Source organism: Ochotona princeps, chromosome 2, assembly GCF_030435755.1.
Source record: "Ochotona princeps isolate mOchPri1 chromosome 2, mOchPri1.hap1, whole genome shotgun sequence".
NCBI lineage: Eukaryota > Metazoa > Chordata > Mammalia > Lagomorpha > Ochotonidae > Ochotona > Ochotona princeps.
The window spans coordinates 23,562,481-23,681,144 of record NC_080833.1 but is presented as its reverse complement, the minus strand read 5'-3'; the positions used below and the strand labels follow the sequence as shown (position 1 = coordinate 23,681,144).

The following is a 118,664-nucleotide window of genomic DNA, read 5'->3' as shown; positions in this document are numbered from 1 at the left end:
TATCAGTAAGAAATGAAAAGATTTTTCTCAATGGGAAATCAGGTACAATGGGATGGAATTGTGGCTCTAGAAATCAGAGTCAAACAGGACAATCCAAGAGGTACTCTCTCAGCTATCTTCAGTATAACCCTGCTTACCCACTGACTCATCAAGACGGAAGGCGGACAGCAACTGGCACTGCACCAACGGTTGCAGTGCGATAAGACAGGTATGCAATTGTTTCTGCTGATGTGAAAGAAAAAGCAAAGTGCTGGTTGTGCTACTGACGTAATTTCAGAGTAATTGTTTTCCAAGAGTCCCTCTGCTTCTCTTGCTCTGTACACTTATTACCTAGTAACATTAGGCTCATAGTTGATTGTTGCTGGCATTAATGCAGTCTTCCGGGGAGATGGCTGACATATTTGAAAGTAAAGTTTATAGATTCTCTGTGGATTTTAGTTTTTTTGGTATATTAATGTCTCCTTTAGAGTAGATAGCTTTTTTTTTAAAAAGCTTTATTTATTTTTATTGGAATGGCAGATTTACAGAGAGAAGGAGAGAAAGAGCTTCTGTCCACAGGTTCACTCCCTAAATGGCCGCAACAGCCGGAGCTGTGCTGATCTGAAGGCAGGTGATAGCAGTTTCTCCTGGGTCTCTCACATGGATGCAGGGTCCCAAGGCTTTGGGCCATCCTCTCCTGCCATAAGCAGTGAGCTTGGTGGGAAGCGGAGCAGCAAGGACACGCACCGGCACCTATATGGATCCCGATGCTTGCAAGGTGAGGATTTAGCCACTGAGCCATTGTGCCAGGCCCTAGCATGGATAGTTAAGAAATTCCTGTGTCAAAAAAAAAATTCACTCTGCACCACAGTGTATAATACAGCTTTCATTTCTGTGATTACCTGAGTTTTATCATTAAAACTCTTGTAACTAAAATCACAACATTTATGTAACATTTATTTTGTATAGCATTTAGCCATAAAGAATGCTTGAGACAATTGACTGTTACTTGTATAAAATCATTTTATAAAACAAAATCATACACAATAATCCTCAATGAATTCAGCTTACATTATAAAATTCAGAATATCTCATATTTTACTTCCTACTTCACTGCTGTTTCCCTGGGCTTTCTTAGGTAGAATGATTTACATTTTTGTGCCTCAATTTCTTTAACTCTCACTTGGGATAACTATTCCACAGAGATGTAATGAACAACAGAAAATGATTAAATACTTTGCAAATATAAAGTGCTATATGAATGATAAGTAGTAATATCAAACTTATTCTAGTGTAACACACAACCTTCCATTAACAATGTCCAGCTTGGTGGTCCTGCTCCTATTATTATTGTGAGCTATCCCAGTTAGGTATATCTTATGAAACTCTACTGCTTTAGTGATTGTCCATACTATTAGCTGTAGGACTGGAAACTTTATCTTCTAAAATCAACCTAAGTGGAAATTTCAGCATTTCTTAGCACAACTTGGCAAATGACTTTCAGGAACTGATTTCTAAGCACATAAATAATGAAGCCACCGAAGTGTTTTCACCCACTGAGCAGCAGTTTGGCCACGTAAAAAGCAGCAACATGATTATGGCAATTGCACTTCTTAATCAAAATGTGAAAAAATTATTTCTCCAAAGGTCTGGACAGCTTGATAACTACAGAAGGAACATCTTATGCTAAGGGCATGATTCCCTCACCTTTGGTTATCCACTTGCCAGTGCAGGCCCAGGCGGGAGACTCCTGAAACTCTCAGAAGGAACTTAGGGTGGCTAGTTCCCTGGTTTTCAAAGTCCTGTGGAAGTATCTGGGGACAGCCTGATCCAGGGCAGCTCTGATTTTACAGTTTATCTCTTGGATGTTGAACAATCATTTGAAGACTTTTGGGGCTAACAAAGAATCCCTTCAGCTGCTGACTGTCCATGTTGCCTCCTCCCGAGACCAGGCGAGGCTGCACAGTGCTTTCTTTTTGTAAAACTTCATCACACTGCCCCATTCTCTTGAGGACCACAGAGTCAGAAGGGTATTCCGAAGCTGATAAAAAAAGCATTCTGTAGGAACAAAATTTGGTCTAACCAACAACTATTATATCCTTGATGTAAATGAAGAAACAAACAAAAAATGCTTTTGCATAAATGAAGCTTATTTAAACAGATTATACCCAATAGGCTGCACTTTTCCCACAATCACAAGTCAAAGAATTCTATCTTTTCAGGAATCATCAGTAGACAATAACTGGTTTCTCAAGTCTTAGACATGACATGATGACCGGAGTCATTATTTACAACGTACAAGTACATCTTCAAGTACTCTTTGATGATGGTAGCATGGTAAAACACATGGCTGTCTGGCTGTCTTGTAGGGACTGCTGGATACTTTGTTGTGTCAACAATTACAAGGAAGTTCTGAAAAGGTAATTACAAGAGCCAGTTTGGCATCGAGTTCAGCAGACTTTGCTGATACTCATGTTGATGTATGCGTAGTTTGCATGCAGAGGACGCATAAAAACATCCAGATAACCCAGAGCATCAGAAACCACACGTGCAAGCACCACTTGATTTCCATGAATAAAGCTCGAATCAGGTGGTCCTGACAATTAAAAATCAAATTATAATTTTGAAAGGTGTATCACTCTAGTAGGACTGCAGAATGGCAAATATTTCCTCCATTATTTGGACACAGCTTAATTCAGAATCCTGATTTAGGGAATGGTCGTGTTGGGAGAACAATGAACTCAAATCATACCAGGCAGGCTTGAGACAACTTGGAAACGTGGCACTGAGGGCAACCTGAGAAAAAGTCCTTGCAGTATTGTAAGTCAGTGGTTATTCATCTATTTACAATAAAATTTAAAACAATATTAACCATTTTAGACCAATTCAGACTAATAAGAGAAAATACTAACAACAAAGGTGTCCTTTTGAGGTATGCTGTGACATTGCAAGGTACAGATTAATACAGGGTAGGGAGTCTCTATCACAAATTATGTCAAATTCATTGCAATAACTTGCAGAGACGTTCATGAAGTTCATTCTTGGTACTTTGCCATCTTTAGAAATATATAATACCTTTCCAATTTAGCTGTAATTTTGGAATGTTTCATAATTCACACAGGGGAGGAGTTTAAACTTAACTTTATATCCCAAGGAAAAAGTTGATTTGGAAAAGAAAAATAAGCAAAAATGCTTAATGTATTTTAAAGAATAATTTATTCAAACAGTTTTATATTTAAAGTTAACATATAAATAATGTCATGTAATATGTATCAGTAGGTAGAGGAACATTACTTAACAATATCTGAATAACTCTAGATCAGAAATTATATGTTGTTTATGAATAAATTCTTTCTGACTTTATAATTCAGGTTGGCTTATTTTTGTAATTATTGCAGATTTGTGACTTTAATTCTTTGCCATTTTAGGAGATATTCATGGATAGACATTTGAAAAAGGATTATTTAAAATCAGAAACTGCTTCGGGCTTGCACGTGGCACAATAGATTAAGCCAGAGCCCATCCTGCTAATATTCTTTAAGGGTGGTGGTTCAAGTCCTGGCTGTTGCAGTTCTGATCCTGCTTCCTGCTAAATCACCTGTGTCCTTGGGCCCCTGACACCCATGTGGGAAGGTGTTCCTGACTCCTGGTTTTAGCCTGGTGCAGCCTTGGCTACTGTGGCCATTGCGAATTGAACCAGTGGATGGAAGATCTCTGAATCTCCCTCTCCTGGTAATCCTGCCTTCCAAATAAACACACAAATCTCAAAAAACCCAGAATCTGTCTAGCCATCAATTTTGCTGCTTAAACCTTCTGACTTCAACTTTTTGTTTGTAAATCAGAGGATATCTACCTCACTGATAACTGAAAATACACGAGAGTACTAGTACTTCATAAATAACAGAGTACTGCACAAATGTCAAAAACTATGCTTAGAAACTAGTATGAATCTTTCCCCCCTCTGGAGAGGAAGGGAAATATCAGACAGATCCTCACAAGCTACCTGGAGTTTTGAAAGGCAAAACTCCAGGTATTGGTTTCTGGATTTAGCAAAGTGACATGTGTATACAATGTGTGGTCAACTTCCGCTTTTTTTTGTTCCCAATGATACTGTCCATATCACAATAATTTTTAACTTCATGACAATAATTCAAATATGTGTGATACAGGACATTTTAGATCTTCTGCCATAATCCTAAAAGATTTAGGATACTGGAATAATGCTTTATTGTTTCGAATCTGATACTAACAGGAAAACATACTAGTTGAGGCAGGTGGGCTGCCAGATGCTCTTACCTGGCTCCCTGTAGAATTCAGCCTTGATGTGATATATGTTTCTGAAATACCCTGAAGTTATGTTACATGAAACCCAGGTATGATACACTTATTGAAAATATTTTCTTTAAAAAAGTTTGCTTAATGGATCTTCCAATAACAAATGAAAAAAAGCTATCTTTGTGATAAAAGTAAAAGGAGTATAAAAGTAAGAGGCTAACCCATCATCCACCATGCCAACTCAAACTAGGTCTTTCTTCTCAGTGCAGCAACATATTGCAGGGCAACAAAGTTCAGAATGGATACAACGGCCTGTTCAGAAAGCATGCAAGTTACATCATCAGATCATTCCTTTTGAAGTCAGTGAGATATACTTGTTCACTCCACTCTGACCCTGGGAAGAGAGAGATACACAGAGTCGGTGTGGTGGCACACATGCCCAGCTCTGTTGGAGCCCACGATGGCTACCTAATATTGGGCTTGACTTCCTTTTCTTCCTCTTCTTCTTCACTATCATCAACCTGCTGGATGACCAGATCTGCCGACCCATCCTCCACGATCTCCACATAGGACTTGTTCTCCTCTTCGCCCAGGTGCCACCTGGCTTCCTTCTCTCCCTCTGCCGTGGACATGAGATGCTGCTCCGCCTCCAGATCCAGGGGGAGGCTGTCTATGCCCACGTCAGCCAGGCACTCATTACACAGTCTGTAACGCCGGGTTCCTTCCTGCACCACCTGTCCTGTCACTTCAGTCACATGGCGCTTGCATTTTCTGCAGATGAGTTTGCAGGCCTGGTGGATCTGTGCGGAAATCGAAATAGGAGTTAAAAAAACAAAAAGGACTTTTCAAAAGCAGGAGTTTGATACATCAGGTATCAGTACAAATTTAAGCTGTTCAAAGCTGTGCATTAAACTCAACATCTAATTATTACAGAAAGATCATAGGGTTTTTTTTTAGATTTTTTTTTTTTAATGATCTTACTTAGTTAATTAGGGAACAAAGTGTCAAGGGCTACAGGGTGAAAGTGGGTAATACCATTGTTTCCACAGCAATATCATTTTACCCTGTATCTGGGGTCAGGGGAAAAAAAAAAAGGGAAAAGCCCCACCCAACCTCCCACCCATCCCAGATCCCCAACGGGAGGCACGCTCTGAGGGTCCTGCTCATACAGTTCATCAGTTCTGGATTGCTGCCAATATCTCAGTTCCAATCGCAATGAACCCTATTCAGAATCCACTGGCTAACAGTCTCTTCATGGTTGGGGTTCTAAGATCAGCAGCTCAGTTGGAGGGATCTCCAAAGAAACTTCGTCTGAGATGATCCTGGGCCTGATTCTTGCACAAGTTTGCTAGTACAGAGTCCGACACCATCCGTCACACCAATCAGCTTATGCTCATGCTGGTCGTTGGGATTACTGGGTTCGTTCTGTTTCCAGCCCTGTCTTCCTTGTGAACCAACAAGTGTTGTAGTCCAGTTCGATCCTGCCCACTTCATACTTGGTCCTCACGCAAACCGGTTGGAGCTGCAGCCTAGTTGGGGCAACTCCCCATAACCCCCACCAGTTCTGCCCCCTACCCCGGTTCCCATGGTTGCCAGTACACACCGCAGGCTTGTCAAGTCTGTCCCACATCCTGTTTAGCTCTCGCATGTGCCGATGGGCATTGAAGCCCAGCTCAACCCAACCAACCTACTATCCAGCCCACACACCTACTGGCAGGTACTCTTCTGTCCAGCCACCCCTACCCCTGTCCTGGTGTTCGTGCTGTCCAATGAGAGTGGTAGCCCCAAAGGAGGTGTCCAGTATTTCCCTTCTAGGCCACACTCACTCCCAGATTATGCACTCTCCAGGTAGTTCTGGCATTAGACTTGACAGCATTAGCTCCAAGTGCCAGCCTCTGCCAGCTAGTACTGCGGCTAGCCCAACCAACCCTCACCCACTCTAGTTTTTGCTTGCACCAGTTGGAACAGTCAGCCCACCGTGGCCCTTCCCTTATCTAGCCCACATGAGGCCCACAGGTGTAACAGCCCTACCTATTCTGATCTGCCCCCATCCCGACTCACGCTTTCCAATGGAAGTAGTTGTCCAGCAGGGGAGCCCACATTCCCCTGTCAGCTTTGCCTCCTCCCCCGATTATCACATGTGCTGTTTGGGCGCTGCAACCACATCTGGTACGGCTCATCTCACCTTGGCATTCCTTATTGTGTACTAGTATGTGTCGCAACCGAACCTGGCTCGACTCACACTCTGTTCTGGCGCTCGGACTCACCAGCAGGTGATGTAAACAGGTTTAGCCTGGTCTGCCCCCAATCCATGCCATGTGTATACCAGTAGGATAATTTCCGTAGCCTGTTCTGGGCTGTTTCCTATTGTGCTTCTTGCGCTTACCTGCAGGAACCGTGTCCTGCCAGAGGAGTTGCCCAGGCTCCTCCATCAGAAACTCTCCCAGTGCCAGGTTTTGCGCATACCAGTGGGTCCATGAGCCAGCCCTGGTCAGTTCACCTCCTGTCCTAGCAGGAACAGTGATGTTTCCTGACTGTTCTTCAACCCAATCTGGTTCTTATTGTTGGATGTTTCAACCCAGCCATGGCTCTTCCATACCCCCATACAGCTTACACATGGTTCAGGAAGAGCTGAGACCTAGCCTAGTCTGTCATACGTTTCCCCTGGTCCTGCAGAGCACCAGATGGTGTTGGAGTCTGGCCCGGCTTGGTGCTTCCATTCCCAGTCCACACTTGTGCCAAGTGGGATTACACTCGTATCCTGATCGGAACGCAGCCCCATTTACAGCCCATGCGCTCATTGGTGGGAAACTCAACCCAGCTAGAGTATCCCATTAGCTGCCCAGCCGGGCCTGTTACCAGCCTTAGGTCTCGTGAAGGCCAGTGGTTGCTCTGATTCAACTTGGTAGAGCCCCTCTCTTGTCCTGTTCCCTTAGACGCTGTGGCTTAGCATCCCTGTCTTATGCAGATCAGTAGGTGCAAGGACCTACTTGGCATGACCTGTGCTCCAACCTGATTTCTGTTGTTTCTTGTGAGTTAAGGTTTGTTTAGTCCTGCCCATTCTGTTTCCTTCCAGTGGCAGCATGGCCCACCCCACATCCTGTTAATGGATGCACTTTCAGGTGCTGCTGCCTTGACCTGCACTGACTGTTTTGGGTTCCTGCACCCGTGTGTGATGGCAGGTGGCATGGTCACATCTAGCTTAGTCCATCCCAACCCCAGCTTGCGAGCTAACCAGGGGAACTTGTATTTCCACAGGGTTGGGCCCGCACAACCCCATAGAGTCTACCCCCAGACCAAGTTCTCTCGCATGCTGGATAGAGTCTTGACCCTGCCAAATGTGACCACTCCACCAAACAGTTGGGTAATGGTACCCATTACTGCCAAAGAGGCCCCCATCCATAGCATTGGTGTGGGCTGGTGTGTGACGATCAGTGATGTTCTAGGCAAACAGGCCATTTCTGTATTCCGAATTGGGTTGGTGTATCTGACTAACCGTAATTGTCTGCTGGGTACTTCCCTCCAAACCACCAGGTCTCAGTCCCCACGCATGCCTAAAACTTCCATGACCCTGTCTCAGGGAATCACCCAAGATTCACTACTCACATACACTAAAATTGGACTTAGTCATGGGTATCCCCAGGCAGCAAACATATCTTAAAAAACCCCAGGGCCTGGCAGCGTGGCCTAGCAGCTAAAGTCCTCGCCTTGAAAGCCCCAGGATCCCATATGGGCGCCGGTTCTGATCCCGGCAGCTCCACTTCCCATCCAGCTCCCTGCTTGTGGCCTGGGAAAGCAGTCGAAGGCGGCCCAATGCATTGGGACCCTGCACCTACGTGGGAGACCTGGAAGGGGTTCCAGGTTCCCAGCTTCGGATCGGCGCAGCACCGGTCGTTGCGCTCACTTGGGGAGTGAATCATCAGACGGAGGATCTTCCTCTCTGTCTCTCCTCCTCTGTGTATATCTGGCTGTAATAAAATGAATAAAATCTAAAAAAAACAAAAACAATCAAACAAAAAAAACCCAGAGTTTGCCGCCAGGCGGCCAGCAGGCAAAGCCTGGCACCACATGGTGCACTGGCCGCCCTGGAGGAGGCCGAGGACTCTTTCACTGCCTTGCGGCAGTGTCTTTGGCGTGAGCCCCCAGCATTTGGTCCGACCCGGCAGGGGCACCCCCCCACAGCCGCCACACTGTGAGGAGCGGCACTTGCCCCCACACCCAAGGCCCGAACCCCTCCCAAACTCACCCAGCCACAAGATATTAGCAGCTGGGCAGAGCTAGGAACCCAAGTTCCCTCATGGTGGACTTACCCTGAGGAAAGAGCTCTCTTGGGTCCTGGAGGAGGCCGAGGACTCTTTCACTGCCTTGCAGCAGTGGAAAGATAACAGGTTTTATAAACATGTCACAGAAATATTAAACATCACCCTCACTTACATAATGGTTATAGTGGTTTTATTATTTATTTTCAAAAGATTTATTAATTTATCTATTTGAACGGCTTAGAGATAAAGAGAAATCTCCCATCTGCTTGTTCACTTCCCAGAGGGCTGTAACAGTCATGCCTAGGTAAGGCCAGAGCCAGAAGCCAGGAACAATATCCTCATCTCCCACAGGGGTGGAAGGGATTCTCAGCTGCGTTAGCAGGGAACTGGATAGAATGAGAGCAGCAGGGACTTGAGCTGGCACCAAGCTTTGGAACGCCAGTGTCACAATACTGGTCTGTGATTTTATCATTAATATTATAGACTATGTAATTTCATATAACCTTTAGTCCAACAGTTTTTAAAAAGAGATTTATTTTTATGTTAAAGGTCAGAGTTACAGAGAGAGAAGAGAAGGAAAAGTATTGTCCATTTACTGGTTCATTCCTCAAACTGCCACAACAGCCAGAGCTAAGCTGATGCAAAGCCAGAAGCCAGAAGCATCTTCTGGGGCTTCCACATGGGTGCAGGGGCCCAAGGACTTGAGCCATCTTCCACTGCATTTACAGGTCATAACCTAGCAGATGGACTGGAAGTGGAGCAACTGGGACTCAAACCAGCACCCATATGGGATGCTGGTGCCACAGGCAGAAGCTCAGCCTTCTAGGTCACAGTGCCAGTCCCAACCCAATAGTATTTGGATATATGAAGTACCCAATGGTTACATTCCCAAGACAATAATAATTACAAATACTTTCTCTGTATACCATGTACTACTGTGCTAAGGACTTCATCTGAGGGGAAAAAAAAATCTCTTGCTTGCAAGGGAGGGAGAATTTTCTTATTTCATCAGAGAAAGAAAATATATTATCTGAAATCATCATTTGCAACAAATATTTATGAAAAAGTCGCAAACAGAGAGCAAAACCTATCACCAGTTCACTTCCCAAATGGCTGCATCAAGTGAGGCTGGGCCAATTCTAAGCCAAGAGCCTGGAATTCTATCTGGGTTTCCTAACACATGAGCCATCTTTTGCTACTTTCCTAGCTGCATTAGCAGAGAACTGGACTTGAAGTGGAACAGCTGAGACTTGAACTGGCACTCACATGGGATGCTGGTATCTCAGCTAGGGACTTAAACTTCTGAGTCACAACACTGGCTGGCCCTTGTCAGTATTTATGGATTAAAGGATCACTCGTCATCTTTATTAACATATGGTCTGATAGAAAGAGGACCATAGGGCACATGCTTCGTGGAGGGGCCATAATGCTTCTTGGACGGCCCTATCCCATGTCAAAGGGCCTACACTTGAGTCCTGGCTGTGCTTCCAATCCCAGCTTCCTGCCGATTTACACTGTGGGAGACAACAGTGATGGGTCGAGTACCTGAGTTCCTTCCATCCCCGTGGAAGACAAGGATGGAATCGCCTGGGTTCTTAGCTTTGGCCTGGCCCAGACCCAACTACTATGAACATTTGGTGAGGGCAATCAGTAGATGAACGGTCACTCTCTTTCTCTTTTACTCTGTCTCTCCCCTCTCTCTGTTACATATTGTGCTCTTACTTTTACCCCTATTTTTTAAAAGATTTATTTATTTATTATTATTATTTTTTAAAGATTTATTTTTATTACAAAGTCAGATACACAGAGAGGAGGAGAGACAGACAGGAAGATCTTCCATCCAATGATTCACTCCCCAAGTGAGCCGCAACGGCCGGTGCTGTGCCGATCTGAAACCGGGAACCAGGAACCTCTTCTTCCAGGTCTCCCACACGCAGGTGCAGGGTCCCAAGGCAATGGGCTGTCCTCGACTGCTTTCCCAGGCCACAAGCAGGGAGCTGGATGGGAAGTGAAGCTGCCGGGATTAGAACCGGTGCCCATATGGGATCCCGGGGCGTTCCAGGTGAGGACTTTAGCTGTTAGGCCATGGCGCTGGGCCCATCCCTATTTTTTTTTAATTAATTTATTTTTATTCAAAAGTCAGATTAATAGAGACAAAGATCTTCCATCTGCTGCTTTACCCCCCAAGTGGCTAAAATGGCTGGAGATGAGCTGATCCAAAGCTAGGAACCAGGAGAATTGGTCTCCCACGTGGGTACAGGGTCCCAAGGCCTTGGGTCGTCCTCGGTTGCTTTCCCAGGCCACAAGCAGGGAGCTGGATGGCAAGCGGGGCTGCTGGGACATGAACCAGCACCCACATGGGATCCCGGTGCTTGCGAAGTGAGGACTTTAGCCATTAGGCTACTGTGCCAGGTCCATTACTATTTTCTTATTTTTTGAAGTATTATTTTTTATATGCTTGAAAGGTAGAGAAAGAATGAGTGAGAGTACTTCCAATTTTCCACTTGCTGGTTCACTCCCCAAATGCCTACAACAGTTGGGGCTTGGCCAGGCCAAAGTCAGGACCCAGGAACTTCATCCAGGACTCTCAAAAGAGTAGGAGGGATCTAAGTACCTGAGCCTTTACCTGCTTCCCCCAGGATGCATTAGCAGGAAGCTGAATCAGAAGCAGAGGCAGGAATCAATCCCAACCTCAGGAACCTCAGGAACCTCAGGAACCTCAGGTTCCTGCCTCAGTTGCTCCATTTCTAATCTAATTCCTTACTAATACTAGTCTGGGAAATGCAGCAGAAGATGTCCCAAATGTTTGGGCTCCTGCCACCCATATGAAAGACCTGGAAGAAGCTCTTGGCTTCTGGCTTTGGTCTGGTCCAATCCTGACCATTGCAGCCACCTGGGGGATGAACCAGCATATGGAAGATCTTTCTATCTCCCTCTCTCTGTAATTCTTACTGCCAAATTATTGTTAAAAAGTCTATCTTTGGTGCTGGCACAATAGCTTAGTAGGACAATCCTCTACCCTGAGGCACTGGAATCCCATGTGGCCACTGGTTCATGTCCTGACTGCTCCACTTCTGATACAGCTCCTTGCTTGTGGCCTGGGAAAACAGTGGAGGATGCATCATGTCCTTGGGCCCCTGTACCCACAGGGGAGACTTGGAGGAAGCTCCTGGCTCCTAGCTTTGCATTGGCTAAGTTCCAGTCATTGAGGCTATTTGGGGAATGTACCAGTGGATGGAAGATCTTTCTCTCTGTCCTTCTATCTTTAAATCTTCCTTTCCAATAAAAACATAAATAGATTTCAAAAAAACCCACCAGTTTTATGACATCAGCAAAGGCAGAGAGTTTGTCTTCTAGGCTCACTACCATAGACCTATCACATAGAAAAGGATCTGGCCCATGGTAGCTGCTCAATATGTGTTTATTCTATTAGTAACTGTAAATCAGTGCATGAAACACCACTAAAATAATTCTTATCAATAGGACAGATTTTGGAAAACATTTTGCAGCAAGGTGCACAGCAAAACAAAACCACCAGGGCACTGAGTAGCAAACACCCTGAAGCTTGTCTGACGGCTGACAGTCGGGAGAGGAGTAGCTCAATGGCTCATCAAAAGTCCCTTCCCCAAGGGGACTGGAGAAAAACATGAGAGAAACCAGGACGGATGCAGTGGAGAAAAGCCAGAGAGCAGCAACCGGAATGAGATGCAATCAGAATGAGAAAGATGGTAGGGGTTGGTGGCCCTGTGGCAGAGCCAATAAAGCCACTGCCTGGGATGCCAGCTTCCCATATGGGTGCTACTTTGTGTCCTTGCTGCTCCACTTCTGATCCAGCTCTATGCTAATGGTCTGGGAAAAGCAGAGGATAACAGTCCATGTATTTGGGCCCTGCTACCTCTGTGGGAGACCTGGATGATTCTCCTGGCTCACACTTTGGCCTGGCCCACCTCTGGATACTGCGGCCATCTGGAGAATGAACCAGTGGATAGGAGATCTTTCTGTGTCTCGCACTCTCTTTCTGTAACTGACTTTGAAAATAAATAAATCTTTTTTTTTAAAAGATTTTATTGTTATTGGAAAGCTGGATATACAGAGAAGAGCAATATACAGAGAAGAGCAGAGACACAGAGGAAGATCTTCCCTCCAATGATTCACTCCCCAAGTGAGCTGCAACGGGCCGGTGCACGCCGATCCGATGCCAGGAACCAGGAACCTCTTCCGGGTTTCCCACGCAGGTGCAGGGTCCCAAAGCCTTGGGCCGTCCTCGACTGCTTTCCCAGGCCACAAGCAGGGAGCTGGATGGGAAGTGGAGCTGCCGGGATTAGAACCAGCGCCCATATGGGATCCCGGTGCGTTCAAGGCGAGGACTTTAGCCGCTAGGCCACGCCGCCGGGCCCCATAAATAAATCTTAAAAAAAAAAATTCCTAATAGATGCTGACCTAGACTAAAACCTGTGTAGCTATGGCTCTGAACAGATCAATACCTAAGAATCCAGTAGGTTTTGTGTGAATTAAAATGGAAACAAAATGATTTATCATTGAGAAACTATTCCTGACTTCAGGGTCTCAAAGGAGAACTTAGAATACCTATGTCATATTCATATACACACATGAGATATGCTATGTGCAAGGCAAGTATCCAGGGTCGTATGAAAAGCGATCACTAAGAAAGCTAGATTATCCTAAGGCAGATGAATGGATGTGTTTCTAAAAAAATGCAATGAAGACAAACTGCATACGCACTGTTCGAAAATGGCTACTCAGATGGTCCAGCCGGCTGAATCTTTTCCCACAAGCTTGGCATGGATAGGGCCTCTCCCCTGTGTGGCAGCGAAGGTGGCGCTTGAGGTCCGCTTTCCGCTTGACCACGTGAGTGCAGTAGGAGCACTTGAACCGCATCCGGGGCAGGTCATCTGTCAGGAGACAGTTCAGTTAAGTCACTGGAACCCTCAAAGGAACTCCTCTAACCACAGGAAGAATCCAAAAGGAGTCGGATTCTTGGCCAATTTTGGTAAGGAAGGAGAAAAAGGAGGAGACAGGTACTTAAGATAAGGTTGTCCGGGAATCCAGGGTTTTACTTTAGTTTTTCATGTTAAGTCTGGTGAATTCTGATCTCCATACTTACCTGTTTACCTAATGCAGTAGGGACAGCTGATTTTAAATGCAAAAAAGGTACTACTAGGAGCACAATCCAATGGCTCAATTGGTGCATCCTCCCTTAAAAGAACCAGGATCCCATGTGGGTGCCGGTTCATGTCTCGGCTGCTAAGCTTCCCATCCAGCTCCCTGTTTATGGTGTGGGAATGCAGCGGAGGATGGCCCAAAGCCTTGAGACCCTGCACCCATGTGGGAGAACTGGAAGAAGCTCAGATAAACACAACTCCAGCCGTTGCGGCCACTTGGGGAGTGAACCAGCAGATGAATGATTTTTCTCTCTGCTTTTCCAATAAAAAAAAGTATTTTTGCAAACTAATACTAAATCTTAGGACTGGAGATATTATCTAACATAAAAGCATTAATAGTCAGAAAAAAAATAATTTATTTGAAAGACAGAATGAAAACCAGAGAGGAAGAGACATCTGGTTTACCCTTCAGGTGGCTGTAATAGCCAGGGCTATGATGTCTGCAGCCAGCAACTTCACTGGGTGTCCCACGGGAGTGGCCAGAGCCCAAGCACTTCGGCCATCATCTGCTGTTTCCAAGGAGCTTAAGCAGGATGCTGGGTCAGAATAGCTAGGTCTCGGGCCTGGCGTGATAGCCTAGTCACTAAATCCTCATCTTGCATGCACCAGGATCCCATATAAGCGCTGGTTTGTGTCTTGGCTCTGCTTTCCATCCAGCTCCCTGCTTATGGTCTGGGAAAGTAGTGGAGGATGGACCCTGCACCCATGTGCAAGCCAGGAGAACTCCTGGCTCCTGGCTTCAGGTCAGCTCAGCTCTGGCCATTGTGGCACTTGGGGAATGAACCAGCAGATGGAAGATCTTTCACTGTTTAGATCTGTCTTTCCATTAATTTTTTTTTTTTAAAGAAGAATGACCCAGTTTCATTCCAGGCACTGTGACATGAGATGTGAATGTCACAAACGGCATCTTATCCTACAGTGCAACACCTCCCCCCTAGTTTTAATTAAGATATTTTCTTCATGTTTCTATTTCCTTGCCTTTATTTTTTATACATTGGCAATACTGTTTCTGAAGATGAAAAAAATTTCAAGGATCTTCCATATTAGCCTTTAAAACTCACATATGATTGTATTGTGATTGGAAGCAAATATCATGAATTTAAGAGCCATTAAATTAAGCAGTTTGTTCCAGAAGTTACATTTAAATAATCTAGAATTATAAAAGGAGCCCAAATTAAAAAAGTAAATAAATAACCATTTTGTGGTTTTAAAATGTAACGAGGGGCCTTGTGCTGTAAAGCAGCAGGGCACCTGCACCCAGGTGGGAGATCCAGAAGAAGCTCCTGGCTTCTCAGGCCAAGCTCTGGCTGTTGCAGCCATTCGGGGAGTGAACCAGCTGATGGAAGATCTCCGTGTCTTCCTTGGCAACTCTACTTTTCAAATAAAAATACATAAATCTTTAAAAAAAATACCAAGGATTTCTCATTTTTGCTGTGATTTCTGTCTATCTTGGTCAGGCGCAGAGCTCACCAGGACTCAAGCAGGATCTAGACCACGACATGACTTCATACGGCTTCAGTTTTTTCAGGTCTCCCACATGGATAACAGGGGCCCAAACAAATGGGTCACCTCTGATCCTTTTTCCAGGACTTTAGCACGGAGCTGTATTAGAAATGGAGTGAATGGGACTTGACTGGCACTCATACAGGATGCCAGTGTCAAAGTGGCATCTTAACCTGCCATGCCAGTGGTCCTGACAGCAATTATTCTTTATTTATTTTAAAATGTTCATTCATTTTTGTTGGAAAGGCAGATTTACAGAAAGATGGAGAGACACAGGGCCAGGCACGATAGCCTAATGGCTATAGTCCTTGCCTTGAATGCACCGGGATCCCATATGGGATCCAGTTCTAATTCCGGCGCCCCACTTCCCATCCATCTCCCTGCTTGTGGCCTGGGAAAGCAGTCGAGGGTGGCCCAAAGCCTTAGGACCCTGCACCTGCGTGGGAGACCCAGAAGAGCTCCTGGCTCCTGGCTTCGGATTGGCTCAGCTCCAGCTGTTGCGGCTGCTTGGGGAGTGAAACATCAGAGAGAGGATTTTCCTCTGTCTCTCCTCCTCTCTGTATATCTGCCTTTCCAATAAAAATAAATAAATCTTAAAAAAAGAGAGATGGAGAGACACAGAAAGATCTTTCAACTACTATTCACTCCCCAAATGGCTACAATACTCCCACGTGCATGCAGGATCCCAAGGACTTATACTTGGAGCATCTTCTACTCTTTTCCCAGGCTACAAGTAGGGAGCTTGATGGGGACTGGAATAGCTGGGACATGAACCAGAGCCCATATGGGATGCTGGCACTTGCAAGGGCAGGATTAGCCAACTGAGCCATCGTACCAGGTCCACAAGCAATATTATTTTAAAATGATCAATCTATATCATCGTTATTTCACTACCATCATAAGTAAGACATCTTATCTCATACTGTTGCACACTGGTTCACTGTAGAATCACAGAATCAGTGTTAGAGATTGTTTATTACATTTTTCAGGTTCTATATTTCTCAATAAACATTCTCCTTTAAGGAATACTTACAAAACTAAGATGCAAATACATGTGTTTTACATTGGACCATTTAGGAAAGAGCTCTAAACTCTTATGAGTATCCAATTACCCACATGTAGAAGTTTGGAAAATCATGGATCTTGAGCTTCAGTACTCTATTATTATTATTATTATTATTATTATTATTATTATTATTATAGATTTATTTATTTTTATTGCAAAATCAAATTTACAGAGAGAAGGAGAGACAGAAAGAAAGATCTTCCATTCACTGGTTTATTCTCCAAGTGGCCGCAGGCTTTGGGCTGTCCTCACCTGCTTTCCCAGGTTACAAGCAGGGAGCTGGAAGGGAAGTGGAGCAGGCAGGATATGAACCAGCGCCTATATGGGATCCTGGTGCATGCAAGGTGAGGACTTTAGCCACTAGAATACTGCGCCAGACCCAGACCCAGTACTCTGCTATTTTGACTGTTGTTACATTTACCTATTGTTGTTTTTAATTTAGATTCCCCAGAAACAGGAGGAGGCAATAGAAAATTTGGAAAGAATGATCATACCCACTTTTCCCTAACTCTCAATCTTTCCTACCCTGATCAACTAAGTAAACATCATCAAAAATAAAACAAAAAAATCACAAAAGTTTAAGTTCAAGTTTTATGAAATAAAACTTACTACGAAAGAAGAAATTAAAAAAAAAGTCGCCACTGTGTTGGTGCACTGTGTTGGTACACTGTGTTGGTGCACTGTGTTGGTGCACTGTGTTGGCGCACTGTGTTGGCGCACTGTGTTGGCGCACTGTGTTGGCGCACTGTGTTGGCGCACTGTGTTGGCGCACTGTGTTGGTGCACTGTGTTGGTACACTGTGTTGGTGCACTGTGTTGGTACACTGTGTTGGTGCACTGTGTTGGTGCACTGTGTTGGTACACGGTGTTGGTACACGGTGTTGGTACACGGTGTTGGTACACGGTGTTGGTACACTGTGTTGGTGCACTGTGTTGGTGCACTGTGTTGGTACACTGTGTTGGTACACTGTGTTGGTGCACTGTGTTGGTACACTGTGTTGGTACACGGTGTTGGTACACGGTGTTGGTACACGGTGTTGGTGCACTGTGTTGGTACACTGTGTTGGTACACTGTGTTGGTACACTGTGTTGGTACACGGTGTTGGTGCACTGTGTTGGTACACTGTGTTGGTGCACTGTGTTGGTGCACTGTGTTGGTACACTGTGTTGGTGCACTGTGTTGGTGCACTGTGTTGGTACACTGTGTTGGTGCACAGGTTGTTTAAGTTGCCGCCTGCAATGCTGACATTCCATATCAGTGCTGGCTCAAGTCCCAGTTGATCCACTTGCTCTTTTTTTAAAAGATCTGTTTATTTTTTATTTAAAAGACACATTTTGCAGGGAAAGATGGAGACAGAGAGAGAGAGAGATCTTCTATTCAGTAGTTCACTCCCCAAATGACAGCAGCGGTCAGAGCTGCAGTGATTCAGAGGTGGGAGCCAGGAATTTCTTCCGGGTCTTCCACATGGCTACAGGGTCCCAAGGACTTAATCCATTCTCTGTTGCTTTCTGAGGCTACAAGCAGGAAGCTGGATGGGAAACAGAGCAGCTGGGACACAAATCAGGAAAAAAGATGGGATGCCAGTGCCACAGGACACAGGAGTAGCTTGATGTGCCACCATGCCCAGCTGATCCACTTTTGATCCAGCTACCTGCTAATGTGCCTGGAAATCAGCAGAGGATGGCCCAAGTTCATGGGTCCCTGTACCCATGTGGGAAACCCAGAAGAAAATTCTGGCTCCTGGCTTTGACCTGGCCATTGTGGCCATTTGTGGAGTGGATGGAAAATCATGCTCTGCCTCTTCTTTGCAATTCTGCCTTTCAAATAAATAAAATAAAATAAAATAAAATAAAATAAAATAAAATAAAATAAAATAAAATAAAATAAAATAAAATAAATCTTTTTAAAAAATTACGTGGTTCAATTGCTGATAATATCTAAATTTGAGAGTATTTTGAGCCAGAATTGATTTTATGGCTACTTAAAAAGTTCATGGAAAGTATATACCTGAAACAGCTATGCATGGATTTTCAATTACTTTTCAATTAGCTATCTTCTAATTCCATTTTGCCACAACCTTTTCAAAAACCACTGTGGAGAAGTATGGAACCTGGTTGAGAGGTATTAGGCTCTTTTTGGGTACCTGAAAAACTCCTGGATATGACATCAGATCCTTGACCGTACTGATAGCCAACAGGAGTAGTATCCAGTTCAGCATCAATTGGTGCTTGTTCTTCTGACTGGGAAACATGACTGGCAGAATCGGAGGTCTGGGTTTCTCGTTTGCTTGACTTAAAATGAGCAACGTCAGAGGGCTGTGACAGTCGCAAATGCTTGCTCTTTTTAACGGCATCTTTCCTTTGTTCGTGCTTGGTCAATGGTGGCTGAGTATTCCTTTGGGATACTGGGTGGTAATTATACTGACTCCAAGGTTTTCCACCTACCACACCTGCTGCTTGCTCTGGGCTTAGATGAGTGTGTGGAGAACTGCTTCCTTCTTGCCAGCCACTGCTATAGAAAGAGGACCGCTCTGTACCATTGGAATGCGCATCTTTATCTGAGAGGCTGAAATAGCGATCTTTTTCCTTCTCACTGATGTCCAGGGAAGATTTAATAAAAGTCTTGCACACACTAATGACGTCAGTCATCTGAAGGAAGCTGGCGGCTGACATCACCTCTATGACGTTCTGCCCCGTAAGAGACAATCTGCCCGAATAGACGAAGTCCAGGATGACCGTGAAAGTGTCTGGGGAGAAGGCCTGGAAGGTGGCGGTGGTTGGCTGGCTCGTCTCCTTGGAGTTCTGAGAAAGCAGCATCTTGAAATAGCCGCTACTGGCAAACAGCACGTTGCGATGGGCTTTGAAGACCTTCCCTTCCACGAGGATATTGCAGTCGCAAAACACATCCTGTCTGCGCTGCTCATTCAGCTGCTGCAGGAGGTGAGACTGGTGTGATGAGATCTCCATCCTGAAAAGGGAAAGACACAGGTTTTACCAGAGGCAGAATCAACGCTTGCCTAAGGAGCGAACGAGGTTCCACGACAATTATGATTCTCACCCTTGTCCAGGGGCCATCGCCTTAGAGCTCTGTGTATTATTCTTGCAGGAAAACACAGTCCCCAGGACACATTAGGCAGCAGGTTTCATGATGCTATTTAATGCCATGTTGTAGGAAACAGTCAGCAAGCCTCACTGAGCATCTTCAACCAATCAGGCCTGCCATTTGTTTGAACTGAAAACTTTTGACTCTTACTTTCACGTAGTTTAAGCTAGAGGGGCTATTAGGCCTTACACCAGCATTCATATCAAGTTATGACGACAGCAGCTAAGTGAGAAAAAGGGTAGGAAAGAGTAAATTAGTTCAGACTGGGATGGAGATAGTTAGAGGATAGCTCTCTGAAACGTAACATTTAAGCTGAAACCTCGAAGGTGAGCAGGAATTAGCAGGTGAACAGTGAGGCTCTGGGGGCGTCGCAGTGGATTCCTGGTTCTAGCAAAATGAGGGTATAGATGATACAGAAACTCTCCTGGCACAGCATCCCTAGAGATGCTGGGAAACTAGAGCCAAAATTTAAAATGTATGGTTGGACTCGCAAGGAAAACCAGGAAACCCCAAGATGTCAGTGGAAAGGGAGCTGAGCTGGAACAGCCAGCACAGGCACGTGGCCGGGGATGGTGCTGAGCAGATTTTCATCCACAGCAAACCCCAGGCTACGAGGACGGGAGCTGGAAGCCATTAGGGAATGAAACTTTAGGGAAAAGGGATTTTTACCTTGCTTGTTCACACCCAAAAAAGGAAGAAAGTTTGTCTTTGCAGGCCCTTGCGTGGGAAGACAGTCCACGGAAGACGTTCAAATCCAAGACTGTGTCTTATGAGATGGCAGAGTTCAAATTTATTTTATCTACCTGCCCACACTGTAAATCTAACACAGAAATTCATTCTGGACTGCTGGTACTCCTAGGATACCTTGCAGAGTAGATGTAAAACTGCCCACTGGGGATGGTATGTTCTTGGAATCCAAAACAGGCAGGAAAGAAGCTATGGCTATCCTGCATTCAAAAGCATTCTCCTCTTTATACAAAGTGGATTGCTTCCAATGTCACACAAACATGACGCCTAATATATACTGTCTTAAAACAAAACAAAACTTCCCCCTTTTTTTTAAAATGTGTCTGTGGCTACTGCTCTCTCTGCTCCTTTATATAGAATTTATAGACAGTTTTGCTTTGTGCTTTCTATATACTGTCTTGATCATCAAAATCATTCCTTCAAAAGTTATTAGTAGGGGCCCGGCGCCATGGCCTAGCGGCTAAAGTCCTCGCCTTGAACGCGCTGGGATCCCATATGGGCGCCGGTTCTAATCCCGGCAGCTCCACTTCCCATCCAGCTCCCTGCTTGTGGCCTGGGAAAGCAGTTCGAGGACGACCCAATGCTTTGGGGCCCTGTACCCATGTGGGAGACCCAGAAGAGGTTCCTGGTTCCCAGCTTCGGATCGGCGCAGCACCGGCCGTTGCGGCTCACATGGGGAGTAAATCATCGAACGGAGGATCTTCCTCTCTGTCTCTCCTCCTCTCTGTATATCTAACTTTGTAATAAAATAAATAAATCTTTTTTTAAAAAAGTTATTAGTAACACCCATGTTGTCAAAGCCAGTGGTCTTTTTTTTTTTTAAGATTTATTTATTTATTTTTTTATTGGCAAGGCAGCTTTACAAAGAAAAGGAGAGATGAAAAGATCTTCCAACCACTAGTTCGCTCCCCAAATGGCCACAATAGCCAGAGCTGAGCTGACCGGAAGCCAGGAACCAGGAGTTTCCTTCAGGTCTCCTATGCAAGTGCAGGGTATCAAGGACTTGAGCAATCCTATGCCACTTTTCCAGGCCATATGCAGCGAGCTGGATTGGAGGTGGACAGATGGGACATGAACTGGTGCCCACATGGGATGCAGGTGGTTGGAGGTGGAGGATTAGCCAGCTGGGCCATTGTGCCAGCCCTGCTGCCAATGGCCATTTCTGTGTCCTCATTTTATTGACACAGTTAACTGCTTTCTTCACTGGACTTCCAGGCCACCAACCCTTTGTGGTTTTCCTCCTATCTCACTGGCCACTCCCTCTCTGTTTCTTAGACTGGCTTTTTTCCATTGTGCTAATCCCTCAGTGTTGGAATGCCCCAAGCCTCTGATTCCCAATGGGAGTGATAAAAAAGACTGTTGTGCATCCTACCCAGTCTCATTATTTTGTTTTGAAACATTTATTTACCTGAGAGTCAGAGTGAGAGAGAGAAAGGGTCTTCCATCCACTGATTCACTACCCAGATGGTTCTAATAGTGAGGGCCAGTCCAGGTCAAAGCAAGAAGCAGGAACTCCAGTCCTGATCTCCTACACGGCTGGCAGGGGTCTAAGCACTTGGGCCGTCTTTTGCTGCCTTTCCTGTGCATTAGCAGGGATCTGGAGTGGAAGGAGAACAGCCAGGACAAAAACCAGCATCTATAAGGGATATTACTGTTGCAAGTGGTGGTTTTACAAGTCTTGACGTGTCGTGACCATGATTCAGTGCACTGCTTGCTCACTATGATATTGTTAGCTAATACTGCAGAACTAACGACAAAAACAGTGCCGTGCAATAATCAGCATTTATTTAGCTCACATGCCCGGGGATGGCCTGAATTAGGATGGACTTGTCAGGGCAGCTCTGGTTAAATCTTGCCGGAGCCCACTCGGCATACCTAAGCGTCAGCTAATTTAGACTGGACATAGGGCGGTTTGTCTGAGGTCATTGTGTTATATATGTCTCCCAACTTTCTCCAGCATCAGCTGTCTAGCTGGACAATTTCTTCCAGTGACAATGATAAAAGTGCAAAAGACCAAGTGGAAATTTGCATATATGAGATTTTATTCAGCTTAGGCTTAGAATTGGCGCATGGTCGTGTCTACCATGGTCTACAAATAAAAAAAAAAACAGTCAAATCTAAAACCAAAGGAAGGGGAAACATGTTCTTTCCATTTAACAGTGGTGACTTTTCTTATTGACACATAGGAATCCTTCAATATCTTAGTTATTAATCCTTTGTAACTTAACTGCCTTGCAAATAATTTCTCCCAATCTGTACTTTGCTTTTTTTTTAAAAAAAGATTTACTTTATTTTATTTTATTGGAAAGTCAGATATACAGAGGAGGAAAGGCAGAGAGGAAGATCCTCCATCTGCTGATTCACTCCCCAAGCCAAGTTAAGGGCCTGGTATGATGACTTAGTGGCTAAATCCTAAATCCTCACCTTGTATGCAGTGGGATCCATTATGGGTGCTAGTTTGTGTCCTGGCTGGTCCACGTCCCATCCAGCACCCTGCTGAAGGCTTGGAAAAGCAGCAGAGGATGGCCCAAAGCCTTGGGACCCTGCACCTGCGTGTAGGAGACCTGGAAGAAGCTCCTGGCTCCTGGTTTTGAATTAGCTCAGCACCAGTTGTTGCGGCTGCTGGGGAGGGAACCAGTGTATCTCTCTGTATTTCCTTTTCTGTAAATATGTCTTTCCAATAAAAATAAATAAATATTGAGAGAGAAAGGAAGGGATGGAGGTAGGGAGAGAGGTAGGGAGGGAGGGAGGGAGGAAGTAAGGAAAGAAAGAAATGTAAAAAGGCACACTGCAGGAGCAGGTGCAATGGCGTAACAGGCTAAATATCCCCTACAGTGCTGGTATCCCATATGGATGCCAGTTTGAATCCCAACTGCTTCATTTCTGATCCGGCGCCCTGTTATTGTGCCTGGGAACGCCGTGGAAGATGAACCAAGTCATTGGGCCTTAAACTCACATGGAAGGCCTGGAGAAGCTCCTGGCTCCTGGATTAGGAGCAGCCCAGTTTCGGCTGTTACAGTCATTTGGAGAATGAACCAGTGGATGGAAGATCTCTGTGTCTTTCTTTCTCTCTCTGTAACTTTGCCTGTCACAGCGCTGGCCCCTATTTCACCTATTTCTTTCTTTTTTTCTTTTTTTTAAGATTTATTCATTTTTATTACAAAGTCAGATATACAGAGAGGAGAGACAGAGAGGAAGATCCTCCGTCCGGTGATTCACTCCCCAAGTAAGCCACAACGGCCGGTGCTGTGCCGATCCAAAGCCAGGAACCTGGAAACTCCTCCAGGTCTCCCACACGGGTGCAGGGCCCCAAAGCATTGGGTCGTCCTCGAACTGCTTTCCCAGGTCACAAGCAGGGAGCTGGATGGGAAGTGGAGCTGCCGGGATTAGAACCAGTGCCCAAATGGGATCCCGGCGTTCTCAAAGTGAGGACCTTAGCCGCTAGGCCATGGCGCCGGGCCCTATTTCACCTATTTCTACATAGCATTTCTTGTGTTTGTCCTAACACATAGGCTTAGGACCACCTACAAAATGTAGAACAAACATGATAGTAAGTATTAGTGGCTAAATAGAAACCCTGATAAAATTTCAGGAAAGCAGTGGAGGATAGCCTAAATTCTTGGGCCCTAAACCACATGAGAGACCTGGAAGAAGCTCTGGGCTCCTGGCTCAGCCAGACACAGCTCTGGTTATTGCAGTCATTTGAGAAATTAACCAGTAGATGGAAGATTTCTCTCATTCTTTCTGCCTTTCCCTCTCTACAACTCACCTTAAAATAAATTTTAAAATCTTTGAAAAACATTTCACAATGAAGAATGATATTTAGGGGTTGGCCTAGTGGTGCCTGTTATAGTGGCATTCAATCTGAGCATTGGTTTGAGTCCCAGCTGTTCCACTTCTGATCCAGCTCCCTGCCAATGTGCCTGAGAAAGTAGGCTTTGCACCTGATTCCAGCCTCCGACTGAGACACAACATGGGTGGCAGCAGGTGGTGGCTCCCATAGAGTTGAGACCCTGTCACCTACACGGACTGAGTTCCTGGTTCCGGCTTTTGAATAGAACAATTCCTGCCACTGCAAGGATTTGGGGAGCTCTGTCTGACACTTTGCCTTTCAAAGAAATATAATTTTCAAAAAAAATTAAAGAATGGACACTAGCATGGTGGTATAGCAAGCTAATACTCTGCCTGCTGAGCTGGCAGCCCATGTGGGTACCAGTTCGAGTCCTGGCTGCTCCATGTTCCACCCAGCTCTTTTCTTATGGCCTGGACAAGCAATAGAAGATAGATTAAGTCCTTGGGCCTCTGTACCCACGTGGTAGACCCAGAAGAAGCTCCTGCCTCCCGGCACTGGATCAGCTCAGCTCTGGCTGTTGCAACCATTTGGAGTAAACCAGTACGTGCATGATCTCTCTCTCTGTCTCCCTCTGCTCCATAATTATTTCAAGTAAAATAAATAAAACTTACAAAAAATTAAAGAATATTTAGTGTGAATTTGATTGGTAGCTTTGTGTTTCCAATTTGGTAAATAACTGTCAATCAAAAATAAGTGCTAAATTTTCTACATGTTTATTCTGTGTTTCCATAGTTTGAATATGGTTTACTCCCTCACTCCCAGACTTGTGCAGGAGATTAGTCCCCAGAGTGACATGGTAATGGCATTAAGAGGGTAGAAACCTAAGCTGACTACATTGTGTGGAGTGGTCTCTCCTATATCTTCACATTATCCTCTTACAAGAACAACTGTCAAATGGATAAAGGAGCACCCCATCCCAGTATGATCTCATTTTAAGTAATTACACATAAACTACTATAGATCAGGACTTCAATATATCTTGGTGGCAGGGGAAATTCAATCCATAATAATAGGTCAAAATGGCGTATTCTTGGAGCATATGTTTGCCATAGCACTTACAGTCACTACTTGGGACACTCATATCTTATGCCTTGTTAAAGTTCCACTCCTGTGAGGCAGCAAATAGCAGTGCAAGTGTTGAGCCCCTGTAATTCACATGGTGGAGTTTCTGGCTCCTGGCTTCAGCTGTTCTAGGTTCAGCTGCTATGGGCATTTGGGGAATAAAACAGGAGATGGAAGATCTCCTTCCTGATGCTTTTCCAGGTCCCGTAGTAGGACGCTGGACCAGAGGTAAAGGAGTTAGACTTAAACTGGCAGTCCAAAATAGGATGTGTTCAATATAGGATATCTCAGGTTGTGGCCTAAAACTGCTGTACCACAATACCCCCCCCTTTTTTTTTTAAGGCAGAGAGATAGGGAGAGAAAGATCTGCCATTTGCTGGTTCACTTCCCAAATGCCCATCACAGCTGGGGTTGGCCCAAGCTGAAGCCAAGAACCCAGAAATCAGTCTGGGTTTTCCACATGGGTAAAGGGACCCAGTACTTACATTATCACTGACTGCCTCCCAGCTGTATTAGCAGAAAGCCAGATCACAAGAAGAGAAGCCAGGACTGGAACCAGGCACTTCGATATCAGATGTAGGCATCCCAACAAGCATCTTAACCACTGTGCCTTTCTCTCTCTCTCTCTCTCTCTCTCTCTCTCTCTCTCTCTCTCACACACACACACACACACACACACACACAATCTATGTACTTTTTATAAAAGCTTTATTTATTTGAAAGGCATAGGAAGAGGGAGAGGCAGAGGTTGAGACAGAAAGCAAAGTCAAAATTGATTTCAATCCCTCCTTCATTCCTCAAATAGCAGCAACAGCTGGGATGGGGCCACAGATGTGAAGACGGAAGCTTGGGGCTGTTGTTGATGTCCCTTCCCCAGGAGGAGGGCGTCTACAAGATAAGACCAATGCAAAGGAAAGCAATGCCAAGAGATAACCCAGATCCTACTGATGGCATTTTGCTCCCTAGAGCAAAATTACTTTAAAAATTACTTTTTCTTCCTATGAAGTGCCAGATGGGAATTATTTTAGGCTCACTGGGCCATAAGACTCTTTCATCATTATACAACTCAATCTTCGTGTCACTCCACTTTGCCACTGTGGGGCAACAGCAGGCATAGACTACATACAAAGGAATGCACTTGACTGTCTTCTTGAAAAACTTTCTTTTCTTTCTATTAATATAAGACCTAAGTTTGTAATTGGAGTAGATTAATCATTGACATGATTTTTTTTGTTACGATTTATTTTTATTGGAAGGGCAGATTTACAAAGTGAAGGAGAGAGAGAGAGAAAGATCTTTCATCCACTGATTCATTCCCCAAGTAGCCGCAATGGCTGGAGCTGAACCGATCCAAAGCCAGGAGCTTTTTCTGGGTCTCCCACATGGGTGCAGGGTCCCAAATCTTTGGGCATCCTCTATTGCTTTCCCAGGTCACAAGTAGGGAGCTGGAAGGGCAGTGAGGCAGTCGGGATACGAACTGGTGCCCATATGGGATCCCGGGCACGCAAGGTGAGGACTTTAGCCACTAGGCTACTGCACCTGGCCCAAAGCTTTGTTTTCAAAACAAGTACACGTTACTCTTTACCATCCCAAGTCCTAGACCCAACCACACCATAATCTGTATCTGTCCTTGTATCTTTCAGTTACTTGAGCCAATAAATGCTCTATTGCTTAAGCCAGTTACAGTTGATTTTGTTTTTGCTTATAACCAGCGAATCCTGATGGAGAGATACAGTCATTTCTGAAGAGTCTAGATTTGGGGGACTTATTTTTATCTATCACTGCAATTTTTCTTGAAAATCTAACTCTGAAAGCACATCCAAGTCATTGTCAGTTCTTTTCCTGCCATCAAATGCTGCATAATCATTTTAATTCCACTCTTAAAAGCTTAGTAAAATGTTAATTCTGTAAGGGAAAGCACGGCCCTTTTTCTAGTTTCAGTTGCAAAGACAATTTGTTTCCCTATGCAATTTGCACAAGTTGAAAGTGAGCATAGGTACTGTTGACATCTCAAACACTAGTCCCTGTGTGTGAATTCTTTCAACAGGCCCCTAATTGGAGCTGACGGTGAGTGGGAAGGTCACATTAGATGTAGAGTGGAACATTATCTTCTCCTGACTGGCAGATGAGCGGTGGGAGCAGCTCCTGGGCAGGTGCCTGAAGGAAGGCCTGAGAGCTGTGCACAGTAACTCCATGAGCAGACCATGTCAAAGGGCAGCCGCAAGTCCTCTTCCCTGATGTGAAGTACCTCCACGCTGGCAGATGAATTCTTAGGGTTATACTCTTTGGTTTTGAAAGGGCAGATACGATTTCAAGATAGGACGAAGAGTTCAAGGAGCTTAAGGGAAATTGGCAAGTAGCACACACAGAGAACCACAACTGGATAACACATGGACAGCAGGGAGGAGAGCAAGATCCACCAAGGATGACTTCAATGCTCATGGGTGCTGGCATAACAGCGTCATTTATGGCCTGAAAGCAGCCTGGGAGAGGAACTGACATCTGGAATTTAGTTTTGGACAGGTGGCATGTATGCTTCCTGCTGTTCATTCAAGAGGAGAGAAACCATATACAGCTGGATTCATGAGTGCAGTGGGAAAGCAGTCCAGGCTGGGAGTTGTCAGCATCAGGACTAAGCCTGAGGTTACATGCGATCACCAGCGAACGTAGGAGATCCCAGAGAAGCCTCTGGCACTGTCACACTGGAAGGTCATGGAGCTGAGGAAGAGCAAGCCAAGGTACTCGAGAGGAGAGCCAGAAAGAGAAAGAAGAAACAGTGTTTCAGGGAAGAGGGGCTCATCAATTGCACATGTTTCCATAAAAGGAGGACTAGCGGCTGGCTACTGTTTTATCACTCTGTGTGAGTGTGTGTGTCCAACATGTTATGTGTAAAGGCAGGTTTGGGGACCACTGGTAGAATGGGTGAACAGAAATCACAGCAAGTACATATAACTCTTTTCCAAGAGTTTTTCTTTGAAGGTAAAGGGAACATTGATAAGGCGGTTATAACAGACAGTGGGGGTCGAGAGTGAAAAACTTAAATAAGAGGTTCTTTTTCCCTGTTTATTTTTTCCATGCTTTTTTGCTTGTTTGGAAAAAATAAACAAACAAATTGCCAGATAAAGTAGGAAGGGATGACCCAGACAACACAATTAAGATGGTAAGTCAGGGGCAGGCATTTGGTGCCATGGACAACATGCTGCTTGGGACCCCAGCATCCCCTATCAGTGTGTCTGCGAGAATGTCCCAGCTCCACCAGGGACTGCAGCTTCCTGCAGCTGCACCCCGCCCCCGCCCCCCCGCCCGAGGCGGCAGGTGATAGCTCAAGGAGTGGGGTTGCTGTCACCCACGTGGAAACTCAGACCGGATTCTCAGCTCCTGGCTTCAGCCTGACCCATCCCAGGTGTTTTGGGAAATGAACTAAGGGATGGATGTGTTTCAAGTAAATAAATAACTAACGTTTTATAAATGGTAAGTTATCATTAGAGAGAATTGGTGAAGGTGAGGGAAGAGGTACCTTCTTTGTAACAGAAGAAGCATGTACAGATGGCTTTCATAGGTTCATAAAATACCAGTATTGGGAGAAATGTGTAATTACAGCAGTAAACATGAAAATGTGCATCTCCCTTTCAATCTACTGATCTATTCCTTTCACTTAAACCACAAGATTAAAGCATTTCAGCACAAGCTAAATTTGAACCATAGTAGGCACTCCATGAATTGGCAGTGGGTTTCTATTGGTAACTATTTCATTGGCAGAGGAGGGTGAGTGGCAGTTGGGAGAAATTGTCCTCTGGCTTTCATCTACCCAGCTGTGGCAGAACAAGTTTACTGCTTGTCCCCGTAGCAAAGCATAGGCCTGATTAGTAAGGCATGTGCTTTTGATGTCTGTACTGATTATTGGTCTTTGGTTGCTAGGCCCCACAATTGCCTTCTTTCTTTTTTTTTTTTTAAAGATTTATTTTATTTTTATTACAAAGTCAGATATACTGAGAGGAGGAGAGATAGAGAGGAAGTGGAGCTGCCGGGATTAGAACCAGCGGCCATATGGGATCAAGGCGAGGACCTTGGCCACTAGGCCACGCTGCCGAGCCCGCCTTCTTTCTTTTTAAAGATTTATTTCTTTTTATTGGAAAGGCAGAGAGAGGTCTTCCATCTATTGGCTCACTTCACAATGGCCAAAGCTCAGCTGATCCAAAGTTGGGAACCAGGAGCTTCTTCTGGGTTTCCCATGTGGGCGCAGGGTCCCAAGACTTTGGGCCATCCTCTACTGCTTGCCCAGGCTATTGGATGGGAAGTGGAGCAGCCAGAACATGAAGCAGCACTTATAGGGAATGCCAGCACCATAGGGTAGAGGATTAACTTGCTACACCACCACACTGGCCCCACAACTGCCTTCTTACAGTCTAGTCTGCTCTGTTCAGATGGGGCAGGGAGCCTGCACATTATGGCTCTCAGGCTCTGTCGTCAACTGGCTTCCATAGGATATGCCCGTAGGTCTTTGGTGGGCCATGTGAAGAACAGAGGAAAAGGGAAATTTCCTGTTTCTAGCTCTGCCAGTGGCTGCAGCAGCAGCAGACCACTGTGGGCTACAGCAGTTCTGCAGGTGTGGGATCCTCGGTGGCTCCAGTTCTGATCCAGCTGGCACCTTTCTGGCAGACTCAAGCCTGATGGTGTCTCCAGTAGGGCAGCAGTAGGTAGAGGCTCATGCAGCTTCATGGGGCAGCAGCAGCTTGTGATCTCTGAATTAGCATTTCCTCCTTTCATTTCATCCCACCAGCCCCTGCCCACCTTTTTGCTCTTTTAGGACTTGCTACACTTTGCTACTCCTGTAGTAAATTATTTATGCCTGCAATGGCGCCTGTTTTCTGGATAGGATTTTTACTGTGTAATTTGGGCAAGAAGAAAAGATCCTAGGACACAGGATTTGGGGGCTTGGTTCTTTGACTTGTCTGGACTGGAAATCTCACTGCCAGTGGAAAACAGAATGGTAATCTGCAACACCACGCGGTGGCATTGTGACGTCTCTTTAGGAGGAGGTTTTACTGAAAGCAGGGCTATGGGAGACCAACTGGCTGCTGCATTTCACCACAGCAGCAGTAACAGTGACTACAAAGCCTCTGGGGAGGTTAGTTGTTTCTGGCTGTACTGAGCATTCTTACGAAGGAAGACAGCCAAGCTGTAGGATCTAAACTTTCAGCTCAAGTCACCAACAGGGAAGAGAACTTTCAACAGTGGCCCGGAAGGAGACTCTGTGTGAACCCACAGGGTAGATACAGCTAAAAGGTACTCAGACGTAATAGTGAGTTTTGCAAAATGACAACAGTGTTGATTCTGTATCCTGACCAAGTTGCTTATGTGATGAGCAATGACCATGAAGGACAGGCAACCAGAGGTCTGGAATGGGAACATTTGAAAAGAGACGATCCAAGAAACTTGAACTATTAAATTCCTTTTCTTGTCCAAGGATTTGACCCTTCCCTTCCTTTCTATTAATGATTTACTTATTTATTTGAAAGGTAGAGTTAGAGAGAGAGAAGGAGAGAAACACAAAGAGAGATCCTCCATCCACTGGCTCAGGTCCTCAAATGGCTGCAAGGACAGGAGCCAGGAGCTTTCTAAGGGGCTTTCATGTGCATAATGAAGCCCGAGTACCTGGGCTTTTCCAGTCACATGTTCAGGGAACTGGACACCCATATGAGATGGTAGGGTTGCAGGTGGCCTCTTAACCAGTGATGCCACAACACTGGCCCCTTGTCTTCCCTTGTTTGACACCTCTATAATAACTCAGCTGAAACAACTACCCTGTAGATGGCTGCCTATTTTCCTCCAAGCATACCTCACCACCCTACATTGCCACCTGACTACAACTAGAACACAGCACAGCACAGCCTGGCATGGTCCACACCCTGTCCTAGCTCTCGTGTGTGCCAATGGGTGCTGCAGCCCGGCCCCACCCAGTCTTCTCCTAGCCCCAGTGTCAGATGGGTTCCTGTCAGTTGAGTTCTGTGGTCCAGGCTGGCTCGGCCTGTCACCACCTCAGCCCTCCATGGCAGTTGCACAGAGGTAAGCCCATAATTCCCCTACAGAATCTGTCCCCAGATCTAGTTTTCTCACATTCTGGTGGGTACTATAGCCCAGCCAAATATAGTCCACCCCCTGCTCCAACACTCACGGTGGCTACTATGCCTAGCCCAGCCAGACATGCCCCCTACCACTCCAGATCCAGCTTTTATAAGTGCCAGTGGGCAACAGGGGATGCTATTTGGCCCGACCCAGGTCTTCCATTTGGGAGGATGCCTTGTCCTGACCCAGACATGCCCTCCAGCTTCCCCCCTCTAAATCACTCCATCTTAGCTCCCTTGCCTACCTGTAAGCACAGTTGGCCTGATCTGTAGAAGACCCCAGAAGTAATTCCTTCCCTGTCAAACAAACCCTCACTTCAATATGTGCCCAGACCCATTTCCCAGGCAATTCCTAACCCCCTCACCTGAGGGCTGGGGTGGCATGCTCCAGCCTAGAGTTCCCCCACTTTTCCAATTATCTTTAAAAAAGTAAAAGAACAAGGAACTATCCTGGCATATTGCATAGTTAACACAAATTTGGCCCAGAATTCCAGCCAGCTACTGGCTGCTTTTCCCAGCAGTGTAACACATGCCTAGGTACAAGGCAACCTAGGCAGTTGCCTATGGCTGGGGTATAAGTTGTCTTTAAATTCTATTTTCCTTAAACTTATGTGAAGTACCCTCAGATGATGCTTCTTTATTTCATAGCTAGAACATTCAATTATAGAAATCCACAGATGAAAAAGATGGTGCCTATCACTTTTGCATGGAATTAAAAGACAAATTTATATCGATGCAAAAATGTGGCAATCCATGCACAGTTTTACATAATGCCCACTCCCAAGAATTTTCTGAAAATCGCTCATTACTCAGCTTTCACACTGAACAGTTTGGGCTAGTTTTATCTTCTGCCTACACTATTTTTAAAAAGGGCTTATGTATGTATTTGAAAGAGTGAACGGAAAGGTGGCAAGGGGACAAAGAGAAAGCAAGAGAAAAAGAGAAAGAATGGGGAAAGAGAGATTTATCCACTGGCTTATTCTCCAAATGGCTGCTCACACTCCTTCCCTTTCCTTGCCTCAGCACAAGATTCCTCTTGTTCTGGAAACTTCCACAGTTTATTTAAGAGCCAGAATGAAGGTTCGTCCCTCGGCCTCCACATCACCCGTACTTGGGAAGGGCACATGACTCAGGCTGGTCAACTGGAGTCCTTTCTGGAGTTATCAGAGATGCTAGAGAATAAGGGTCTTCCGTGAGAGTGTGGGCCTTACGAGTCACATCCACCACAATTGCAAAGTTATCTTCAACAAGAGAGAAAGCCCACATGGGAATGAGGCGAACACAGAAGAAAACCTCATGAAACTATGTAGAAAGAGGTTTCATGACATTTTAGCTCCGGGCTCCAAAATGGCTTAAAGCCAGTTTACTTTGGAATTTTAGTTCAATGAGCTAATACAGTTTCCTTTTCTGCTTAAATTTAAGTCGGATTTTCTTTACTTGTGAGCAAGAGTTACTTATTCCTAATTTGTGACACTATTGAGGGTGCAACTAAAGCTTATTCAAGAATACTGTATTTAGTAAGAATACATTTTTATAAGAGGGAAAATTAATGAATCAGTGCAATTAAGGTTACAATGCCACTGAACAAATCTGAATGCTGTTACCCTGTGAGTCTGCCCCTCCTCCCAAGGCCTGGCATCAAGTTTCTTTCAACTATGCTCATTCAACGTTGTGAGTCATTTCTTCCCAGGATACAATGACATTTATGATACTTTTCATGATGTCAGAAGTTTTCCACTCATCTCTAATTTTCTGAAGGCGTTTCTGCAGCTCACTCCACTGCAAAAAAAAAAAATCCACCTTCATATCAAGGTAATATCATCGAGTGCAGTAATTTTAGGCTTAACCCTCGCACACCTGTGTTAATTCATGCAGGTCAGAATCATTCAGTAGACCATGAACCAACAGCAGAAAGCGATACTGTAGTCTCAAAATAGGAAGAAACCCATGAGGCCTCTTCAAATTAGGAACACAGAATTGGCCAAGCCTGATTGTGCAGCGGCTCACTGCCCTGAAGTGGCTGAACAGTTTTTCTCATAAGACACTAACTGCAGTTCAGTACTACATCAAGTTTCTAAATCTGAGCATCTGTTGATATGAGGAGCACTACAATACATGAGTGCCCAAGGACATCTGTTCATAATGAAGTTTCTTCATGGTTTAATGTGGTTCAGGTTCCAGCTAATCAAGGGCTTCAATATTCCAAACCTCTTGGAAATTATGGTATTAAAAAGACTGAGTACCCTGGAATTCACATGACAGATGAGGACTCCCACATGTTCACAGTGCACCCAGAAATGCAACTTTTGCTGAGTCCTTGGACCAGCTCTGGATGCAGACAAACCAGGGCTACTGTGTTAACAGAGGCGGAACACAGTCAGGTGTATGTCAGACCAGTGCAGAAACAAGACATCTGGGAATATGGCTAGAGAAGCAGCAAATCAATAGCCAATTTTGTTCCATCATAGCTTGTCAGTTAAAACCTAATCATCCTTCAGTTCTCGTTCAAAACAAGGCAGTTGGGTCAGGGTTTTACCTTTTTTTGGAGATCGATTTACAGGGCCAATGTTGAGGCTGTTCCCTGTAACACCAGCATCCCCGGACTTGAACTGTCACCACCCACGTTTGATGTTAGTATTGTAGGAGGCAGCTGAATCCACTGTGCCACAGCGCCCCCGCCCCTCTCCTCCATTTTTAAGGTTTACATTGGCTTGAGAGGCAGAGTTACTGGTTCATACCTCAAATGCCAGTAATAGCCAGTGCAGGAGTAGGCTGCTTCCCAATCGCTTCCTGGGAGCTGAGGACTCAGTCCCAGGTTCCTCTGGGAGCCATCATTTGGTGTCTCCTAGGGTGCACAGTAGCAAGAAGCTGGATGTAGTAGACAAGAGACAAACCCAGGGGCTCAGATAGGACACGTTGCTGTCTTGGTCATTGTTTATGCTATTAGGCCACACAGCTGCCCCTACACTTCCTTGATTTTAAAATAATTCAGGTAGGGGGCAAGAAGGGACTGACATTGTGGTATAGCAAGTGAAGCAACCGATGACATCTCACATGGGTGGTAGGTTCAAGACCCAGCTGTTCCACTTCCCATTAAGCTCCCCATTCACATGTCTGGGAAAGCAGCTGAAGATGTTCCAAGTGTTTGGGACCCCGCAACCCATGTGAGACCTGGAAGAAACTTCTGGCTCCTGGCTTCTGCCTGGCCCAGCCCTGGCAACTGTAGCCATCTGGGTAGTGAAACAGCAGATGGAAGACCTTTCTCTCTCTTTCTCCCTCCGCTTCCCATAATCCTGCTTTTCAAATAAATATAAAAATCTTTAAAAGATACAAAAATTGTGCAAAAACCCTTTTGCACACAAATCTTTGAGGATTTGCGAGGTAACTAGGTCCCTAGAAGTGGCCTTGCTATGAGGGTACTGACAGATTACCATCCCAGAACATTCTAGCAATTTATATCTACCACTACCATTTGATACTACCTTTTCCCCCAACACTTTCCCCCAACATTTCCATTAATACTGCATAACTTCTCTTTTCCTTATCTTCATAAAAAGACACCAAATTGACAAAAAAAAAATGAAAGATACCAGGGAATACCAATACTATTGTTGAACATTATGCTGATAACTAAATAGGAAGCATGAATATTGCAAAGTATGAATGTTATTATTATTGCAAGTGATACAGTATACATTTAAAATGCAAAAGTAAAATTACGAAACTATTCATCTGAAATCCTGGGGATTTTGCCATGGTAGATGAGCTTGTAGCAGAGTCGGCCTGCTTCCTCACACAGTGACAAAACACAGGAAGGACTCCCATGAAGGAAGGCCTACTGTCACTTTGGGTTTTTGCATTGGGTGAAGGGAAGGGAAATCAAATTGGATTGAGGAAAAATTAATGTTCAGGAAGCACAAGGGGCCTGGATGTTGTGGGCCAAGCTCCACAGAGGAGGCAACTATGAGGGTACGGTGATATTGACATCTGCGCAGCAGCCTGCCAGAGCCTGTACCAAACACCAGCGTGAGTGTGTGTTTTTACAGGATAGAACTCCTGATGCTCCACTTCGGATCCAGCACCCTGCTAATGTGCCTGAGAAAGCAATAGGGGATGGCTCAAATGCTTGGGGTCCTGCCAGCCACATGTGAGGCCTAGATGGAGTTTCAGGTTCCTGGCTTCAGCCTGGCCCAGCCCTTGCTGTGTGGCCATCTGGGTAGAGAGTTAACAGATAGAAGATCTCTAAACCTTTCTGTCCCTCTCAGCTTCAGGCTCCTGGCTTCGGATCAGCTCAGCTCTAGCAGTTATGGCCATTTGGAGAATGATCTGTCTGTCTGTCCGTCTGTCTCCTTTCTGTAACCCTGCCTTTCAAGATTTTTTTTAAAAAATCTGTTCTTTGCAGAACAAGAGGATAAGAGGAAGTCTATATCCTAGTTCCAGACACATCCAGAAAACTCCCAAGTGCTTTTGCCACAGAAGCAGTGGATATGCCAGCAAGGATCGTCAGTATGGGCACCAAGGACCATATCCTACTGCCAAGGAGATCACAGGGAATTCGAATGCCCTCGCAGGCCCGTGTGGGACTGAAGCAACCCAGAACCTTCCACACAGGGTCTGATGACATTAGAACAACAGACAGGAGCCCAGGGAGGTTCTCAAAGATAGAAAAATTGTAAATTTCCTTCTGGACTCAGGAGAGGAACTTTCTCTGGTCCTTACTTAGTTCCAACTTTGGCAATGACCAGAGAGGATTAGCTCAGATAGACAGAGAGAGACTAATATAGAAAGATTTGAACAGACAGGAAAAAGTCAGCTGGCCTATAATTACTCAGCCTGTACCTTACTGGTCAGGCTCCCGACCTAGCCTTTCCTAGAACTCACTAGGTAGGATAGAGAGTTCATTTATTCCTCAGTAGCTAAGATGCTGGAGATTTCTCTGTGCACTTGCCTAAGACTGTTCCACTCCTCAATTGTTAATATATAGCTTGTTAGAATTATAAATCTGTTTTGATTATCCTAAAATGCAGAGTTCTGTAAAATCTCACTTGAATACTATAAATTGCTAAATATAATCATTAAAAAAAGAAAGTAATAGCACTCATCAAAGCAAAAGGCAAATGTGAAGATCATCCCAGTAAAATAACAACAGAAATCTAAATCAAACAATGAAAAACCCTAAAATGACAGGGCCAAAATGCCACCTATTCATATTAACCCTGAATGTAAATGGCTTAAACTCATCAATCCAATGGCATAAATTAGTAACTGGATTAAAAATACAAAACCCATCTATCTGTTGCCTATAGCAGACATATCGCACCAACAAAGATCAACAGAAACTATATCTCATGATACATATCTCACTATATCTTTGATGTTTTTGTTTTTATTTTCATTTCTTTTTTTTTTTTTTAAAGACTTTTTTTTTATTATTATTGGAAAGCCGGATACACAGAGAGGAGGAGAGACAGAGAGGAAGATCTTCCATCCGTTGTTTCACTCCCCAAGTGAGCCGCAACGGGCCGGTGCTGTGCCGATCCGATGCCGGGAACCAGGAACCTCTTCCGGGTCTCCCAGGCGGGTGCAGGGTCCCAATACATTGGGCCGTCCTCGAACTGCTTTCCCAGGCCACAAGCAGGGAGCTGGATGGGAAGTGGAGCTGCCGGGATTAGAACTGGCGCCCATATGGGATCCCGGGGCTTTCAAGGCGAGGACTTCAGCCGCTAGGCCATGCCGCCGGGCCCTATTTTCATTTCTTCAAAGCAGTTTTTTCTCATTAATTTCTTCACTGACTCATAGGTCATACCATGTCTTCAAGAAGGTTCTTGATATTCTTCTTCATTGTTTCAGTTACATATTAGTCACTCAGTTGCATGTTATCTAACTTCATTGTAAATTTCTGTTTTTCTTCCTATTGTTGATTTTGTATTGTGGCTTTTCATTTACGGATTTAAGGGGATGTATAGTAACTGTGTAATGGAGACTATCGTATCCAGATGTGAGGATACAATGAAGTATGCATCTCTACTTCCAGATTGAAGATGGACTCCCAATGAAGCTGTTAACTATATCTTAACAATAGGATTCTGGACTCTGCCATTATCCATGCCTGCAATGAGGGATATGATTGTTTATAAGAACTATACTACTGTATTAATATAGGGGAAATCAGTGGGGTGGGGGAAGGATTCTTGGGGACGGGGAAAGGGAAATCCCAAAACCTATGGAACTGTATCATAAAATAATAATAATAAAAACATCTGCTCTTTGAAAGAGAGAGGGAAAAAATCATTAAGGAAACAAAACGGTAAGTCACTAACTAGAATAAAATATTTGTAATTCACACATCTGACTAAAGACTTACAGAATGCAAGAGCCTAAAACAACTTAATACTAGGACAAACAACCCATAGGCCAGTGATTTGAATAGACAAGACCCAAAAGAAGGTAACATGCAAAGCACATCAAGAAATGTTTCAAATCATTAGTCATCAGGGCAATGCAAATTCAAACTGTAATGAGATGCCACATATACCCATCACGATGGGTCAGACTATAAAGACTGACATTATCCGGCATGGCCAAGGATCTGGAACTCTTATTCATTGCCGGTGGGGATGTCAGATATAACAATCACCTTGAAAACTTTATAGCAGTTCAAACAAAGTTAAACCAACTCTATACTACCTTGTAAATCTCCTGGGTAAACAACAGAAATGAAAATATACATCTACAGAAAGACTTGTACAAGAATTTTCATTTGCAGCCTCCAAATGGAAAGGAAATGTCCACGAACTGTCGAACAGATATGTTGTAGTACATCCATGCCATCTTACAATAATGAGTAATAACAAGAAACGAGCCTATGATACACACAATGGCGCAAATGAGTCACAAAAGCATTAGGTTCAATGAACAAGCCAGACCCAACAGACAACCAACGGAGGTTCCAGTGAGGGCATTCCAGCACAGCCAAACAAATCTGTCATGACAAAACTAGCCTAGTAATTGCCTCAGGCTGGGGGTACGATAGCAGTGGTTTTCTACACAAACATTTCTGTAGGAAAGGCATGAAGGAAATTCAGGGTGATAGAAATATTGTAGATTTTACTTATGGTGATTGATACACATGAGTATTATGTCAGAGCAATCATCCATTTAAAATGGATATTTTGTATAAAAATTATACATTAATAAAGTCAACTAAATAACATTTGAATAAACTACTGTATTAGCCTCTTAAAACTGCTTTTTAGAGGTATCTGTAAAAGTGAATAGCTTATTTTATATGTGTGTGTATATGCACACGTGCACACACACATACATATATATATATGTATATATATATATATATATATTTTTTTTTTTTTTTTGAGAGAGAGAGAGACAGAAGAGATCTTGCCTGCTGGTTCTCTCATGAAACACCCACAAGTTGGAAGCTGGGAACTCAATTCCAGGTCTCCCACGTAGAGGACAGGAACCTAACTACTCACTGTATAATCTGCTGCCTTCCATTGTCTTCCTCAGCAGGAAATTAGAGACAAGCCAACTTCCTGTATTTAGCTCAAGTACTCTAATATAACATGCAGCGGTTCCAACCAGAAACCCAATTGCTAGGCCAAATACCTCCTCTAGTCTAACCAGACAGTTCTCCACAGAACCTCGTATGGCTTCCATCTAAGATATCCCAAGTCTATACCCCAGGTCCAAACAGGCTGCACAATCTCCCCAAGATCTCTACCACTTTCAAGGACTTTGATGCTTCCCAAGATGCAAATTCACTTCTGTGTTTGGAACATTACCCATGAGTCAAAGATTTTCACATAATCTCTACTGTCACTTTACTTGGGGTTTACTTGGTAAAATTCTGTTTATTTATTTGAAAAGCAGAGTGATACAGATCTTTTTCATCTACTGGTTCACTTCCCAAATAGCTGCCAATAGCCAGCTTTGGGCCAGGCCAAAAGCAGGAGTCAGGAACTTCACTGGGTCTCCTAAGTGGTGGCAGGGGACCAAGTACATGGGTCATCTTCTGCCTCCTCTCCAGCTGCACTAGCAGCAAACTGGATGGAAAACAAACAGCCAGGCTTTGCATTCATATTCTGCTTAAAGTGCTGTGCCACAACCCCAGCCTAACATAAGCTTTTTTTCTTTCTGTTAAAGATTTATTTATGTATTTATTTGGAAGAATTACAGAGAAAAGAGAGAGACACAGAGAGATTTTTCCATCCACTGATTCATTCCCCAGGTAGTCTTAATGGCCAGGGCTGGACCAAACTGAAACCAAGAGCCAGGAGCTTCATCTGGTCTTCCCTCATGTGGGTGGCAGGGGCCGAAACACATGGGCCAATCTCTGTTGCTTTTCCTAGGCCATTAGCAGGGAGCAGTGGCCAGTTCAGGAAGCAGCACCTATACGGGATGCTGGCATTGCAGGCAGTGCCTTTACCTGCTGTTTCGCAACACCAGCTCCTGATAACTTCATCTTTACTATGCGGAGTTTTAGTTGATCACTATAGCTCAAAACTGATTGTCAAGGAAACCCCCTCACGTAAGACACACCTGAGGAAACGGAGGTGAGGGGAAGAAACACAATAGTTGTCTTCCAACACTGGAGTGTGGGAGATCACCCCTGGATCTCTGCCTGCCTAGCCCATATGGGAGGCCATAGGCACATGGCACACTGTGCCCTTGGCTAACAGACCCCAACATGGCCTGTTCACTGGCATGCAATAAGAGCAAGGGGCAGCACCCTAGTCTCTCTTCCCTACTCTGCTAGGATTTCCTTTGTAAACAACTCTAGGAAGTCCAATGTTACATTCATCCTGCTTTTCAGCACATAACCAGCCTGCCCTGACATACAATTTCCTGTGCTTCCTGCCTTAGCCAGTCACAATGTTGTTGTACTGTCAGGACAGCCCTTTTGCCTGCCCCCTTTTCCTATATAAGCTTGTGACTTTTCTTGAATGAATGGACATTCTTTTTCTCTTTTTTTTTTTTTAAAAGATTTATTTATTTTATTACAAAGTCAGATATACAGAGAGGAGGAGAGACAGAGAGGAAGATCTTCCGTCCGATGATTCACTCCCCAAGTGAGCCGCAACGGGCCGAAGCGCGCCAATCCGATGCCGGGAACCAGGAACCTCTTCCAGGTCTCCCACGCGGGTGCAGGGTCCCAATGCATTGGGCCGTCCTCAACTGCTTTCCCAGGCCACAAGCAGGGAGCTGGATGGGAAGTGGAGCTGCCGGGATTAGAACCGGCGCCCATATGGGATCCCGGGGCTTTCAAGGCGAGGACTTTAGCCGCTAGGCCACGCCGCCGGGCCCTGAATGGACATTCTTTACCACCAGTTTGGCTCCAGCATCTCTGATGCAGAAGAGCATTGCTGCCTCACCCCTTGGTGGTCTCAGGGCCTGCTGGGCAGAAGACTCCCGAGACTGGAGGGCAGTCATGCAGAAGAAGAGCTGCATTTATTGTGTTAGGAGCTGGAGTGGACTCCTACCCTACACTGATCCCTAGAATATAATTCCAAAAAGGTTGAATGACTGTTTCTTACTCACCCTGGTGTCCCCAGCACAGGGCATTTTTGTGTACCATATGGGTGTACAATCCAAATTTGTTGAATGAATAAATATTCAATCTAGTTCAGATAAGTAAAATGGGACAACAAAATGAGACTAAAGAAAGATTTTAGTTCAGTAAAGAACTGGCTTTCTTTTGGTGGTGGTTGTTGTTGTTTTGTTTTTGTAAGATTTATTTATTTAATTGAAAGGCAGAGTTACAGGGGCATTGTGGCACAGCCGGTTAAGCCATGGCCCGTGTCCACATTCCTTATCAGAGCCTAGGCTCCAGACCCAACTGCCCCGCATTCCATCCAAACTTCTGCTAATGCTCCTGAAGACAGTAGCTGATGGTCCAAATACTTAGGGTTCCTGCCACCCACCCAGAAGACCCTTATGGAGTCCCTACCACCTGGGTTCAGCCTCACCTACTGTTGTAGAAATTTGAAAAGTAAACCAGGGAATGAAAGGGGTGTGTGTGTGTGTGTGTGTGTTTCTCCCTCTCTGTCTCTTTACCTTTCAAAGAAAATAAATCATTTTCTTAATTCCCTTTCCCAAAGAGGTATAGGTTAAAGGTCTAGTTAGAGAGAGAGATGATTTGTCAGTTGTCTCTAAAAGAGAGGGAATTTCATTCTGCTTCTGTCCAAAACCAGGCCATTTGCCTCAATTACCCAGACCTGTGTTACAGCCCCACTTAGCTATCAGAGCTGCAGACTTAGAAACAGCCCAAGAGCTATCATGGCTGTTATCACGGCTGATAAAACAAATTCGAGCCTACCCACCACAATTTAGAAAAGCAGTGAGAGCTCAGCACTGGGATGCAGTAAGAATGGTAAGACATCACTTATTCCCATGTTTAGGAATGAGTAAGTTGGCTGGCACTGGCTTCTAGGGAAAGGGAGCAACTCAAAGCAGTCAAGTCCTTTGCAGCTACAGAGGGACAAAGCTGAAGCAACCTAGCCTATGGTTGTCAGAGCCCTGTCAACTCTTCACCCTTCTACGGGGACAGGGTGTGCTTCTTCAGGGCCAACAGCTTCCTGTGCCCTCCGACCCCCTCCTTTGTCTTAGGCTCACAGTTTGCACATCGGTCTTGCCACACACGTTCATCAGCATCCATCAGTGTCCACTCAGGCTATGATATAGGAAGAGCTCCCACTGGCAGCACACATGCTAGGACTGGACACATGACGGTCACAAACAAAGCTCAAGAGGGTGGAGTATTTGTTTGCCACTGATCAGAAGTGACCTGGAAAGTCAATTGCCAGGAGTTGGTTTTGTGACTCAGTGGGTTAAACTGCTGTTTGAAAATCCTGGCTGCTCCACTGCCAAACCAGCCTCCCGCTAATCTGCTTGGAAAGCTGGTGGAAGTGCCCGGGCCCTTGCTGCATATCTGGAAGATCCAGATGGAGTTCCCAGATCCTAGCTTTGGCCTGACCCCCTGACCCAACTGCTATGGCCATTTAGGGAGTGAACCAAGGATGCAAGATCTCCCAGTCTCTGTCTCTCCCTGTCACTCTGCCTTTCAAATCAATACATTAAAAAAAAAAAAAAAAAAAAAAAAACAACTTAGGAAGGAAGAACGCAAATCATCCAGCACTGTAGCTTACTAAGTTAAGTCTCTGCCTGCAGTGCTAACCTTCAATTTAAATCCCAACTGCTCCACTTTTGATCCAGCTCCCTGCCAATGTGCGCCTACAAAAGCAACAGAAGGCCCAAGGGCTTGGGCCCCTGTAACCCACGTGGGAGACTCAGAAAAAGCTCCTGGCTCCAGATCAGCTCGGCTCTGGCTGTGATGGCCATGTGGGGAGTGAACCAGAGGATGCATTTTTCTCTGTCTCTCCTTCTCTCTGTAAATCTGACTTTCCAATTAAAAAAAAAAATCTTTAAAAAAAGTTTGGACTTATACTCTGTAAATCTGACTGGGGTTAAAGATTTAGGAGTCATAAACACAGGGTGGTAACTAAAAGGTTTTTAACACTGGGATTGGATTCAAGAGGTTTTAATTTTTCTTTGTTTTTAAAACACTTTCCTGAATAATTCTTTTAAAAATCATCTGAAGTTGCTGCTATTAAGAAGTATGTTCAAAATAATATTTTAGAATATAAATCAGAGGGCAAACATTGTGGCCCGGTGTGTTAAGCCACCACCTACGATGCCACCAACCCAAATCAGAACACCGAGTTCCAACTGCTCTACTTCTTGATCCGACTTCCAGGGAAAACAGCAGAAGATGGATCCTTGCCACCCACTTGGGTGACCCAGGTAAGTTCCTGGCTCTGGCTTCAATATGGCCCAACCAAGGGTGTTGTGGGCATTTGGGAAGTGAACTGACAGACAGAATATCTCCATCTTTCTCCCTCTATTTCTGGCACTCTGCTGCTCTGCCTTTCAAATTTATAAATAAGCTTTCTATTAAAAAAAAAAGAAATTAAAAAAGAACTCTTCTGAAAAGCAGAGTTACAGAGAGAAAGAGAGAGGGAGAGAGAGAGACCTTCTATCCACTGGCTTATTCCTCAAATGAATGCAACAGGTAGGGCTGCACCAGACTGAAGCCAAGAGCCAGGAACTTCATCCAGGTCTGCCAGGGACCCAAGCACTTGGGCCATCATCTGCTGCTTTGTCAGGGCCCTTGGCAGAGGGGTGGACTGGAAGCAGAGCAGCTGGGACTTACATGAGATGACAGTATTGCAAGCAGAGACTGAACCCATTCTGTTACAACTCTAGTCCTACAAATATCATTTCAAGTCTGGCATGGAAGCCTAGTGACACGGCAGGATCTCATGTGGCTGCTGGTTCTAATCCCAGCAGCTCCACTTTCCATCCAGCTTGTGGCCTAGGAAAGCCTTGGGACCCTGCACCCACATGGGAGACCAGAAGTAGCTCCAAGCTCCTAGCTTCGGATCAGCACAGCTCTGACCATTGTGGCCACATGGGGAATGAATCATCAGACAGAAGATCTTCCTTTCTGTCTCTCCTCCTCTCTGTATATCTCACTTTCCAATAAAAATAAAGAAATCTTAAAAATAAAAAAGAAATTGTATAGTTTCTATAAGGAGGGGGAATTTTGCCCTGTGAATTCTTAATAGGAGTACATTAAATATCATCATAGAGAATATTTGAACTGATAGAACTTCCTAATTGGTCTCCCTAACTTTCATCTTTCTTTCTTCAACCTACACTGGAGAAATTCTCTGTTTAGACGTGCTTTTTGAAATTTTGCATCTCCTTCCTGCCCACTGAGTAAACGTCATATTAAATGTCTTCTGGGACCAGCTGTATCCACCCCTGCACTATTCCGACCACCTACCTTGCCTCACATTCCCAAGGTATATGGCAGTTCCTGGGTACACGATGCCCAATGCTGCCGAGATTCTGTGCCTACTGCTCCCTGTGCCCACAGTAGGAATGCTCATCTGCTTATTCCTGTAGTTATTTGAACTCCCATGTGCTGGTTTACTCCCCCAAGATGCCTGCAAAGGCAGGGACTGGGGACAAAGCCAGAAGACAGAACAATCCAGACGCCTCATGCGGATGGCAGGGATTCAAGCACTTGGGCCATTACCACTGCCTCTCACAGTCCGCCTTGGCAGGAAGCTGGAGTCAGCAGCCATAGGCAGGGATGGAACTAAAGCTTCTAACAAGTGATGCAGGAATCCTGACCCAACACTGACCACCTTTCTCAATCTAATGAACTCTACTCCTCCTTCACAGTTCAGATGGAGACTTGCTTGGGAAGCTTTCTTCCTGTGACTTCAGGTAGATGGTATTATCTCCTCAAAGCTGCACTATTCCTTCTTCCTGTGCTTCTTGGCAACTGTTGCACTGGATTTATCTGCCAATTTTAACATATGTTCCTTATTACACTGCAATACCCTAATGAATGGAGAGTGCATCCATTCAGTATATAATGTTGGCTACATAGGAAGCATTCAATATCTTCACCAGAGTCCTCACCACTTAACAGTTCTTTTTTTTTTTTACCTTTTTTTAAATTTTTTTTTTTTTATTAATTACATTATATTATGTGACATAGTTTCATAGGTACTGGGATTCTCCCCTTCCCTCCCCACCACTTAATAGTTCTTTATGATTCTTCTTACGTATTTTCTCTATAGCAAGAGCATCTTATAATTAAATAAAAATAAATTTAAATAAAAATATTTCCACAGCAAACCAAGGTAAGGTTTGAATACCTTGATTTGGGATTTTATTTGGATATAGGGCTCTAGCCTTTTTGCTATCACCATTTCCCCCATACATAACTTGACTGTAATACCCATGACACTAATTTCTGTGTCTGTCTATTCCAACAGGCATTTTAAAGTCAAGCAGATTCAAAGTCATTTTATTTTTTTTAAGATTTATTTATTTTTTTTTATTGGAAAGTGAGATAGATATACAGAGAGGAGGAGAGACAGAGAGGAAGATCTTCCCTCCAATGATTCACTCCTCAAGTGACCACAACAGCCGGTGCTGTGCCAATGCAAAGCCAGGAGCCAGGAACCTCTGCCAGGTCTCCCACACGGATACAGGGTTGCAAGGCTTTGGGCCATCCTCAACTGCTTTCCCAGGCCACAAGCAGGGAGCTGGATGGGAAGTGGAGGTTCCAGGTTCCTGGCTTCGGATCGGCGCAGCACTAGCCGTTGCGCTCACTTGGAGAGTGAATCATCGGAGGGAAGATCTTCCTCTCTGTCTTTCTTCTCTGTATATCTGACTTTGTAATAAAACAAACAAAATCTTAAAAAAAAAATAAACCAGCAGATTGCAGCACAATATATAATCAGAAACTGGGAAGATGAATAAAAACCTAGATCAATGGTGCCAATTAGATATGAAATGAGATCCAGGAGACAGCACAGTGACAGGAAGCAGACTTTACATGACACACTTAGTATTTCTTGAGTTTTCAATCATACTAACATACTCAGAAATAAATTTTTTAAAGTTTGTCAAACAAGTGAGAAATTTTAACAATCAGTGTCACATTTAGCCAGCCCCAGGCTGCCATTCAAGATTAAAATATCTCGGGAGCTGGAATTTGATCCTGGAATGATCAAAGTCCATTTCTTAAGTCGAGATTTGCACACTGCATGAGGAGATAACACTGACTTTCTGTTAGTCAAGAGCTTGTGGGTTTTTTTTTTTTTTTTTTTTAATTAGGAGAGAGACAAAGAAAGGGAGAGAAACCAGCCACTTCCAAGTGGAGGATCTTCTACTTCCACTGTAAGTCTGGTTAAGGGCTTGAACCTGGTGATGACGGCAGGGATGGAAAGCAAGGAACACATTCAAATATGTGAATGGGAACCAAGCCCATGCTTTGCTGTCTGATTGGCTGAGGGAGGCTAGAGGGAAACAAAGAAATGACAAGGCTCGTTAAAGTGGAGGTGTCTGGTGGTGTTACCAAGATACACGGGAAACAGGAAGGAGGAATTGGTTCAGAGGAAAACCAATGACTTCAGTTCCAGGTACATTGCATCTGAGGGGAATGGGAACTTGAGACGTTCCAAAGGCTGCTGGAAATGCTGATGCAGAGTTCAGATGGACACTGGACAAGAAGACAAGAGATGTAGGAGACTACAGTGAGGGACAATTAGCCCATGAGCAGGGAACAAGGTCAGGCATGACAGTCTGGGGAAGCACTCAAGACTGTGCAGCAGGATGAGGAGGAAAAGCCCCACAGTGAGGAAATTTCAGTACTGCAGTATAGCCGGTTAAGTTGCTGTTTATGACGCTGGCACCCTATATCAGAGTGACAGGTCAAGTCCTGGCTGTTCTGCTTCTGACCTAGCTGCTTGTCAATACGTCTGGGAAAGCTGCGGAAGATGGCCTAAGCACTTGGGTCCCTGCCACCCCCATGGGAGTCTTGAGATGGAGTTCCTGGCTCCTGCCTTCAGCCTGGCCCAGACTTGGCTATTAAGGATATTTGGAAAATGAACCAACAGATGGAGGATCTATACCAATCTCTCCCTCTTTGTCTGACACCTTGCCTTTCAAATATATAAATAAATCTTCAGATTAAATTAAATTGCAGGGGAATCAGGAGAGCCTAGTGAAAGGTGACCAAGGCCAGGAGTTTGAGAGGCACTGATAGCAGCAGCCACACGCATCACCTCCATTGATCCTCACAGGCCACCAGCTCTCAGGGAGGTGGTCTCAGATGACAGAAAAGGGTGTTGACCCCGACAGCAACTCCAAAGCTGACCCTGGGAGGTCAGAATTCTGACACTGGTTCTACCACTGGATCAGTAATGCAGCATCCACGGGCAAGCAGGCCACCTTCTCCTCTGAGACCTCATCCCCTTCCTGCAAAGTGAAGCGGGTAGTGCCAAAGCTCTCCAGACACTTGGTAATACATGACTTTATTTTACATTTGTATAAAGATGTGTTTGTTTGCTTGAAAGTCAGAGTTAGAGAGAAGGAAAGACAGAGATCTTCCATTTTTTGGTTTACTACTCAGAGGCCCACCTGGCCAACACTGGATCAGGTCAAAGCCAGCAGCCTCTTCCGGGTCTCCTGTGTCGGTGGCACGGGCCCAAGCACTGGGCTGTCTCCCACTGCTTTCCCTAGGCCATTAGCAGAAAGCTGAATCAGAAGTGGCGCAGCTGGGACATGAACCAGACCCGATATTAGATGCTGACATCTCAGATGGTAGCTCTACCCACTATACTATAACACTATGTCTAATATGAATCATTCAGTGAAGAAAAACTGAGCCCACACTCAGAAAGATATACTTTTCTTCAAAAGATTAATCAAAATAAAGGGGCTGTTAAAAAAAAATTCGCAGTAAAGACCCGGTGTGATGGCCTAGTGACTAAATTCTTGCTTTGCAACAGCTGGGATACCATATGAGAGCTGCTTCATATCCCAGCTGTTTCACTTCTTATCCAGCTCCCTGCTTGTGGCCTGGGAAAGCAGTCGAGGATGGCCCAAAGCCTTGGAACCCTGCACCTGTGTGGGAGACCTGGAGAAGGCTCCTGGCTCCTGGCTTCAGACCAACTCAGCTCCGGCCACTGTAGCTGCGTGGGGGGTGAACCAGCAGATGGAAGAGCTTTCTCTCTGTCTCTCCTTTTCTCTGTATATCTGCCTTTCCAATAAAGATAAATAAATCTTTAAATATGTACATAGCTGGGCCCAGTGCCGTGGCCCAGTGGCTAAAGTCCTCACCTTGAACACGCTGGGATTCCATATGGGAGCCGGTTTAATCCCGGCAGCTCCATTTCCCATCCAGCTCCCTGCTTGTGGCCTGGGAAAGCAGTAGAGGACAGCCCAAAGCCCTGGGACCCTGTACCTGTGTGGGAGACCTAGAGGAAGTTCCTGGCTCCTGGCTTCGGGTCGGCACAGCATTGACCGTTGCGGTCACTTGGGGAGTGAATCATTGGAGGGAAGATCTTCCTCTCTGTCTCTCCTCCTCCTCTCTGCATATCTGACTTTGTAATGAAAATAAAACAAATCTTTAAAAAAAAAAAATATATATATATATACATAGCAATAAGTGCACAGGGAGACCTGGCCCAGATAGGATTACTGTATGTTTTATAAGGGCACTGCTAAGCAATCAATCCATCTTCTGCGATATAAAATAAACAGTAACAAAATTCCACGCTTTATTTAAAGGTACACAAGGTAAAATGTCAAGAATTAAAATTCTTCATACCTTGAAACTGATGATTGCTGTTCTTGAAAACCTCTTAACTTGACTGAGGGGAGTAAAAGAGGGAAGGTTCCAAGTCAGACAGGCTGTGTTTGGAAGATCGTCCTGCAGAGAAGGAAAATAGCTACTTTGAATGTGTTTTTGTAGTAAGAGACAGAAACATCTGGTAAGTACACAATAAATATTTCTTAAATAAATTACTTTTGGGGGGGACAACATGGCATAATGGTAACCCATTCAGATATGCCAGTTCAAGTCCCACCTAGTCTACTTCCAATCCAGCTTACAGCTAATGCATGTGAGAAAGCGGACAAAGACCCAAGGCTTGGGTCCCTGCCACCCATGGGGGACTCGGATGGAATTCGAGTCTTAAGCCTTCAGACAGGCTCAACAGTGCTGGCTAGTGTGGCCATCACAGGAGTGAATCAGCAGGTGGGAGAGCTTGCTCTCTTCTCTTTGCTTCAAATAAACAAACAACTCAAGCAACACATCTTCTAAAGAATGCTTAAGGGCCTGGCGCACTAGTCTAGTGGCCAAAGTCCTCATCTTGCATGCTCTTGGATCCTACATGGGTGCCAGTTCATACCCTGGTTGCTCCACTTCCCTTCCAGCTCCCTGCCTGTGGCCTGGTAGAGCAGTAGAGCATTGTTCAAACCTTGGGACACTGTGCATGCATGGGAGACCTGGAAGAGGCTCCTGGCTCTTGGCTTTGGATCAGCTCAGCTCTGGCTGTTGCAGCCACTAAGGAAGTGAACCAGTGGAGGGAGGATCTTTCTCTCTGTCTCTCTCTCTCTCTCTTTCTCTTTGTAAATCTTTCCAATAATAAATAAATAAGTAAATAAATTAAAAAAAATAAATTATCCTCTCTAATAGGCTGCAACTCCCACTGGTAAGCATGAGAACCAGGACTGAGGGTTGGCTGGCTGAACAGGCAGTGGCACCCACTGGCATGAGTGTGGGTTGGAGGGTGCAGTCAGTTGGGCTGAGTCAGGCTTCAATGGCCAGTGATGTATATGAGATCTCAATGGGATGTGGGGCAAACAGGACCAGTCCACTTCACATGCTGGCAGGCACAGGAACTAGAGCAGGGGGGTGGGGCATCCAATGGGGTAATTGGGGGTCTGCTCTGGGGCTGAAGCTCCTAATGGTGTATATGAGGGCCGACTGTGTGTTGGACAGAGTTGGGCTGGGCCACAGCACCCACTGGATTGCTGAAGATGGAGGGCAGAACAAACTGATCAACTACCCCAGTGAAGCTTGACAGCAAATTCCTGGGCCAATGAAGACTTGGAGGTAGACTATGACAGCCACATAAACCTCAGAAGGACTTCTGCATCCTCAGAGTGGCAATATCAGCAGCATCTCAGAACTACTAGAGCCACATGAGCAGAACCCTTGGAAAATGCTCTCCAGTGGGGACCCTGGGTAATACTGTGGTTGGGAGGCTGGGCGTGGCTTCCCCTCTTGTATCCCTCTCCCCAATATACAGGAAGAAGCAAAAGAAAATGTGTAACAATAGTCTCACCCCACTATCCCCTGATCCTTGACCCTACCCACCCTGATCAACTATGTAAACATCATCAGAAATAAAATTTAAAAAACAACAAAAACCAAAAAAAATCGGACAAAATCTTTAAAAAGAAAAAAAATTATATGAAGGCATTTATCAGGTATCATTTTTACACATTAAAGGTATTATTATAATAAAAAATCATTGTTTTACAAGTCACATATAGGAACCAGCATTGTGAGGCACTAGGTGAAGCTGCCACCTGCAATACTGGCATATGGGCACCAGGTCAAGCACCAACTGCCCCACTTCCAATCTCACGCCCTGCTACTGGGTATGGGAAAGCAGAAGTTGGTTCAAGTCCCTGGGCCTCTGACACCAGCAAGCAAGAGGAAGGTGGAGTTTCAGTTTCCTAGCTTTGGCAATTCTGGTAATTGCAACTATTTAGAGAGTGAACCGGCAGATGGAGAATCTCTGTCTCTCTTTGTAACTCTTTCAAATAAATATTTTTATGTCAACTGTGTGGACAACATCAAAAACAAAAGTAAAAATGAATAATTTTTAAATGCTACACAAATTATAACAGATAAATGACATATACATAACATTTTTCACCTCAATTAGTATTCATGTCCAAAAGAAAAGATTTCCAATACAAACACACATGACAGCAAATTAAAAGTAAGCCAACTTTTTATCTTTGATAATACAATAAACTTCCTCTGATAGCACACTAATCAAAGGCAGGCCAACAGGTATCTAAAATAGCTACAGAAGTCCTATCTGTGGGACTAGCAAGAAGCCCAAACAATGGGAGTGAGCACTTCGCCTAGCAGCTAAGATGTCTGCATTTCACATCGGTGTGCCTGGGTTCAAGTCCAGCTCCAACTCAGATTCTGGCTTCCCATCAATGCAAAGGCAGCAGTGCTGGTCCCAGGAATTAAGACTCCTTCCTTCCACAGGGAAGACACCTGGCTGCTTCTGGCATTTGAAGAGTGAACCAACAGATGGGAACTCTTTCTGTCTGTCCCCCACTATCTCTCAAAAACAAAGCAAAGCAAAACAAAACAGGGACGGATGATGTGGCATCAAAGCAAGTTAACTCACCCCAACCAATGCCCACATTCCATATCATAATTCAGAGCTCCGTAAATTTGCCTCTCCAATAAAAATAAAAATTTTTAAAAATTGTAACAGCAATTAATATACATTTATATTGTAAAAAATGATCAATATGCATCATGAATACAGTGTAGAATAATTAAATCAATTAATTAACATATTAATCGTGTCAAATATTCATCATTTTATGCAGTGAGAACACTTCACATTTATTTTGAAATGTGCAATGCTACATGAATATATATACTATATATATATATATATATATATATATACTGTATGAATGATTTCAAAAGGAAAGAACCAACGAAACACCCAATTCCTCCTGTTTAATGGAGTCTTTCTACCCTTGACCATCCCATCCCCTAGCCTACATTCTACCCCTTACCTCTATGACTTCGCTGGTCTTGGCTTCCATATAACAGGAGAACAGGCTGGGTCTGTCTCCCTGTGCCTGACTTATCTCATTTAGTATACTGTTTCTCAGTTTCATCCATGCTGCAAATGACACAATTCCCTTCTTTTGAAAAGTTGATGGGGCTGGCAGAGGTGCAGGCTAATCCTCCATCCTGTGGTGGTGACACCCCATAAGAGTGCCACTTCAAGTCCCAATCTAGCTTTCTGCTTATGGCCTGGGAAAGCAGTGGAGGATGGCCCAAGTCCCTGGAACCCTGTACCCACCCAGAAGAAGCTGAGCTCCTTTCTTTTTCTTGAATTCTAATCTCTGTAGGGACAAGAACCAGGAATAAAGATTAAGATACACAGGCTTAGGACTGGCACAATGGTCCAACTTTTAACCCTACACCTCCAGATGTTGGCATCCCATACGGCTGCTGATTTATATCCTGGCTGCTCCATGTTCCACCCAGTTTCCTACTTATGGCCTGGGAAAGCAGTACAAGATGGTCCAAAACCTTGGGACCCCAAACCTACATGGGAAACCTGGAAGAAACTCCTGGCTTCGGATTGGCTCAAGCTCTGGCCATTGCAGCCATTGCGGCCATTTGAGAAGTGAACCAGCCGATGGAAGTATTTTCTCTCTGTGTCTCCTGGTCTCTGTACATTCCCTCTTTTTTTTTTTTTTTTAATCTTTTTAAAATCTTTAAAAAATAAAATAAAAAACTTCTGGGTAGTAAACAATGGAAAAAATAGCCATAATGATATGAGAATTTTTAAAAAATGCAATGTGATTCCTTTTTACAATTGGTAAAGGTTATCTTAAAAAAAAGGCATAGAGTTTCTATAGCTGAAAAGAATGGGAGAGATAAAAAACAACTTTTTAAATAAAGGAACGAAAGCCAACTGAGAGCCAAAGGGTACAAAGGCGGGAGGCAGCAAACCTGTCAGTGATCAGACAGTTTTCAGTGCTACATTTAAAGCAAAGAATAGAACTGGCTATGAAAAGGAGTTTTAAGAAATACCAGTAATTAAAACAGCAGGGTAGAATTTAGGAATAAACGAGGATTTTTGCCACTGAGGGAATAAAATGAACAGTCTTCAGGAGCCACTCGTGGCCACATGAAGAGCTCATCTACCACCCACTGGCTGAGATGGCTTCACAGCTTGGCCAGAGCCACTCGGGAGCGCGCTATCTGGCCACTGCGATCACCCGCACAGGGCCGAGCGGAAGGAGGTTCTGCGGCTTTTTACCAGAACTCATTTCCAGACTCGGTGTGCGTCCTAAACTGTTTCTACTGACTGATGAAATGTCGTTTTTCAGAGACAACCACCAAGTTCCACCCTGGGCAGATGCTAGAGCAGATGTGTGGATTCATTCTGTGTCCTTCCTAACTTCCTTCTAGAAAACTACAAAGCTCAGTCTGGCCTATTCCGGTTCCATTTCCCTATCAATGATTCCCAGAAGGCAAAAATGAGACGGGAACTGTCCTCCCATAGTTCTGGCTGTTGTGCCGGCAGGCACAGTCATAGCAACCCAGTGTGTCCTCACAGTGGCCTTCAGGAGTCAAGAGACAGTTGTGGGGTCTGGTGGGTGGGATCACAGTCATTGTAGGAGCAGCTGAGAGGCAGTAGTGGGACCAGTACTGTAGCACAGCTGGTAAAGCTGCCCATGTGGGCAGCAGTGCATGACGGACGGCTCAAGTGCTTGCACCCACCATGCAGTAGACCTGGAAGAAACTTTGGGCTCCTGACTTCGCATGGGCCCAGTAACACCATCTGGGGAGTGAACCAGAGATTGGAAGGTTTTCTTTCTCTCTCCTCTTCTCCATAACTCTTCCAAATAAATAAATGAATCTCTTTAAAAAGAGAGAGAGATGAAGTAGTAGCTTGCTTTTTTCCTTCTTTTGTCCCTCACTCCGTTTCTTATTTATTGAAGAGGAAAAGAGACAGATAAAAAGAGCTCCCACATACTGTTTTGCTTCCCTAATACAAGGAACAGCTGGAGCCAGGAACTCTACCCAAGTCTCCCCTGGGGGTAGCAGGAACCATCACCTGGGTAACAGTTGCTCCATCCTCACCCTGTGGCCAGCACTGCCACTGGCAGCTGACAGCCTCCTGGTTGCCTCCCTGGTGGGCCTGCTGGGTGGTCCAGTTCTGGGAATAATTTCTCAAGGTCTGACCTGGAACACATGCCTCCCTTTATTTCCTCCAAGTACCCAGGTCCCTTGATTAAATCTTCTCCTGCTGAAAATACAAAAGTTCTCTTTCCTAGCTAGATCCTTACGAGATATTAGGACATCATTTGCCCGAATATTGAAGCAGAAAGATGAGCTGTCTGTCCATGACTGGCAGTATCAAGCAGTGTGCCCAGGGGAACACTCTCTCAAATCAGACTACTGATATGCACTGTCTGACTTCCCTGTGCCTAAATTTTCTCATTTTGTCTTTTTACATCTACTGATTAATTTCAAAGGCAGAGTGGCTTAGCGGGTACAGCTACCACGTTTGAGGCAGGCATCTCATGTAGGTGCCAGTCTGAGACTCAGCTGCTCTGCTTCCAGTCCAGCTCCTGGGAAAGCAGCAGCAGATGACCCAACTGCTTGGGCTCCTGCAGCCACAGGGAATCCATGCGTGAAGCTCTAGGCTCCTGGCTTCAGCCTCACCCAGCTCCAGCCACTGCAGCCATTTGGGGAATGAACCAATAGATTTAAGATTCTCTCTCTCTCCACTCTCTAATGTTGTCTTTCAAACAAATAAATATTTTTAAAAAGCACTTTTCCAAGAGAATGCCACGTGGTACCTAATGCAGTGCAGCAGGTGGGCCTTGGAACAGGAAGCGAAGGAAACCTCCACAGAGGCTTTGATGGTAAGGTACTATCACGACCAGGGTCAGAGTCGGGGCTGGGTTTGGGGCTGCAGAGACCGCAGATGTGAGGCCAAGCATGATGGTTCCCATCTCCAAGCACTGATGCCTCATAGAGGACATGAGCATCAAGGCCCTGGAGAGAGCCACCTCTTCTCACTGCTCATCAGGGAGTCTGAGATCGACTATTTTCTGGGCAAATCCCTCAAGTATATGGTTTGGGCCCCCTATTGGCCAATGGACCAGATTCAAGGCATCTGTTGCCATGGGGAACCACATGTTGCTTGGATGGTAAGTGCTCAAGCAGGCAGCCATCCCCATCCACAGGCCATTATCCTAGCCATCGTCCATTGTGCCCACGCAGAGGCTACTGAGGGAATAAGATAGGCAAGCTGTTAGGGTACCTGTAAGATGACAGATGGTGGCGGCCCTGGGCTGGTACATATCATCCCCATTCCCAAAGATACTGGGATCCTACTGCTGGCCATGATGACCGCTACACCTCAGCTAGGGGCTGCACGATCACCCTGGGCAATTTTGCCAAGGCTGTCTGTAATATCATTTCCAAGTGCTACAACAATCTGACCCCTAACCTCTGGAAGGAGACTGTGCTCACCAAGTCTCCCTATCAGGATTTCCTGGACCATCTTGTGCCGATGCACACCACAGAAGACCAGCTTCTAGCTTTGGCTACAGCAGAGTTTTATACAAGAAAAGTAACGGGGGCTGGCACCATGGTGAAGAACTGTACTGGCATCCCATACATGTGTTCATTTAAAACACAGATGCTCCACTTCTCATCCAGCTCCTGGCTAATGCACCCAGTAAAACAGAGGCAGATAGACTAAGTCCTTGGAGCCTTGCCACTCACATGAATAACTGAGGGGAAGCTCCTGGCTCCTGGCTTTGGCCTGGCCCAGCTTAAGATGCTGCATCCATTTGGGGAGTGAACTAGCAGATGGAAGATCTCTGTCTTTATCTATTACTCTGCCTTTCAAATAAATAAATAAAAATGAAGTAAATTCAGCCTGGGGTTTTTTTTTTAAGTTAATAAATGGTGAAAAATAAACTAAATGATGACATGGAAAGAAAAAGAAACAGCCAGAAACCTTTTCTAGAAAATAGAAACTGTCCTATAAATCAGGACCAGTTGCAACTTGGTAACATTTACATCTATGTGACTGTATTTTAACAGTCCTTCTAAAATTTGTTTTTCTTAAAAAAAAAAAAAGTGGGGGGTGATTGGCATAGGTGTGGACAGCTAGGTGGCTTGACTCCCTGGGTGAGGGAAGGTCCTGAGCAAAGTCCTTGGGCTACTAGCTGTGTGCTTTGGAAATTCGGTGGTACTTACATTTGGCATGGGGATGACACAGGTGGGGGCAAGCAAGGACCTGAGGGTTCATGCCCAGGTGAGGAATGACTTCTAAGGGTCTTCCATGGACCTTCCATTGTACTTGCACTGCTAGACCACGGAACCCAACAGTGAGAGTCAGAACAGGGTAATGTGAGGCTGGTCCTTGACACTAACCATCACATGAGTGAATCAGGTCTCGGGGCAGAATCTGTGAGGGAGTATGTGAGCTCACCCATGTGGAACAACAATCTCCATTGACATGCTCAAGAACTGTGGCTGGGAACGGGCCTGGTTGCGGAGCTAAGGGGATGCCTGGCTGGGTTGGGATTCCCACTGGTGAAAGCGAGAGCTGGAATGGGGGTAATGGGCTGGGCTGGATATGGCTGCAGACTCCCTTCAGCATGGTTGGGGACTGGATCTGGGGAGTACCAGACTGGGCTAGACTCCAGCACCCATTGGTACTGGTGAGAGACAAAATAGGTTTAGACAGGCAGGGCTAGGTCTCATCCCCAACTGAACTACATGAGGGCGGTATCTGGGTGTGGACCAGGTGTAGTTAGGCTACAACACCCAACAGTAAGAGCCAGATTGGGTATGGGCCAATTGGGCAAGGGCATTGTTCCTGCCAGAACAAGAGGTACACAAAGTCAACCTGGGCCAAGGACCCACCGGTATGCACAAGATCTGCCACAGGGAGGTGACCTGATAGAGGAGCTTGGGGAATTCCTTTCTCAGGACACAGTCCCTGCAGGTGAGCACAAGAACTAAGGCAAAGAGCAATCCAAACTAGACCAGGCTATAGTACCAGCCAGCATACATGTGGGTCAGGTCTGGGGTGCAGGCCAGGCTGGGCCAGTTCATAACACCCACTGGCAGGATCTGAGGTCTAGGATAGGTTGCAGGAAGGGCCAGGCAGCAACCAGCCAGTTCACACTGGGTCTGGGAAAGGGGGCTGGCTAGACTGGGATAGGCTGCAGCATCCACAAGCAGGAGCTGGAACTGGGGGTAGGCTGGACTGAGCCAGGTTGAAGCACTCGCTGGTGGATGCCAAGATGGGGCAAACTACACTAGTCTGGGGGCGGTGGGTGGCAGGGACTGAGTCCAGCAGGGTTGAGTGGTCCAGCGGAATCTGGGTGGCCTAGCTTGGGTCCTTGGGCCTGCCTATGTGGCGGGTGTCAAGTTTGTGAGCCCCGGGGGTGGGATCTAGGTTGCCAAGCTCAGGTCCTTGGGTTCACCTACAAGAACTGGTCCTCCTCAGGGGAAAAGACAGAGTGGTGGGTGGCTGGCCCAGATCCACACAGGGCATAAGGCAGCCCATTGGGACCTCCAGAAGACATCTGCTACCATAGCAGAGGAAGGAAAACAGAACAAATTGGACAATTACCCCTGCCCAAATATGACAGCAAATATCTGGGTGAATGGAGAGTCTAAGGTGGACCACGTCAGCCAATGGACATTGAAAGTATTCCTTTATCCTTGGATTGGCAAGATCGACAACATTCCAGAACTATTGAAACTACCTGGGCAGAACCCTTGAAGCATATGCCACTTTAGGACCGTGGGTCGGTACTGGGTAGCCGTTCCTCATCCCTAGGTGCTGGGGCGGTTAGGAGGCTGGTGTAGCTTACCTCCTGGTCTCCCCGCTGCCCCCAGATACAGGAAAAAGAAATGGAAAACTTGCGATCCTTCCTACCCTGATCAACTATGTAAGCATCATTTCAAATAAAAATTAAAAAGAAAAAAAAGAGGAATTGCTTATTTATTTATTTATTTGAAAGGTAAAGTCAAAGAGTGGGGGGTAAACACACACACACTCAGATCTTCCTTCTTCCATCCACTGTTTCATTCCCTAAATGCCCATACAATAGCTGAAACCAGGGCAGGCCAAAGCCAGGAGCCAGGAACTCCAGCAGCTCTGCTATGCAGACAGAAAAGATTCAACTACTTGTGTTATCACTTGCTGCCTCACAAGGTATGCACTAGCAGGCAATGGTTTGGAAGAAGAGTAGTCAAGACTTGAACCAGTGAGCATTTAAGCAGCAATTTCACTTGTGACAATACTCTCTCCCTTAGTAGTAGTCTTTAAAAAAAAAACTATTATTTTTATTTGAAAGGCAGATTTACAAGAGAAGCAGATGAGAGAAGGATATTGCAACCACTGGTTGACTCCCTAAATGGTTGCATTTGCCAGAACTGGGCCGGTTCAAAGCCAGAAACCTGGAGTTTTTTCCAGGTCTTCCACATGGGTGCAGGGGCCCAAGCAGTTGGTCACTCTCCACTGCTTTCCAAGGCCATAGATAGGGAGCCGGATGAGAAGTGGAGCAGCCAGGACTTGATGCCATATAAGATGCCGGCACTGCAAGTGGAGGCTTAAACTATGAAGCCACGCTTCTGACCCCCATAACAGGACTCCTGAGTCACCAAAACAGGTTTAAAATATTTGCAGAATATGTGACTTTTAAACAAGATTTACTTATTTGGAAGGCAGAGTGAAAGAGAGAGAGAGATCTTCTGTCTGTTGCTTCACTCCCCATATGACTGTCGCTAGGAACCAGGAGCCTAGACTCCCATCCTGGAGTCTTTCTTATGAACAGTGGAGGCCCAATTACCTGGGCCATCTTCAGCTGCGTTTCCAGGTGCTTCAGTGAGAAGCTGGATCAGAAGCAAAAGCGTTGGGACTTGAACCGGTATTCTGATACAGGATTCAGGTGCTGTAAGGAAAGGGCTACCGTGCTGCACCACAAAGTCAGTCCCCAGCGTACCTGGTTAAATTTTTGGCAGGGGGAGATGGATGCTGCTATGTTTCAGATTTTCTTTTCTCTCAGTAGACTGACTTTTTAAACTGAAACAGCAAGTTAGACTAATACATGTGAGACATGCAGAAATGAATTAGAAACATTTTAAGTTTCTGCAAGAATTAAAAATCTATAAAAGTCTTAAGAATATTACAAAATTCAAGATTTCCATCAAGTTCAATGCTCTTTTAAAAGGTGGATAGAAAAGACAATTACTTGTTTTAGAAACCATTAAGTTTGAAGGTCTTTGGAATAAATGGAAAAGACATGCATTTTTACAAGCAGACTGAAGATTAAGGTAACAAGTGTAACTTGAATTAAGGTTGTGAGCTAAAATATTATCTCTTATCAAAAATATCACTGCAACACCCATAGGTGTATATGAGAGCCCAACTGGGATGCAGTACAGACTAGAATAGTCTGCTGTACATACTGACATCACAGGAACCAAAGCTGGGAGCAGATCTGGTGAGAGCTATTGTGGGTTGCCCCAACTAGGCTGCAATTTCCACTGGTGTGCATAAAGACCAGGTCTGTGGCAGGCTGGGTTGTGCTGGGCCACAGCACCCATGGGTTTGCAAAGGACATAGGGCCAGGGACAGAAATGACCTGACAATGACAATCACTAGTATGCATAGCCTGATGTAAGTGATGGACTAAACTAGACCCTGTGCTGGCTGGCACATGCAAGAATCAGGTCCCAGGTACAGTCTCGACCACTGGACTCAAAACTCTGGCCACAGGGAGGTTCACAGGAATTTGTAGTCTGATCTTGGGAAGCATGGGTTGGGACTGGGCCTCCTCAATTGCTGATGCCTGTGCAGTGTACAGCATGCCAGGGTACATATCGGGGACAAGTCGGACAGCTCTTTCGGGCCTGCAGAAGATGGTCAGTGCCATGTCACAAGATGGAGAACAGAACAAGTTGACAAGTGTCTGGGTGAGTGCGCTGGGGTAGACTCTCAGCCAATGGACCTGGGAAGGGTTTTCTCAACCTTGGAGCAACGAAACCAACAGAGTCTCAGAACTATCAATACTATTCAAGCAATACCTTTGGAACATTTTCCCCTACATCAGGGTTTCTAAGATGACATCAAATGGACATCTCCCATCCCCAGGTATTAATGTAGTTTGGCAGACAGGAGCACCCCCTCATCCTCCTAGGTACAGGAGAAAAGGGAAGGAAAGAAAAATTGGAAGCATCGGTTCTACAATTATGCCCCATGCCTCAACCCTCTCCACCCTAATCAGTGGTCCTCATGAGTGTGCATCCTTGGAGGAAAAAAAATAAGATCAGCCCTCTCTGTTCTACCTTTCAAACAAATAAATACATCTTTGAAACACTGCTTGACATGTCTGCATCTCTTATCCAAGTTCTAAGATTCAAGCCCTGGCTCCATTCCCAATCCCAGCTTCCTACTAATGTGCACTCCAGGGAAGAGCAGGTGCTAGCTAGCACAAGGACTCTGTCTCTCTGCCTTAAAAAAAAAAAAATTAAAAAGACAAATGCTAGGGCCCAACTGATAGCCTAGCAGCTAAAATCCTTCCTTGCAAGTGCCGGGATCCCATATGGGTGCCAGTTCTAATCCTGGTTGTCCCATTTCCCATCCAGCGCTCTGCTTGTGCCCTAGGAAAGCATTTGAGGACAGCCCAAAGCCTTGGAACTCTACCCGCATGGGAGACCCAGGGGAGGCTTCTGGCTTCTGGTTTTGGATCCGCTCAACTCTGACCGTTGTTGCACTAGCAGAGTGAATCACTGAATGTAGGAGCTTTCTCTCTGTCCTTCCTTCTCTCTATAAACCTGCCTTTGCCAAAAAAAAAAAAAAAAAAAAAAAAAAGACTAATGTTGGGCCGAGCACAGCAGCCTAGTGGCTAAAGTTCTGGCCTTGCACATGCCAGAATCCCATATGGCATCGGTTCTAATTCTGGCAGCCCCGCTTCCCATCCAGCTCCCTGCCAGTGGCCTAGGAAAGCATCAAGGACGGCCCAAAGTCTTGGGACCCTGCACCGGCTGGGAGACCCAGAGGAAGTTCCTGGCTCCTGATTTCAGATCGGCTCAGCTCCAGCCATTGCAGCTACTTGGATAGTGAGCCAGCAGACGTAAGATCTCTCTCTCTTCCTCTTTGTATATCTGACTTTCCATTAAAAAGAAATAAACCATGAATAAAAAAGATAAATGCTTCTTTTTAAAAAAGATTTATTTTTTATTTTTATTGGAAAGGCATATTTACAACAACTCTTCTGGCTAAGCTTTGACAGCAGATACAAAGAGGAAGATCTTCCATCCGCTGGTTCACTCCCCAAGTGGCCACAACAGCCGGAGTTGAGCCAACCTGAAGCCAGGAGCCAGGAGCGTCTTCCAGATCTCCCCCGTAGGTATAGGGTCCTAAGGCTTTGGGTCATTCTTTGCTGCTTTCCCAGGCCACATGGGCTCCTGGTGCACTTAAGTTAAGGATTTAGCCACTGAGTCATCACACTGGACCTAAGAAAAATATTTCTAACCATATTTAGTTGGGGTAGGCACTTGGCCTAGCAGTCAGTGTTAGGATGCCCACATCCCACACTAGAATGCTTGGGTTCAGATCACAACTCCACTCTGATTCTAGTTCCTGACAATGCACACAGTAAGAGGTTCCAAGTACTAAGGACTGAGTTCTGCACTGGGGTACAGTCAGTTAAGCTGTTGGTTCTAGTGCCAGCTGCTCCACTTCTGATTCAATTCCCCTGCTAATACTCCTGGGAAAGCAGCAGAGAATGGCCAATGTGCTTGGGCCACTGTCACTCATGTGGGAGACCCACACGGAATTCTAGGTTTCGGGCCTCTACACACTCAGCCCCAGTCATTGCAGCCATTTGGGGAGTGAACCAGAAGAGAGAAGACCTCTCTCTCTCTCTGTCTCAGTAACTTTACCTTTCAAATAATAAATAAGTAAACAAACAAATAAAATATGCCTGGGTCCTTGCCACCTGTGCAAGAAGCCTGACCCAGCCCCAGCCACTTTGTAGGTGTTCACAGAGTAAGCCAGCAGAGAGGAGCTTTCTTGTCTCTGTCTCTCTTTCCCATCCCTCCTTCCCACTCCCATTATATTTCAAATAAATACTTTATACGCAGTAATTAATTTAGAATTGAATGTGTCCCATCAGGGTCACCATATGAATCTCATTAATCTCCATAAAAATCCCTGCATCATGCGAGGCAGGTGTTGTGGCAAAGCAAATTGAGCCACACGGTGATACTGGCATCCTATAGGGGAGCCAGCTCAGGTCCTAGCTGCTCTGCTTCTAACCCAGCTCCCGCTAATGCAGCTGGGAAAGTAGCAGAACATAGCCAGAACCATGGGTCCCTGTACCCACATGGGAGACTTAAATGGAATTCCAGGCTCCTGGCATCAGCCTGGCCCAAGTCCAGTCATTGTGGTCAACTGCAGAGTGAACCAGTGGATGCTAAGATCAATTTCTCTCTAACTGTGCCTTTCATATAAAGCAAGCTCCTCCACCCCCCCCTTTTTAAATATCTGGGTCATAAGAAACTTTAGCTAACTGAAACGGTTATCATACTCTTTCATAGATGGCATTTAAAAAAATAAGAGATTCATTTATCTTTATTTAAAAGGCAGTTTTTTTTTTAAAAGATTTTATTATTATTGGAAAGCCGGATATACAGAGAGGAGGAGAGACAGAGAGGAAGATCTTCCATCCGATGATTCACTCCCCAAGTGAGCTGCAACGGGCCGGTGCACGCCGATCCGATGCCGGGACCAGGAACCTCTTCCAGGTCTCCCACGCGGGTGCAGGGTCCCAAAGCTTTGGGCCGTCCTCGACTGCTTTCCCAGGCCACAAGCAGGGAGCTGGATGGGAAGTGGAGCTGCCGGGATTAGAACTGGCGCCCATATGGGATCCCGGGGCTTTCAAGGCGAGGACTTTAGCCGCTAGGCCACGCCGCCGGGCCCGAAAGGCAGGTTTTAAACAGGCAGAGAGAGATGTGATGCTTCCCTTCCCAAATGGCCATAACAGCCACAGCTCAGCTGATCGAACCTGAGCTCCAGAAGTTTCTTCCTGGTCTCCCATGTTGGTGCCGAGGCCATCCTTTCCCGGTTTCCCAGGCCATAAGCACAGAGCTGGATCAGAAGTGGAGAAGCCAGAACATGAACTGGCTTTCACATAGGACACTGGTGCCACAGGCAGATCAGCCAGCCATGCTACCATGCCGATCCTCGAGAATATCCTTTAACTCAGGGAAATTTTAGAACTAAACATAAAAAGATCAGGGCTGGCACTGTGGTATGTCAGCTTGAGCTTCTGTTTATGATGCCTGCATGCCATGTGAGCACCAGCTGGAGTCTTGCTGCTCCACTTCCAATCCAGCTCCTTGTGATGTGTCTGGAAAAGCAGCAAAAGATGGCCCAAGTCCCTGCACCCACATGGGAGACCTAGAAGCTCGTTGCTCCTCCCTTCATACTGGCCCAGCCCTGGCAGCAGCAGCCATTTAGGGAGTGAGCCAACATATGTACAACCTCTCTCCTCTCTACAATTCTGCCTTTCAATTTAAAAAAAAAAAAATCTCTTGGGCCCAGCACGATAGCCTAGTGGCTACAGTCTTTGCCTTGCATGCATTGGGATCTAATATGGGCACCAGTTCATATCCCAGCTGCTCCACTTCCCTTCCAGCTCTCTGCTTGTGGCTCAGAAAAACAGTAGAAGACAGCCCAAAGCCTTGGGATCCTGTACCGGCTGGAAGACCTGGAGGAGGCTCCTGACTCCTGGCTTCAGATTGGCTCAGCTCTTGCTGTTGCAGTCACTTGGAGAGTGAACCAGTAGATAGAAGATCTTTCTGTCTCTCTCTCCTTTCTGTAAATCTGATTTTCCAATACAAATATATTTTTTAAATCTCTTAAAAATATTTAAGAGAATAAAAGTGATGGTTGGACAAATCTCACTAAGAGGACTTTTTTTTTAAAGTGAAGGACAAGAACAAGGAGAGAGAAACAGGGAGACCCAGGAAAGCCCGTGGGAAGGAAAGGTAGTTCAGGGACTGGGAACAGCGAGTGTCAAGGCCTGTGGTGGAGAAGGAAGGCCAGATGGGGCCAGCCTTGGGAGAGGAAGGCAGGGAAAGCAGACTAGGCAAGGGGTAGAGCCTGGAGGAATTCTTTCCTATAAGGCTCCGTAGCCTCTTTGGGGGCCCTTGGTTCTCCATCTGTGAAATATGGGGAGCCTCTGCCCAATTTTGAACAGCAAAGCAACTTCCCTCTTGTGGCACGAACAAATTTTACATCAAACCATTCAACAGTGATAGACATTACCGAAACGGTCAAGCCTATCAGAAATTCTGCTTTACCTGAAAATGATGCAGGAAGCATTCAGAACTATTCTAACAGAGTTCGTTTGTTTTCCTGGATCCCAAATCATTTTCAAGAACAAGGCAGATGGTTTGGAGGCTATAAAGTATGACCCCTGTCCTTTCTGGGGAGGAGGGATGGAAAATTTATATGCCTGGCTCCCTGGGCGCACAGTATCCCCTGCTGGCGTCTGAGAGAACATTCTATACCGTGGGCAGGGGTCCCAGGCTTGACTTCTCTTTCACTCACCACTAGTGTAGCCAGGGCGCGTTCCCGACATATCAGTGAAGGACTCTTGCTACAGGTCCCACACCTTCCAGAGGGCTTTCCTGATAAAGATCAGGTTTCTAAAGCAGGAAAGCCAGAAAGACTCCTCTGGCCTTGCCCTTGGGAGGCAAGGCAAAGCTGGGGAGTAATGCAACCTAGTTGGCCGCTATCACCAGTCACCTCCAGGCCTGCAGGTGAGGCGCATTCCGGCCACGGGAGCGTTTCCTCTGCAAAGTGGAATTAACTCTCATTCTGACGGGGTGGTTATTTTAGGGGAAATTAGGTGAAAGCGTTCTTACAGGGGGAATCATTCCATCCACTAAAGTTCCGCAAATATGCAGGCTTATTATGGATTCAGGCGACGCTGGCAAGTGCGATTGGGGAACCCACTAGATGTGAATTAAGAGCTTCCACAACCAGTTCGGGAAGGCTGTGGCTACTGCCGCCGCCGCCGCCAGCCACGTAAACGAGCACATCCGAAGGAGAAGCGGCCAAACCGCTGCCTAACTTGGGGGAAGAGGCGGCTGCACGGGCAGGGGATGCGCACGGATGGCTCTGGCAGCTCACTAAGCGTTAAGTGCAGGGAGTCCGCCTGGGGTTTTACGCCCAGTTCTGTCGCAGCAGGACTGAAAGCCAAGGGAAGGAGGAGGAGGCCCCGAGAAATTCGGGCTCCGGCCGTGGGGAGCCATGATCCCGAGGCAGCTCCTCCGACCGGCGCCCGTTCGGCGCCCCTCAGGCGGCCGCCAGCGCCTCAGCCGCCGGCCCTGCGCAGTCCGCGGCGCCCGACGGCTCCAGACACGCCCGGCACCGTCCCCTCCGGCTTCCCGCCGCCACCGCCAGGAGGCTCCGCGCGCCTTCCCGCCTTTGCCCGGGCCGGAGCGGGCCGCGCCGGGCGGCAAGGCGGGCGCGGGCGGCGACGGCGCGGCCATTGTCCCGCAGCCCCTCCCGGGCGCCCGGGCGACGCTGCCAGATGGGCGAGAAGGTGCTGCCGGGCGCGGGACGGAGAGGCGCGGGCAGGGAGCCGGCCCCCCCCACACACACACACAGTCGCCCGCCGTCTCCCCGCGGGGTCGCCCCGGCCGCCGCCCGAGGCCGCAGCCGCCCGCGCCTCCTTTGTGGCCGTCTTCAGCCCCCCACGGAACCGGCGCCGCGCTGCGCCCCGGGCTGCAAATGGCGCCCGCTCACCTCGCGCCGCTCTCCCGGCCGCGGACGTCTGGGGGCGGCGCGCCCGGGGCCCACATCCCGGCGCCGCCGCCCGCCGCCCGCAGCCGGGCTCAGGCCGCTCCCGGCAGCCCCGACGCCCCGCCCGCCCTCCGCCCGCGCCGCGCTGCGCGCAACACTCACCGCGGGCCGCGGCGCGCCGGCCGGGCTGGGGGCTGATTCCCGGGTCTCGGCAGGGGCTAGGACCTTCTTTCGAAGCCGTTCCTTTACGCCCTAAAACAAGTAGCCCCAACGTGAGAGAAACAAAAGGTATTTGCTGACGTGGGCGTTGGGCAGAAACGCCCGAGGGCTGGGGACACAATTAAAGGGGCAACGCACAGATTTCAGGCACCAACCAGCAGCCTCACCCACTCCCCCTGCCCTTGCCCACTCCCTCTGCACCAGCCGGAGGCCCCGGGTGGGTGCCCGGGCACCCCGGCGCTTGGCTGCGGATCATTATTTTTAGTCAGGAGCTTAAATTTTAAAATTGTACTTTACGTTGGGAAAGGCGCCTCCGGAGGGCAGCCGGGCTGGATTTCGAGGATCCGGAGATTTGGGTTTAGGAAAGAGGGAGGGACTTAGGCGTGTCCGCAATTACTGTGTAAGTACATGTGACATTATTGTCCTGAAGTTGAACGACATCAAATCTAAGAGATTTCCACAGAATCTGTCCCTTTATTGAGGCAGTTTTATTTTAGTCCGAGATAACCTTTTCCAGATCTCTCCATGTCACCAGCATTTTGTTCTATGAAGAAAACCCAGAGAGGCTGAGATCAAAGAACAATTTGTAGTTCAGAAAAATACAAAATTGATTGAAAGCAAAAATAAAAACCAAAAAAAAGTGATTTCGGTGTTTTCTGAGGCAACAATTAATCATGCATTGCATGGAGCCTGTCTTCTGACATATCTAAGTCTTTACTATTTAGAGTACAAAGCTCAGTGAATCCCCGAATTTTCACTATGACTGCAGAAACATTAATTGCATAAATTGGTTTCCTAGTTGCTCCTAGGAGGTTGGGTAAAGACAGATACTGTATGACAGTGCAATGCATTGAAAGGATGCAGGTTTTTAAAACATATATGTCTCTCCATATGGGACAAAGTTTCTTTGGTTTCATCAATGATTAAACTCCCTGCAGGACGGGTGTTGTGGCTCAGTAGGTTAACCAGCCAGTGGAATGCTCACCGGGATCTCTTGCCTGCATCCCATCCTGAGTGCCTGCCTCTGATACAGCTTCCTGCCAATGCACCTGGGAGGTGACAGATGATCTCCCAAGCGCTCTTGTCTCTACCACCCATGTGAAAGACCCAGATGAAGCTTCTGGCTCCTGGCTTCAGCCTGGCCCAGCCTATTGCAGGCATTTGGAGAGGAAAACAAGCAGATAGAAAATATTCTGTCTCGGAATGACGAGATTGGCAGCAGTTCAGAACAGTTGAACTATTGAAACCACTTGAGCAGTGCGCTCGGAGCATGCCCCACATCAGGGACCCTGGGATGGGTGGGAGGGTGTGTGTGGCTTCTCCCTTTGTCTCTCCCCTTCCCCCCAGTTACAGGAAGGAAGAAAGAGAATGTGGAGACAATGGTCTTAGCCACTTTCCTGTAGCCCTTGACCCTTTGTGCCCTAATCAACTACGTAAAGATCATCAAAACATTTTATATGTGAAAAAGAAAATATTCTGTCTCTCCCTCTTACTCTGTGTCCTTGTCACAAGACCTTGAAATCAGTAGATCTTCAATACAATTTCATTAGCGATGCATCCTGAGGGTCAAACTTGCCACGAAGTGTATGCAAAATCTTCCCACCTGCTTCTTCACATCGGTTCACTCTCACTGTGAAGTGATCTGCTGCATTTCCTCACGGCTGGAACAGGTAAGGGGAAAAGCTATTTGAAAATCTCTCTGGCACTCTACACCAGAGCCCACTGAGTAATCCCCAGGAAATACGTGTTCATGGTTAGAGCAAAAGGTTTTATTTTAACCTTAATGAATTGAGATGCCAGGAAGAGTTCTACAGATATGTTCCTTACCAAGTGAGTGATGTTGCAGTTCAGAAGTAATGAGAGTTTTCCCCTCACCCTCGCACTCCAAGTGCCAGGAGTCCATGCCTTTTTCTGCGCGTGTATTCATAGATGAGACGGAGAGAGAAGTGGTGTTTGGGGAAGGACTGTCCTGATGGCAAACAGGAAACAAGTGTGAGTAGCCAGGAACATCTTGGATAAGAGAAAAGGTGTGAAGATGCTTGATTGGAGGGCGCTGACAAGACAGGAGAACAGAGGGTGCAGCATGGAGAGACAAGGTAAGAGAAGTCAGTAGACATCCCCCCATCAGGCCCTGTGGACCACTTAGGATCACTGGAAGCTGTTGGTGAGTCTTAAGCTGGGGAGACATGTGCAATGCTGTGAGGTAAGCATTTCAAACAGACAGCTGTTACAGAGAATAAGTTAAAGGCAGGACAGACAAAATTACTGTGGTCCCACTAAGGAGTGATGGGATCAGATGGATAGATGTGGAGGGTCAAGAGATGTGGAGGGATAAATATCAGAGGTATTAGCTTGGCTATGGCGAATGAAGCCCCTTGGCTCATGAAACTAGATGGACATTAGCTCTGTTCACTGAGAGAGAAGAGATTGGAGAGTATCAGATCATTACTATCTACTAATTTATTTGAAAGTCAGAGTCACAGGAAAAGGGAGAAACTGAGAGAGGTTGTCCTTCTGATGGTTCACTTCCCAAATGGCCACAATAGCTGGAACTGAGTTCATTTGAAGCTGGGAGCTATTCCCAGTTTCCCACATGGGTGTAGAGGGCCTAACACTTGGGGCATCTTCTCTTGCTTGCCCAGGTGCTTTAGCTGGGAGCTGGATTGGAAGTAGAGTGACTCATATATGTGGGATACTGATGCCGCAGGTGAAAGCCTTACCCTTTATGCTACAACACCAGCCCCAAAAACTGTTTTATGTATATATCTGTTATGGAGAGTCAGAAAGCAATAAAATTATACATCCAGTTTGGGGGAGTCTGGCATTTTGATGCAGCAAGTATAACTACTGCCTGTGATCCTACTGTCTCATTTGGGAACATGTTCCTGTCGTAGCTGCTCCATATCTGTTCCATTTCCTTGCTAATGACTTGGGGAAAGCAAAAGGAAATGCCTTGGCCCCTGCCACTCAGATTGGAGACCCAGATGAAGCTTCTGGCTTCAGCCTGGCTCAGCCCAGCCATTGGCCATTGCAGCTATTTGAGGAGTGAACCAGTGGATGCCAGATTTGTGTGTTTGTGTGTGTGTGTCTGTCTGCGTATGTGTCTGTCTCTCTGTAACCCTGATTCTCAAATAAATAAATGCTGCTTGGGCCTGTTGAGCAAGAGGTCCTTAGGATACAGTTTGGAAGTTTTTATTATTTTTGGATATACATTATGTGAAATTTATAAATACATTTGCAGAAATTCTTATCCTGATGGTTAATTTGTGGGAGATGGAATCTGCCTTCTGCAACAGAATCTAGAAATACCAGCAACTTATTTCCCAGAATCCCTTGCAGCTAGGGCAATGAATTTACATTTTGTATACTTGTGACCATCACAGGCTAGGGATTTTGAAGACAAAGTTGTGACACCATGAAGCAGGAACATTAGCAACTCTTTTCTGGCGATAGTGACAGTAAAATCTCCAGATGCCGCGGGAGCAGTGCTTTTGGTGGCAGCACACACTATCTGGCTCCAGGGCTCAGTGGGACAAACAGCCATGTTGGTGTTCTTGCCAAGCCAGTTTGGCAGCATGACTTTGACTGTTATTTCTGGCTGCTTAGCACCGATTTCATCTCTTATATTCATTCTTCTAGTGACTTTTTTTTAAAAAAAAAAGATTTATTTATTTATTTTGAAATAGAGAGTTACAGAGATTTAGAGAGACAGAGAGATCTTCCATCTGCTGATTCACCACCCCAAATAGCCACAATCGCTGGGCTGGGCCAAGCTGAAGCCAAGACGTTGGTGTTTCTTCAGGGTTTCTCATGAGTGGCAGGGGCCTAAGCAGGTGGACCATGGTCTGCTGCTTTCTCATGTACATCAACAGGAAGCTTGATTACAAGTGGAGCAGCTGGGGGCTTACATAAATGCCAACACCACAGGATGTTTCGGTTATTTTGTTGTTGTTTCTCATAATTTTTTTTAAAAAATTATTTCTATTGGAAAGTCATATATACAGAGGGAATGAGAAGCAGAGAGGAAAATGTTCCGTTCATTGATTCACTCCTCAAGTGACCACAACAGCCAGAGGTGGCCAATCCCGAAGCCAGGAGACAGGAGCGTCTTCCAGGTCTCCCATGTGACTACAGGGTCCCAAGCTTTGGGCCGTCCTCTACTGCTTTCCCAGGCTACAAGCAGCAAGCTGAATGGGAAGCAGGCTGCCGGTATACGAACCTGCGCACATATGGATTCCGGCGCATGCAAGACGAGGACTTTAGCCACTAGGCTATCGCTTTGGGTCCTGTTTTTCATAATTTCTAACTGCATAGCAGTTAAGATACTGCTTGGGACACTCATATCTCATATGGAGATGCCTGGGATTGAGTCTAGCTCTGCGCTCACTTACAGCTTCCTGCTAGAGCACACCCTGGGAGACAGCAGAAGATGGTTCAAGTTGGTGGATTCCTGCCACCCATCTGGAAGAAATAGATTGAGTTATGGAATCCTAGATTTGTCCTGGTCCAGTCCAGGCTGTTATAATTGCTCACAGGTAGAACCAGCAATTGGAGAGCGCTCTCTGTCTCCCTACCTTTCAAATGAAATTAAACAAGTAAGTGAATATCAATTTTTAGGAAAAGGTGAAGTGCTAATGTGATACAGTGGGTTAGCCCCCTTGTCTGAGACACAGCATCCCATATCGGAGTACCAGTTTGAATTCCACCTGCTTCCCATCTAGCTCCCTGCTAATGTGAAAGGAGAGGAGGATGGTTCAAGTGCTTGGGCCCTTGCTATTCACATGGGGGATCCAGATCAACTTACAGGCTTCTGGCTTCAGCCTGGCTCAGCCCTGGCCATGGTTGCCATTTAGTGAGTGAACCAGTAAGTGAAAGCTCTCTCCTTCTCTCTTCATTCTACCTTTCAAATAAATCAAATATTACTTTTTTTTTTGGAAAGAAGAAAAACATTTTCTAAAATATGTATTTGAGAGGCTGCCATTGGGGTGATGCCAGTGTTCCATATGAGCACGGTTCAAGTCCCACTTCCAATTCAGCTTCCTCATAATTACACCTGGAAAAGCAGCAGGAAATGGTCCAGCAAAGAATGGACTCCTGCCGCCCAAGTGGGAGACTGTTAGTTATTTAAAAAGGGTAGAGTTGTTTAAAACAGTTTGAGTTCTAGTTCATACAATATTTCGACATTATTACACACAGCTAATTCCCTCAACCTGGTTCTTTCCTGTGAGCTGAAAACACCAGTCGTAATGAGGTGTCTTAGGAGGTTTATTCCAGTGGGGCAGGAAGGGGAGGGGAGGGAGCCGGGAGAGAGGGGGTGGAGAATAGCAGGGAAGAGGGGAAGGGGAAGGGGAAGCTGGAAGAAGAGAAGAGAGCCTCACCTGGGGGCCTTTTTGTCTGCAAGGTGTGGGGGGGGTGGGGATTGGGAGGGTTTGAGGGCAGGCCCCAGGGAATTGGCGACTGCAGGTGAATGCCTAGGGATGATTGGTGAGTGAGCGTGGTTGGGGAAGCGGCTGAAGATTGGGGGTGGAATTCTCAGGTGGAATGCCAGGTTACATCTGATTGGTGGATGGCTAGACCAGTGCGAATCGTGAGCTGTGAGGAAGAGGAAATGGTGCCAGGGTCCAGGGTGGGATATTTGAATAACTCCTTACAGAGACCCCCTACAGAGTGTTGAATTCTTGTCTTTGATCTGGCCCAGCCCTGGCCGTTGTGGGCAGTTGAAAAGTGAACCGAAAGATGGAACATTTCTCTAACTGCCTTTCAAATAAATGCATCATTTAAAAAGTTTTGCTTGAAAGGCAGAGAGAGACACAGAGACAGATACACAAGGCAAGATCTCCCATCCTCTACTTCATTTTCTAGGATCCTCAACAGCCAGGGTGGGCCAGGCTGAAGCCAGGAGCCCAGAATTCAGTGTAGTTCTCCTACATGGGTAGTGGAGATCCAGCTGCTTGAGCCAACATCTCTGCCTTCCAGGTTGTACATTAATAGAAAGTTGGAATCAGGAGCAGAACTGGGACTTGATACTCTTATTTGGGTTGTGGGTGTTTTAATTGTTTTTTTTTTTAAAGATTTATTTATTTTATTACAAAGTCAGATATACAGAGAGGAGGAGAGACAGAGAGGAAGATCTTCCGTCCAATGATTCACTCCCCAAGTGACCACAACGGCCGGTGCTGCGCCGATCCCAAGCCAGGAACCAGGAACCTCTTCCGGGTCTCCCACGCAGGTGCAGGGTCCCAAAACTTTGGGCCATCCTTGACTGCTTTCCCAGGCCACAAGCAGGGATCTGGCTGGGAAGTGGAGCTGCCAGGATTAGAACTGGCGCCCATATGAGATCCTGGCGCGTTCAAGGCGAGGAAAGTCAGGTGCTCCCATGATCTCCCTCAGCTTCCAGTGCAGAAGGCCTACAACCAATTCTCACACACCAGGAGAGCAGTTCTGCGCAGACACCAGCCGGGCAGCCTCTAATACAGTTTGGCTCTGACACTGTCTGCCTGGAGATAACCTCGGCCATCACAGCTTCGGGGCTCCATCTCTGGCTGCCTCCCCCCACTGAGGTCGCTCACCCCAGGTTGTGTGACCCATGCTTCTGACTGATCCCTTTCATGAATCCCCTCCTGGAATTCCATTCATTAGCCAGCACAGCTCCTAGATCTCAAAAATGCACATGTTTACTGGTTTTGAGGGGGGGGGTGCTTTTTTAAAAATGATTTATTTATTTGAAATGCATAGTAACTGAAAGAGGGAAAGACAGAGATCGTCTATGCACTGGTTCACTCCCCACATGACTACAACAGCCAGGGATCAGCTGAAGCCAGGGTCTCCCACAAGGGTTGCAAGAGCCCCAGTGCTCAGTAATTGGCCCATCAACAACATCCACGGCCTTGCTAGGCACTGGGATTCTGACGTGGGATGTCAACACTGTCAGCAAGGCCTTAACCTACTGCGCCACAACACTGGTTCTAACGTTTACTGTTTCTTTCTTTTTTTAATGTTTACTGATTTGTTAAAAAGAATGCTCATGGTTGGGCCAGACTCCAACACCCTCTGGTGTCCTGGAGGACCAGGGTAGATGTGGGATAGACTAGGCAAGATCTCAAAACCTGCTGAGCCATGTGTGAGCTATATGTGGGTATGGACGAGCCATGGCTGGGCTGAAACATCCACAGTAAGGACCAGATTGGGTTGAAGGCCAGTCAGGAAAAGCCACTGTTCCTGCTTGGACAGGAGGTGAACTGAGTAGGGCTGGCTCATGGACCCCCTGGTATGCACGGAATCTGGCACTGGGAGAGGTTCTGATGGAGGAGCCTGGGCAATTCCTCTGGCAGGACACAGACCCTGCAGGTAAGTGCAAGAAGCATGACAGGAAACAGGCCAGAATAGACCATGTAAAGTTATCCACTGGCATACATTTGGCATGGGTCGGGAGCAGACCAGGCTGAATCAGTTCACGTCACCCACTGGCAAATCTGAGCACCAGAACATTGTGGGTCGAGCCAGGTTCGGTCGCGACAAAAACCAGGGCACAATATGGAATGCCAGGGTGAGGTGACCTGTACCAGATGTGGCCACAGCGCCCAACCAGCACACGTGAGAACCAGGAAAGAAGGGTGCGGAGCCGGCAGGAGGAAATATTGGGGGGGTTCTCTTACTGGATAGCTACGCCTACTGGAGAGTGTGAGCTGGGATGAGGGCAGACCAGACTAAGCAGGGCTACAAACTTGTGTGCCTCACGTGGACTAGATCAGGGAGAAGCCTAGGCTGGGGTGATTATTCCTACTGGTGCAAACAAAATTAGAGTGGGTGAGGGTTGTTTGGGCTTAGCCACAGCATCAGCTGGCAGAACCTGGCACTGGGGTCTAATTCTGTCAAGTCAAACCACAGAACCACCTGGAGAGTGCATAATCTGGGAGTGGGAAAGGCCTGGGAAGGAAATAGTGGGCTCCTCCCTCTTTGGTTACTACTCCCATGGGAGGGCACGAAAACTAGGACAGGGGCAGGGGTGGCTAGTCAGACAACCAACAGCATATGTGTGGGCTCTATAGTGGAGCTGGTTAGATGGAACTAAGCTTTAATACCCATTGACATGTATGAGAGCCGAATGGGATGTGGGACAGACTGGACTAGTCTGCTACACATACTGGCAAACCAGGGTAGGGGGTGGGCCTGGTGGGGTTATTGTAGGTCGCTCCAACTAGGCTGCAGCTCCCACTGGTTTATGCAAGGGCTGAGTGTGTGCTAGACAGAACCAGGCTGGACTGCAAACACCCATTGGTTCCTGTGGAAGACGGGGCTGAAAACAGAACCAACCCAGCAATTGCAACCACCATTGGGGCAATGGACTGTGCCGGGCCCTGTACTTCCTGATCCATACAAGAACCTGGTCTGAGAACACCTCAGACAAAGTCTCTTTGGAGATCTCCCCAATCGAAATGCTTGACTCAGAACCCTATCGAAGAAAAGACAGAAGACAGAACAGGTCAATCAACCATCTCAGCTATATGTTGGCAGTGAAATACTGGGCAAACGGAGACTCTATGATGGATTAGTGGATGTCAATTAGTGGATTCTTCAAAGACCTCATCGTGCTTGGAGTGGCAAGATTGGCAGTGATTCATAACTGGTGAACCATCAAAACCATTTGATCAAGAACCTCGGAGCATGCCCTACATCCAGGACCTGGGGTGAGTGGGAGACTGGGTGGGGCTTCTCCCTTAATATCCCCCTTTAAACATGAAGGAAACAATGTGGAAATAATAGTCTTACCCACTTTCCTGTGGCCCTTGAACCTTTTTATCCTAATTAACTATGTAAAGATTGTCAAAAATATAATTTAAAAAATAGCTATAAAAAACATAAAAAGAAGAATGCTCATGACCACCAGATGCAGAGGTGGACAAGTGCACTGGCTTCCAGGAATGTGCAGAAGTTATCAGGATCCTGTCCCATTGGATTGCTAGGAGGAGATTCATTACACAGACACAAGTGATTTAATCATTGACAACTTTAACCTTTATTTAGAGTGGGCCTGGTGTTTCCTGAGATAAATCTCCATTCTCAAGCTACCTGGGGGTCACCAGATTCAAGCTACCTCAAGCTACCTGGGGGTCAACTGATTCACGTACCAAAAATAGTTATCATTTTCAAGATTCTAAGAATTTTAGACATTGTATGCCAAGAAACAGGGAATAAGATCAAACATTTCATTTCACAGTGTCATAGCAGAGAATCAGACTAGAGTAGGGAATAGAGGAGTGGAGAAGTTTTTCAATAAGAATAGGAAATTCTGGGCCCGGCGGCGTGGCCTAGAGGCTAAAGTCCTCACCTTGAACACGCCAGGATCCCATATGGGTGCCGGTTCTAATCCCCCAGGCAGCTCCACTTCCCAGCCAGATCCCCGCTTGTGGCCTGGGAAAGCAGTCGAGGATGGCCCAAGGCTTTGGGACCCTGCACCCGCATGGGAGATCCGGAAGAGGTTCCTGGTTCCTGGCATCGGGATCGGCGTTCACCGGCCCGTTGCGGCTCACTTGGGGAGTGAAACATCGGATGGAAGATCTTCCTCTCTGTCTCTCCTCCTCTCTGTATATCCGGCTTTCCAATAATAATAATAATAGTAATAATAATAATAAATCTTTAAAAAAAAGAATAGGAAATTCTGGGGAAACTTGAGTGTAATAAACCATCCTAATTTTAATACTATGGAAAAAAAAACTATTTTACTTAACATTCTATAACTTTTTATTAAAGATTTAGGTATTTTTATTGGAAAGGTAGTTCAGATTTACAGAAAAAGGAGAGACAGAAAGAAATATCTTCATCTGCTGGTTCTCTCCCCAAATGGCTACAATGACCAGAGTTGCGCTGATCTGAAGCTAAGAGCCAGGAGCTTCTTCTGTGTCTTCCATTGTGGGTACAGATCTCAAGGCTTTGGGCCATCCATTACTGCTTTTCCAGGCCATAAGCAGGGAGCTAGAAGGGCAGTGGAGCAGCCAGGACACAAACCAATTCTGATATGGGATCTCCATGCTTGCAAGGTGAGATCACCATTGAAACATCGTGTAGGGCCTGCATTTTATTTAACATTTTAAAATATAATTATTTTGAGAGGCAGGCAGAGTTAGCTCTCATCTGCTTATTCACTCCCTGGGTATCTACACGGGCTGAAGTTGAGCTGATCTTCAGCTGGGAGCAGGAAACTCAATTCAGGTCTCCCACATGGACAGCAGGGAGCTATGTTCAGCCATCACCTGCTGCTTCCCAAGGTCTGCATTAGCAGAAAACCAGGAAGAGGAGCCACAGTTAGGGATCGAACCTACGCACTCCAATATGGGATGAAACATCGCAACCAGCATCTAAATAGCAGGGCAAACACCTGTTCTTCAAGAGTTATTTTTAATTTTTTCATGGATTGCAAGGGTCAGGAGCTTCACAGGTCAAAGCAGGCATGGTTTGTTTCTTTTCCGTTGTGTTTGGAGCCTCAGCAGGAAAAGCTCCAGCAGCTGAGGTTGATTTAAACTGCTGAGACCTGGAGCCATCTGGAATTTTCTTTGCTCACAGGCCTGGGACTTGGGATGAGAACACTTGGAAGCCAGTCTTTATCTGAGATTGCTTTTCAAACACCTCAGATAGACTCTCCAGGAGGCGGGCCCTCTTGGCAGCAGGGAAGCTGGTGTTGGAGGGTTATGTCCAAGACAGAGTTCACCAAGAAAACCCAGAGAAAGCTGCATCACCTTTTACAGGTATCCACTAATTATATACCTTACCAGGCCATCTCCTGTTTTATAGGTATTCTGCTTTTTAAAAAATATTTGCTTATTTTTATTGGAAAGTCAGATATACAGAGAGGAGGAGAGACAGAGAGGAAGATCATCATTCAATAGTCACTCCCCAAGTGGCTGCAACGGCCAGAACTGAGCCAACCTGAAACGAGGAGCCAGGGCCCTTTTCAGGGTCTCCCATGCGGGTGCACAATCCCAAGGCTTTGGACTGTCCTCAACTGCTTTCCCAGGCCAGCGGGGCGGCCAGGACACGAACCAGCACCAATATGGGATCCTGGCGTGTGCATGCCAAGAACATTAGCTGCTAGGCTACTGCACCGGGCCCAGTATTCTGCTTTTTAAAGTTTTATTTTATTTATTTGAAAAGCAGAGTTGGAGAGAGACAGAGATTTTTCATCTGCTGGTTAAGCTCCAAATGTCTCAACAGTCAAGGCTAGCTCAGGCTAAAGCCAGGACTCCTGGACTTAATCCAGCTTTCCCATGTGAGAGGTTAGGAATGCACGCAGTTGAGACAACACTTTCCATCTCCAGAGTGCCATTAGCAGGAAGTTGAAATGAAAAGTAGAGCCAGGTCTGAAATCCAGGTACTTGAGCACCAAGTGTTCAGAGAACAGAACCAACAGCCATGAGTAATTCATTCCAGCCTGAGTCCTACTCAAGCATTGGCGCTGTTCATCTTGCAGGATTTCAAAACTGCTGGGGACCAGTGAATTATCTGTGCCTGCAAGTGCCCCATGGTTGAACAGGTAAGTCTGTCTGTCCTACAGCTGCATTGGAAGCAGGTGACTTGCCTCTTTAATTCACAGATCATCACTACCTGGGAGTTCTTAAAAGATGTGAGTTAGGAATGATCAGCGATTGGATGACATGGGGTTTTAAACCAATGCATGAAATACCAACAGATCAACAGAGAAGACAGGTGAATGTATTCTGAATTTGGAGAAAGATGTATTAACTGATGAATTAGAATAATAAGATTTGGTTGCAAGGGATGGAAAATTCAAGACAGCAATGTCCTAAACCATGGAAACTTTTTAATTCTTACCTGTGAAAATCGGGAGGACTGCTGTGGTGGCCAATTCTCTGAAGGCATGAGGGGGACCAGTTGTCAGCTCTCACAAGCTTTATTCAGCACCGTGCTGAAGGGGTGTCTCTCATGCTGCTGTCCCAGTTGACCTCTGGAGATGGGCCTTTGAGGCAGTGGTTAGCATACTGCTTGGGACACACACATCTTGTCCCAGAGTGCCTGAATGGGAGCTCCAAGTTTCCTCGGATGGTAGCACTCTGTGGGCAGCAGGCCCGAGGCTCAATTGGATGAGTCCCTGTCACCCGAGAGAGAGAGAGAGAGAGAGAGAGAGACCTGCACTGAATTCTGGATTCCTGGTCCCACCACAGGTCAGCTCAGCTTTGTGGGCACTTGGGGAGTGAACCAGAAGATGGAAATACTGTCTGTCTCTCTTCATCTTTACTTTTTTTTTTTCTTCTGTCTCTCTGTATCTTTAGTAAATAATTTTTTTTGAAAAGATAAAGAAAATCAATATAGATTATATTATAGATTATAATATCAATATAGACTATCAACTATTATATCAATTATATAAATTAGGAATCTTTCCTAAGTTCATGGAGATGACTTAAACATTAAAACTATTTATTTATTTATTTATTTGAGTAACCAGAAAAAACAGAAAGTGCTCTCGTTACTTGTTGAGTTTCCAGAAGCGTGCGACAGCCAGGCCTAGGTCAGACTGAAGCTGGGAGCTGGGAACTCAGTCCAGAGCTCCTGTGTGGACAGCAGCGATCCAGCTCCTGGAGCCACCAGCCACTGCCTCCCAGGGTGAGCACCAGCAGGAAGCCGGAACTGAGGGAAAAGTCTGCATTCTGACCCAGGCACTCTGTTGCAGGATGAGGACACCTCAACTTGGCATCTTTACCACTAGGCTAAGTGCCTGCCTCTTTGTTTGCTTGTTTATTAAACATTTATTTATTTTTATTGGAAAGGCAGATTTGCAGAGAGATAGAGAGATGGAGAGAAAGATCTTCCAACTGCTATTTCACTCCTCAGTGGCTACAACGGCTGGAGCTGAGCCGATCCAAAGTCGATCTGTGCTGCTGCAGGGTCCCAATGCTTTGGGCCATCCTCCACAGCTTTCTCATGCCATAAACAGGGAGCTGGAAGGGAAGTGAAGCAGCCAGGACATGAACCACTGCTCATATGGGATGCCAATGCTTGCAAGTGGAAGATTAGCCAGTTGAGTTGTCACATGGAGGGGGTTGCCACCTAAATTAATTTTTTAATTCCATGTTGGGGGCCCGGTGTGGTAGCCTAGTGACTAAAGTCATTGCCTTGCATGACCTGGGATCTCGCCTTGCATGCGCTGGGGAGTGAATCAGTAGATAGAGGATCTTCTTCTCCGTCTCTCCTCTCTGTATATCTGAATTTGCAATAAAAATAAATTAATCTTTTTAAAAAATTCCATTTTTGATCCAGGCACGGTGGCCTAGTGGCTAAATCCTTGCCTTACATGCGCCAGGATCAAATACACCCACCAGTTTGTGTCCCGGCTGCTCCACTTTCCACCTGAAAGAAGCTCCTGGCTCCTGGCTTCAAATCAGCTCAGCTTCAGCCACTGCAGCCACTTGGGGAGTGAACCAGTGGACAGAACATCTTTCTCCGTATCTTCTCTCTGTAAATCTGCCTTTCAATTAAAAATAAAATAAATAAATAAATTGTTTGACAATCTTTACATAGTTAATTAGGGCACAAAGGTTCAAGGGCTACAGGAAAGTGGGTAAGACTATTATTTCCACACTGTTTTATTTCTGTATCTGAGGTAAAGGGGCAGATAAAGGGAGAAGTCCCACCCAGTCTCCCACCAATCCCAGGTTCCTGATGTGGGGCATGCTCTGAGGATCTTGCTCAAGTGGTTTTGATAGTTCAACAGTTCTGAATTGCTGCCAATCTGGCCATTCCAAGCACGATGAGGTTGTTGAGGAATCCACTGATTGACATAGTCCACTTTAGAGCCTCCGTTTGCCCAGATTTTCACTACCAACACATGGTTGGGGTAGTTGATTGATTTGTTCTGTCTTCCGTCCTCTGTTGTGGTACCAGGTATCCTCTGCAGGTTCTGATGGACTTCCATATCCTCCATGTGCACCTGGATATGCTGTCCACTGCTCCGTCTGAGCCTCTGAGGAGGCTCTGCTGTGGCACTTGCACTCCATGGCAGACCATGGAACCGGCACTTCTCTTCATGGTTAAGGTTCTAAGTCCCACAATAAATCTTTTTAAAAAAGATTTTAAGACAAAACCCAATTAAGCTGTACTCCAAGTCTAGAATATGAATTGAGTTTGATAATTTAGAGAAAAAAATTCATTTTTCCTGAACTTCTTGAAGTACCTTCATACATAGATATATAGGTACCTACTCGTGGAGAGTAGACTCCATTGAGAAGATTTAAACACCAATAAATCTTTTAAGATTTATTTTTTTAAGTTTTTTTTTTATTGCAAAATCAGATTTACAGAAAGGAGGAGAGACAGAGAAGATCTTCTGTCTGATGATTAACTCCCAAGTGAACACAATAGGCAGAGCTGAGGCAATCCGAACCAGGAGCCAGGAGCCTCCTTCAGGTCTCTCACAGAGGGGCAGGGTCCCAAAGCTTTGGGCCATCCTCGACTGCTTTCCCAGGCCACAAGCAGGGAGCTGGATGGGAAGTGGGGCGCCAGGATTAGAACCGGCGCCCATATGGGATCCTGACGCGTGCAAGATAAGGACTTTAGCCTTTAGGCCACTGTGCTGGGCCCTTAAGATTTACTAATTTTTATTGAAAAGGCAGATATACAGAGAGGAGGAGGGATAAAGAGAAAGTTCTTTTCTCTGTTAGTTCATTTCCCAAGTGACCACAACAGCTGGAGCTGAGCCAATCTGAAGCCAGTAGCCCGGAGCCTCCTACAGGTCTCCCATGCAGGTACAGGGTTCCAGAGCTTTGGGCCATCCTTGACTGCTTTCCCAGTCCACAGCAGACAGCTAGATGGGAAGCAGGGCTGCTGGGACACAAACCAGCACCCATATGGGATCCTCATGCACGCAAGTAGAGGACTTCAGCCACTAGGCTACTGTGCCGGGCCCCAACTTTTTCTAAATCTTAAACACAAGAACATAATGAGATAGAGAACACAAAGATTACCTTAATATAAAAACTTTCAGACAAGAATTAGCACACTGGTTAAGACTGTGCTGGCTGTCTAGGAAAAAGCAATATATGAATAATATCCATTTGGCATTTTTGATTAGAAATTTGTCCTCCAGGATTTATACCTGCAGGATGAGGAGCACAGATGTGGCATTGAGATAATAGCAGGTTTTAAGTCTGTTACTCTTCTGTAGACACAAATTGAATAGGATATTGGTGTTATTGTAAACTTTTTGAGGACTTGTACACTTGTCTGGGACATCAGGCTGCATTCCCCGAGGAGTTTCCTGGCCACAGGCATTGGCCATTTGGATTAAATTTAGATGTACATTCTTTTGCCCAATGCCTGGATGGCATTTAGGACATATTCCAGAGGAGTGACTGTTAGAAGTACTACTGCAGTATTTTTCAGTTAAAGAAGTTACCTGGCATTGCTTTCAGAGGTGTCCAGGCTTGCCACAATTAAATGCTAAATGCCACAGTTAGCGTTCATTTACTTTTGAATAGCAAAGGTTTCAAGTGCTGCATGAAGTTTGAATGTCTCCATGTTGTGGCAGGCTTTTAGATAAGATCTTCAGGCTCTTTTATTGGACTGAAGCTTGACAGTCTTCCTTAGCATTATCCAAAGGCTAATTGCTTTAATGACACTTTCCTAGAGCTGTCTCCACTAACTTGTTTTTCTATGGAATCAGTCAAATGTCCTATAAAATCAACATAAGCTTCTCCAGCTTCCTGGATGACTCTTCTATAACCGTCTGCAAATCCAGACCCAGTATCAGTTTCCTCCCAGGCCCACAGCGCTGCGCTGCGTCCTGTATATGGGTGAGCACAGCGTGAGGTGCTTGTATTTGTGCTCTGTAGTAGTCACTGCTCATTTACAACCAACGTATTGTAAGTCAATTAACTGCAAGTTTTCCTTTAGCATCCTCCACCTTTTCCATTGTAAATACTGAGAAGGAGAAAGCCCCTTGTTTGTTTTTACTTCCAAATTATAGGGAATCCAGTTTGCTCCCTGGCTCCAGCCATTTAAATATTCCCACACATACAAATAAGTGGGTCCTTAGGACACACAAGACTTTTATAAGTCATAATGGTGTTAAAATCTAGACCTGCATATGTAGGTTCATTATTTTCTTGAACTGAGAGAAGCAATCATAACTCATGAGGTCTCTGGGGAATATCAAACATTCAGGAACATTCTTGATCAGACTTAAGGGTGAGATGGCAGAGGCTGGTACTTAACTGTTCCTTTATCCCATCATGGTCTTCCTCACTAGAAGATTCTGAGAAGTCCTGCAATTTTGCTGTTTTTTTTTTTTAAAGATTTATTTATTTCACTACAGTCAGATATACAGAGAGGAGGAGAGACAGAGAGGAAGATCCTCCATCCGATGATTCACTCCCCAAGTGAGCCGCAACGGGCCGGTGCTGCGCCGATCCAAAGCCAGGAACCAGGAACCTCTTCCGGGGCTCCCATGCGGGTGCAGGGTCCCAAAGCATTGGACCGTCCTCGACTGCTTTCCCAGGCCACAAGCAGGGAGCTGGATGGGAAGTGGAGCTGCTGGGATTAGAACCGGCGCCCATATGGGATCCCGGGGCGTTCAAGGCGAGGACTTTAGCCGCTAGTCCACGCCGCCGGGCCCAATTTTGCTGTTTTAACACAGGAAGTTTTAGTTTCTTTTCTAGCCACATTACAGTGGCATCTCCCATTCAAGGAGTCTCTCCTGAGTTTTCTTATCTTCCTTATCTGTAATATAAGGCCTTTCTCTTTTAGCTGCATTACAGAGGTCTCCTGTTAGGAGGGTCTGTCACATATTACCCCTTTTTTTATCTTCCTCATCTGTAGTGTAAGGCATTTCTTTTTTAGCCACATTATAGTGACATCTCCTGTTAGGGAAGTTCATCATGTGTTCTGCTTTTCCATCCTGCTCACCTATACTGTGAGGCATCTCTTTTTTAGCCACATCTCAGTGGCATCTCCTCCTATAGGAGTCTTTTGCAGGTTTCCCCTTCTACAATTATAATAACAGTTTTAATTAAACTCCATGTAATCAAAGCATTAACATGGATACCTTCTATCTTTCAGGACTTTTCACCATTTTTCTGGGCACAGTCCTAGTGTCCCTTCATACAGGAACCAAAGTTTATATTTATAGATACCCTCTAAATAAGAATACAATTGCTGCCTAGTTACCTTTGCTCTGCTTTTCACTAAAAAGTTCTGCACAAGAGCTAAAAGGCTGTGCTCTACACTGATTCTGGCCCATTGTTCTCACTTACCTCTTTCTGTGCTAGGTCTCCATCTCACTTTCTGCTTTCAAGTCCCTGTTTGGGTGCCACTTTTTTACTGGCAGCAATGGACTTGGTGCACAGAGCCAATAATCACACACATGGAACAACATCAGACTTATGAGGACTGAGGGTCACCTAGGCAAAGGGCAGGAGGGTTTCAGGGATTTACACATCAATAGCAAGAGGGAGTTGAGACTGTGGGAGTTCCCACTCCTCTGCCTGGGAGTACCTCTCTTTGCTTTGTAAGCTAGGCCTGCAGATCCAGTCAATATTCTCCTACACAAACGGGAGTCAGTTCCAGTCTCAGTTGCTCCACTTCTGATCCAGCTCCCTGTGAATATGTCTGGGAAAGCAGCAGAAGATGGTCCAAGTGCTTGAGCCCCTGCATCCACATGGGAGACCTTGATGAACTTCTGTCTGCTGGTGTTGGCCTGACCCAGCCCTGGGCATTATGGCCATGTGGAGAGTGAACCAGCAGATAATTTCTCTCTCTTTCCAACTCTGACTTTAAGATATAATAATTTTAAAAAGATATAATAATTAAGATATAATAATTTAAAAATTTTTTTTTAGTTAAAACAAAATAATAGTGAAAATAAGACAGTCCCACCTAATTGATTTTTTTTTTTTTTTAGGGAAAAAAAATCCAGTTTCTTTGTGAGGAGGAATGCCTGAAGTCTCATCAGGAACTGTAACAATATCTGGGAAATGCTTATAATATCACATACTGAGTTATACTACTATCATAATGTTCTCTAAGCAAGAAAGAGTTGATTGGTGCTGCTGTTGCAGCGTATCAAGTTAAGCTGTAACCTATAATGCTGACAGCACATATGGGCACCATTTTGTGTCCTGCTTGCTCTGCTTTGGATCCAGCTCCCTGCTTACAGTTTGGGAGAAGCAGTGGAAGATGGCCCATGTATGTGGGCTCCTGTCACCCATGTGAGAGACCCAGATGAAACTACCTCTTGGCTTCTGCCTGGCCTGGCTTCAGCTGTTACAGCCAATTAAGAGAGTGCACCAGTGGCTCAAAGACCTCTTTGTCTCTTCCTTTCTCTGTTGTCCTGCCTTCTAAGTAGATCAATAAATATGTATTTTTAAAAAAGGAGGGGTCAGGCATGGTAGCCTAGTGGTTAATGTCCTTGCCTTGCACACGCCATGATCCCAAATGGGCGGCAGTTCTCAACCTGGTGGCTCTACTTTCCTTCTAGCTCCCTGCTTGTGGCCTGGGATAGCAGTGGAGGATGGCCCAAAGCCTTGTGTCCCTGCACCCACGTGGGAGATCCGGAAGAAGCTGCTGGCTCCTGGCTTCAGATTGACTCACCTCTGGCCAATGTGGCCACTTGGGGAGTAGCCAGCAGATGGAAGATCTTCCCCTCTCTCTCTTCCTCTCTGTATGTCCTGCTTTCCAATAAAAATAAATAGATCTTTTAAAAAGTCTGCCTTTCCAATAAAAATAAACTAATATATTTAAAAATTAGTAAGTTATATGTAGCTACTATAGTCCTTTTTAAAATTGGAAAAACTATCATCTACTCCCGCAATTCTAGAAATTTTCTATACTCTCTGTTCTATGCCCTATATTATCTTTCATCTCTTACGATATTTGCTATTTGAAATTCTGTTTTATTAGTTATTAAGGTTATAATCTGGATTCTTTTTTTCATATAGCCTGGTATAATCTGCTAGTTTTTTGTTTTTAACTTTTTTTAATTCTTTTTTTTTTGAAAGACAGAGAATGAGTGACAGAAAGGAAAATTGAGATACCTTCTGTGGGTTGGTTCACTCCCCTAGCATCCACAGCAGCTAGCACTGGGCCAGGGCAAAACCTGGAGCCTGGCACTCAGTCTAGGTCTCTTACAGGTGTGGCAGGAACACCATCCCTCGAGTTGTTACAACTACCTTCTAGGGCCTGCATTAGCATGAAACTGGGGTCTGGGGCCACAGGCAAGAATGGAACCCATGTACTCTGTTGTAGAATATTAAGCCAAACACTTGTCCTTCATATATATATATGTGTGTGTGTGTGTGTGTTTGAGAGAGAGTGAGTATCTATAGGTTCATTCTGCAAAACTCCCCATGGATCTCCCACATGGATGGCAGAGACTCAAGCCCTTGAGCCATCCTCTGCTGTTTCCCAGCACATTAACAAGCAGCTGCATCAGAAACAGTAACTGAGAGAATCCAGATGGCGGCATAGGGTGCAGACCTGTTAGGAATGACAGAGAATCATTAGACAGGGTAAAGCACAGAGAACAGATGACAGAAAAAGATAGGGGTCAGGAAGTCAACAGGGGGGTACCTGCAGACCCCCCAGGCAATGACAGTGGAGTGGTGTTACAAGGAACAGAAAACCCACCAGCTGCTGGTGAACAGCAATCTGGACTCCAGCAGCAACCAGGGATGCAGTGGTGGTCACAGATCAACCATTGCGGCAGCCACGTGGGAGCTTGGGTTAGCATGGGGAGATTGGGAGGTGAAAGCAGGCTGGGATGGGCAATTCCAGTCAGTTTGGCCCAGCAAAGAACAGAAAGGGAGTGGCAGACTCCGTGGGGAAGACTGCCAGCAAGTCAGAGATCAAACACTGGAGTGGGCACATTTTCAGCTAGTCACACCCGACTGATCCCATGGGAGGACAGCACCAGCTTCATGTCTTACAGGATCTGAATGGTCCCCAGTTCCGAAGGCCAACAGCCCCAGCTCTCTAGCAGTGCCCCACCAGGCACCATCTTGTGTGTCTAAACAAGATCAGAGTCACTGACAAACCAGTTATCTGGGACAGTTGGTGTCTTCCTCATGCAGGACACTGATTGAACATAAAAATTTACTTGTAGACCTGTAGGTAATACATCTTAGAAAACTGCACTAAAAAGAAAAATCCGCCAAAACAGGACTGCAATGTCAAAAGTTAAAATAAAAGACAGATGCACAATGAATGCTACCAAAGAAATCCTTGGTAAAGGAGCAAAAGCCTCCACCACAACCAGAGTTAACTAAGGAAGACATTGAGAAAATGGGGACACAGAATTCAGAAAACTCATTATAAAGTTTCTGCCCCAAAATGAGAAGCACATAATACAAGAGTTCAAAGAATTTAAAGAATTTGTCACACAGCAAATGAATCAAATGAAAGCTGACATTTCAGAAGTTAAGAATACAGTGGGCCAAATTAGAAGTACAGTGGAGATTCTCAAAAATAGAATGAATGAAGCAGAAGAAAGAGTATCAGAATTGGAAGATATTTTCTGTCACCAGGGGTAAACAAACAAAAAACTGGAAGCAGAGTTAGGCCAAGCCAAAAATAAAAAAGTATCCAAGAATTAAAAGATATGATTAAAAGGCCCAACAGAAGAATTATGGGAGTTCCAGAGGTGCAGAAAGAGAATCTGGATTAAAGGTTTATTCAATGAAATAATAAACAAAAACTCCCATAATCTGGAGAAAGAATTGAAAAACAATATACAGAAGGGTCACAGAAATCCCAAAGTTAATCAAAAGTGAACCTCACCATTACACATGATAATCAAGCTTTCCTCAGCTGAACATAAGGAAAAAAATCCTTGGGCCCAGAGGTGTGGCCTAGTGGCTAAAGTCCTCGCCTTGAACGCGCCGGGATCCTATATGGGTGCCGCTTCTAATCCCGGCAGCTCCACTTCCCATCCAGTTCCCTGCTTGTGGCCTGGGAAAGCAGTCGAGGACGGCCCAATGCTTTGGGACCCTGCACCTGCGTGGGAGACCCAGGAGAAGTTCCTGGTTCCTGGCTTTGGATCGGCGTAGCACCAGCCGTTGCGCTCACTTGGGGAGTGAATCATTGGACGGAAGATCTTCCTCTCTGTCTCTCCTCCTCTGTACATCTATTCTGTACATCTGACTTTGTAATAAAAAAAAAAATCCTTAAATGTACACGTGAGAAAAATCAAATCACCTATAGAGGAATGCCAATCAAACTCACAGTTTTCCTCCCAGAGGAAACACTACAGGTCAGGAGAGAATGGAGTGACATATTCTAGACTCTGAAAGGAAAAATTTTCAGCCCAGAGTCGCATATCCTGCACAGTTCTCCTTTGTTTTTGAAAATGAAATAAAATGTTCCACAATAAAGAAAATCTCCAAGAATTTGTCTTCTCCAAACCTACCCTACAAATAATACTCAAAGATGTTCTCATGAAAGAGAAAAGGAATAATAGCTACCCAAACCAAAGGCAAATGTGGAGAACATCCCACTAAAAGGCTAACAGAAGATTCAATCAAAGAACAACCCATTGCTAAGATGACAGGACCAAATTGGCACCTATCTATATTAACATTGAATGTAAATGGTTTGGGCCCAGTGGTGTGGCCTAGTGGCTAAAGTCCTCGCCTTGAAAGCCCCGGGATCCTATTTGGGCTCCGGTTCTAATCCTGGCAGCTCCACTTCCCATCCAGCTCCCTGCTTGTGGCCTGGGAAAGCAGTCGAGGATGGCCCAAGGCATTGGGACCCTGCACCCGCGTGGGAGACCTGGACGAGGTTCCTGGTTCCCGGCATTGGATCGGCGTGCATCGGCCCATTGCGGCTCACTTGGGGAGTGAATCATCGGATGGAAGATCTTCCTCTCTGTCTCTCCTCCTCTCTCTGTATATCTAACTTTGTAATAAAAATAAATCTTTTAAAAAAAAGAATGTAAATGGCTTAAACTCTTCAATCAAATGCCATAGATTAGAGGAATGGCTCAAAAAACAAAACTCATCTATCTGCTGCTTACAGAAGACATATCTCACTATCAAAGATCAGAGGAAAATGAAAGTGAAAGGATGGAAAAGATATTCCAAGCAAATGGTAAGGAAAAATGTGCAGGGGTAGCCATTCTTATATTAGATAATATAGACATCCATGTGAAAAACATTAAAAGAGATGAAGAAGGATGCCATATCATGATCAAAGGATCCGTTCAGCAAGAAGAGATCACCATAATAAATGTATATGCACCAAATGCTAAGGCATCTAACTACGTGAAACACACATTAATGGACTTAAAGGGAGAAACAGACTCCAATACAGTCACAGTGGGTGTCCTTAATACCCCTTTAATATCAATGGACAGATTGAAAAGACAGCGACTCAGCAAAGAAACAACAGAATTCAAACTCTAGAGCAAATGGATTTAGTTGAGATCTATTGAACCTTTCATCCTACAGATAGATAGTACACTTTTTTTTTCATCAGTACATGGAAACTTCTCCAGAATTGACTGTGGCATAGGCCACAAAACAGGCCTCAGCAAATTTTAAAAATTGAAATTATACCATGCATATTTCAGACCATCATGGAGTGAAGCTAGAGACCAAGAAGTCAAAATACCCAAGAAGATTTGCAAACACATGGAGACTGAATAATATGTTACTAAAAGAGCAATGGATTAGAGATGAAATCATAGGGTCATTTAAAAATTGCTTGTGACAAATGAAGACATCAACACAACACTTAAAAACTTATGGGACGGGCCCGGCGGCGTGGCCTAGCGGCTAAAGTCCTCGCCTTGAACGCCCCGGGATCCCATATGGGCGCCGGTTCTAATCCCGGCAGCTCCACTTCCCATCCAGCTCCCTGCTTGTGGCCTGGGAAAGCAGTTGAGGACGGCCCAATGCATTGGGACACTGCACCTGCGTGGGAGACCCGGAAGAGGTTCCAGGTTCCCGGCATCGGATCGGCGCGCATCGGCCCGTTGCGGCTCACTTGGGGAGTGAATCATCGGACGGAAGATCCTCCTCTCTGTCTCTCCTCCTCTGTGTATATCTGGCTGTAATAAAATGAATAAATCTTTAAAAAAAAAAAAAAAAACTTATGGGACACAATTATGGCAATGCTAAGAGGAAAGTTCATCTCAGTCAATGCTTATGTTAAGAAACTGAAAAAGCATCAAGTAAATCAGCTAACCTTACAGTTGAAGGAACTAGAAAAACAATAGCAAAGTAATCCCCAGATTTGTAGGAAAAAAAGAAATAATCAAAACAAGGGAGGAAATAAACCAAATAGAGACCAGGAGAACTGTATATAAGATCAATGAATCAAAGAGCTGGTTCTTTGAGAACCCAACAAATCAAAAACGGAGGGCGAAGATACGCATCGATAGCATCAGACAGGAGAAAGGAAACATAACAACAGATACCTCAGACATACAGAGAATTATTAGGAATTATTTCAAGCAACTATATGCGAACAAATCAGAAGACCTAGAAGAGATGGATAGATTTTTGGATGCATACAATCCACCAAAATTGAATCAAGACACAATTAATCTAAATAGACCAATAACATGCACTGAGATTGAATCAGTAATTAAAGCCCTCCCAACCAAGAAAAGTCCTGGACCAGATGGCTTCACTGCTGAATTCCACCAAGCGTTTCAAGAGGAACTTATCCCAATCCTCCACAAGCTTATCAAAACAATGGAAAAAGAGGCAATTCTTCCAAACTCTTTCTATGAAGCCAATATCACCTTAATACCAAAGCTAGATAGAGAAACAGAAAAAGATAACTACAGACCAATACCCTTGATGAACATGTACGCAAAGGTCCTCAACGAAATTCTAGCCAACAGGATCCAACAGTACATCAAGATCATTCACCGGACCAGGCAGGATTCATCCCAGGCATGCAGGGATGATTCAACATTTGCAAATCAATAAATGTGATACATCACATCAACAAATCGAAAAATAAAAACCATATGATCCTCTCAGTAGATGCAGAGAAGGCATTTGATAAAATCCAACACCACTTCATGCTGAAAACCCTAAGCATGATTGGCATAGAAGGAGCATTCTACAACACAATCAAAGCAATTTACGAAAAACCTAATACCAGCATCATACTAAATGAGGAAAGATTGGAAGCCTTCCCACTAAAATCTGGAGCTAGACAGAGATGTCCACTGTCACCACTACTCTTCAATATAGTATTGGAAGCCCTTGCCAGAGCTATTAGGCAAGAAAAAAAGAATTAAATGAATCCAAATTGGAAAAAGAGAAAATGAAATTGTCTCTATTTGCAGATGACATGATTCTCTACATAGGAGAACCAAAAGACTCAGTCAAGAGACTATTGGAACTCATGAGAGACTGGCAGGGTAACAGGATACAAAAGTAATGAACACAAATCAATGGAACTAGTGAACACAAATAACTCCATGGATGATAAAAGAAATTGTAAGTACAGTCCCCTTTAAAATAGTGGAAAGGAATCTTAAATACCTAGGATAAGCTAACTAAATATGTAGAAGACCTTTATGATGAAAACTATAAAACATTTAAAAGGGAAATAGAAGAAGATATTGAAAAATGGAGAAATTTACCATGTTCCTGGATTGGCAGGAGCAACATCATCAAAATGTTCATGTTACCAAAAGTATTAGATTCAATGCAATCCCAGTCAAAATTCCAACAACATTCTTCTCAGAAATAGAAAAGAAGATACAAAAGTTCATCTGGAATCACAAAAGACCACGAATAGCCAAAGCTATCCTGAAAAATAGAAATCAAGCTGAAGGAATCACAATTCCAGACCTCAAGACATACTACAGAGCAGTGCAGAGCAGTGGTTATCAAAACAGTCTGGTACTGGTACAGAAACAGAGAAGAAGATCAGTGAATACAACGGAAGCACCAGAATGGAGCCCACACATGTTTAGCCAATCTTTGACAAGAAAACTGAAAACAATCCAGGGGAAAAGCCTGGTCTATTCAATAAATGCTGTTGGGACAACTGAATAACTGCTTGCAGAATTAAGGAACAAGACCCACACCTGTCACATTATACTAAAGTCAGCTCTAAATGGATCAAGGACCTAAATCTACTCCCAGAAACCGTTAAACTATTAAAGGAAAACATAGGAAGCACTCTCCAAGAAATAGGAATGGGGAAAGATTTCCTAGAATATACGACAAAAGCAAAGACAGTCAAAGCCAAAATGAACAAATGGACTACATCAAACCAAAAAGCTTCTGTGCAGCAAAGGAAACAACTAACAAAGTGAAGAAGCAACTAACAGAATGGGAGAAAGTTTTTGCACACTACACAAGTGATAGGGGACTAATATCCAGGATTTATAAAGAGCTTCAGAAACCCAGGGACAGTGAAAAAAAATGTAAAAAAATGGGCAAAGGAAATGGACATTAAAAAAAAAAAAAGATTCAGATGGCTGACAGACATTTGAAAAGATGCTCAGACTCACTAACCATCAGAAAAATACAAATGAAAACCACACTGAGGTCTCACTTAACTGCAGTCAGATTGGGCTACATTCAGCACTCAACTAACAATAGCTGCTGGTGTGGATGTGGGGAGAAAGGCACCCTCCTTCACTGCTGGTGGGAGTGCACGCTAATACAACCAATATGGAAATCAGTATGGAAAGTGCTTAGAGAATTGCAAATAAACCTGCCACATCACCCAGCTATCCCGCTTCTAGGAATATACCCAAATGAAATTAAAGCTGTATATGAGAAGGGGATCTGTAATCCTATATTTACAGCAGCACAATCTACAATAGCAAAGACATGGAAACAATCCAGATGCCCATCCAAAGAGAAGTGGTTAAAGAAACTGTGGTACATCTACTCCATGGAATGTTCTTCAGCCATTAAGAAGAATGAAATTATACCATTTGCAACTAGATTGTCCCAACTAGAGACCATTATGCTCAGTGAAATGTCAATCCCCAAAACACAAATACCGTATGTTCTTTCTAATATAAGGAATCCATCATGTAAATTGGAATGTATAGTGATGGAGCAATGGACACTACCATTTCCAGATGTGAAGATACACTGCAACAACATGCATCCCTACTTCCAAACAAAAGATGGACTCCTAGGTATGTTGGACATACCTAGACAATGGCATGATGGACTGTCTGACATTGTCTGTACCAGCAATGTTGGGGCACACTTAAATGGCAGACTGATGGAATTGTAACACCTTATGAAAGAATGTACTGTTGTGACAATATGGGAAAAAGCAGACGGAGGGTGGAAGATGAGGGGAGAGGAATCCCAGAATATAGAGAATTATATGATAAAATTAAAAATTAAAAATAGAGAGAGAGAAAGAAACAGTAACTGAGACTTGAACCAACAACCCGATTCGGGATGCTGGCATCCCAAGTGATGGCTTAGCTTACCACATCACAATGCCCACCCCTGCCCTACTTTTTCTTCTGCATATATATCTTTGAGGAATCATTTCTGGAATTTTTAGAAATCTGGTCTGTGAATCTCTCTTGCCTTTTAGCTCTGCATTTAGCTCATTTTGTATCTGGTTTCTATTTCATTCCTATATGTGTTTTTCCCTATAGTCATTGCCTTAATGGAGTTTTTCCCCTCTATCCATTTGTATTTTGTTTTATTGTGATTGTCCTTAATTACTTGCTCTCATGTATTTTTGCTCCTTATAATAAATGTATCAATATCTATTTCCTCCCCTTAACAAGAATGTACTTAAGCAAAAACACATGCCCCTTTCTTTACTATCCTAATACTCATGTTATTTGTTATTGATGCATTCTACCTTTTTATTTTCTTTAAAGTATTTTTTTTTAACCAAAGCAATGGACCATTTCTGTCTTCGCTAATTCTTGCAGTATCTCCTGCGTTTGTTTCTCACTGTACTTTTTTTCTTTTTTTTTCCCAAAGATTTATTTATTTTTATAGAAAGGCAGATTTACAGAGAGAAGGACAGACAGAAGGATTTTCCATTCGTTAGTTCACTTCAAGTAGCCACAACTGCTGTAGCTGAGCCAATCCAAAACCAAGAGCCAGGAACTTCTTCCTGGACTCTCACATGGGTACAGGGTTCCAAGGTTTGGACCATTCTCTGCTGCTTCCCCAGACCACAAACAGGGAACTGGATGAGAAGTGGAGCAGCTGGACACGAGCCTGAGCCCAGATAGGATCCTGGTGTTTGAAGGGGGACGATTAGCCATTTGAGCCATTGCACCTGGTCCTCTCACTGTACTTTCTTCAAAATTTTCATTCTCTTTGTGTAGTAAAACCTTGGAGGCTTCATGGACTGGAAAATATTTTTCTTATGCTCTATATTTGCACAATTATTTGAAGGGATGTAAAATTCTAGAATGAATGACTTCTTTTTTAAAAAATATTTATTTGGTTTTTATTGCATAGTCAGATATACGGAGAGGAGGAGAGACAGAGAGGAAGATCTTACATCTGATAATTCACTCCCCAAGCGGCCGCAACAGCTGGAACTGAGCCAATCTGAAGTCAGGAACCTCTTCCGGGTCTCCCACGTGGGCTTAGGGTCCCAAGGCTTTGGGCCGTCCTCAACTGCTTTCCCAGGCCACAAGCAGGGAGCTGGATGGGAAGCGGAGCTGCCGGGATTAGAACCGGCGCCCATATGGGATCCCGGTGCGTTCAAGGCGAGGACTTCAGCTGTCGGGACCAAGTAAATGATTTCTTCTTTTGAAATTTTAAAGCATATTGCTCAATTCTCATCTTGCATTTAGTATTGCTCTTTCTGTGTGACCCAATTTTCTCTTTGTATTTTATTTCATTATTTTCTTTTAATTTTATTTTATACAAGGACCAGGTGGGGGCCTGTGGACACACGGCACTGCTCAGGCCGCTTTTTTTTTTTTAAAAAGATTTCTTTATTTTGGGCCCGGCGGCGTGGCTTAGCGGCTAAGATCCTCTTTTTTTAAAAAAGATTCATTTATTTTTATTGGAAAGGCAGATTCACAGAGTGAAGGGATCTTCATCTACTGATTCACTCCCCAAGTGGCCACAATGGCTGGAGCTGAGCTGATTCGAAGCCAGAAGGCAGGAGCTTCTTCCAGGTCACCCACATGGGTACGGGGTCCCAAGGCTTTCGGCTGTGCTTTACCGTTTTCACAGGCCACAAGCAGGGATGTGGAGCAGCTGGGATGTGAACCATCTCATATATGGGGTCCTGGGTGCGTAAGGTGAGGACTTTGGCCACTAGGCTACCATGCCGTGCCCTTCTCTTTGTCTTTAATATGGTTATGTTTTCCATGCATATTTTTAAAACTTAAAACTTATTTTTTTTGGGCCACCATTGTGGTGCAGTGAATTAAGTTGTGCTTGCAACACCAGCCTCTGTTAATTAGTTCTAGCTGTTCTGCTTCCTATGTGGTTTCTTACTTATGTACCTGGGAAAGTCACAGAAATAGCCCAAGTACTTGGTACCCTACCACCCATGTGGGAGACCAGGATAGAGTTGCTGACTTCAATCTGGCCAAGGCCTGGCTATTACAGTCTTTTTGGGAAAACTGGAAGGCATTTGGGTCAAATCTCTCTCTGCTAAATAACAACACATTTTCCAAAAACATTTAAAATATTAAATATTAAAATAAATATTTTTAAAATTTTATTTTATCTGTAAGTTAAGAGTTACAAGGACAGATCACTGGTTCACTCCCCAAATAGCTAAGAAGGTTAGATTAGGCCAGGCTGAAGCCAGGAGTCTGGAAATGCATCCAGGTTGCCCACATGGGTCCAGGCACTTGGGGTATCTTCCACTGCTTTCCCAGGCACATTAGCAGGGAGCTAGATCTGAAAAGGAGCAACTGAGATGAGAGTTGCACAAGCGGTACTGCTCTCTCAAAAGAGAGTTGAACCAGCTCGTATGAGATGCTGGCGTTTCAGACAGCATCTTCACGTGCTGTCTTCCTTTGGCCCAGTGGTGGTTGTGTTTAGGGCTGTGAGCACGTGCTCCTGGCCACGATGCCCTGCTTCACACTGTGGTGAAGAGTCGTGTTGCTTTTGTTCCCAGGATATGGTGGATCTACTGACCGCAGCAGTATTTAATCACTATAAAGCTTTTTGATGCCTGCTATCATTTTCTGTACTTACCATGGGCCAGAGACATTGATCCTAAAACACACACTTAAAAGCAAAAACCTTATTTAAAAGACCAAGAAATAAAAACAGAGAGAGGGAGGGATCTTCCTTTCACTGGTTCATGCCCAAATGCTGCACTAGCCAGAGCCGGGAACTCAATCCAGGCTTTTCACATAGGTGGCAGGGAGCTGAGCACGGGAGCCATTGTCTGGTACCTTCCGGGTATACATCATCGGGAAGCAGAATTGGAAGCAGAACCAAGAGTCAAACCCATGTGCTCCAGTGTGGGATACAGGCATCCCAAGCAGTGTCCCGGCTGCTGGGCCAAATGCATATCACCTCCTGCATGTGGGCCCTGCATGGCAGATTATGTCACCACCTTTAATACTGGCATCCATTCCCAGCTGTTCCACTTCCCATCCAGTTCCCTGCTAACACACCTGGGAAAACAGTGGGAGATGGTCCGAGGCCTTGGGCCCCTGCATATATGTGGGAGCCTGTCCTAACCTGACCCTTACAGCCATTGGAAGAGTGAACCAGCAGACGCAAGATCTGTCTGTCTGTCTCTGTCTCTCCCTCTCTCTTTCTCTGTTAACTCTGCTTTTCAAATAAAGAAATAAACTTTAAGAAAAAGCTTATTTGAAACGCAGAGAGAACTAAACCACACTGTAACTAGTACTGTCCGGATATGTATTGGCAAAGGGAGTTAGTCAGGATGGGGTACTGTATTCGTCTTTCTGACTGTTCCCTTCCTTCTCCAGAGGATTAATTACACATCCCTGTTAGATGATAACCACCGACTGCCTGCCCGCTGCTGGAATAATATCAGCAAGTTATCCATAGTTGTAACAGAAGCTTTATTGGAAAATCTGCTCCTGGGCCCCATTTGCACAGAGCGAAAGAAAGATGGAGGTGAAAAGGGCAGCTAAGATACGTGTCCAGGAGTTTTATACTCCTCTAGACATGTGGGCTGGCCAAGAGCCCCAATTATGTAAGGAATGTCCATTCAGGTGTGCCATTGGTCGGCTGGAATTCCACCAGGCTGGTGACTTGACTGGCTCCTGTGGCCCCTCCTGTTCCAGACTGAAGCCTGGGAGACATGCCGGGTCTGGAGTAGACCCAGCCCCTCGCCTCCAGTGCCCTGAGTAGCCATCAACCCCCACCCACTGCTTCTCTGTAATGCACAGTGTACTTCCCTGCCCCACTCCCTGGTTGGGTCTCATAACCAGCTTCAGGCAATGAGATGCATGCAGAGACAGCCAACCTTTTCTTAGCTGTAGCTTTGAGGAACATGGAGCATTCCCACCAGTTGTCTTTGTGAGAACAGCATGACCCCAATCAGGGGTTGTTTCTACTGCTCTGTCCTGGAGTGAGCCACAGAGCTGATCTGCCATTGTTAACACGTGACAGGAGCAAGGAACAGATGACGGTTACTATAAGCCCAGGGTGGGCAAATTACTTTCCATGGATCAAATCCAGTCCACAGCATGTTTTGTAACTAGGAATCGTGAGGGAGTGGTGGCCTTACTCCCTTCATTTTTGAAGGCTTGAAATGTAACCAAAAGAATACTATTTTGTGTGACACATGAAAACTACAGAAATTCTTTTTTAAAAATTTTATTTTTGAGATAACATCTCTTTATAGTCAAAGTCTTCTTGGTTCCAAAGAGATTATAATTTTAGTGTCCATAAAGTTTTATTGGAACACATCCATGCTTGCTCATTTGCACATTGTCTGCATCTGCTCTTGGCTACAACATCAGCACTGATCAGTTACAGCCCATCCCAGAGTCAAGATACTTACTGTTGGGCCCGGAGCAATAGTGTAGTGGTTAAAGTCCTCGCCTTAAACACGCCAGGAATCCAATATGGGCGCCGGTGCTAATCCCTGTGGCCCTGTTTCCCATCCAGCCCCCTGCTTGTGGCTGGGAAAGCAGTCAAGGACGGACCAAAGCCTTGGGACCCTAAGCCGTGTGGGAGACCCGGAAGACGCCCCAGGCTCCTGGCTTTGGATTGGCTCATCTCCAGCCATTGTGGCTGCTTGTGAACCATCGGATGGAAGATCTTCCTCTCTGTCTTTCCTCTTCTCTATATCTGCCTTTCCAATAAAAATAAGATAAATCTTTTTTTAAAAAAAGTTACTTATTGTCAGGGTTGGCACTATGGTGTACCAGGCTAAGCCTCCACATGTGGTGCTGGCATCTCAGGTGGGCGCTAGTTCAAGTCCTGGCTTCTCCATGTTTTCTTTCTTTCCTTTTTTTTCTTTCTCTCTTTCTAGAAATCCAATTTTTTTAAAAGATTCATTCATTTTTATTGGAAAGGCAGATATACAGAGAGGAGGAGAGACAGAGAGGAAGATCTTACATCTGATGATTTACTCTCCAAGTGAGCCGCAACGGGCCGGTGCACGCCGATCCGATGCCGGGAACCAGGAACCTCTTCCAGGTCTCCCACATGGGTGCAGGGTCCCAAAGCTTTGGGCCGTCTTCTACTGCTTTCCCAGGCCACAAGCAGGGAGCTGTATGGGAAGTGGAGCTGCCGGGATTAGAACCGGCGCCCATATGGGATCTCGGGGCTTTCAAGGCGAGGACTTTAGCCGCTAGGCCATGCCGCCGGGCCCTAGAAATCCAATTTTTAAAAAGATTTATTTATTTTACTTGAAAATCAGGATTAAAAAGAAAGAGAGGAAGAGACACAGAGATCTATCTACTAATTCACTCCCCAAATAATTGCAACATCTAGAGCTGGGCTGGTCCAAAACTGGGAGTCAGGGACTTCTCCTGGGTTTCCAACATAGGTGCAGGGGCCCTAGGTTTTGGGCCATCTTCCGCTGCCTACCAGGCCATTAACAGGGAGCTTGTTTGGAAGTAGATAAACTGGGACTTGAACTAGTGCCCATATAGGATGCTGGTGTCACACACTGAGAATTAGCCTATTACACCATAGTACTGAGCACCTGCCACCCAACCCATACCTCAACACTGCCTGGATGGCCACTTCTGATCCAGCATCCTGCTAATGACCTGGGAAAGCAGAAGAAAATGGCCCAAATGCTTGGGCCCTGTATCCATTTCGGAAACCCAGAAGAAGCTCCTGGCTTCTGACTTTGGACTAGCCCAAATCTGGATGTTCATAAACTACTGATGGGATGTGAAGTCTTCAACAAGGCTGCAAACCACTTGGAGCTGGAGCAGATAGAGTCAGACAAGACACTTTCAAATAAGATCACCTGTCCTGATGATTGCAAGGTCAAGTTGCTGTTATTAGAAGCTTGTGAAGGCAGCTACAGTGTCTTCAGGTGATGAGAAGCCAAAGTCTAGGGCCCAGCACAATAGCCTGCTAGTGGCTAAAGTCCTCCCCTTGCATGCACTGGGATCTCATATGGGCACCAGTTCATAGCCTAGCTGCTCCACTTCCCATCCAGCTCCCTGCTTGTGGCCCAGAAAGCAGTAGAATATGGCCAAAGCCCTGGGATTCTGCACCCACATGGGAGTCCTGGAAGAAGCTCCTGGTTCCTGGCTTTGGATTGGTTGAACTCTGGCCATTGTGGCCATTTGGGGAGTGAACCAATGGATAGAAGCTCTGGCTCTGCTTCTCTCTATAAATTTAATGTGCCTTTCCAATAAAAATAACTCTTTTTAAAAAGTGAACACTGTTTTAGGTAGTGGGACTAGGGAAGCAGAAAGCAGAGCATGCAGTGATCAAACAAACAAAACAGGGGCAGCAAGAAGATAAGAAGTGTTGAGAAGAGGGCTAGCAGGTGCAGGATGTAAGGCACAAAGGTGGGGGTGGAAAGAGCAGAGGAGCCAAGATCAGAAAACACAATGGCTTAAGCAATAGAAGCAAGAAGACGGGGCCAGCACCCCGAGGAGGACATTGCTGGAATCCACAATGATCAGAGAGCCAAGGAGCAGGCATGGAAAAAGACTGAAGATCTGGTCAAAGTGAGGTTCAGTGGTGCCTTTCAGGAGCTGAAGCCTCACAGACCTGGGTTGAAGGCTGTTGCTCTGCACCCCCAGGGATGCAGAATTCCTCCCAAAGAGGATCATGTGCTTGGGAACAGCAGTCTGCTGCCAGGAGCAGGAGCCCGCAATGCCCCCACAGAGGCTATGAACTGAGGCACCCGCAAAAGCCAGACTGCCAAAGGATGGGGAACAGGAATGCAGACACTCTCCAGGGACCCGTGCTGCTGAAAGCTGCAAGCATCCACTTACATGAAATGTCCTGATTGGCAAATGTTGTGAACGTTAAGGAAAAATGGAACAGAGTCGAGTCTGTGGACTATCTTCATCCCAGATGGCCAGTTTCTAACACTTTACCCAATGATTGAATGAACATTGGCTATAGCTAAAAACCTACAAAAAACAAAACATCAACAGCAATGAAACAACCAATCCAGTTAGAAAAAATAGGCAATAAAACCCACTGGCATGTATGAGAACTGAGTCAGGGAGTGGGTCAAGTGGAGGAACTTGGGAAACTCACCTGGCGAGTCATAGCTTCTGCTGGTGAACACATGGTCCGGACCTGGTGGTCGGACAAGCTGGGCAAAGTAGCTCCAACAGCTTGCTAATGTGTGGGTTGGTGATGGAATGGGGTGGACCGGGCAGGACTGAGCAAACCTTATCTCGCAAGCAAAATTAGAATCAGGATGGAGCGCAGGTCATCCCGAGCTAGGCTCTTGTACCTACTAGTCTGCGTGAGCCAGGGACTCTTAGCCACAGCATCTAAGGCAGGGGCTGGGACAGGTGAGGGGCTGTGCCAAGCTGAGTCAGAGCAACAAAAGGCAAGCGCATGATCTATAGCTAGGAACAGGTCCGGTTGGGGAGCTAAGGGGACACCCAAGCTGGGTTGAGGTTCCCACTAAAGGGCGCATGAGCTGGAATGGGGCTGCGTTCTGATCAGGATATGGTTGTAGTCTCCCTTGGCACAAGTGTGGACTGGAACTGGACATACCAAGCCAGGCTAGACTCCAACACCATCTGGTGCTCCCGGAAGACCAGGGTAGATGTGGGACGGACTACGCTAGGTCTCAGCCCCTACTGAGCCATGTGTGAGCTGTATGTGGGTATGGATGAGCCAAGCTAGGCTGAAACATCCAACAGTAAGAACCAGATTGGATTGAAGGTCAATCAGGAAAGGCCACTGTTCCTACTAGGACAGGAGGTGAACTGAGTAGGGCTGGCTCATGGACCCCTGGTATGCGCAAAATCTGGCATTGAGAGAGGTTCTGATGCAGGAGCCTGGGCAACTCCTCTGGCAGGACATAGACCCAGCAGGTAAGTGCAAAAAGCATGATAAGAAACAGCCCAGAATAGGCCATGGAAAGTTTCCCACTGGCATACATTTGGCATGGGTTGGGGGCAGACCAGGCTGAATCAGTTCATGTCATCCACTGGCGAATCTGAGCACCAGAACAGAGTGTGGGTCAAGCCAGGTTCGGTCGCGACAAAACCCAGGGCACATTACGGAATGCCAAGGTGAGGTGACCTGTACCAGATGTGGCCGCAGCACCCAACCAGCACACGTGAGAACCAGGAGGGAGGGTGCGGAGCCAGCAGGGGGAATATGGAGAGGCTCCCCTGCTGGATAGCTACTCCCACTGGAGAGCGTGAGCTGGGATGGGAGCAGACCAGACTAGGCAGGGCTGCAACACCTGTGCGCCTCGCATGGACTAGATCAGAGAAAAGCCAGGCTGGGGTGATTATTCCTACTGGTGTGTCGGGAGCACTGCACGTGTGCCCTAAGATGGCGCTGAGACCTCTCCTCCCCCCGGAGCTTAGCAGTGCACAGGTTTCAGGAAGAGCCTTCTGACTGGCCCGTAGCTGCATGCTTAGTGTGTGTGCTACACGTGATCAGAGCTATGATTGGCGTGCCTGCCACGTGCATCGGTGACCTTTAAGCTGATTGGACTAGGATTATATTTAGCGGTGGGGGTTCCAGGAAGAAGAGGGACAGGACAGGAAGAAGAAGACAGAGACGGAGACGGACGGACAGACTGAGACGGAGGACAGGGTACAACTGAGATGGATGGACAGACGGATGGACTGAGACGGAGGACAGGGTACGACTGAGACGGACGGACAGAAGATGACTAGGAGCAACGAGGAGACAGGGGAATGAAGCAGAGAGAAACGGAAGAAAAACAGGAGGTAGAAATCAAGTCGACCAGCTGGGAAACGGACTGGTTGGAAAAATAAAGTTCCTCAAGAAACAGAGCCTGGAGTATCGGGTGAATTCTTCTGCGGGACGGAAGACCCCGATACTGGTGCAAACAAAATTAGAGTAGGTGAGGGTTGTTTGGGCTTAGCCACAGCATCAGCTGGCAGAAACTGGCACTAGGGGCAAATTCTGTCAAGTTAAACTGAAGAACCACCTGGAGAGTGCATAATCCAGGAGTGGGAGACCTGGGAGGGAAATAGTGGGCTTCTCCCTCTTGCGTTACCACCCCCACTGCAGGGCACAAAAACCAGGACAGGGGCAGGGGTTGTAGACAGACACCCAACAGCATCTGTGTGGGCTGGATAGTTGGGCTCGTTGGGTTGAACTAGGCTTCAATGCCCATTGACATGTATGAGAGCTGAATGGGATGTGGGACAGACTGGACTGGTCTGCTGCACATACTGACAAACCAGGATAGGGGGAGGGCCTGGTGGGGTTATTGTGGGTCGCTCCAACTAGGCTGCAGCTCCCACTGGTTTATGTGAGGACTGAGTATGTGCTGGGCAGAATCAGGCTGGACTGCAACACCCATTGGTTCCTGTGGAAGACAGGGCTGGAAATAGAACCAACCCAGCAATTGCAACCACCAGCTGATAGAGGCGATGGACTGTGCCAGGCCCTGTGCTTGCTAGTACATACAAGAACCTGGACTGGGAACACCTCAGACAAAGTTTCTTTAGGGATCCCCTGAATTGAACTGTCGGACTCAGAACCCTAACCATGAAAAGACAGAGGACAGAACAAGTCAATCAACCACCTCAGCTATATGTTGGCAGCAAAATATTGGGCAAACGGAGACTCTATGGAGTCTCTATGGAGACTCTATGATGGATTATGTCAATCAGTGGATTCTTCAGTAATTTCTTCGTGCTTGGAATGGCCAGATTGGCAGCAATTCAGAACTGTGGAACTATCAAAATCACTTGAGCAAGACCCTCAGAGAATGTCCCATATTGGGGACCTGGGATGGGTGAGGGACTGGGTGGGGCTTCTCCTTTTTTTTCCCCCCTTACCACAGATACTTGAAATAAACAATGTGGAAGACAAGAAAAAGAAATCAGAGGAATCCAAATGGGAAACGAAGAAGTCAAACTCTCACTATATGCAGATGATATGATTCTTTATGTAGAAGAGCCAAGAGACTCAATACAGAGACTGCTAGAACTTGTACGAGAGTTTGGTAGAGTGGCAGGGTACAAAATTAATGAACAAAAATCAACAGCCATAGTGTATGCGAACAGCCCCAAGATGGAAAAAGACTTAACCAGCAAGATACCATTCAAAATAACAGAGAAAAGTATGAAATATCTGGGAATAAATCTAACCAAAAATGTAGAAGACTTATTTGAAGAAAACTACAAACTACTTAAAAAAGAAATTGAACAAGACCTCAAAAGATGGAGTAACATCCCATGCTCCTGGATAGGTAAAATCAATATCATTAAAATGTCTATACTGCCAAAAGCAATATATACATTCAACGCAATCCCAATCAAATTGCCCAAAACATTCTTCATGGAACTGGAAACAATGATCCAAAGGTTCATCTGGAAGCACAAAAAACCATGGATAGCTAGAACCATCCTGAAGAACAGGAAGTTAGCAGGGGGAATCACAGTTCCGGACCTCTGGACATACTATAGGGCAGTGGTTATCAAAACAGCGTGGTACTGGCACAAAGATAGAGAGGAAGATCAATGGAGCAGAATAGAAACACCAGAAGGAAACCCACACAGATACAGCCAAATAATCTTTGACAAAAAGACAAACGACAATCCAGGCAAATGGGAAGGTCTGTTCAATAAATGCTGTTGGGACAACTGGTTAATAGCCTGCAGAAACAAAAAAATAGATCCACATCTCTCACCATACACTAAGATCAGATCTAAATGGATAACAGATCTAAACCTACATCCAGAAACCTTCAAACTTTTGGAAGAAAATGTTGGAAACACACTGGAACACTTAGGGGTAGGCCCTCACTTCCTAAAAAAGACTCCAAATGCAGTAGAAATCGAGACCAGAATAAACAATTGGGACCTCATCAAACTAAGAAGCTTCTGTACAGCTAGAGAAACAATCAACAAAGTAAAAAGGCAACCCACAGAATGGGAGAAGATCTTCGCACACGACATAGGTGATAGAGGGCTGATCTCCAGAATATACAAAGAGCTACAAAACAACCAAAATGTCAAAACAAACAAGCCACTCAAGAAATGGGCACGGGAAATGGGCAAACACTTCACAAAGGAACAAACCCAACTGGCAAATAAACATATGAAAAAATGCTCAAGTTCCCTGGCAATAAGGGAAATCCAAATTAAAACATCAATGAGGTACCACCTAACGCCAGTAAGACTGGCCCACATGAATAAAAGCACCAACAACACTTATTGGCGAGGTTGCGGGGAAAAGGGATCCCTACTCCACTGCTGGTGGGGCTGCAGGCTGGTACAGCCTCTATGGAAATCAGTATGGAGAATATTCAAACAACTCAAATTCAACATACCGTATGATCCAGCAATAACACTCCTAGGAATATATCCAGAACAATTGTTTTATGAGAAACCAACATGCACTCCTATGCTCATAGCAGCACAATCAGTAATTGCAAAAACATGGAAGCAACCAAAATGCCCATCAACAGAGGATTGGATAAGAAAGCTATGGTTCATCTACTCCATGGAATACTACTCAGCTATTAAAAAAACCAAAATGCAGTTCTTTGTGGCCAAATGGGCCAAACTGGAAACCATAATGCTAAGGGAAATGAGCCAATCACAAAAGGTTAAATACCACATGTTTGCCTTAATTTAAGATGATATGATGTTATGTATAACCTGTTATGTTTTGAATGTTATATGTTGTGTATAAACTAAAATTGAAGTATAGGTGAGGTGGTCACAGAAGGTGGCTGGGAAGTCGCATTTATCTTTAACATATTGGTTACTCATTACTATGTCAATTAATTCCATAATGATGTAAATTTTTGCTGATGGTATGTTGGAGCTTTCAATTGACTGGGATGATACTCTGCTGGCTCTGTCTTCAGACCAGAGAGGGTATACCTAAGAAGCCGTTGAACTTGGCTGGACAATAAGATGTTGGACTCTATGTTTGGTATACGCTTGCAATGGGGGAATCTCAACTGAACTTGAGCTGTGGTTATGCAACAAGGTGGAGGAATCCACCATGGTGGGAGGGTTTGGGGAGGGGTGGGGAGAACCCAAGTATCTATGTAACTGTGTCACATAATACAATGTAATTAATGAAGTTAAATAATAAATAATTAAAAAAAAAGAAATAAACAATGTGGAAATGATAGTCTTTTACCCACTTTCCTGTAGCCCTTGAACCTTTTTGCCCTAATTAACTATGCAAAGATTGTCAAAAATAAAGAAAAAAAAGGATGGGCATGACAATAACTACATGTGAGAGAATCGGGTCTAGTAGCAGAACTTATGGGGATATGTGGGCTCACTTGCAGAATTGCATTGTCCACTGGCAAACCTACGAGCTGTGGATGGGAACAGGCCTGGCTGGGGAGCTAAGGGAATGCACCACCAGAATCTGGGCTGGACATGGCTACAGACTCCCTCGGCGCAGGTGAGGACTGAGTTTGGGGAATGGCAAACTGGCCTACACTCCAGCACCCACTGGTACTCATGAGAGCCAGGGTGGGTACAGAACAGGCTGGGAGAGATCTTGACTCCCACTGAACCACACAAAGGCTGGTCCCACATCCCATTCAGCTCTCATACATGTCAATGGGCATTGAAGCCTAGTTCAACCCAGCGAGCCCGACTATCCAGCCCACACAGATGCTGTTGGGTGTCTGTCTACAACCCCTGCCCCTGTCCTGGTTTTTGTGCCCTGCAGTGGGAGTGGTAACGCAAGAGGGAGAAGCCCACTATTTCCCTTCTAGGTCATGGCCCATCCTAATATCACCCATCCCCTGTTTCAACTCTCACTGGTGGCTACTTTGATCTTGCCCTCCTGAGACTTGATTTTAACAATGTTTTGATACCTCTCCAGGTCACAAAATTTAAATATAATTTATATATAAATATAATTCAAAATTTAATTCAATAAATATAATTAATTCAATAAATATAATTCAATATTTAAATATATTTAAATATAATTCATCAATGATAAACAAAATAATTTTACAGTGTTCTGTAAACAAACAGCCTCTGTTCACTTACCACCTGAATATTTGCATTAATACTTTACTGGCTTTGTTTTATGTCATTAACTATCCCTCTGTCCAGGCATCCATTCACTTTCCTTTTTTCAGAAAAACACTCTGAAAATGTACCCAGCACAGTAACCTAGTAACTAAAGTACTCACCTTGCATGCGCCGGGATCCCATATGGGTGCCAGTTTGTATTCCAGTGGCCCCATTTCCCATCCAGCTCCCTGCTTGTGGCCTGGGAAATCAGGCGAGGATGGTCCCAAGTCTTGGGACTCTGCACCCATGTGGGAGACCTGGAGGAAGTTCCTGGTTGCTGGCTTCTGTCTGACGCAGCTCCAGCCATTGCAGCCGCTTGGGGAGTGAATCATCAGATGGAAGATCTTCCTCTCTATCTCTCCACCTCTCTTTATATCTGACTTTCCAACAAAAATAATAATTCTTAAAAAAAAAGAATGTTCTCTTTCAAAATAATTTTTAATTTTTTAAAAAGATCAATGTTTTATTGCCCTAAATAAAACTGATAAGTACGTATGAGAAAGCACTCCACAGTTGCTTAGGGCAGTCAGAGCCTCTACCACACTGAGCATGTGTTCCCACAAGTTCTGTCTACCACTGTTCCCGAATCTCATCTCTGACATTATCAACTCAGTATCTTCCTTCTTCACCTTTGCCAGTTCCTTCTCCTACTCCTGTTAACTTTCTGTTCCCTGCTCTGTCTGTCCCCGATAACTGACATGGCCATGTCCAGATTGCTACTCTGCATCCCCCTCCTTCACATAATTGGTGAGCGGCTCCAGGTTCTCTGCTCCACCGTCATCCTTTCACGGCTTCTCGGGAGGCCACTCTGGGCCACTGGTCTCAGCCTCCAACTCTTTAAAAACAATTTTAAAAGATTAGTTTCATTTAACAATTGAAAGGCAGAGTGACAAAGAAAGCAAGAAAAACAGAGAGATTGTCCATCTGCTAGTTCACTCTCCAAATGGCCAGACCGAAGCCAGGCACTCCATCCTGGTCTCCCATGTGGGGGGTAGGAATGCAAGTACTTGGACCATCTTCTGCTGTCTTCCCAGGCACACTAGCAGGGAACTTGATTGAAAGCAGAGCAGCCGGGCCCGGCGGCATGGCCTAGCGGCTAAAGTCCTTGCCTTGAAAGCCCCGGGATCCCATATGGACGCCGGTTCTAATCCCATCCAGCTCCCTGCTTGTGGCCTGGGAAAGCAGTCGAGGATGGTCCAATGCTTTGGGACCCTGCACCCGCATGGGAGCCCCGGAAGAGGTTCCTGGTTCCTGGCTTTGGATCGGCGCAGCACCGGCCCGTTGCGGCTCACTTGGGGAGTGAATCATTGGACGGAAGATCTTCCTCTCTGTCTCTCCTCCTCTCTGTATATCTGACTTTGTAATAAATAAATAAATAATTAAAAAAAAAAAAAGAAGAGGGCAGAGCAGCCAAGACTCAAACATGGTACTGCAACATGGGATGATGCCACTGCTGGTGTCCCAAGCAGCATCTTAGCCACTGTCCCAAACACTCTCCCCAAGTAACTTTGACATTCATTCTGTTGTGATTTGTCCTGTTGTGGCATGTGGCATAGTCCAGCATTTAAACACATACTGTTCTGGTGTATGGAGATCCAAGTGTGTGTGTGTGTGTGTGTGTGTGTGTGTGTACATGTTCTGATTATGAACACCTGACCTGTCTCCAGAAGTCTTCATGGGCATGTTTCATTTCTCCTCAGTCAACACCTAAGACTGGAATTATGGATTCCTAAGGCAATGTGTATTTCATTTTGTAGGAAGTTTCCACACTTTTTCCCAAAGTGGCTGTAATATTTTACATCCTCAAAAGCGATGCATGGTGGGCCCGGCATGGCAGTCTAGTGGCTAAAGTCCTTGGCTTGCATGCTTCGGGATCCCACATGGACAATGGTTAGTATCCTGGCAACTCTACTTCCCATCCAGCTCCCTGCCTGTGGCCTGGGAAAGCAGTCAAGGATGGTCCAAAGCCTTGGAACCCTATACCCATGTCAGTGACCCAGAAGAAGCTCCTGGCTCCTAGGTTTGAATCAGCTCAGTTCCGGCCATAGTGGCTACTTGGGGAGTGAACCAGCGAATGGAAGATCTTTCTCTCTGTCTCTACTTCTCTGTGTATATCTGCCTTTCCAATAAAAAAATAAATCTTTAAAAAAAGCAATGCATGGGAGTTCTAATTACTACATGTCCTTTCCAACATTTGGAGAAGTGGCAATATCTCAGTGTGGTGATCTCATTCATCACAAACACTGCAGAGTATCCATGTGACTGTCTAGCTAGATAGTTAGCTATAAAACTGAGGTACTCAGATATGGGACACAGCTGAGGCAGCTTAGTGGATGTCCTAATCACTAGCTCAAGCAAATGAGTTTTTTCTGTTGCTTAAGAAACAACAGAAAAAATTTTTGGAAGCCAGAAAGAGAAAGAGATCTCCCATCCATTGGTTCACTCCCCAAATTGTGATGGGTGCAGCTGATTCACTACTAGCACCTGCTTGCCAGGTTAATTTATACTGCAGACAGCATAGCCTGGGAGATTCTGCACCCCACCCTTCCTATCTTCTCTCCTGCCATTCAAGCTAATTTAATGTGTGAAGCCAGCTCTAGAGGTTCATGGGTGGGGTGCCCCACCCCTGTTGCCTCTGATACCATTCAAGTTAATTGTGCAGAAATGGTTCCCCAACTCAGCATACCTGGCCCTTCCTGCCTCCTACTGTGCTACTTTAGACCAATTAACTACAGGGAAACTTTGGGTTCCAGCAGCTCCCTTCCTGCCACTTAGTTAACTGAATGCATGGAAACTTTGTGTTGTACAGCTCTCAATCTGATTAGAGAATGAGAGGTTAACAACCCTTGACTTTGACAGCCTGGGTCAGTGGCTCCTGGAGTATAAGTGGGAGCTGTTGTTGCCAAGCTTGGAAAATAGGCTGCTCCTAATATCCTACACTTGTGTCCCGTGTGATTTCTCTCTTGCCCTCTGCAACAGTCTGGGTCTCCCTCATGGATGGAAGGACCCAAGGGCCTGAGCCGCCATCTGTGGTCTTTCAGGATGTGCATTAGCAGGAAGCTGGAATTAAAGCAGAGCTGAGACTTGAAGCCAGGAACTCTGATCTGGGAGGCAGATGTCTCAAGGCATAGTCTAACCACTGCACTAAGTTCCAGCTCTCCAAAGAAGCCTTTTTAAAGAAAAAAGTCAGTACTCTTGCTGTCTACTGCTACAGTCTTTTGCTCCCCTCTTTAGAAATGTCCCCTTCGAGGGCAGCATTATGGCATATCAAACTAAGCAACCCCTGTGACAGAAGCATCCCCTGTGAGCATTGGTTCAAGTCTTGACAGAAGCATCCCCTGTGAGCATTGGTTCAAGTCTTGGCTTCTCCATTTGCCAGCCGATCTAGTTCCCTACCAACGTGCCTGGGACAGCTGCATAAGATGATCGAAATACTTGAGTCGCTGCCACTCACAAGGGAGATTCAGGTTCCCAAAAGCTCAGGCTAAGCACATACAGAACTCACATGCTGACTACCACAGTGACTCTCTTTTTTCTTTCTTTCTTTTTTTTTTTTTTAAGGAAAACAGAAAGAATCGACCTCAGAGGCTGCTAGGAGCAGGTGGTTTCCCCTGCACCAAGCCTAGATTTCTTCTAGATGCTTTCACAGCACTGTGCCCTTGCATTTGGGCACCTGCATGGAAGTGCCAAGCAAGGACACTTGGGGGGCAGAGCTGAATCTCAGATGCTCTGGGATCCTTAGCACCTAGAAGTGCTCAGTCAGTATTAGTGGAAAGATGGGCGCTGGAAGTCCACCCTATAGTGATGAAAGCATGATCCCTGGCCTCCGGGAGGGATCTAGGGGGAAGATAGGCTGCAGCCTGGCAATGAAAGAGTGAGCTTTCTCCAGGGTGGAGACTGGTACATGGGTGAGTGGAGAGCAGAGCAGATAAGGCAGCAAAGGAAAACCAGAGCAAATGCAACATGAAAGGGAAGGCGTTCTCAGGGAGTGTTCCAGAAGAGGTGAGGCAGAGGGGAGACCACCTTTGAAGACAGTGCCAGCAATCAGATGCATTGGCAAGGATCCGACTCCCTTGAGTCAAAACTTTGATAGCTTCTCATTACAACTGTGTCATTTTTTTAAGAGTATTATCACTTTAAGTAGCAACATTCTAGTTGGTGGAAATGTTCTGTTTATCTAATGCCTACTTAAAGCTGGAAACTCTGACCTTCACTCTTCTTCTGGATTGTGACCCAGCTATGTGCGCTTCCTGCGCACCTGACATATGACCTCTGCCAAGGAAGACATCCTGTGAGAACAACACCCACTTCTCAACCCCCAGTCCAGCCAAAGGAATGTCAAGTATTTCATTCTTCATTTAGCACATTGATTATACATTGACATGATCATTTAAAAAAATGATTTCTTTTGAAAGGCCGAGAGATACACCATTTGCTGATTCATTCCCCGAATACCTGCAACAGTCATGACTGGGCCAGGCAGAAGCCAGGGACTCAGCTAGTCCCCCATGTGCCTGGCAGGACAGGGCACACCTGAGTCATCACCCACCGCCTCCCGGGGAGTGCATTAGCAGGAAGCTAGAATAAAGAGCAGAGCTGTGTTTCAAACCCAAGCCCTCTAATACCAAATGCACGGACCCTAAGCATCATCACAATGGCCGGGCCTAATGCCTTACTCTATAAAAGGACCATTTTCAACACATATAAAGACAAACATAGCATTATTCTAATAATATTGACTTTGCTAGTAACACTGTCTAATCTTTTTCAACCGTGGCCACTAGAAATCTTGCCATTCTACTTTAGACATGTAGTAAAAATTTTCCCTTTTTGGTGTTTTATTCTGTGAGTTCAGGCAAAGATATCAAGTTGTGTAACCAGGACCAAAGTCAAGAGACACAGTCGTCAGGGTGGGCGTTGTGGCACAGAAGGCTAAGTCACTGCTTGGGACACCCACATCCCATATTGGAGTTTGTGATTTGAGTCCTGGCTACTCTGTTTTCTCATCGTCTTCTCTGTGAATGCACCGGGGAGGCAGCAGTGATGGTCCAGGTGCATGGGCCCCTGCCACCCACATGGGAGACCCAGATGGGGCTCCTGACTCCTGGCTTCAGGCTAGCCTAGCCCCTGGTTGTTGTTGCATTTGAGGACTAAATCAGCACGTGGGAGGGCTCTGTCACTCTGTTTTGAAGAGAAATAAAACTTAAAAAAAAAAAAGAATGATTCTCTCACCTATCTCCTTACCCCCCCCCCAAAAAAAACCTCCTTTTTTTTTTTTGAAAGATTTATTTATTTATATTGGGAAGGCAGATCAGATTTACAGAGGCACAAGGAGACAGAAAGAAAGATCCTTCAACCGCTGGCTCACTCCCCTAGTAGCCACAATGGCCAAAGCTGAGCTGATCCAAAGCCAGGAGCCAGGAGCTTCTTCTGGGTCTCTCACACAGATGCAGGGTCCCAAGACCTTGGGTCATCCATCCTCAACTGCTTTCCCAGGCCACAAGCAGGGAGCTGGAAGGGAAGTTGATCATCTGGGATACAAATCGATGCCCATATGGGATCCTGACACATGCAAGGCAAGGACTTTAGCCACTAGACTATCAAGCAAGGCCCAAACCTCCTTCTAGAAATGCTAAATACTAAGGTGCAAAACTTCAGTATTCAACCCCCTTTTCTCCTTTCTCTTCCCCTTCCTCTGGCAACTGACAATATCTTACTGGTGTTATGGACTTGGGGCTTTCAGCGAGGCTTCTAGCAGGTTCTTCCCTCCACATATGAAAGAATTCAAAGTGGAGATGCAATGATGCCCAGGAGAGCAAGATTTACTTGGAGTAAAACAAAAGTGCAAGCTGAAGTACCAAGTTGTGCATGAACAAATAGCCGAACATGCAAAAAGTCCCCAAACCAAGAAAACCCCCTCTCTCTCCAAACAATAACTTCCAAGAGTGACAAAGTCCTGACAGAGGGAAAAATTAAAATCCCTGACTAAGGAAAAGCCTCCCCATCAAGGTCAGGCCTACCCTCTATACCCTCCCGGAGGCAGAGGGGATGATGTCCAGTGTGGAATCTAATGGAATATTCAAGAGGTGGCAACATCTGAGGTGGTGCTAGAGCACTGCTCATTTACATACTTTTATTAGGAAACACTTCAGTGATGTGTTTATATCGTTTCTTTTTAACGACATATTTATTGGAAAGTCAGATATACAGAGAGGAGAAGAGACAGAGAGGAAGATCTTCGGTCCGATGATTCACTCCCCAGGTGGCCGCAAGGGCTGGAGCCAAGCCAATCAGAAGCCAGGAACCATGAACTTTCCTCCAGGTCTCCCACGTGGGTGCAGGAACCCACAGCCCTGGGCCTTCCTCGACTGCTTTCCCAGGCCACAAGCAGGGAGCTGGATGGGAGGTGGGACTGCCAGGATTAGAACCGGCACCCATATGGGAACCCAGCACATGCAAGGCAAGGACTTTAACCACTACGCTATCCTGCCGGGCCCAGTGTATTTATATCTTAAAGGTCATTGGAAGAACACATCCTGCAACCATGTTGGATGTTTCCCTTGTGGAACCTGTGGTCCCCTCTGCTGGTGCACGGAAGGTGTCCTGTAAGGTGTGTGGAAAGGGAGGCAAAACTTGTGCAGGACCAGGCTGTCAAGCTGGCTGCAGGGGTCATGAAGTGAGTGGACCATGACTGTCAAAACCTGAATCGTTGAATATTGTCAATTACCAACCCCAAAGTCCAGAAGGTGCTGTGAGTAGCAGCTTGACAGTCACAGATCCCACCATTTGGAGGTCCAGAAGGAACTGTCCACCAGCAGGTTGGCTGGAGCTGGGAAGTGGGTGGGTAAGAAGCTGTCAGATGTCAGCTGCTCCTGTGCCTACCTCTGTCCCTACCACTTTGTCTATTCTGTCCCCATAGTTTCGCTTTCACCAAAATGACATGTAATCCAATTCCTATGTATGTAGCCTCATTTTAAAAAACTCTTTTTTAAATAAATATTTTCTTAAAAATTATTTATTATTTCTATTGGATAGGTAGATATACAGAGAGAAGGAGAGACAGAGAGAAAGATCTTCCATCTGCTGGTTCACTCCCCAAGAGGCCACAATGGCCATAGCTGAGCCAATCCAAAGCCAGAGGCCAGGAGTTTCTTCTGGGTCTCCTGTGTGGGTTCAGGATCCCAAGGCTTTGGGCCGTCCTCGACTGCTTTCCCAGGCCACAAGCAGGGAGCTGGATGGGAAGTAGAGCAGCTGGGATACAAACCAATGCCCATATGGGATCTTGGTGTGTGCAAGGTGAGAATTTTAGCCACTAGGCTATCGCGCCAGGCCCTCTGCTGTGGTTTTGAAGTGCTTGGGTGTTGCGTGTAGCAATGGAAGTGAGACACAGCAGAGAGCACAGAGACACTACCACGCCAGAAACAAAATTTGCCATTTTAATCACCAGTAATAGTAGGTTTTTTTTTTTTAAGAAGAATTTATTTTATTTTATTTAAGATTTTTTCTTTTTATTGGAAAGGCAGATATACAGAGAGGAGGAGAGACAGAGAGGAAGATCTTCCATCCGATGATTCACTCCCCAAAGTGAGCACAACAGCTGATGCTATGCCGATCCCGAAGCCAGGAGTCAGGAACTTCTTCCGGATCTTACACACGGGTGCAGGATCCCAAAGCTTTGGGCCATCCTCGACTGCTTTCCCAGGCCACAAGCAGGGAGCTGGATGGGAAGTGGAGCTGCTGGGATCAGAACCGGTGTCCATATGGGATCCCGGGGCGTTCAAGGCGAGGACTTTAGCCACTAGGCCACGCTGCCGGGCCCAAGAAGAATTTATTTTATTTAGGTTTATTTATTTGGTCAGTGAAATAGCATATATCTCTCGCTCGCTCACTCTCTTCTCTCTCCTCCCTGTAATTCTGCCTTTCAAATAAAAATAAATACTGAAACAAAGACTGACCCATGTTTTTACATGTAACAGCGCCTTATTTTTTCTCATGCTTGAGTAACAGTCCATCACATGAATCCCACTCGTCTACCCACCCACCCACTGAGGAACATTTAGATTGTTTCCCTTTTAGGGAATGTATGCAAAACAACTGCTATAAACATTCATATATGGATTTCTGTGTGAACGTAAGTTTTCATTTGCTTTGGGTAAACGCGAAGGTTGGAATGTTTGGGTCGTATGCTAAGTGTGCATTTAAATTTATGAGATGCTGCCAGAAGGTTTTCCTAAGTAAGGATGCCATTTCCATTCATGCAGCAGCCTCGGGGAGCCCCTGCTCTGGATCCCACCTGTGCTTTTGCTTTTTCTCTTTCTTAGCCTTTCTCAAGGGGTGTTTGCTTCCACCTTTTTAGGTTTTCACCTGCATGTCTTTGGTGACCAATGCCATGGACGTCTTTTCATGTGTTTATTTGCCATGTAAGTTCACATGTTTCATTCAGGACTGACATTGTGGCCCAGGGGGTTAAGCTGCTGCTGCCACAGAGGGCAGAGCTGACCACCAGTCTTCCCAACTCGTCATCCAGATCTGTGCTTCTACAGGCTGTTTTCCTACACCCATTGCATCCATGCCAATGGCGTCTTTCAAGTGCACCGATATTTATGTATCAGGATAATGTCTTGCTGTCCACAACTGACTTGACCTTAAATTTCCTCTGCCTCCAGAGAGAACATGGGAATGGTGGGAATGGCATGAATCTTAGTCTTAATTTGTTGAGATCTTGAAAAAATAATTTCTATTGAGCTCAATCCTCCCATGGGCAAAATGAAGATATTGGCCATATGTGACTCTGGCTATAATAAAACTGCTTTTTTCCCCCCAAAGATTTATTTATCTTTATTACAAAGTCAGATATACAGAGAGGAGGAGAGACAGAGAAGAAGATCTTCCATCCGATGATTCACTCCCCAAGTGACTGCAACGGGCCGGTGCTGCGCCAATCTGATGCCGGGAACCAGGAACCTCTTCCAGGTCTCCCACGCGGGTACAGGGTTCCAAGGCTTTGGGCCATCCTTGACTGCTTTCCCAGGCCACAAGCAGAGAACTAGATGGGAAGTGGAGCAGCCGGGGGATTAGGACCGGAGCCCATATGGGATCCTGGGGCGTTCGAGGTGAGGACTTCAGCTGCTAGGCCACACTGCCAGGCCCAACAAAACTGCTTTTAAGCTCAAGTGGGAACAGGACTTGAAACGGAAATAATGACCAACATCTTAAGTCGTTGTCTTCAAAATTAAATTATCTTAACTACCATGTGTTGTGGCAAAGATGACTTTTGGTCAATCCTAATGGGAGTTATGTGCTCCTCCTGTGTGTTGTTCCCCAATTCTTTCTCCATATTATGAAAGTTTTCATTTATTATTTCATTGAATAGATCTTTAAAACCAGCTTCTCTTTCTGCACCTTCTGGAACTCCCATAACTCTTATATTTGGCCTTTTAAAGGTGTCCCTTAATTCTTGAATCCTTTTTTTTTTCTTAGCTTGATGCAGCTGCATTTCAGCTTTTTGATTGTTTCACCATTGTGGCAAGAAATTTCTTCCAATTCTGAGATTCTTTCTGCTGCCTCATTTATTCTACTGTTGAGGCTTTCCACTGAATTTTTATTTTTCTCCATTGTGTCTTTCATTTCTAATCATTCTTGCGCTCATTAGGCAGGGCTACATCTTAACAGGGAAGTTTCCCAAGCTCGCCTATCATACCAGCTCACAATCACGAATCTTGCACACACTCGTGGATGTTTGGCTCAGCCTGACTTGGCTCACCTCCAGTTCCAACTTCACTGGAAGGTACCATGGCCTTGCCAGACCAGCTCACACCTGTTCCGGCTCTCACCGGTGGGTGCTACAGTCCAGCCCTGCCTAGCTCATTCCCAGACCCAACTCTCACGTGGATCAGCAGGTGCTGCGACCTAGCTCAGCCCATCCCACACCCTCTCTGGCTCTCAAGCACTTCAGCAGGTGCTGAGCCTAGCCCAGTCTGGAGCATCCCCAGACCCTGTCCACACCCATGATGAGGGATGTTTTAATCATGTTCATCCAGGTTCCCGGTCCCCAGTCCTGGCTCTTGTGCTCACCAGTGTAAACCACAGCTCATCCTCTCAGCTCACTGCTCAGTTTGGTCTGACCTTGCCCAGTCCACTTTCCAAGCCAGCTCATACACCTGCTGATAGGTGGAGCAAGCTAGCTTGATCTGGCCCACACCCACCCCTGACTCTAGCACTTACCAGCAGAGCTACAGCCTAATAGAAGAGTTCCCCAAGTTTCCCACCAGACCCATCCCAGACCCAAGTCTCTACCTGGTATATTCCACCCATCCAGCCCCTACCCAGTCTTGGCCTTTGTGTGTGCTGGTGAAGGTTTCAGCCAGCCTGACCCCACAGGAACTGAAGTCTTATTTTTATGTTTTTTTTTTTTTAAGATTTATTCATTTTATTACAGCCAGATATACACAGAGGAGGAGAGACACAGAGGAAGATCTTCCGTCTGATGATTCACTCCCCAAGTGAGCCGCAACGGGCCAGTGCGTGCCGATCCGAAGCTGGGAACCTGGAACCTCTTCCAGGTCTCCCACACAAGTGCAGGGTCCCAATGCATTGGGTCGTCCTCGACTGCTTTCCCAGGCCTCAAGCAGGGAGCTGGATGGGAAGTGGAGCAGCCGGGGGGATTAGAACCGGCGCCCATATGGTATCCCGGGGCTTTCAAGGCGAGGACTTTAGCCGCTAGGCCACGCTGCCGGGCCCTTTTTATGTTTTTTTAAGAAAGATTTTTTTTATTGGATAGTCAGATATACAGAGAGGAGGAGAGACAAAGAAGATCTTCCATCTGCTGACTCACTCTTCAAGTGACCACAGCAGTCAGAACAGAGCCAATATGAAGCCAGGAGTCAGGAGCTTCTTCCGGGTATTACACATGGGTGCAGTGGGCCATCCTCGACTGCTTTCCCAGGCCACAAGCAGGGAGCTGGATGGGAAGCAGGGACACTGGGACAAAAACCGGCACCCATATGGGATCCCAGTGAGTGCAAGACGAGGACTTTAGCCACTATGCTACTGCACAGGGCCATGTTTTTCATGTTTAAAAGCATCTAATGGGGAGTGGTTGAATTTGCTAGGGATGTTGGCATGCCATATGGGTGTACTTGGCTGCATTGCAGGCAGTGGAGCCCCTAACTGTGCTTATTGCAGACCTCCCCGTATACGTAAAAGAATTTCAAGTGGAAGCCCATAGGTGTACAGGAAAGCAGGATTTATTTGAAGCAAAGGAAATGTACATCCTCAAGAACTAAGTGTATGCAAGTCAGAAAGAGGGAAAGAGAATAAACAAACAGAAAAGCTCCAACAAGGTTCTCTCTGTGCTTTAATGCTATCTAGAAGCATGGGGGTGGTGCCTGGCGTGAACGCTCAATGAAATATGCGAGGAAGAAGATTTTGGGACAGGACTAGAGTACTGCCCATTTCCTGTCCTTTTTCAAAATCTCGGAAGTGCCATAGTGTCAGGTGCAGGATGGGAGTGGGAGTGCCAGTCATGGTAATTTTATTATAATGATATATAATGACCAAAAGATCATTGTGGGGACATTTTTATTTTGGTCCTGGTTTACAATGCTGCAGAACTTGGAGTTCCCACTCATGGGAACAGTTGCTTGGTGTATGACAAATGTGTGTGGTCAATGCAAGGAAAGGGATGTTAGGTTGGTGCATTGAAAGGGAAGCTTGGGTGGTCTACACAAAGGGGTTTGAATGGTAAGCATTGGGCTGTCACACAAGGGCCCGGTGGTGGCTGCTGTGCCCACTTGCCAGAGTTGCTTGACGAGCTGGCTGCAGCCGTCATGCAGAACATTATGCCATTGGTAGGAACTGCCCTGCACCAGCCAGCCAAGGCTGCTACATGGGCTACCTGGACTTCCCCTGTTCGCCGTTTGTCTACCTCCCAGGCCAGTGCCACAGCTGCTAGCTCTCTCTGCTAGCTACCTACCTACCATGTTAGTGAAAATCCTGACTACTCCAGTTGCAATCCAGTTTCCTGCTAACGGGCTCCAGGTAAGGCACAAGCTCTGGCTCATGTAATTGGCTCCTTGGAGCACGTGGGATATGTAGATGGAGTTCCCAGTTCCTGGTTTCAGCTGGGCCCAGCCCTGGTTGTAGCTGGCATTTGAAAAATGAACCAGTTGGATGGATGATCTTTCTGCCACTTTGCCTTTCAAATACATAAATAAAAATTGTTGGGCCTACCTTTAATCAACATTCAAGGAGTCCTGAAATCTAAATATTCATCAGAAAGTATACATTGTATTACCTGATGGCTAACAAGTCTTTGCCAAAAGCCTAACTAATGTGATTGTTCAAAAAACAGTGTTGAAGTTGTATGCTAGCTATCATTCCTCTAGATTTTACAAATTCTATATTTTTTAAAAAGATTTATTTATTTTTATTGGAAAGGCAGATGTTCAGAGAGGAGGAGAGACAGCGTGGAAGGTCGTCCATCTGATGATTTACTCCCCAAGCAGCCACAACGGCTGCTGTGGCACTGATCCGAAGTCAGGAGCCAAGAACTTCTTTCCAGGAACCCAATGCCTTGGGCCGTCCTCCACTGCTTTCCCAGGCCACAAACAGGGAGCTGGATGGGAAGTGGAGCTGCTGGGATTAGAAGCAGTGCCCATATGGGATCCCGGTGCGCTCAAGGCAAGGACCTTAACCACTACGTTATCTTGCTGGGCCCTTATTGTCAATTTTTCAAAGAGTAAATGGGGAAAGTTTCACCTTATCCATACATGAATATGTACGGATTCCAATTTTTTTAAAAGATCTATTTTATTTACTTAAAAGGCAGAGTTAGAGAAAAAGAGAGAGAGCTTCCATCTGCTGATTCACTGTCCAGATGGCCACAGTGGCCAAGGCTGGACCAGACAGAAGCCAGGAAACAAGAGCTCTACCTGGTCTCCCAGCTTTGTGACACGAGCCTGAACACTTGGGTCATCTTCAGCTGCTTTTCCAGCGCATTAGCAAGAAACTTGACCGGAAGTGGAATAGCCAGCACTTGAACCTGTGCCTATACAGAATGCAGACGGTGTCTTAACCTATTACATCACAGCATCAGGTCCCAATTCCAAAATTTTAATAAGTAAACTTATCACTTCATTGCGTTTTCCACTGACCATGTGTAGTACTCTTGAATTTGCCAAAAATTGCCGAGTGGGGGAAGAGATTGGATCCTGTAGTGTTGCAGTGGAATTGGAGTTGAGCTCCAAGCCACGGATTGATTTCTCTCTAAGTAGTGCTGTGTCTACAGAAGCATCCACCGAGTGTGAGAGTAGTAACACTTCAAAAGCAATGAGCACCGTGAGCTCCCAAAATGTGGTGTCAACTGACTACCAGGAGTATCAGATTCCAGGGATGGGGCAGGAGAAGTGTTCCAGAGGAGTCTGCGACAGCACTCCTTTTAATACTGCCTTACCCATTAAACAAATAAATCTCTCTTTTTTTAAGATTTATTTTTATTTTATTGCGAAGTCAGATATACAGAGAGGAGGAGAAACAGAGAAACAGATCTCCTGTCCAACAATTCACTCCCCAGTGTCTGTAACAGCCGGTGCTGAACCGAGCCGAAGCCAGAGGCCAAGAACTTCCTTCAGGTCTCCCACATGAGTGCAGGGTCCCAAGGCTTTG

General features: G+C 45.6%; 1 protein-coding gene across 3 annotated transcripts; it reads right to left on the bottom strand.

Annotated features, from left to right (window-relative positions):
- Positions 1-4,274: 4,274 nt before the first annotated feature.
- Positions 4,275-65,725, bottom strand: ZBTB8A (zinc finger and BTB domain containing 8A). Of its 3 annotated transcripts, none has more exons than XM_058678361.1 (5): positions 65,360-65,724; positions 48,373-48,474; positions 18,412-19,235; positions 13,260-13,429; positions 4,275-5,054 (listed from the first exon to the last, which is right to left on the bottom strand). In XM_058678361.1, the coding sequence occupies exons 3-5, from the start codon at positions 19,232-19,234 to the stop codon at positions 4,719-4,721; spliced, it is 1,329 nt and encodes a 442-aa protein (XP_058534344.1). In that variant the 5' UTR covers position 19,235; positions 48,373-48,474; positions 65,360-65,724; the 3' UTR covers positions 4,275-4,718. The 3 variants fall into 3 exon arrangements, with proteins under 3 accessions (XP_058534344.1, XP_058534347.1, XP_004591671.2); XM_058678364.1 differs by lacking the exon at positions 65,360-65,724 and adding an exon at positions 65,201-65,319; XM_004591614.2 differs by lacking the exon at positions 48,373-48,474 and having other exon boundaries at positions 65,360-65,725.
- Positions 65,726-118,664: the final 52,939 nt, after the last annotated feature.

Coding starts and splice junctions, on each gene's coding strand:
- ZBTB8A (XM_004591614.2), bottom strand. CDS start 19,234: ATGGAGATCTCATCACACCAGTCTCACCTCCTGCAGCAGCTGAATGAG. Junction 13,430..18,411: donor CATATCCAGGAGTTTTTCAG/GTACCCAAAAAG, acceptor GTCTCCTGACAG/ATGACCTGCCCCGGATGCGG. Junction 5,055..13,259: donor TGAGTAGCCATTTTCGAACA/GTGCGTATGCAG, acceptor ATTTCCGCACAG/ATCCACCAGGCCTGCAAACT.